General features: G+C 33.7%; 23 protein-coding genes and 1 long non-coding RNA gene across 35 annotated transcripts in view; 14 read left to right on the forward strand and 10 right to left on the reverse strand.

Annotated features, from left to right (window-relative positions):
- LOC137822534 (probable inactive purple acid phosphatase 29) overlaps positions 1-1,347 on the reverse strand; it is a 4,073-nt gene extending 2,726 nt beyond the window's left edge. For all 4 annotated transcript variants that reach the window (XM_068627432.1, XM_068627431.1, XM_068627430.1 and 1 more), the window contains exons 1-2: positions 772-1,347; positions 1-275 (exon numbers count right to left, since the gene is read on the reverse strand). The exon at positions 1-275 is cut by the window's left edge and continues 120 nt beyond it. In XM_068627432.1, the coding sequence (XP_068483533.1) occupies positions 1-275; positions 772-1,078 (582 nt within the window). In that variant the 5' untranslated portion in view covers positions 1,079-1,347. The remainder of the gene's footprint in view (positions 276-771) is intronic.
- A 124-nt stretch (positions 1,348-1,471) lies between these two features.
- On the reverse strand, positions 1,472-3,903 carry LOC137822536 (uncharacterized protein C594.04c-like). The gene is made up of 3 exons (XM_068627433.1): positions 2,645-3,903; positions 2,275-2,538; positions 1,472-2,183 (listed from the first exon to the last, which is right to left on the reverse strand). The coding sequence occupies exons 1-3, from the start codon at positions 2,897-2,899 to the stop codon at positions 1,704-1,706; spliced, it is 999 nt and encodes a 332-aa protein (XP_068483534.1). The 5' UTR covers positions 2,900-3,903; the 3' UTR covers positions 1,472-1,703.
- Positions 3,904-9,672: 5,769 nt separating this feature from the next.
- On the forward strand, positions 9,673-13,736 carry LOC137822538 (tyrosine-sulfated glycopeptide receptor 1). Its single transcript, XM_068627435.1, has one exon. The coding sequence runs from the start codon at positions 10,259-10,261 to the stop codon at positions 13,634-13,636; it is 3,378 nt and encodes a 1,125-aa protein (XP_068483536.1). The 5' UTR covers positions 9,673-10,258; the 3' UTR covers positions 13,637-13,736.
- A 1,913-nt stretch (positions 13,737-15,649) lies between these two features.
- Positions 15,650-16,363, reverse strand: LOC137822545 (small polypeptide DEVIL 22-like). The gene has a single exon (XM_068627444.1). The coding sequence runs from the start codon at positions 16,234-16,236 to the stop codon at positions 16,060-16,062; it is 177 nt and encodes a 58-aa protein (XP_068483545.1). The 5' UTR covers positions 16,237-16,363; the 3' UTR covers positions 15,650-16,059.
- Positions 16,364-19,053: 2,690 nt separating this feature from the next.
- Positions 19,054-20,901, reverse strand: LOC137822543 (1-(5-phosphoribosyl)-5-[(5-phosphoribosylamino)methylideneamino] imidazole-4-carboxamide isomerase, chloroplastic). 2 transcript variants are annotated; one of them, XM_068627443.1, is made up of 3 exons: positions 20,735-20,901; positions 20,456-20,531; positions 19,054-20,357 (listed from the first exon to the last, which is right to left on the reverse strand). In XM_068627443.1, exon 3 carries the CDS (start codon positions 20,191-20,193, stop codon positions 19,267-19,269), a length of 927 nt encoding a protein of 308 aa, XP_068483544.1. In that variant the 5' UTR covers positions 20,194-20,357; positions 20,456-20,531; positions 20,735-20,901; the 3' UTR covers positions 19,054-19,266. The 2 variants fall into 2 exon arrangements, with proteins under 2 accessions (XP_068483544.1, XP_068483543.1); XM_068627442.1 differs by lacking the exon at positions 20,735-20,901 and having other exon boundaries at positions 20,456-20,719.
- Positions 20,902-21,817: 916 nt separating this feature from the next.
- On the forward strand, positions 21,818-31,164 carry LOC137822539 (ATPase 10, plasma membrane-type-like). Of its 2 annotated transcripts, none has more exons than XM_068627436.1 (22): positions 21,818-21,939; positions 22,688-22,760; positions 22,890-23,009; positions 23,835-23,933; positions 24,059-24,196; positions 24,394-24,528; positions 24,684-24,863; positions 25,392-25,598; positions 25,791-25,910; positions 26,446-26,565; positions 26,654-26,776; positions 26,967-27,071; positions 27,246-27,390; positions 27,861-28,022; positions 28,503-28,741; positions 28,977-29,009; positions 29,143-29,224; positions 29,551-29,711; positions 29,815-29,988; positions 30,080-30,262; positions 30,400-30,566; positions 30,735-31,164. In XM_068627436.1, the coding sequence occupies exons 2-22, from the start codon at positions 22,695-22,697 to the stop codon at positions 30,829-30,831; spliced, it is 2,856 nt and encodes a 951-aa protein (XP_068483537.1). In that variant the 5' UTR covers positions 21,818-21,939; positions 22,688-22,694; the 3' UTR covers positions 30,832-31,164. The 2 variants fall into 2 exon arrangements, with proteins under 2 accessions (XP_068483537.1, XP_068483538.1); XM_068627437.1 differs by lacking the exon at positions 21,818-21,939 and adding an exon at positions 21,953-22,050.
- Positions 31,165-34,383: 3,219 nt separating this feature from the next.
- LOC137822540 (protein STRUBBELIG-RECEPTOR FAMILY 6-like) lies at positions 34,384-42,979 on the forward strand. The gene is made up of 16 exons (XM_068627438.1): positions 34,384-34,996; positions 37,047-37,176; positions 37,272-37,343; positions 37,414-37,479; positions 37,567-37,638; positions 37,731-37,802; positions 38,151-38,222; positions 38,308-38,373; positions 38,479-38,541; positions 38,638-38,957; positions 39,416-39,699; positions 40,067-40,338; positions 40,893-41,025; positions 41,962-42,098; positions 42,334-42,490; positions 42,623-42,979. Exons 1-16 carry the CDS (start codon positions 34,903-34,905, stop codon positions 42,773-42,775), a joined length of 2,163 nt encoding a protein of 720 aa, XP_068483539.1. The 5' UTR covers positions 34,384-34,902; the 3' UTR covers positions 42,776-42,979.
- Positions 42,980-43,386: 407 nt separating this feature from the next.
- On the reverse strand, positions 43,387-45,692 carry LOC137822542 (O-fucosyltransferase 36-like). Its single transcript, XM_068627441.1, has 3 exons — positions 44,530-45,692; positions 44,158-44,407; positions 43,387-43,714 (listed from the first exon to the last, which is right to left on the reverse strand). The coding sequence occupies exons 1-3, from the start codon at positions 45,690-45,692 to the stop codon at positions 43,538-43,540; spliced, it is 1,590 nt and encodes a 529-aa protein (XP_068483542.1). The 3' UTR covers positions 43,387-43,537.
- Positions 45,693-45,771: 79 nt separating this feature from the next.
- On the reverse strand, positions 45,772-50,952 carry LOC137822541 (uncharacterized). 3 transcript variants are annotated; one of them, XR_011082936.1, is made up of 9 exons: positions 50,738-50,952; positions 50,305-50,658; positions 50,165-50,217; positions 49,821-49,858; positions 49,346-49,664; positions 47,950-48,269; positions 47,082-47,671; positions 46,839-46,935; positions 46,509-46,730 (listed from the first exon to the last, which is right to left on the reverse strand). XR_011082936.1 is itself a non-coding variant. In XM_068627439.1 (8 exons), exons 1-8 carry the CDS (start codon positions 50,748-50,750, stop codon positions 45,858-45,860), a joined length of 1,737 nt encoding a protein of 578 aa, XP_068483540.1. In that variant the 5' UTR covers positions 50,751-50,952; the 3' UTR covers positions 45,772-45,857. The 3 variants fall into 3 exon arrangements, 2 of the variants coding, with proteins under 2 accessions (XP_068483540.1, XP_068483541.1); XM_068627439.1 differs by lacking the exons at positions 46,509-46,730; positions 46,839-46,935 and adding an exon at positions 45,772-45,907; XM_068627440.1 differs by lacking the exon at positions 46,509-46,730 and having other exon boundaries at positions 46,770-46,935.
- Positions 50,953-53,653: 2,701 nt separating this feature from the next.
- On the forward strand, positions 53,654-55,169 carry LOC137822037 (RING-H2 finger protein ATL60-like). Its single transcript, XM_068626924.1, has one exon. It carries the CDS (start codon positions 54,033-54,035, stop codon positions 54,876-54,878), a length of 846 nt encoding a protein of 281 aa, XP_068483025.1. The 5' UTR covers positions 53,654-54,032; the 3' UTR covers positions 54,879-55,169.
- A 3,805-nt stretch (positions 55,170-58,974) lies between these two features.
- Positions 58,975-59,613, forward strand: LOC137820873 (uncharacterized). Its single transcript, XR_011082711.1, has 2 exons — positions 58,975-59,297; positions 59,384-59,613. It is a non-coding gene; the product is annotated as an uncharacterized lncRNA (long non-coding RNA).
- Positions 59,614-59,726: 113 nt separating this feature from the next.
- On the reverse strand, positions 59,727-65,582 carry LOC137820870 (pumilio homolog 23). 2 transcript variants are annotated; one of them, XM_068625167.1, is made up of 11 exons: positions 65,418-65,582; positions 65,085-65,312; positions 64,651-65,014; positions 64,058-64,357; positions 63,415-63,582; positions 62,767-62,910; positions 62,428-62,547; positions 62,014-62,199; positions 61,224-61,372; positions 60,510-60,692; positions 59,727-60,373 (listed from the first exon to the last, which is right to left on the reverse strand). In XM_068625167.1, the coding sequence occupies exons 2-11, from the start codon at positions 65,291-65,293 to the stop codon at positions 59,941-59,943; spliced, it is 2,256 nt and encodes a 751-aa protein (XP_068481268.1). In that variant the 5' UTR covers positions 65,294-65,312; positions 65,418-65,582; the 3' UTR covers positions 59,727-59,940. The 2 variants fall into 2 exon arrangements, with proteins under 2 accessions (XP_068481268.1, XP_068481269.1); XM_068625168.1 differs by having other exon boundaries at positions 65,085-65,306; positions 65,418-65,559.
- Positions 65,583-68,235: 2,653 nt separating this feature from the next.
- Positions 68,236-71,095, forward strand: LOC137820871 (pectinesterase-like). Its single transcript, XM_068625169.1, has 2 exons — positions 68,236-69,548; positions 70,238-71,095. The coding sequence occupies exons 1-2, from the start codon at positions 68,498-68,500 to the stop codon at positions 70,927-70,929; spliced, it is 1,743 nt and encodes a 580-aa protein (XP_068481270.1). The 5' UTR covers positions 68,236-68,497; the 3' UTR covers positions 70,930-71,095.
- Positions 71,096-71,323: 228 nt separating this feature from the next.
- On the reverse strand, positions 71,324-73,642 carry LOC137820872 (uncharacterized). Its single transcript, XM_068625170.1, has 4 exons — positions 73,070-73,642; positions 72,354-72,831; positions 72,177-72,258; positions 71,324-71,649 (listed from the first exon to the last, which is right to left on the reverse strand). The coding sequence occupies exons 1-4, from the start codon at positions 73,332-73,334 to the stop codon at positions 71,419-71,421; spliced, it is 1,056 nt and encodes a 351-aa protein (XP_068481271.1). The 5' UTR covers positions 73,335-73,642; the 3' UTR covers positions 71,324-71,418.
- Positions 73,643-75,872: 2,230 nt separating this feature from the next.
- Positions 75,873-76,803, forward strand: LOC137822796 (uncharacterized). Its single transcript, XM_068627796.1, has 3 exons — positions 75,873-76,086; positions 76,159-76,265; positions 76,345-76,803. The coding sequence occupies exons 1-3, from the start codon at positions 75,925-75,927 to the stop codon at positions 76,484-76,486; spliced, it is 411 nt and encodes a 136-aa protein (XP_068483897.1). The 5' UTR covers positions 75,873-75,924; the 3' UTR covers positions 76,487-76,803.
- A 1,262-nt stretch (positions 76,804-78,065) lies between these two features.
- Positions 78,066-80,646, forward strand: LOC137822795 (uncharacterized). 2 transcript variants are annotated; one of them, XM_068627795.1, is made up of 5 exons: positions 78,066-78,666; positions 78,741-78,893; positions 78,993-79,134; positions 79,951-80,192; positions 80,307-80,646. In XM_068627795.1, exons 1-5 carry the CDS (start codon positions 78,253-78,255, stop codon positions 80,511-80,513), a joined length of 1,158 nt encoding a protein of 385 aa, XP_068483896.1. In that variant the 5' UTR covers positions 78,066-78,252; the 3' UTR covers positions 80,514-80,646. The 2 variants fall into 2 exon arrangements, with proteins under 2 accessions (XP_068483896.1, XP_068483895.1); XM_068627794.1 differs by having other exon boundaries at positions 78,082-78,666; positions 78,741-79,134.
- A 661-nt stretch (positions 80,647-81,307) lies between these two features.
- LOC137822794 (subtilisin-like protease SBT1.5) lies at positions 81,308-84,287 on the forward strand. The gene has a single exon (XM_068627793.1). The coding sequence runs from the start codon at positions 81,692-81,694 to the stop codon at positions 84,005-84,007; it is 2,316 nt and encodes a 771-aa protein (XP_068483894.1). The 5' UTR covers positions 81,308-81,691; the 3' UTR covers positions 84,008-84,287.
- A 1,492-nt stretch (positions 84,288-85,779) lies between these two features.
- LOC137820875 (ethylene-responsive transcription factor RAP2-12-like) lies at positions 85,780-87,991 on the forward strand. The gene is made up of 2 exons (XM_068625172.1): positions 85,780-86,170; positions 86,896-87,991. Exons 1-2 carry the CDS (start codon positions 85,951-85,953, stop codon positions 87,741-87,743), a joined length of 1,068 nt encoding a protein of 355 aa, XP_068481273.1. The 5' UTR covers positions 85,780-85,950; the 3' UTR covers positions 87,744-87,991.
- Positions 87,992-89,699: 1,708 nt separating this feature from the next.
- On the forward strand, positions 89,700-91,428 carry LOC137820874 (GDSL esterase/lipase 5-like). Its single transcript, XM_068625171.1, has 5 exons — positions 89,700-90,091; positions 90,168-90,289; positions 90,417-90,641; positions 90,753-91,008; positions 91,089-91,428. The coding sequence occupies exons 1-5, from the start codon at positions 89,827-89,829 to the stop codon at positions 91,322-91,324; spliced, it is 1,104 nt and encodes a 367-aa protein (XP_068481272.1). The 5' UTR covers positions 89,700-89,826; the 3' UTR covers positions 91,325-91,428.
- Positions 91,429-92,781: 1,353 nt separating this feature from the next.
- On the forward strand, positions 92,782-95,961 carry LOC137820877 (uncharacterized). 3 transcript variants are annotated; one of them, XM_068625175.1, is made up of 8 exons: positions 92,782-92,888; positions 93,037-93,178; positions 93,292-93,373; positions 93,465-93,532; positions 94,078-94,134; positions 94,900-95,100; positions 95,457-95,527; positions 95,701-95,961. In XM_068625175.1, the coding sequence occupies exons 2-8, from the start codon at positions 93,071-93,073 to the stop codon at positions 95,807-95,809; spliced, it is 696 nt and encodes a 231-aa protein (XP_068481276.1). In that variant the 5' UTR covers positions 92,782-92,888; positions 93,037-93,070; the 3' UTR covers positions 95,810-95,961. The 3 variants fall into 3 exon arrangements, with proteins under 3 accessions (XP_068481276.1, XP_068481275.1, XP_068481277.1); XM_068625174.1 differs by lacking the exon at positions 92,782-92,888 and having other exon boundaries at positions 92,890-93,178; XM_068625176.1 differs by lacking the exons at positions 92,782-92,888; positions 95,457-95,527 and having other exon boundaries at positions 92,890-93,178.
- A 2,074-nt stretch (positions 95,962-98,035) lies between these two features.
- On the forward strand, positions 98,036-100,975 carry LOC137821932 (uncharacterized). Its single transcript, XM_068626740.1, has 4 exons — positions 98,036-98,912; positions 99,346-99,588; positions 99,865-99,956; positions 100,126-100,975. The coding sequence occupies exons 1-4, from the start codon at positions 98,274-98,276 to the stop codon at positions 100,742-100,744; spliced, it is 1,593 nt and encodes a 530-aa protein (XP_068482841.1). The 5' UTR covers positions 98,036-98,273; the 3' UTR covers positions 100,745-100,975.
- A 254-nt stretch (positions 100,976-101,229) lies between these two features.
- Positions 101,230-102,661, reverse strand: LOC137821933 (probable DNA N(6)-methyladenine demethylase ALKBH1B). The gene is made up of 2 exons (XM_068626741.1): positions 102,437-102,661; positions 101,230-102,327 (listed from the first exon to the last, which is right to left on the reverse strand). The coding sequence occupies exons 1-2, from the start codon at positions 102,527-102,529 to the stop codon at positions 101,386-101,388; spliced, it is 1,035 nt and encodes a 344-aa protein (XP_068482842.1). The 5' UTR covers positions 102,530-102,661; the 3' UTR covers positions 101,230-101,385.
- Positions 102,662-110,055: 7,394 nt separating this feature from the next.
- Positions 110,056-114,370, forward strand: LOC137821967 (potassium transporter 5-like). The gene is made up of 9 exons (XM_068626792.1): positions 110,056-110,318; positions 110,403-110,625; positions 110,891-111,139; positions 111,226-111,267; positions 112,131-112,391; positions 112,475-112,527; positions 112,638-112,752; positions 112,863-113,117; positions 113,212-114,370. The coding sequence occupies exons 1-9, from the start codon at positions 110,121-110,123 to the stop codon at positions 114,246-114,248; spliced, it is 2,433 nt and encodes an 810-aa protein (XP_068482893.1). The 5' UTR covers positions 110,056-110,120; the 3' UTR covers positions 114,249-114,370.
- Positions 114,371-124,224: 9,854 nt separating this feature from the next.
- Positions 124,225-127,825, reverse strand: LOC137820878 (protein NEGATIVE GRAVITROPIC RESPONSE OF ROOTS-like). Its single transcript, XM_068625177.1, has 6 exons — positions 127,454-127,825; positions 127,307-127,373; positions 125,076-125,644; positions 124,831-125,008; positions 124,643-124,709; positions 124,225-124,564 (listed from the first exon to the last, which is right to left on the reverse strand). The coding sequence occupies exons 1-5, from the start codon at positions 127,457-127,459 to the stop codon at positions 124,690-124,692; spliced, it is 840 nt and encodes a 279-aa protein (XP_068481278.1). The 5' UTR covers positions 127,460-127,825; the 3' UTR covers positions 124,225-124,564; positions 124,643-124,689.
- Positions 127,826-136,994: the final 9,169 nt, after the last annotated feature.

Here is a 136,994-nt window from a genome sequence, read left to right on the forward strand (position 1 = left end):
TGATTTATTTTCAAAATCAGTGCCTTTAACTCCTCCAACCTCTAAGTTATAGTTCCCAAAACCATCAATTATGTGTGAGTCCGGAGGATTGACTATAGATAAAGTGTTTTTCATCCCAGCAATATATTTCATCACCCCTTTTCTAGAGAGGGATCCTTCCTGGTCATGGTTGCCCAAAACAGCTACCCAAGGAATGTTTGAAGCGATTGCAGGAGCAAATGCCTGGTCCATTGATTTAGCCGGATCCGAGGCATCATATCCAAATATATTATCCCCTGTCACACCAACATGAATACACAAAATCTTATCAACAGCCAACCCAATTCCAACTTGCTCCATAAAGTAAAAACTGCAAACTCCAAACTAATATACCCAAACTCATTCAATTCTAATCAGCTACTCTCTTGGAGCCTATCCTAAACGCAAGTAATTAGCATAAAGTCATGATCTTTGATATGTATGTAGAAGGTTATCATGGAAGGTTTCACTTTCGCTTCAAAGAGCTATTGAGAGGTATCATTTCAGTGATTAAAGTAAGAAATGAAGTTAATTTTCATCATCAAATTTGAACTGATTCCATTTTTGAAATTACTACCACGGAAAAGCCTTTACTCCCTTGCTTCAATTAACAATTGCCCTAGAACAAAAACATGTATGGAGATTTATCCAATTGGGGGGGAGGGATGGTGTTTCAAAAAGAAGCATCTTTGTGCACTGAAATAGAAAGAAAAAGATGAAAAAGTAAAACTAGGAATTGGGAGGAATAGAAACCAGTGAAGACAATTAGGTTGGGTTTCTCAGCAAGGATGATCCTTTGGATGAAGTCGGTGGTGTTGAGGTCAGAGCAAGAAGCATATTGAGAAGGCAACACATTCAAGCAGTGGGTAGTCTTCCCATTAGCATAGTGCAAGTCAGCAATCTGCAAGATCTTGAACTCTCCGTTTTCTCCGAACCGCAGCTTCCGCTGTTGCGGCGGCTTTCCTTCCTCCGCCGCCGAGAAGCAAATCGGAATGAGGAAAAAGCAATAGAGTGGAAACAAAACCCATTTTCCTCTTAGTGCCATACCCACTCCGACCATCACTAATCATCATTTCATGCCTATAATCAAATGCTTTTTTTTACTGTTGCTTATCGTCAAGACAATTTCACAGTGTTATTACCGACAAAGACACGCAACACGACAACATACATACACTGTCGACAAAGGCAGGAAAATCTTTTTCTTTTGCAAACAAGTTCAATCTCTAAAATTATGCATTAAAATGTATGGCAAATTTATTAATTTTTGCAATAATTATCTTAAAAAATACATTTTTGAAGAAAATTTATTTGATCAACATGATAAAATTACATTGAAGTGTGTAAAAAGTATTAGGAGAATAAAGTTAAAAAGAATATCTTTCTCCTTGTCGATTTTCATAATATTCAATAATTGAAAGGAATTTAAAGAACTTCGTTATCACGAAAATCATAAGAGAATATATGCAGAATCCATTTCAGAGATTGTTCTGAGCTAGTAATAGTGATAAATATGATACAAAAATGATGGGACTAGACATGACATGATCCAACTCATGTCTCTCTTACATAATCAACAAAGTAGGGAAAATTAAGATGATGATGTTGATGTTGGTGGTAGAATGAACTAACCAACAAGGCTACACTACTACAACTAGCACTGATGTGATGAAAATAAAACAGAATCAAGCATCTTTCCATTTTAATTCCAAAGGAGAGGACTTGAACCAAGGCACCCATATGGAAGTTGTCTTCTGATACATTCTATAGGCTTCTTCTCTGCTCTCTTGTTTCAACATTCGCTCCTCCACAAGCTTTGTCACATAACCCAAACACATGCTATTAGCCAATGCCCCTATGAAGGTCCATCCATGTCCCAGCTTCCAAGCAAACACAAACACTCCCCACCACCACACCTGCTCTCCAAAGTAATTTGGATGCCGACTGTAATACCACAACCCTTTCTCAAGAATGGGAACCTCTGCCTTACCTCCCTCTTTTAGCTCCTTGTTTCTACTCACAAAGTTGTAAAGCTGAGTATCTGCAATGTATGCTATGACAACACCAGAGATACACATAACTACTGCTACAAAGTCCCACATGCTCAGAGGCTCACTCACCGAGTGGATAACATAGAACGGAAATGATAATCCAATCAGAAAAACCTGCAAAGAAGGTGCAAATAACTATTATATAAAAAGGGTTCATCATGCATCTTTCATGTAAAAGCACAGAAAGCAAGAAATGGAGAGTGACCTGCTGTGGCACGTAGATGGCGAAGAAGGAAGTCCACCACCAATGTTTTCCATACTGATGGCTCAAATCAGTGAAACGCCAATCCTCCCTGGCACCCCACTGCCACTTTTCTCGCCTGAAGTAGTTGTGGATCAGCCTAATACTCCACAACCAAGTCAACAAGATCACCATCCTCGACCTCAGCCAGTTATACTGAGCCAAAGGGTGAGTTGAGTAGTAATGAACAAGCATCACAGGTATCACTGTCCAATACGGGTCAATCATCTGTACCAACAGCAAAAGTTGTGTCAAGCTCAAAACCAAACCCGAAGCGAAACTACATACATCTGAGTGAACAGAAGAAAAAAGGGAAGTTAAGTGGAAAGTGTACCCAGTGGCTGGATTGGATTAGGCCGATGAGCCAGAAGAGCAGATTGACATTGAAGAAGAAAAGGACATTGGCCAATAGCAAAGGATGGTGATAGCACCATGTCCACAGAGTTGACCAAGAAGATGGAGACTGTGGGTAGCCTCTAATGGCCGATTGGAATGAGAGGTAGAGCAGGATGGAGGGCAGAGGGACCAAGAATGCTATCATAGCATTCTTCAGATTGCTATTTGTTGCCATGTTGCGATTTGTTGCCATGATCTTTGTGGCTTCCACCTTTATAGCTCTCGAAAATGGAAGGGAACCAAGGCATGCAGAACCTACAAATCATGTGTGCCCATACAAAGTTCAGCACAATTCCCTTTATGTTTCTGCCTGTGGCTCCCCACACAGCCACGCCACCTGGTTATCAATTACCCTGATCCCTTATTCCACACAATGATTAGGGAATTCTATGATCCCAATGTCTGCATATCCACGCCCCATTTCATTTTGACTTTTATGCCTTACTGTCAAAAACCCAAATAAATACTCTACTCAAACAGCTACACTGCATATGAAAATTGAAAAGTGCAGTTGAAGTTTTGTTTTTCTAGAATTATTTGCAAAGTTCAGAAAGTGAATCTGAGAATTGATCAATCCGTGTTCATTGTCCAAAACTGCAACCCATGCAGTTTGATTTGAATCTAATGGCCCTCATTATTAGCCGTGCATGTATATAAATTTTAGTATCGATTGGTCTATCAAATGAAACCAGTGAAGCATCCCCGTCTCCTGAGCCTAATAATGATGTGGAAGAAGTTCACTTTATCCTGAAGTCCAAGATCATCCATGCTCTATAATTATTAGAGTTGGAGACAGCTGCAATTTACTTTCTGAAGTTAACTACTGAGATTGAGATTTTGAAGTTAGTGGGGACGTGGAATGATGCAATGCAAGAGTGTAGATAGAAGTAGTGTGATTAACCCCAAAGTTAGTGTAATTTTGTGTAGAGTTAAGCAGCATGAAGAAGGGACAACCGAGGGTGTCACATCAAAGAGGTTAGAATGGGAGGGACCAATCCAAAACCAAAACTGGGTAAATCAAAAAAAGTAAAACCATATGATAACCTTAGCAGTGCTGCAATGATGTTTGCCTCCAACAGGGGTGTCCCTAATCATACATTACAAACCAGTGGCATGACAACTTAACCTGCAGCCTAAATCCCCGCTATCAACGGAGAAAAAAAAGGAAAGAGTAAAAGATGAACACTTCGAGCATGAGAGCCATTTGTGATCAATAATGGCCACCAAATTAATGTGTATATGCTTATGCATCTCAAAATCAGAATATTCTTAAACAAACAACAACTTGCTCCAATCACACCACCCAACACGATTTCTTATTCCATAGAATGCCTATGTTTTCGTAATATATGAGACTCAGACACGTCTTTTAAATGATATGTCACACAAAGCACTAATACTCTTAAAATATTTATTGAGACATTCGGTAAAGTATTCCATTCAAAAACTATTTATTGAATTTCTGACAATTCTAACACAATTTTAACATAATTTTAAAACTTATGAATTTTGTTATGATTATAAAAATAAAAAATAAATATTTTTAAACCAAATATGAAAAACATATTTCTATTAAAAAACAACTTAAATATATTTATACACATAAATCTTTATTGTCAATTTATATAATATAATATATAAATTCGTGTTTCTATGTTTTAGATTTTAAAAATTTATATACGTATTTTCATATCGATGTGTGCCTGTCATACATATTGGTTTTTCATTCACACTCAGAAACATTGATTTAACTATCATCATATACAGATATCTTAATCTCTTAGCTAATGGGTTTCTACTATATCTTTGAAACTGCTGCACTCACAATTACACATGCATGTCTCCATTTGAATATAGGTGCAAGAAATTGAAGGGACTGCGTTTCTCTATGAAAAATGTTTTTGTTGTATATACTGTGACCAAACATAATAAAAATATATATTTTGCTTTATTAAATTTTACGGAAAATTAACACAACATAAATACTTTATGTTATGTATTTCAATAACATACACAACAAAAATAATTGGTTTACGCATAAAAATTAATTTTTTAAAATTAATAAATTTAATCACAATGCAAATTACATTTTAATTGAAATTCAATTAATTTTTGATACCATATGATGCACACTATCATTTTAATTAAAATTGAATTAATTAATTGTAAATTATTGATATTACTCTAATTAACTTTTGTAAAAAATAAGCTTATCGATAATAATCGAATAAATTATTATAAAATGAAATTGATTACTATTAAAATTGTAAGTTGTATCATTATTAGTTCAATTTCAATTAAAAAGAATAATTTATATCACAGTTATTTTGATTACTAATGTAAATGATAACTTATATAGTAATTAATCTAATTTTAATTCAAAAGCAACCTTTAAAAAAATAAATAACTTGTTTATACACACTACCGCAAATGTTAATATCGTCGCGCTGTAAGTGTATTTTTATTAAGTTTTATTTTTTTATAACTTATTAAGTTTAATTTGATATATTTCTTAATTTTTTTATTATGTATTAGTTTATATTAATTATTTAAAAAAATATGAAAGAGAAAATGGTGCATAGTAATAATTAAAAATGTTATATTTGTTTATATTAAATCTTCATAAATAAATAATATAATATGAACTTCTTTTTATGTATTGTGAAAAATCCACAAAAGGAACAAGGGTAATTTTGTCAAAAAATTTGAAAATATTGGGAGTGGGAATAACACTTTCCATTACAAGTAGAAAGTATGGGCTTACATTGTAACGAAATGGGTGATGATTATCTTATTTATCGTTTTTTCTTCTTGCACCCAGTTAATTCTAACCTACACCCTATCAGTTTTTGAAATTTTAAAATTAGTCTTAATTCCAAAATTAAAATATAAATTTTTAAAAATAAAATTAAAAATAGATTTTTTTTCATTATGAAAATAAAATTTAAAAACCAAAATCTCATCTGAACAGACATACCTAGAACATAAATAAGTAGAAAATAAATTTTGAAAAACAAAATTCAAAAACATTTTATAGGAAAAAGATTCCAAAAAAAATAAATATAAAAACATATTCTGAAAATAATATTCTCCAAAATTATTCCAGAAAACATAATCCAAAAAGATCTTTCGAAAATCTATATCCAAAATTGTATTCTAAAATAAGAAATTCGAAATACATTATTATTTGTACCTCCACTTCTATTTAAAGACTAAAGGGCATTTTTGTCATGCGTAAGTGACATGTTAAAATTTATTGGATGCTATATGATAGGCTTTGTTTTATTCGTTATATTCCCAAATTTGATAATCTTATTTTATTTTTAGGGTTTGTTAATCGTATTTTGGATTTAACCCTGAATTGAGCTTTTAACCGGGAATATTGGTTTAAAGAAGAAAGGATAAAAGAAAAGAAAAAAACAAAAATTGAGATGATCTTTTAGGTTGTTAATAAGAAAGAAATGGTATATATTAGACATTTTTATAAATTTTATTAATAATTTGTATTTGTAATAATTTGTAATTAATACTAAATTAAGTTAAATGTTAAACTTTTAAGCTTTTGTTTAATTTTATGGAACTTATATATAAATTCACAATTTTAAACTTTTTTTTACATTCAAATCAATAAATTATCACACAATTATATTATAAAAATATTTTATATGATAATAATTTCAAATTTTAAAATTTTTATATGAAAAAAATCTATGGAGGTGCAAGAAGACGGTGCTTTAACTCAAATTTGACCTACTTTCAAGGATTTTACTTCCTGCACCCCCACTTTTAACCCTACAACCCCACAATTTTCAAAAATGGTTATTTTATCCTTCTTTAAAATAAAATTTTCAAAATACAAGAAACACATTATAAAACAAGTTTTTTGGGATATAATTTTGAGAACAAACTTTTAAAAATGGATATAATACATTTTTTAATGCATTTTTTTTGGAAATAAGTTATCTAGAACACATAAAATGTTATATGTTCTATAAATAACTTTCCATAATGATATCTTTTCTGTCCTTTGTCTTATAACGATGATAATGCATAAACGACAATAATGAAGATGGGATGCAAGGAAGGAAAAGTAAATTGGACAATTTAATTATTTCATCTAATTGTAAAAGTAGAAGTTTAAAAATGGGATTAGAAGAAGTAAAATTTGAATTAAAATATCATTGTCCTAAATAAAATGGAAGACAATGAACATTGAGGAAGCAAATATATAAAGAAAAAGGATAAGAAAGTCACACTTGTTTAAAAGAATGAAGAGAAAGCATTTGAAGATGCATTAATGGCCTTAGGAATTTTTCAATGTTCTCTTGAATGTTGTATTTGAACTACCTTCCATCTCGAATCCAGATTGACTTTTTAAAATTGATGTTTGGACTAAATAATGTTAGGAATTTTAAAAGTTAACATCAATACTTTAGATCAATGGCACAACAATGAATTTAAAAAGTATGTTGTTCATTGAATTTTTAGTACAATTGTTTTTAAAATCTTATAAAAAAAATTAAAGTTTAAAGAACATTAATGTTCTATGTCGAGAACTAAATAATAAATGTAAAACTTATATGAATAATTTTCAAGATAGAAGTTTTCTTAACAATTTTTAATCAATTTTTTGACAATTAATTTAAAACATCTATCCAAATATTAAAATTATTTCACTCAGTACATCAATATTCTAAGAAGTAATGTAATCTCCAAAAAAAAATCTTACACTTTGTCATTTACATTACAATGAGTGATAAGTTTCTTATTAATATTATTAAAGAAGTAAAAAGAGTTTACACTATAAATTGATTTTATCTTTATTTTTATTAAAAAGGAATCTAACATACTTCTTCCACACTAATTAATATATATATATATATAACTAAATATTTATAAATATTAAAAATAATCTTTTATACCAAATCAAATTAAAAAAATAATTTAAATTTAATTCATCATCATAAAATTTGACTTATAAATTAAATTTAGATCAGTTTAGTCGATTTGAGTTTTCAAATAAATATTATTCATAACAAAACTAATATATTTTGCATTTATAAAATAATCAATAACAGAAAAGTAAAGCAAATTTTAAAATATTTTTTGAAAAGAATGTTCTATATTCATTACTTACAGGCTTAACCTAATTTATGTTGAAAGTCTTAAATACCCCTAAGTCAACCTGCATTAAATATGAAAACAATAACAAATTGTATTGTAAAATATAAGACACTTGCTTGCAATTTTGGTAAATCAATCATAGAATTTATTGATTAACATGCACGTCCATAGAATATTGTAACACAAATATTTTATAATTCACAAAATTATTGTTCACATGATTCATACAATATAAAACTGGTTTTGAATTGCTCGTAGAAATCCAAAGTATCTCTCAGTTTTTAATACCAACTTGCTTTATTCCTTTCTTAAACAATATAAAATGTGAACCTAAATACACTAAGTCAAAAATAACTTTTCAAACCTCATACTTTTAGAGTAATCTATGCATTTGCAGCAAAAATATCTTACAATATAATAATTCCAGAATATTGCTTATTATTATATTACATTAGCTCAATTTCCAGCAATAACCTCAAGTGGTTTTTAATAATGTATTTTAAAAACCATTATTACAAAAGTCAACAGCAGAATTGTAATTAAATTATCAAGTTGCAGACACTACATTTTTGTATCAGTTTATCAAAACAGGTTTTGTGATGATGGGAATATATATGTACCGACAAGTTTTATTAAACAGTACAGAAGATATGATAAATAAAACCTACCACTGTGAGATTAGTTTAAAATCAAGACCCTTAAACCTGTTTATAATTTATAGTTCAATAATTAGAGTTTAACAAGAAATGAAAGGAAGATTCTAAGCAAAAGTGCTTTAAAAAGTAAATTTCATTTTCTGAATATTGTTGTAGAATGATCTTATTTTATTCGTATAAACAATCTCAGCTGATAAGAAATTTGTCTTTATTATTGTTGTGATTGATGTTAATGAAACGTATTAAATTATACTCCTAATCTGACATTTAGGTGTTGTAATCCAAAAATAATTTTGCTAAAGTCAACCTATGTGCATAGTATTTTGTTTGCATACTTAATACTTACTAATGAGGTTTGAACATGTCTCTTAAATAATATGGATAAACATATCAAACACTAATATTCGTAAGATATGTATTGATAAAGTATTTAATTAAAAAAATATGTTAAAAAGTATTAAATTAAAAAAAATATGTGTTGAATTTTTGACAATACTCGGAGAGTTCTAACATAATTTAAAAAAGAAAAAATATATTAATTTTTAAAAACTCAAACACTACAAGAAAATCATGAAATAAAAACCATTTTAGAGACTACAAATATTTTTTGTTTATAAATTAGTTTCTATTGTTAAATGGTTTCTAAATTGGTATTTAATTAACAACCAAGATTTTTGCTACCAAATTTAGAATCTAAATAATTGGTAATTAAAATCTTGTTGCTAATTAGATATCAATTTATAAACTTTTTAACAATAATAGAAACTAATTTAAAACCATTTTTTTTGTTTTTGAAAAGGTCTCTAATTTAGTCACTTTAACAACTAATTATTTTTTTTTCTAAAATTAATTTTTATTTCATAATTTTCTTATAGTGAAAGTTATTGTATAAATTTTTATTATGATTATAAAAATAAAAAACAAATTATTTTACACTAGTCACGAAAAACATTTTTTCTATTAAATAAAAATAAATTTTTATTATCAATTTATATAATTTATAATATATAAATTCGTGTTTGTATAGTATCTTTGTGTCGGTATGTATTCTACATATTGCGTATAACTACATTGGAATAGAACGTTGAATATTTGATTTTTTTACTAACTTATTTTATTTGAGGGATTGTCTGGGTGAAATTTCGTGGTTGAAAGCATGTCCTTTGTAAGTGATATGGACATGGCATGAAGTAGTGGAATTTTCTTATATTTTCTTGGCACCATCATTCACACCCGCACAAATCTTAAACTCCAACAGTTCCTATATTTTATTTGTAGATTTTGAAGATGATAGAAAAGAAAAGAGTGTTATAAAATTTGTGATGAGTCTGAGTGGCACACCACAACAAACACAAACACAAACATGAACATAAACATGAACATGAACATGGACACAGGCATCCATCCATTGTTGTTGGAGTGAGAAGATGCGGTTTGAGGCAGAATATCCATCCCCTGGTAAGAGGAGGGACAACAATAGATGTTTGTTTTGTGCAGTAGTTTATTTATGATTATGAGTTCCACTTTCACACGTTATGTATGGCATGGTTGTGAATGATGATGATGATGATGATAGAGAAATTCCACTGAGGGCACTACGCGCCGCCCCTCCCAACCCAACCTTAGAACAAAAGTAAACGCTTTGATACAAATGATTTATTTTATTACCATTCTTTTGTTTGATTTATCTATCTTCCACTTGTCTCCATCACTCCACTTTCTCCCTTCTTACCTTTCCTTTCCTGGGACATGGTCAATGCCTGGTCTCTCCTATGCTATGCTACCTCCCATATTACCCCTTATGCCCCATTCCTTCTCTTCCTCAACTTTTAACAAGGAAGGACCTTAAAGACTCCATTTTTTCCTTCTGGGGATTCGTTCTGATGAGAGCTCCCAGTCCCAGAGGAGGACCAACCCCATCAACATCAAAACCAACACCACCCTCTTCCATCTACATGATTTCCAATTTAATGGTCTTTGTCACAGTACTGTTTCTTCTCTCTTCGTTCCTTCTTCCTGTTCAAGCCGCCTCCTGTAACCAACTGGATAGAGACTCACTCTTGGCCTTCTCCAGGAACATATCCACTCCTTCTCCTCTCAATTGGTCTTCTTCTGTTGATTGTTGTCTGTGGGAAGGCATTCTTTGTGATGAGGATTTCAGAGTCATACAGCTTTTGCTACCTTCCAGGGGTCTCGCTGGCTTCATCTTCCCATCTCTCACAAATCTCACTGCTCTCTCCCACCTTGATCTATCCCATAACCGCTTATCCGGTAATCTCCCAAACCAATTTTTCTCTCTTCTTAATCACCTGCAGAATCTTGATTTAAGCTACAATCGTCTCTCTGGTGAATTGCCACACTTTGTTGCTAATACCAGTGGCAATACTCTACTGAAGCTTGATCTGTCAAGTAATTTATTCCACGGAAAACTCCCACTTTCTCTCCTTCAGCACCTGGGAGATGCAGTCGCAGGAGGGAGTTTGACATCTTTTAATGTTAGTAACAACAGCTTCACGGGTCAAATTCCCACTTCTCTCCTCTGTAGTAACCACAGTAGCTCCTCCTCTCTCAGATTCTTGGATTATTCCTCCAATGATTTCTCTGGCATGATTCAGCCAGGATTAGGAGCATGTTCCAAGCTGGAGAAATTTCGAGCAGGCTCCAATTCACTATCCGGGCCCCTCCCTGATGATATTTTCAATGCTGTTGCTCTCAAAGAAATCTCCTTGCCCCTCAATAAACTCAGTGGAACCCTTGAGGGCATTGTTAACCTTGCCAACCTCACAGTTCTGGAGCTCTACTCCAATAATTTCACCGGGCCTCTTCCCTCGGATATTGGTAAGCTCTCCAAATTGGAACGTTTACTCCTTCATGCCAACAAAATAAATGGTACTCTGCCCCCATCTCTAATGGAGTGTGTCAACCTTGTGATGTTGGATGTAAGGCTCAACTTGTTGGAGGGAAGCCTCTCAGAATTGAATTTCTCTGGACTCCTCAGACTCTCAGCACTTGACCTTGGCAACAATAGTTTTACTGGTATTATACCACCAACCATGTATGCCTGTAAATCACTTAAAGCAGTAAGGCTAGCATCTAACCAGTTTGAGGGACAGATCTCAGCTGACATACTTGAACTGCAGTCTCTGGCTTTCCTATCAATTTCTACCAACAACCTCAGTAATGTCACTGGGGCACTGAGTTTGCTTATGGGACTCAAGAACCTTAGCACTCTTATGCTCTCCCAGAATTTTTTCAATGAAATGATGCCACATGATGTCAACGTAACAAACCCAGATGGATTCCAAGGGATCCAAGTTCTTGGTTTGGGCGGTTGTAATTTCACAGGCCAAGTACCACACTGGCTTTATAACCTGAAGAAGCTGGAGGTCTTGGATTTGTCCTATAATCAAATAAGTGGTTCAATTCCTCCTTGGCTGCACACACTTCCTGAGCTTTTCTACGTAGACTTGTCTTTTAACCTCCTCACAGGAATGTTTCCAGTTGAGCTCACAACGCTTCCAGCACTAACTTCACAAAAGGCCTATGACGAAGTAGAAAGGACTTATCTGGAGTTACCCGTGTTTGCTAATGCCAACAATGTTTCTCAGATGCAATATAATCAGATTTCCAACCTACCACCAGCAATATATCTTGGAAACAATAGCCTCAATGGCAGTATCCCTGTGGAGATTGGCAAACTGAAAGTTCTTCATCAGCTGGACCTTAGTAACAACAATTTCTCTGGCAATATCCCACCGGAGATTTCTAACTTGATTAACCTAGAGAAACTATACCTCTCAGGAAACCAACTTTCCGGTGAAATTCCTGTTTCACTCAAAAACTTGCATTTTTTGTCTGCTTTCAGTGTAGCATACAATAATCTTCAAGGGCCCATACCCACTGGTAGTCAATTTGATACTTTCTCCTCTTCCAGCTTCGAAGGCAACCCACAGTTGTGTGGTGCAGTTGTTCGGCGCTCTTGTGTTCCTCAACAGGGTACTACTGCACGTGGTCACAGCTCAAACAAAAAATTGATCATTGGATTTGCCATTGCAGCCAGTTTTGGCATTGTTTCCTTGGTTTCAGTGTTGATAGTGTGGGTAATATCCAAGAGGAGGATCACTCCTGGTGGAGACGCTGACAAGATTGAACTAGAATCGATTTCTATCAACTCTTACAGTGGGGTTCATCCTGAGGTTGACAAAGAGGCTAGCCAAGTGGTACTGTTCCCTAATAAAACAAGTGAAATCAAGGACCTTACCATCGTTGAAATATTAAAAGCTACTGAAAACTTCAGTCAGGCAAACATAATAGGATGTGGGGGTTTTGGTTTGGTTTATAAAGCAACATTACCCAATGGCACTGCTCTGGCCATCAAGAAACTTTCAGGAGATTTGGGTATTATGGAAAGGGAATTTAAAGCAGAAGTAGAGGCTTTGTCTACAGCACAGCATGAAAATCTGGTTGCACTGCAAGGCTACTGTGTGCATGAGGGTGTTCGGCTTCTCATATACTCCTACATGGAAAATGGAAGTCTGGATTACTGGTTGCATGAGAAGGCTGATGGTCCATCTCAGATTGATTGGCCTACTCGACTGAAGATTGCACAAGGTGCAAGTTTTGGATTGGCTTACATGCATCAAATATGTGACCCACATATAGTGCATCGTGATATAAAGTCGAGCAATATACTTCTTGATGAAAAGTTTGAGGCACATGTTGCTGATTTTGGGCTGGCTCGACTCATTCTTCCTTATCATACTCATGTTACAACTGAACTTGTAGGTACATTAGGTTACATACCCCCAGAGTATGGACAAGCATGGGTGGCAACTCTGAGAGGAGATGTGTACAGCTTTGGGGTTGTCATGCTTGAGCTGCTAACGGGGAGGAGGCCTGTGGATGTAAGCAAGCCAAAAATGTCAAGGGAGTTAGTTTCCTGGGTTCAACATATGAGGAGTGAAGGAAAACAAGATCAAGTCTTTGATCCATTTATGAGAGGCAAGGGCTTTGAAGAAGAGATGCTGCAGGTTCTTGATGTAGCCTGCATGTGTGTCAACCACAATCCTTTCAAGAGACCGAGCATCAGAGAGGTTGTTGAATGGCTGAGGAATGTAGCATTATCCAACCAGCAATTGAATAAAGACTAGAAATAAATGTCTGTCCTTGACAAATATTGACAATAGACATGTATACTTGTGCAAAAATGTTCCAACTCAATATATACAGAATCATTTTTACCTCTGTAAATCACTTATCAGATTATGTTCCTAGCAAGATTTTAATAACTGTACATTTGATCGTCCACATTGCTCAGCAAAAAATATTAGTCTTAGGAATACCTTAATTCCACAAACTGCTTCTGTTAACTCTTTCCAATAATACAACATCCTGAACTGCACAAGCCTTTGGTATCTGACTCTAGTCTATCTTGTTTTACTTTTCAATCTTACTATTGCATCACCACAACTTATTGACACAGATTTCACATTCCCTAAGGCTATTAATTTTGATACTAGATGAAATGGCACAACTAATTTGCTATCAAGATCACGGAATTCTCAGACAAACAAATGACAGTTCATGGTCGCACATCATATGCAAAATCAAGTAACAAAATAGTAAGACATTAAAAGAAGCAGGCAAAAAAGACTGAAGAGAGATGAACAGACCCATATGTTTTGTTTTGTTTGTTTTTTTTAAATAATAATCTGGGGCACAATTTGAGAATGTTGGGGTATGAGTGGATTCAACAGAAAAAGATAGTGGAGGTTAAATGAGTGATGGTGATGATTATTTGTTGACTATCTATCTATCTGACTTTTTTGAGCTGTGAGTAGAGTACAATAAAAGAAGTTAAGTTGCTCCTCAAATAGTTCCATTGTGAGTGGTGGCAGTGAATGGAATTTGAAATTTTAATTTTAGAAAGAAAAAGCATATCGAATAAATGCAAGAAATAGAATGGAATGATGCATTGCATATTTGGTATCTACATACATAATTACAGCCTAGAAGCTGCCAATCTCAGACTATTATCAGATTATATAACTAATATTCAGCTATTAAGTGTTTATCAATCTCATCCTTAAGTTTGTATTTTTATTTATTAATTTAGTCCCTAAATCCATATATTTTATTAAGGTCATGTATAAGTTTATAGAACTTTTTAACATTTAAGGAATAATTTAACATATTTTTTAACATTTTAATGTTTTATTCTGGTAACTTTAAATTTCAGGTGATATGTTCATTGCATTGTGTTTTTTTCTTTGGGTAATCTATTGTTTACTTTCTATTTATTTATTCCTTTTCTTTTCTGCTGTGGGTGAACTATTACTGGATCGAATACGTTGAGTTGAGTCTAATAAATTCACTGTTCAATCCATTAAAAAGTTTTAAGTTGAGAGGGACTTGTGTTTGTACTAAACCTAATTTATATTTAATCGAACTAAATTATATTCGATGAATTACACATATTTTGAAGTTTGATTATTAAAATTTGTAATTTTAAAATATTTTTAAAAAATCTGTTTTTTTTTTTAAAAAAATAGACTATACTATTTAATATTTAAATAATCTAATATTTTAAAAATATACATTTAAACAATAAAATAATGAAATAAAATAAAATATTATTTAATAATTTTAGTTGACCTCAGTTGGATTTTGAATTTAGGATATCATTAAAATATAGAGTTAAATATGTCTTTTTTGCTATAATGTAACACAAAATTGATTTTTATCTTTTGTTCGAACTTTATATCTATAATATAAAAATGATTGAAATATGTTTTTCTTTATGTGAAACGATTATTAATTTTTTTTAAAATTTATTGTTATTTTGATTGCAAACTAATGTTCACTATAATTACATCCATTAGTTTGATGAAGTGCAACCTAATGCAATATATGATGAAGTGCAACCTAATGCAATATACAAAAGAAACTATTCCAAATTATCTGGATGTTAATTAGAAGCATACATGAGTAGTTAAAGTTTGAATTATGAACTAAAAACAATTTCGTGATAGAGTAGTATATGGACGAAAATATATATTGGTTAAGTTTGATTTCATTATAAAAAAAAACTCAACTAAATGTCAATCTCTTGAATTAGATTAATGAACAGCTAAAGTAGGAACAACAGAAACAGAAGAAGCAACTTGATAAAAATTTAGAAATTGTTTGGTAGGAGATATGAGATTACAGATAGAAGATAGAAATTGGGTTGAGTTGCAGAGGTAACATACATAGATAGTATAGTACAAGAAAAAAAAGGAGGTTGTGGTGTAAAAGATTGATCTGTCTGTCCATAAAATGAGAGTTTCCTGTCCCCGTAAAACCCCATTGGTTTGGGTCCCTCGGTCCTTCCAAATGGGTAAAAAGAGACAAACGGGGAAAGGAGATTAAGCCAGCAAATCCAACTAACCAACCACCAACAACTTCAACTTCAACTTCCTTCATTCAAACATCTTCAAGGATTCAAAAGGGGTTCAACACTTCAAACTTAATCAAACAAACTCAAATAGAAAGAGACAAAGAAAGGTGTGATGAATAAAAAATGGTTTCCATTTCACTCATCTCCTTGGATATACCAACAGAGAAGCATGGTGGCACAGCGACGCAGGATGTAGAGACGAGCACGTTGCTCCTTCACCAAAGAAGCGCACTTGTTGCTAAACCCATCTCCCTTCCTCTTACCATTGCCACGGATCTTAGCTCCTTGCTTCAACTCTTCAACCTCACCCATCTATATGCTGATACTGATATTTTTTAGTGCTTTTCACACTCCAAAAAATGCTTGTGGGGTTTGGTGGAGGAGCAGAGGAACTTATATACTGATACGTATGAATGTATATTATATAAATACGTACATACGTACAAAGGCAAGGAGGAGTACAGAGGAAGTGAACGTGTAGGCTCGAAAACTGAGGCCTCAAGGATTTGTGTAGTTGAGAGGTTTAAGATTCAACTTAGGGAGGGGGAATGAATGTGGTTTTCGTGATGGAATAAAATATTGGCCTTACTTGTGTTACCAATGTGGATTAAACTGGTTGGCGTAAAAGATCAAGCAACGTTGATGTTGATGTTAAGGTTGAGAATATTGAGGTTCAGGTTTATTAGAAAAGTGGCAAAGGTGATGGAACATCAAAAGAGGGCACAGTTATAATCCAGAGAAAGCACGGAGTGTTTAGTCATGGGAACACCAACCATTGGCTTTTGGTTGGATTCTACCTTTTTCTCACGATACCATTTGTTTTACTTCCAACTATGGATCTGGTAACAGTCTATCCTATGTTACTCACACCTTGTTAATACAGAACATGTCACCACTCACCACCTTAACCAACTATCAGGATCTGTACCAGTATTCTTCTTATTGCAAACCAAAGATAATATATTCTTTTTCAGTCTAAAACAATATCTTCATGATGAATCCTGTTTAGTTGCTAGGGAGAATATGTTCCTTTGTTAGCAAAATTTCGTTTGATCCGAAACAAAAAGTACTTATTCTTCTTAGGGGATAATATGACCCGGTGAAATCTTAAATCTTTTCATTCCTTTAACTGATTGACAGATATAAAACAGGTTAGAATTTTTTAATAAGTAATTAAGGTTGTTCCATAAATTAAGTTCAAATTTTAAGTTATAAAAGAAATTTATTTATTTTATCATTTATATAAGTGTTTGTTAAGAAATTTGTCTAAATAAGAATAGTTAGTTCTTATACTTGGATTTGTTGTCCTGTAAAATGTGATATTTACATACGTAGAAAGTGAGGGTGGAGGATATGCGAATCGGTAGATGCAAGTATTACCACGGACTCTGAAAATAGTCAAATCATATTTTTCAGTTTCGGTGGAGGTTTGATGGCTGGCTGCCAGCTTTTTATGACATTCAAAAAGTTTGGATTCTAAGCATGATGTTGAGTAGGATCTTTTCTGGATGCCAATTTTTTTACCTTGAATAGATATACTATTCGATTTGGTGCTTAGATCAAGATTATCTTTCTTCTAGTTTAGCATTAATCTGTGATGGGTCAAATGAGTTCTTGATATGCAGAAGATATGGTTCCATTTTTACATGCATACTGGTACCTTGATCAGGGTAAGGAAATTTTTATATACTTGAGGTCCTCGTTTATATTTTCAACTGCATGCAAACTATTTTATTTCACATTATTATCATAATATCAAGGCCTGAGTTTAACTCTATATATTAATCTTGTCACTAGTTTCACATAACCGAGTACAGATACTTTTGTATGTGGTGAAAAGGGAAGTGAAAGCATATACGAGGAGAAAAAGGACTAACATGCCTTTCGTCTATCACAAACAATTCAGAAGGATTGGTAGAGTATTTCTTAATCCTTAATGACATGTATGCATCTCCATTCACTGTACATCCAGAAGTGTGGCACAAGCTGCTCACTAGAGACTGTTTGCAAATTGCAACAACTAATAGAGTAGAATTCAAGCAGTAAGGATGTTCCTTCATTGAGCTTTGAGTTTTTTTTTTCACTGTTTTTAATATGTATTGATAATAGGACTTAAGAGGACCCAGGTCCTCGATATCGTTTCCAAAACACATGCTTATGCATTTTTTATGACACCCCAGAGTACGGACAAACATGGGTGGCAACAAATGAGGAGTGAAGTAAAACAAGATCAAGTCTTTGATCCATTTAGGAGAGGCAAGGGCTTTGAAGAAGAGATGCATGTTCTTGATGTAGCCTGCTGTGTGTCAACCAGAAATACTTTCAAGAGACCAAGCATCAGAGATGTTGTGGAATGACGAAGGAATGCAGGATTATCCAACCAGCAAATGAATTAAGACTAGAGATAAATGTCTGTCATTGACAAATACTGACAATAGACATGTACACTTGTGCAAAAATGTTACAATTCAATATATACAGAATCATTTTTACTTCTGTAAATGATGACTCTCCTTGTCTGATTATGCTAGTACCAAGATTTTAATAATTATATATGTGATCGTCCATATTGCTCAAGAAAATTTCTATCTTAGGAATTAACATAATTTCTTTTGCAGAAAGCATACCTTAATGCGACAAATTGTTTCTGTTAACTCTTTCCAATAATACAACATCCTGAACTGCACAAGCCTTTGTTATCTGACTCCAGTCTATCTTGTTTTACTTTTCAATCTTAATATTGCATCACTAAAAAATACTAGAAGCTTCAGGAATGTCTTTGAATCTTAACCTCCAATTCTCTGACCAAACCTTCTGCAACAAGAGCATTGTCATTACCAACCAAGACTTGAAAATTAGGTATAGGTTCTACCTATAGTTTGAGACAATGAGTCAACACCGTGGCTATAGGAAATTATCTGATCTTCCACTGTCCAACGGAATCTGAACTGTTATACCAATAATCAACCCTGGAAACTTCATTATCCCTATCAATCATAATTTCACCCCATGTAAAATCAATCATAAAAGAAACTAAAATTAACTAATTTTAAAAAATAGAATTATTAACCAATAAAACGGTTGACAAATCCAAATAACACACCGTCAAAGCTAAAAAAAACCAAAAAGTGCAATGAAACTTTTATTGAACTCGCATTAGATAGCTATTGCAGTATTGTTGTACACCCAGTATTATTAAAATATTTATCAGTTCATACTAGATAGTCTGTTATTAATTGTTCAATTTGCCTTCAGTCATAAAAAAATAACCTGATACATGGTTACACATCTAGAGAAACACTAAAAACAGATCCTTTCTCCAATTAGAAGAAAACATATTAATCAAACTATATGGGCCTTTTGCTGGGCATGCCAAGCTACAACCTCTTCATAAGACATGTTTCCTCCAAAAATATCCAAGGCACTACCCACAGTTACATCCACACGCTCCATTCCGGCACTTTTTATCCTCTCTAGATCAGCCATTCCAGTTACCCCACCAGCATAAGTAACAGGAATTGGTGAATGTTTTCCAAGCAAAGCAACAAGCTCTTCATCAATTCCCAACTTTTTCCCTTCAACATCAACACCATGGACCAAAAACTCATCAGCAAAGTTGGCAAGAAATTCCATTACACCAGGATCAACAAAAACATCACTGAACTTCTGCCATCTATCAGTGACAATTGCATATCTACCATCCTTTTTTCTGCAACTGAGATCCAACACAAGCCTCTCCTTTCCAACAATTCGAACAAGATCTTTTAGCCTTCCAATATCCATTTGTCCATCATTGAATACGTAAGATGTCACAATGACATGGCTTGCTCCCTCTTCTATGTAACTCAAACAATTGTCAGAATTTATCCCCCCTCCAACTTGTAGACCGCCGGGATAAGCATGCAATGCTTCCAAGGCAGAAGCTTTGCTCAAAGGGTCTGCACCAAGCATGATAACGTGGCCACCCGTGAGTCCATCACTTCTGTAAAGAGTGGCATACTCAGCAGCTGACTTATCGGACTCAAAATTGGTGACAGGATCCGACCCATCACCTCCTTTCAAGTCTTGCAAGGTTGACCCCACAATTTGCTTCACTTTCCCCCTGTGGATGTCGATGCAGGGACGGAATTGAACCGCGCATTGAATGGAAAGAGGAGATCTTCTTCTGGGGGGTGAGGAGAGAGTGAGAGAAGGAAGGTTTTTGGGAGAAAAGACGGGTGAGGTGATGAAAAGCCCGAAGGAATGAGATGCAGAGAGATTTCTCATCATTCCTCAAGGAAACTGTGACCACCCTTCTTCACACAATAAAAGGAGGAACTCGCATTCTAGCGGAATGAACAATGAAGGAACTAAATGGATGAAATTTTCATCTTCGGGGACCTAATAAGCAGTTCACCAATCTCTCTTTGAGGAATCTGTGTTGGGTATTTACTCTAATTAAAGAAAAGAAAATGAGAATGAGAAGATTCAAATGAGTAAGCCAAAACATTGAAAAAGAATCGTCAAAAGCGAATCATGCGACAGGGATTACCTTCAGCGGTGGCACATCGGAGACAAGCAAAAAACGAAGAGTGCTTTCCTGCTGCAGCCGCCACTGAAATGCGATCCTAGGGTTTCAGGCAAAGCTATCAAATTATTATTTTTAAATGATACCAATCAGCCACAGCTTGTTTCATGCATCTGGGCTGGAACTGATTTCTCTTTTTCAACTCAATAAGAATCAAAATGCATTTTTTAGATTCTGAAGAGTGCATCCGATAATGAATAGAGAGCTGAAAGAAGAAACCAGTGAGGTGTAGAAAGAAATTACCCTCATTATTTGGGGAAAAAATCACATTCAGAAGTACCAAGAAAGGCCCAAAGTGTTTGTGGGAGGACTAATGGCAGCAGGAATCAAGGACACCAATTTCATGTACCCTCTCAAGTTCCTTTCTTCAACAAGTTTAACTTTTTATTACAATGTTCTTCTACCCCCAAACACTAATTATTCATCAATATCATTAAGAGTTATTAATTTTTATAATATTACTTTTAAACTATTGTTTAACTTTAGCTAATACACTAACAATTAGCCCATTAATTTATCTAAACAAATTATTAAGTAATAAAGGTAGTATTTAATTAAAATTGTATTCCTTTAATTTATTATATATTATGTGAAAACTTAAATTTTGAAATTGATGGAAATAATGTTAAAACTTAAAAAGTTTGGAGTTAACGAATACTGAAAAGTGTGTTCATATGATATTTTTTATTCTTTTAGTTCATTATACATTTTATACTAGATGAAATCTTTAATTTTTAGTTATGAAATTTCAGTATTTGTGTGTGTATTATGTTTTGTCAGATATATAAAAAAAGTCAAATTTTAAGATTGAAGGTTAGGTGGTTGAGGTTGAACTAATCCATTCATAAGATGATTAAGGTGAACGAAATCGTGTTGATAGCCATACCATCATATAATATGCTATAATGTTATAATTGGTTTTGTCAAATTTTCAGTGTATCTGTACTCTTTCTTTCTGTATTTCCTTATAATTATAGTAATAGAAATGTAGTAGACGATGATAAATTAGACGATGTCCGAGAATGGTGATATACATATGTTTGCAGTTGTTGCAGATGAGAGAGTATAGAAGAGGTGATGATGTATGCAATGGAAAAGTTGAAATTAGGGAGAAGTAAATGAAAACAAGAGTTGAATGGGGAAGGATAGAAAGTTAGGTTTTGAAAGGTGGCTGAAGACAAGACAAGACAAGACAACCCAACCCAACTGTCACTGTTTGTTTGATCTCTTTGTGGAATCTGTTGGAAAGTGGCATTGCATCGTTGCTTGCTTACTCTTCAGCAACTGCCAACCAACAGTCAGCAGCATGCAACTAACATACTAACATTCTTAGCAATACTTTCATTATTAATGTAATGTAATCAAATGGAATGTGTCTCTCTCTATTTTACTTCCACTCTGCTTCTTCTCACTACCTAGCTCAGTTCCCTCTTTCACTTTTCTTCCAAGTAAGTATTTCATCACAAAACATTCATTAATACCTCATCATGTCTCATCCTACTACTACTGTTCCGACCAGAGTGTACAGTGTATAATTCATAATTACTCTGTCAACTTAGGTAGTGATGCAATGAGTGACTCATACTTTTGTGTTTTATTTTCTCTTTGGGCTGCCTCATCTGTTACGGCCCATATCTTGTTCTGTATCTCTATAAATAAAACTGCTTGCATGCAGGTACGAGTATATGAATAATAATAGTTTTTAAACTTTCGCCACCAATTTAGTTCATGTTCTTCTTCCTCTTTTCTCTTGTATCTTTGATCATGGATTTATTATGCTATCAGAGCAATTTAGAGTCTATTATATCGAGAGTTTGTTGAGTTTATCAGGCCATCACCCGCTCCGCTGTTGGGCAGTTATCAGATCACTTAGTCTCACGCACGAGTTGGCAGTTTCGGCATGGGGCAAGTGTGTTAGAGATCTCACATCGACTAGAGATAATAATATTTCATAGTATATAACTGAGTAGAAAGCTGACCTTATAAGCTGAGACTATTCTAATAAGAGCTCTTACAAACCGGATTTTGTAAGGTTGAGTTAGGCTTAAACAACCATTGTCATTACTACACTAAAATTTATTCAAGTTTACTTTTTTGCATGGTTTGATGCTGCATATTTTTCTCAAGAGATACAATTCTGATTTGGACCAATTGTTACAATTACAACTGGTTAACTGCTGCATGTATAATCTGCAGCAACAACATGGCTGAGGAACTGGATAAACCGTTGCTTGATCCTGAGAATTTCAACCGAGATGGCATTGATTTGGTAAGATTAATAAAAAGAAATTACATTTTTGTGATTTAAATTAAAAATATCTTATCAAATGAAATAAACTTTTATTATTTTAATTTCAACTTCAGTGTTTACTGTAAATTGCATTGTTGTTTTGATCAGGAGCGTATACCATTAGAAGAAGTATTTGAACAGTTGAGAACATCACATAGAGGACTTTCATCTGACGATGCAGAAGCTCGAATAGAGATATTTGGCCCAAACAAACTTGAAGAGAAGAAAGTAAGAACATACTTATAAATATCTTATTTTCATAAATTCATCATATAGAGTATGTGAATCAGGACAGATTTGGCCATTCAATTACTTTGTTAAAGCATTGTGTTTATCATACCAAGATATATATGTTAAAGTAGTTTGTTCACCGAGATTTTGAACCTTATAAATTGTGAGTTCCTTATAGCTTACTTTGCCAAGTTTCTTGGTGAAATTTATCAAAATGAGCTCTGTTTAGTTTATTTTATCGATTTTCTTACAAATTTGTAACAAAAGCTCTTATATGGCAAACTTATTGAATTAGCACTAAAGTAAGTGTTCACCTAACACTTCCTATATCAATCAGTTGAAAGTAGAAGAGTTAGGCAAGTTGGAGTAGGGATGCTTATGGCTATACATGGACAATAGTGATTTAGTTTAGTACTTCTTCTCGACAAAGAACAAAAATATTTTGTTGTTGATAATGATAGTAATGTCTTTAGCTCATTATGGGAACTTTTTCTTACCTCAAATGTTTTAAATGTTGAGTATTATAAAGAAGATGACTTTTATGTCTTGACACTAATAATCCACTCACATTTACATAGATATTGTCTCCCTTTGAATCTCAAATAACATATTATTTACATAATTAGATATTTGGATTTTGTTTAAGTTCTCCATTTAAATTTGTTTAAAAGTGTTTTCATCTGTTCTACACTGCATTGTGGTAATTTATTTTGAAAGGCAAAGAGGCATTTCATTTTGTTGCCAGGCCCTATATGCAGTTAGCATGTTTGCATCCACTTAAAGAATTTCTATCCCTAACTTTGTCCTCAAATTCTGCTGCAGGATAATAAAATATTGAAATTTCTTGGTTTTATGTGGAATCCTTTATCATGGGTTATGGAAGCAGCAGCATTGATGGCGATTGTCCTTGCTAATGGTGGAGTGAGTAGAGAATGCAATAATATTGTTCTTCAATATATTATATGTTCTTTTGTCTTTTCCTTCAGCATTCTGTTTTTGGTTTGTATTTCCACTTCTTGGTTCCTTACTTTGAGATACATTTTCAGGGGGAAGGTCCTGATTGGCAAGACTTTATAGGGATTATATGCCTACTGGTAATAAACTCAACTATTAGTTTTATAGAAGAAAATAATGCAGGTAATGCTGCAGCAGCATTAATGGCTCGTTTAGCTCCAAAAACAAGGGTATGTTTCTTTGTGGATGATATTCACCTTGGAACTCATCACCTATGGCATGCAGACTGAACATATCTCCTTAAAAAATTGAAATTACTCTAGTAGTATGTTACTATATTGCTTAATGCTTGTAAATTGTAATGCTACAATACCTTGTTTTCAAGATTCCTTACATACACAAATTAGTCCCTAATATCTTTGTTCAGGTTCTCAGAGATGGGCAGTGGCAAGAGCAAGATGCAGCTATTTTAGTACCTGGAGATATAATAAGCATAAAATTGGGAGATATAGTTCCAGCTGATGCTCGGTTGCTAGAAGGGGATCCTCTAAAAATTGATCAGGTAACCCTTTGTTATGAAATAAATAAACATTCTACATCTAATGTATAATTTTTTTTTCTATTTAGTAATTTCGTAATATACCTTCTCATAACATAAACTGGTATAATTGATGAAGAAACAGAGTTCATGTGATGTCTTGGTTTTGTTTTATGCAGTCAGCCCTTACTGGAGAATCTCTACCTGTCACAAAAAGAACTGGTGACGAGGTCTTTTCTGGTTCAACATGTAAACATGGAGAGATTGAGGCTGTAGTGATAGCAACAGGAGTTCACTCCTTTTTTGGAAAGGCAGCATACCTAGTTGACAGTACTGAAGTTGTTGGACATTTTCAGAAGGTAACTTTGGAAAACTTTCAACTCTATTGGCATGGTTATATTAATAACAAATATAGCCAAGCCAAGCTGTTTACAAAGAGCTAGAAGTTTGAATGCGTATCATAGCCGCTTTCACCGTAGCCGCTTTTATCATACATAAGGAAGGTGTAAGAGGACAACTTTTACTATAGTCGCCCTTTTTGTTTGAATATGTATAGCTTATAATGACGACTTTTATTATAACCACCCTCTTTGTGTCGCCTTCTTCTTTATTGGACATAAGACTACATGTACATTAAAGACGGCTAGAAAATTGCTGTTTTACAGTGAAAATAGTCCGTTTTTAAGTCTTTCTACACCAGTGCATGCTTTTAAGGATTGTGGTGATGCTTAACTTGTGATAACACTAGCAAAAAGGAGTGAAGAAGTATACATTGAGATTAAAGCATTTGTTTTATATGGAAATTCATTTCAATGCAAAATATAGTTTGCAAGTGTTTGATCAATCAGTCAAATTTCAGACCATATCTGTTTTCTTACCTTTTTCAGGTCCTCACCTCAATTGGTAACTTCTGCATTTGCTCTATAGCTATAGGGATTATTTTTGAAATAATTATAATGTTCCCAGTGGAGCATAGATCATACAGGGATGGGATCAACAATCTTCTCGTTCTCCTAATTGGAGGAATACCCATCGCTATGCCAACAGTCTTATCTGTAACACTTGCAATTGGCTCTCACCGTCTTTCTCAGCAGGTCCAACTCTTTAGCTCTTAACTAGAATCAAATTAAGATTGGAAGAAACTAAGATTTTGTCTGCATTAACAATAATCCTAGTTTAAAGTTTGACAAACCCTAAATCCTAAACTCTAAATTCAGTTCAAAACGATACAACAAATCTTTATGCTGCTGACTATGCTCTTTCTGTATTTTTACTTTATTTGTAAGGGAGCTATCACAAAAAGAATGACAGCAATTGAAGAAATGGCAGGCATGGATGTGCTCTGCAGTGACAAAACTGGAACTCTAACACTGAATCGTCTGACTGTTGATAAAAACCTTATTGAGGTAGGTACTTAAAAATGACATAAAAGTATATTATCTATATTGTTAATTCAAAATAATATTTTCACATGCTTTATCAGAATTCAATTTCTAAATAATTGCCTAAGAATATAGAATCCAATGTGTTCGTAACGAGTACAACTACAATGCAGTTTGATCAAGTCACTAAAAAAACTATATGATTAGCAACTTTTTCACATAAGAGTTTGAAACTTCATGCATGTTTGGATAGCTTATACTGAGTTTTGAAGCATTTCATTCTTCACTAATCATGATGTAACGTGTCCTAATTCTTAGTTACCATTTGGCACTACTTCAATTGAACATATTATTTGGTCCTTCCACACCCTCAATTCGCTATTCAAAAAACATGATCTTTTTTCACAAAGATTAAAAATATTGAGATGCAAAGAATTCCTAAGAGTTGAAAACTTTTACTACCAACTATTTTCTTGAACAAACTTTCTTATTCTGAATTGTTCAGAGGACTGCTAGGAGGTATTGTCCTTCTTAGAGTTTCTTTTTGAATGTTGAACAGGTTTTTAATAGAAATATGGACAAAGATACGGTTGTTCTACTAGCAGCCAGAGCAGCTAGACTGGAAAACCAGGATGCCATTGATACTGCCGTAGTTAATATGCTAGCTGATCCAAAGGAGGTAAAGAGACCCAATGTTACTTTAATACAGAAACTCTCCAAATGTTCATTATGATAAAAGAAAACGAATTCCTTCTTTTTCTCTACAGGCACGTGCAAACATCACTGAAGTTCATTTTCTACCATTCAATCCTGTAGATAAACGTACAGCTATAACGTATATTGATTCTGATGGCAATTTTTATAGGGCCAGTAAAGGAGCTCCGGAACAGGTATCAAAATTTTTTAAAGGTGGTGAATAGCCTTTTCTTATTGCCTAATGTCTCCTAGTTTTACTTCAAATCTAATGCAAAGTTTTTCTCAATGGACCCTCATCCAAAGGGTGGAGAGAATTTTTTTTTGCAATCATGGGAATGCCTTTAACAAAACTTCAGTGTTTTCTGGCTGTTTACTGCATACCAGATTCTAGAGTTGTGTCAAGAGAAAGACCAAATTGCCAAAAGAGTGCACAATATAATAGACAAATTTGCTGAGAGGGGATTGCGATCTCTTGCAGTTGCTTATCAGGTTATCAACATGATACCCTTCTTTGTTCCTTTCCTGATAAAAGGATAATTAAAAGAAGAAAAAAGATGTCAATGCTGCTTACTAATAGAAATTTTCAAAACATGTTAATTATTACTTGAACAATTTTAGAATGTCAATTATTATTTTGTCTTAGATAAGTCATAACTCTTTCAGGAAGTTCCTGAAAAATCCAAGGATAGCCCTGGAGGTCCTTGGACTTTTTGTGGATTGTTGCCTTTATTTGATCCACCAAGACATGATAGTGCTGAGACCATCCGAAGAGCACTTAACCTTGGAGTCTGTGTTAAGATGATTACAGGTAAGCATGAAATTTCAAAGGAAGCATATAATCAAATATAACAAAAGACCATAATGTGGTGGTAGTTGTTGCAATGATAAGGGGTACTGCTTGATATAAGATATTTTGTCTAATTCTAATCAAATTGCTCAATATTCACATTAATACAAAAGTTCACAATGATATTCAAGGTTTATAGAATCAAAGGATCAATGTGTAGCTACAATTATATAAAGGAAGTATAGTAAAGGAAATATCAATGGGAGAATATTGTTGGGATCAAACTTCACCAAACCTGCTCCAGTAAATCATCAATCCTTTTAACTCACTATATTTTCTCTATATTGGAACTTGCCTGCAACTCGCCCAAAAAAAGAAAATTTATATATCTTCCAATAAAAGTGGTTGAATAAGTCATTAATTTTTTGTGTATATGCACATTTGAAATGTTTAAGGTCAAATGATCCAGTTTACACGTCAATGCATTGTAGGTGATCAATTAGCAATTGCAAAGGAGACAGGCCGAAGACTTGGCATGGGAACAAACATGTACCCTTCTTCGTCTTTGTTAGGGCGTGAAAAAGAAGAGCATGAAGCTCTCCCTGTAGATGAGCTCGTTGAAATGGCAGATGGCTTTGCTGGTGTTTATCCTGGTATATGGATTTCATATTTAAGAAAATTAGTTGCTTATAATATATACATATCACTACTGCTTCCTTTCATTCTGTATAATAAATAACTATAAATAGAAATGATATGCTTTTCAGACATCTCACAACACAAGAGAATGATGAAATATTGTTTTAATAGATCAACATCATGAGTCTTCTGGGTACAAAATCTTGCATAATTGATCACTTTTCTTAAACCTTTCAGCCTCCTATAATTTACTAGTCAGACATGAGTTGTTCCAATTAGCCTATGGCTTGCACTATTTCAAATTTACCATAAAAATAGAGTGATTTAAGCCTGAAAATTTCTAGTCTGAAGTGCTTAACACCAGTTTTTGTTCTTATTCAAATCTTTTGGATGGATATCTCCTATATGTCGTTACCTATCATTTTCGTAAATGTTGCTATTTCACCAAGTATGTTTAACAATTGTTTTATCAATGTTGCAATGCATACTTTCAGAACACAAGTATGAAATAGTGAAAATTTTACAAGAAAAGCAACATGTTGTTGGGATGACTGGGGATGGAGTAAATGATGCCCCAGCATTGAAGAAAGCAGATATCGGAATAGCTGTGTCAGACGCTACAGATGCTGCAAGAAGTGCTGCTGATTTGGTCTTAACCGAGCCTGGCTTAAGTGTCATTATTAGTGCTGTGTTAACTAGCAGAGCTATATTCCAAAGAATGAAAAATTATACAGTTGAGTGTGTAGTATTCCTCTTCTCTGCATTATCATAGAAAACTTCTCCTTTCATTTTTTATACATTATGTAGCCTCAACAAGAAAGCAAGACTCCTAAAAGCTAGAAGAAAATAGTCAAAGTGTTTCACTGAAATCTAGATTGGTCAAACCACCAGTCATTATAAATGTCTCAATCAGCAATAACTCAGTGTTTTTCATGATAATATTTATTTGATTGCTTTCTTTAATGCAGATATATGCAGTCTCCATCACCATAAGGATAGTGGTAAGAAAAGTTCCTACTCCCAATTTCAAAGTCATTTTTATAGATTATGTTTTTCTCTATTCATGAACTTCTACCTAAACATGAAAGTCCCTTTGGACGTGCATCCAACTTATCAAACCAAACCCTTTTGCAGCTTGGTTTTACTCTCCTGGCATTAATTTGGGAGTATGATTTTCCACCCTTCATGGTCTTGATCATTGCAATACTAAATGATGGTAACACTTCTAATCATTTTTCCATCCCCGGTTTTAGAGCATCCCACAAAAAAAAATTCACATTCAAGAGTGTAAATGTTCCAAAGATATACAATTCTAGCTTCACTATAGAATCTTAGGGTATAAAATCTCAGAAAACAAATAATCTTCAATTAAGTAAATAACAGAAGTTTTTTTAACAGAAAAAGTTTTACTTTGAGACTGACATAACTTAACAAAGGGATAACACAAGTTTTTACAAGGTAGGATTGAACAAATAATCACAGACATTAGACATGGTAGTGATATGTAAGATTTGTAATCTTAATATTTTAGTTTTGAATTAGGTACCATCATGACTATATCTAAAGACAGAGTGAAGCCATCCCCCACACCTGACAGTTGGAAGCTACCAGAGATATTTGCAACAGGAGTAGTGATTGGAACTTATCTTGCTTTGGTTACAGTCCTATTCTATTGGGCAATAGTTGAGACCACTTTCTTTGAGGTACAAAAGTCTCTGCCTCTCTTTCAGCTCGTGTATTTAGACCTCAAATGAAAATGGCATTTGACTCAAAAAACATATTTAAGCTAAAAAAGTGTTGTTGCAGACCTACTTCCATGTAACCTCCTTGGCTAGTGACAGCGAGAAAGTTTCATCAGCTGTATATCTGCAAGTTAGCATCATTAGCCAGGCTCTAATCTTTGTTACTCGTAGCTTTGGATGGTCATTTCTAGAGAGACCCGGTGTGCTGCTGATGTGCGCCTTTGTAATAGCTCAACTGGTAATATTGCATGCCTGCAAGTGTAAGGAAGTTTAATTTTTTGAACACATAAATAGTGGTTGTTGAAGAATGTGATGTATGCATTGATTAGGTGGCGACCTTAATTGGTGTGTATGCAAATATGAGTTTTGCTAAGATTAGCGGAATTGGATGGGAATGGGCTGGTATTATATGGTTATACAGTGTAATCTTCTATATACCCTTGGACATCATTAAGTTCACAGTTCGTTATGCCTTGAGTGGAGATGCCTGGAAACTCATATTTGAAAGAAAGGTAACTCACAAACTCACAAAAACTGAGTTAATGATATATTCACAACTGTGATTTTGTGAAAACATCATTTTTCCAAAAAAACTGTGATTGCATATTAATGTGCAGCTTAGCTTACATTTGTTGTTTGTGTTGAACAGACTGCTTTTACATCTAAGAAAGACTATGGAAAAGAAGATAGAGCTGCAAAGTGGGTTCTTTCTCAGAGGACTCTACAAGGACTGCATCTCATGGCAGGTCTGGAGGTCAATGGAAGGCGCTCTTCTATCTTAGCTGAACAGGCCAGCCGACGTGCTGAAATAGCCAGGTACTTTTCTCACACCATTCTACGTAGCAACACTCACACAGACATTGATACAACACGGATACGAATACGACACGAACACACCATTTAAGACACATCCCCGATCCTCCACCACCACCACTTGTGTTATACAAAGCTATTTTAACTCTGAAAATGCATCAAACTTTGCAGGCTGGGGGAGTTGCACACTCTGAGAGGACATGTTGAGTCAGTTGTGAGACTCAAAAACTTACATCCGAATGCCATCCAAGCAGCTCATACAGTCTGATGCATGCATGCATGAACACCTTCTACCTTTATTGCTTATTTCTGTTTCTCCAAAAGTTTTTCATCTTCCACTTCCTCCAATTTTGTAGCCGTCTCATGTCATAAGGAGCATTTAGTGTATCTTTCCCACAATGGATCTTATGCATAAACTAAACCTAATTTTTTACTTCCTTAGTTCTTCTTCATGTTCTTCAGGTTCAGGTTGTTCTTCTACTCTGTGTTTTATCTTGAAATTGTGGGAACTATTTCTTAGAATGATGTTAGGGAATATTCCGTTTCACCATTTATGTATGCCATTGTGACCAAATTATTCAAAATAAATCAATTTATAGTATCATGGCCGAATCTGATATACCATATGATATCTAGAAATTTTAAATAATTAGTATTTATTATTAATTTAAGTTAATATTAAGACTTAATAAAAAGAAGGAGAACGTAATTTTCAATATATATTAGATAATACAAACAGAATTTTTTTTTTTAAAATATAACCAACCTCGTGAGTCAATTAATAATTGCGCAATAATTATATTTATTTATTCTCTTTTGTTTTATTATCACCCGTGGCTGTTTTCTTAAATACCAATTTTTTTTTTACCGAATATGTGACTGCCGTTAAGTTTAACGAAGTTGGGACAAACTTTGTTTTGTATTATTGCATTCTCGTATGTCGTCTTCTACTAACCCGTGACACCCACTCACTGTAGCTCTCACGCTACCAAAAAAATTCATATAACTTTTCTTTAAATAATTAAAAATAGTGATTTAAAATAAATTATAATCCATTTTGTAAAAAAGAAAATTAAAGATAGTGGTTACAGGACTTCTTAGCGTTATTCGGGAGACATGGAGCATATTATATTTTAATACTTGTCTATTTAACACTAGATGTTCTTTAACCAAAAGATTAATTAAAAAAATATATCATGTCTTAATTTTATATCGCATTTCCTTTGTTTATGGTCTAAGATTACAATATGGATTAAACAATATGACAAAATTATGATTTGGAGTGATTATTCGGTTAGGCCACTCTAAATGAATATGCTCACATCACAGGAGCATATAGTCACTAATATTAAAAATATCATTTTAATATAGATTTATGAGTGGTTTAAAATGTAAAAGGAGTTATATTAATCATTTTTCTCCATAAATATTGATTGTTATATTAGAACTGTTGTTAATCTCAATAACATTAATAGGTTGTGGTATTTAATGGATAATGTAATTTTTTTTTTCTGTGAATGTTATTTGAAGTTATTAGATGAGATGAGGAGTTTTAAGTGTTGTTACATGTTGTTATGTTAAACTATTTTTTTATTTTTGTCTTAAATGAAGATGTAGTGTCATGGACTCTGTCTAGTTAAGGGATGTCTGGATTGTTTACGTACTAATAGATTGTCTATTAATATCATATTTTAAGGGATTTGATTCCGTATCAGCATAAATGAGGGGATTTCAAATAATTAGTCATTAAACAGATAACAACATTTATTATTGAATAAAATCAATATTGTAAATCACCGTATCTGAGGTATTGTTCACTTTGGAGATTGGTCTTCCGTCACAGTTTTGTTCTTAAAAGACGCTTTGGTAGGTTAGAAGAGGAAGAAGTATATAAATTGTGATTGAACTCGACTCCTAAACGATATATGACTATATTAACATACTAGAATAGAAAATGTTGCAAAATTATTGAGTTCTGTAAATTGTTTAAAAACAATTTGTTGGTAGACAATGAATTGAAACATAAAAATACTATGTAAAAATTGCAAAATGAATTCTAGTTTTTTTTTTATCAACAAAGAATAAATAAAATAAAATGGGAACTTCAGGGGTGCCCTAACCCTTATACAAATAATTCCAACACAAGTTTTTTATCCCCCAACCAGTTGGGGATGCCACTGACATTATAACACATTAGTCACATTAACATACCATAACAAGATACAAAAGTACATTAATATACAATTACATCAACCTTCCAAAGGAACACATTCTCAAGACAAGACACAAAATTCTAACAACTAAACTCAGTCTTTGCCAACAAACGTCAACAAACAAAAATAAACCAAACACCCAAGCGCCTAACCCATCAAACTAACCCTGCGATGAGGATATAGAAGCCAAAAAACCTGAACAAAACACAACGTTTTTCAAATTTGGACAAATCGTTAAACAAGAATCACCAAACATCAATCACTCAAATATCTCATATAACATAAATGTTCCAAACACCAATAAGACAGCAAAAGAAAAAAAAAACCCTAATATTTTCTAACTTTACTTCTACACATATCATATAATTCAGGACATAATTAGCATAATTGGAACATCTTATCAGTAGGAAATTTAAGGAAAATCAGTGAAACAAGTTTTTTCATAAATAAAAACTAGTCATATGTACACTAATTTATTCAAGTTTTCTTATTGTAATTTCTCTATTTTTTTTTTATCTTTCTATTAGTTAATTTTAACTTGTGTAGCAATTACTTTTTTCTTTTCTTGTTTTTCTCTCCATAAGATTTTATGAAAAAGTTTGTACCTAATAGTTTGATGGAGAATGTTATAATTTTTAGGAAACTCAAATACATTAAAATACTTTTATTTCAGTTGCTTAATTTTTTAAATATTTTACTTAAATAAATAATTTAAATATTAATTGTAATTTTATTATTTTAATATAGTATTTCAATTATCACTAAATATAAAAATTAAAATTTCAACCTTGCAAATATTAATGAAAAAAAATACTACATGCAACAATTAAAAATCTAATTGAGATAAAAAAAATCGTGATATTTTAAAAGACCTTGACAAAAATTAACTGATAAATAATCATACAATAACTCTTAAATAACTTTAACAATTAAATAATTTTAATAATATTAATTAAAAAATACTTTATATCAACGTCCATCAAAATACTCTTATATTAACAGAAGATAGCATAAATATACTTCGTATAATAATTTAGTAATAAAACTTTTGTGTATAATAAATTTATTGATATTCATAATTACAATACTTTAAACCGTAACATTATTGATATATTTTATTAAATTATTGGTCCGTGTGTAGTAAAAGTCAGAGAAGGAGAAAACCAAGACACTTTAATCTTTATTAATTACTTTATTTTGCTAAATTTTATTTTTTATAAATTTTACTTTTTGGAACGGCATCATGATATATGATGTTCTATAGTAATAATTAAAATATGTTACATCATGAAAAAGAATTATGTTACATCATAATTAAACAATAATATTAAAAAATAATAAAGTATATAAAAATTAAAAATTAAAGATGTTACTCACTCTGAATCACAACATCTGAGAAATTATTGAACCCTCATTATTACTCCAAAAAACATAGGTGGCATTAGTTCAAACGTCTTTTTCCACTATTATTCTATAATGAGAAAAAAATAATTAATTGTACCATTAAAATTGGACAAAGATGAATGTTTTGTGGTTTCTTTTTAGTAATTTATTAATTTTTGCATGACGTGATTTCAAGTAATTGGTTTCTTTGAGTTTCCTTGTTCAGGTTTGTGATAGCCGTTGGCATGAAAGTCCATATACCATTAACCAATACGTATATACAGTCGTAATAAATACATAAAAGAAAATAAATATTATTGCAGAAACGTGTCTTTCATTCATGTCCCTGTATTGTGAAAGCTACCTAAATTGTCTTGAAAGAAAAATCCAGCACAGAAAAATCCAGAAGAACCAAGCTTCACAATTTTTTTCTTATTTACTTACTCTTCACAACTTCGAAGGGAAAATCATTATTATTTGTAGTAAGAGTGAGGTACTATTATTGAGCATCAATTTATTTTTATGTATACAGATACTGTGAGAGGCACTGTAACTGTGATAAAGTAAATAAAATTTCCATGGCTTTGGATTCTTTTGGCAATTCGTGCTGGCCAGCTTTACTTGGCTATGGGGAACAGCATTAGCATAGACCCATAAAATAATTAGAGAAAAAGATTAGAACTTGCTGAAAAGGGGTGACTGAAAACCCCTTCAGCTTTTCTGGGTAGGAAGAATTTTGTGAGATGGTGGAGTTTCGAAGGTTGTTGCTGTGCATCACTACCTGCATTCTTTGTTGGATGCCCAATGGTGATGCTGTCTCCACAGATCCAAATGATGGTTAGTCTCTTCTTTCACTTCATTTCACTCTCTCTGTTTGTTGCTTTTTGCATTGTGCTTTCTTGCAAAAACTTGCTCTCTTCCCCATTTCACTTATTTGCTCTGCACCGTCCAAACAATTTGTTTGGAGTTTTTAGTTTTCCTTTCTGCTGAAACAATGAGAAGCTTTGTACCTGATCTATTGAGTGGCTCATACACATCAGTTCTATTATCCTGATTGTTACTGTTTTAGACAGTTTGTTGTCTTTCTCTGAGGTATCTCTTGCGTTGCATGCCAATGGCCTCAGCAAATGATTTTTTTTTTCCTTTCCATTATGAACTATATGTTCTGTGTACTTGATTGTCGGTTCTTACTATTTTGTAATTGGTTACCTTGCTTTGCGTCATTTTTAAGGTATATGTTCTGCTAAGTGCTAAATAATTCATAATCAATATCAGAGTTCTCTCATAGAGTCTTCTGCATTATTCGGTTATTGATGGAGGTCTCACTTCTTTCCATGGCCTTTGGCCTTTTCTTTTCCGTGTATATAGCTCCAACCCTTCAACTTTTTTATAAGGGAAATTTTCAATTTTTTTTCCTCTACCTCCCTGTTCAACTTTCACCAACTATGGCTCAAATGCCAAGGATTTTACGTAGTAGTGCACACACATTCGGAGTCTGAGAAAAATGAGCTGCTTGTTTTAGTAACCCCTTTCTGATATTTTAATGCTGTATGAGTTGTTTTTGTGTGTGTTTTATAGTTTGCCGACACTCTTGGTCTTTCCTCTTTCATCCCCTTCCGTTGACTTCTTATCTTTAACATTTGTGTTGTGTTTGATTTGCAAGTAAATCCTCTGTGTTATTTTACGCAATTAAACAAAGCTAAAAATTCTAAGAGATAAGAAGGACATAATGGTAATCTTTACAAAGCACTGGAGCATGTGAGTTATCTTTAGTTTGTCGCAAGCCCTCTAAGCTGCAGCTGCACTCCTGGACTTCGGAACCATCCTTTATAGTAGCTCTCAGCAAGCCCTTGTCCCGTGAGGATAAATGCTTTAATAGCATGAGCAGTAGCGTGGAAATGTGTTAACTTCACCTGTGCTTAATTCCAAAATTCTTGTCAATGTTGTATGAGGACTTCTTTATTCTCATCTCTTAAATAGCTCATTTTGGATCTTCCGTGTTTCAAAATGGGATTTGAGGTAGTTCATACAAAGTGATGAAAATAAACCAACTACTGCATTGGACTACTAGGCCATTCTAACTTCTTATTTGCAAATCACTAACATAAAATCTGGTAGGGTTTAGCTTTCTATTTAAGGTTTCTTTAAATAGCTTGTTTTTACTCTTTTCTGTATCATATAGTTCGTGTCTAGTTTAATCCTGTACACTTCTTTATTTGTCTTGTGTTATCCACAACACCATTAAATCCTCAACAAGCAATCTGCTCTGCTTTGTGACCCTTCAGAATGTCTAGAATGTTTGCTTGTTGAACATGTGATGATGTTGAATCTCATTAACATCCCCAAATACGAACTTGTAAGGGTGCATTATGATCCTTGAAATATCTTTGTTTTTGTACTAGCCCTCTGATATAATTTTTTTGAATGGTTTTTCTTCAGGTGCCCTAATATTTGGTGATGCTATTTTAACTAACATCTATGCACGCAAAAACAATTATTAATCTCCTATCCATATACTTCCACCCAAGAAATTGTGATGTACCATTTTGAGAATCCTTAGCGAAAGTTGGTTTCTTTTTAATTTTCATTCTTTGATGTTTATAAACTTGCAACTTTTATAGCCAATAACATGAATATCCAATTAATTGTCAGAAAACATTTTCTAAATCTGTATTCAAGGCTAAGTTCCAAATTATTCACTTTTGTTTAGGAGTAGTATATTCAAGGATTCTATCATAATGGACTAATTTTTCCTAGAGAGAAATCTATACCTTGAAATATGTAAATGGATGATGGTGAGGTGAGGCCATAGCCTATTAGATAATGAAAATCCATAATACATGTCTGCGTTTGCTGAATATTTTTATTTTTTGAATGTTTGCTGCAGCTTCTGCTGTGAGATTTTTGTTTCAAAATATGAACTCACCATCCCAGCTTGGTTGGCCTGCTAATGGTGATGATCCATGTGGACAATCTTGGAAAGGCATTACTTGCGCAGGCAACCGTGTTACAGAGATGTATAGTCCCACTCTCCTCTTTACTTTATATGACTTGATCATTACCTTTAGGCTTTATTGCTTATTTTTAATGACTATTGTTTGTGACTTCTCAGTAAGTTATCTAATCTTGGACTAACTGGGTCGTTGCCTTACGGATTACAAGTCTTGACATCTTTGACCAGCCTGTAAGATTAATGGTCTCTTCCCTTTCATATATGCATTGCTATTATTGTGTGACCTTATAAACTTTTGTAGAGACATGAGTAGCAATAGTCTTGGCGGCAGCATACCATACCAACTCCCTCCATATGTGCAGCGATTGTATGTTTCAATTTATATGGGGTTCTTACTCTTCAGTGTACATTATTTATGATACGATTTTTGACGTTCTTAGTGCTTTGTGTGCAGAAATCTTGCTTATAATAACATCACAGGGACAGTGCCTTACTCTATTTCAAACTTGACCGCTCTTACAGACCTGTATGTTATTTTCTTGTTGTAAATTTATCATAGCTGTACTGTATCAACCACCACAACAAACACCTGGAATAATTTTTAATTTTTTTATGCAGGAATCTTGGTCACAATCAGCTCCAGCAAGGACTGGCTGTTAACTTTCTTAATCTTTCTACCCTCTCCACATTGTGAGAATTTGTCTTATCCTTCAGCTGCATAAAACAGTAGTCTAAATGGCTATCAAGTTATTATTACCTTTCTATAAAGTGTTGATCATTTTCATCTCATGCGTGTTTTAATGATGATTTTTTAGATGAATTACTATTATGCATCTAAATAGTTTTACAATATTATTTCTTTCTGATTGCATTTCAAGACGTTTTGCATGTGAAAAGAAGACATACATATGTGCTGTTGAAATATGTTTCATGTCATATGGTTTTGTTAATTTCATTATTTACATGCGGCTACTTTTGGTCCTTGGTAGTAAAAACCAATTGTGAGCCAAGTGGGCTAATATTTTTTCCTTGTTACAGGGATCTGTCTTTCAATTCTCTAACAGGTGACCTCCCTCAGACTATGAGCTCACTTTCACACATAACAACCATGTAAAAATACTGACTGTTGATGTTTTCTGTATTACATTACATTTTATTGATTGCATTCTTAGTTAATTTGTTTATATCTGAGCAGGAATCTGCAAAACAATCAGTTTACAGGCCCTATTGATGTCCTTGCTAATCTTCCTCTGGATAATCTGTGCGTCTCTGTTGTATCATTTGACATAGCTGGAATATCCTTTCCTATATTTCCAAAAAGAAAAACTTGAAGCCTATTGTATTTATTGTCTTAAATTGTTCTCAGGAATGTGGAAAACAATAATTTTACTGGATGGATACCGGAACAGTTGAAGAACATAAACCTACAGTAAGCATTTCCCATTATCAGCAATTTGGTAACTTGGAATCAGATTTTCATCATAAATTTCTGTAGAACTCTAATATTAGAAAAATCTAATGTCAGGAGTGGTGGTAATGGATGGAGCTCTGGATCTGCACCCCCGCCTCCTCCTGGGACGCCTCCCGTTCCTAAAAGCCACAAACACAAGTCTGGAGGGGGAAGCACCACCTCGTCAGATGTTGGCAGTAGCAGCAGCTCAGTTGATGGGGGCAAAAAGTCTGGTATAGGAGGTGGTGCTATAGCTGGAATTGTAATCTCTGTCATAGTCGTTGGGGCAATAGTAGCATTCTTTCTGGCAAGGAGAAAATCCAAGAAGACATCTTCAGATTTAGAAAAGCTGGACGATCAGTCCTTTGCTCCACTTCCTTCAAATGGAGTGCATGGTATGCATCTTGCATACTATTTCAGGATATTTTTTCTTTAATGACGAGGCCATCCTTATTTGTTACGCTTTTCTGGTTCTTTTCCTTTGTGAACATATTCTCAGTTTTCTGTATTTCAGAGGTCGTCCTGTGTTCCAGAGCTAGTCACCTAATACATATTATATTTTCACTTCCTAGTAGTGGATAATTTGTTCTGCAAAACAAGATAGTAGCAGTTACTTTAGCACTTTTTTCCCTGGAACAGGTGCATGGCTTGACACCATGCCATGCATCTTTTAGCTGCTACTAGATAAATTTATTATGATATTACCAAACTTTACAATTCAAGAACAAGACCAACTTGTCCTTTATTTGCTGTTATATACTGCTGGTATGTCCTTTTCTCTTTAGTAATCTGGTTATTACCAAATTAAAGTTTGCAATTTAAAATTTGGCATATTATATGTGCCATAATGCAGAAGAGAAGTCTGAGCAAACATCCTCTGTATCTGACTTGAAGACATTTGATTCTTCCGCCTCAATAAATCTTAAACCCCCGCCTATTGATCGACATAAATCATTTGATGATGAAGAATTCTCCAAGAAGCCCACAATTGTGAAGAAGACTGTAACAGCTCCTGCAAATGTGAAATCATACTCTATAGCTGACCTGCAGATTGCTACTGGTAGCTTCAATGTGGATCACCTTGTTGGCGAGGGGTCATTTGGGCGTGTGTACCGTGCTCAATTTGATGATGGAGAGGTATTTCTTAACCTTTATTACACTAATTTGACTGTCTGATTCCAATGACAAGGGTTAGTATATCCAGATTATTGTCTAACATTTAATATTCCTGGAAGAGGATCAAATCTGTGTTATTATCTATGCACAAGCGCACAGATGCATGCCTTTCTTATATTACACAAGATTCTGTTAATGTCTCCCGTCACTGCCTCTCCAACATTTCCCTCCCCTAACCAAAAATAGAAAAAATGCAAAGATGCCTAGAAGTCATGGCCATGTAAACGCCACAGATATAGCTAATATCCCATTAAATGCCATGAAATTTTCTACACTGGACCAAAAGGTGTTAATGATTGACCTTTTTTTATTTATAATTATGTTGTAGGTTCTTGCAGTGAAGAAGATAGATTCATCTGTCCTTTCCAATGATTTGTCAGATGATTTTATAGAAATAATTTCAAACATCTCCATTTTGCATCATCCAAATGTGACAGAGCTTGTAGGTTATTGCTCAGAGTATGGACAACACCTCTTGGTCTACGAATTTCATAAAAATGGATCACTGCATGACTTCCTTCACCTATCAGACGAATATAGTAAACCATTGATATGGAATTCCCGTGTCAAGATTGCTCTCGGTACTGCACGTGCTTTAGAGTAAGTTAATTGTGGACGAATGGTATTGTAAGGTCCTTATATTATACTGCATTTTTTTTGAGTCAATTCTTAAACAATATTTCAATAATTTTTTTGCCATATTTATCAGCTCCTCCTTTCTTTACTATCTTTCTGTTTTATTTATTTTGTTTGGCATTCTACCTAAATTGCATGCTGACCTGACCTTTATGGCCTTGACTGATTTAAAACTGAAATTGAGGTTCTAGCGTGCTCTTTTATCCAAATAAAAATTCGTTAGAACTCTGGATTAATACTTTATGTAATGTTCATACTTGGAAATATAAACACTGGAAGATTAGTTTGGCCTACAAAATAGGAATTGAGTTTATTTTTTATCCACTATCACCTTGAAAATCAGTGCAATATCAGTAGATGGGAAAGTGCCACTTTGAGGAAGTAAGCATTTTGCTTACAATTCAAGTTTTCTTTTCCCCTGATTTTTGTGTGGCAACATGTGGTTGGACATCAAGCATAAATCTCAATATTTTATCCTTAAGACTCAATGACCAGACTTTCTCCAAAAAAAATTGTAGGTACCTACATGAAGTTAGTTCTCCATCAGTTGTTCATAAGAATATTAAGTCAGCCAACATATTACTTGATGCAGAGCTTAATCCTCATCTTTCAGATAGTGGATTGGCAAGCTATATTCCAAACGCGGACCAGGTGATGTTATAAATCTTTGGAACTTAGATTTTTATAAGCGAACGTGATTGTGTTTGGCCAGCATGGTTTCAATATTTTTGTGGCTAGTTTTGAACATATTTTTAGGCTATGCTGATCATTATCAATTTGTCAATTCGAATTTCACCGTTTGTTGTGGATGCTTCCAAATATGTATAGTGTACATTTTAGAAAACAAATGATTGGTAATTTATTTTCTGAATTACCAGTGGGACTAGCTTGGACAAGCTTGTGGTTATAATATATTTTAGCGGTCATATATGAACATAAGTACACCAATAATTTTCATATTGTGAATGCAGTTACTTGTAAAGTTGAATCAGTTCAGCTTATTAGCACAGAATAATAAAAGTGCAATGTTATTTTTTTTGTCAAATTTCTAAATCTAAAGGTAAAGGGCTTAATTGCATATTTGATCCTCTAAGTATCACAATTGTGCAATTTTAGTCTCTTGAGTTTTAATTCTACAAATTGGGTCTCCCAACTTTGGAATTGTGCCATTTTAATCCCGCGGGTTCCAATTGTGAATCTTAGATACTGCAATTGTGCAATCTTTGTTTCTCCGTCAGTTGAATTTGTGAATTTGTTGACGTTACATTTACATATGACATGTTTGAAGAACTAAAATCACAGACTTGTAATATTTGGAAGATCTGGTTGACACAATTAGAACTTAATAAGAGACTAAAAATACCTCAAGGATCTAATTTACACATTTGGGATCTGGAGAACTGAAATTTCTCAATTGTAAATTTAAGGGCCAAAAGGGCAATTAAGCCCTAGGTAAACTTTGTACATCAAGGGTTCAAGCCCACAATATACTCTGCTTCTGCTTCTAGCCAAAAACTGGTTTTTCCTTTTACCCAGTGACACCAAACCCAATAAAATTATTATTCTAACTTTTGGTCTCAAATTCAGATATTGAGTCATAATGTTGGATCTGGATATGATGCACCTGAAGTTGCGTTGTCTGGTCAGTATACTTTGCAAAGTGATGTCTACAGCTTTGGGGTTGTCATGTTGGAACTTCTCAGTGGACGGAAGCCATTTGATAGGTGAATGATTGTCACACATTTATCTTGACAGTTTTCTACATTTGATAGATATATATTGCATAAAGTAAAACAATTGAAATATTAATGTAAATAAATATATGTCTTAACATAATTTCAGATTATGAATTCTTGGTTTGTTCTCGTTATTTAGCAATACTCTGCACCATTTCAAATTATACACAGATCACATATATGTTACTCTATGAGTCCTGATTGTGAAAACATTCTGTAACAGCTCAAGGCCAAGATCTGAGCAGTCTTTGGTTCGATGGGCAACACCTCAACTCCATGATATTGATGCATTGAGTAAAATGGTTGATCCTGCATTGAAGGGGCTATATCCTGTTAAGTCCCTTTCTCGATTTGCCGATGTTATCGCCCTTTGCGTGCAGGTATACTGATTTTGTATATATGAATTGGATGCTTTTGGGAGAGTTTTTCTCCATCCTTAACTGCTTCTGCTGTTGAGAAATTGAGGTGGAAAGAGTATAATGTTAATGTGTTTATTTTTCTTTTTGGGGCAGCCGGAGCCTGAATTCCGACCACCAATGTCAGAAGTGGTTCAAGCACTGGTGCGATTAGTGCAGCGAGCTAACATGAGCAAGCGAACATTTAGCAGTAGTGATCTTGGAGGATCCCAACGAGGAAGTGATGAAGCAGCTCTACGGGAGATCTAAATTCCCTTGTTTTACTACAATGGCTCCCAAGCAGATGTAGTTATATTATTCTCCCTTTTCTTTAAGTTAGACACCGGGTGATCTATGTCCTTTATTTCTCATATAATTTCTACAGTTACAAATTTTAAGCTCAGGTTAGATTGGTGCCTTCAATATTCTGTTAATAACAACTGCAAATAATGAAAGGTTTCCTAGTTTATGCAATTTAACTTTTTCTTCTTGAGAGGAAAGAACGAAAAGAAAATCAAGATTAAATAAAAGAAATTTTCAATACAAGAATGAGAAGAAAAATGCAAAAAAGTTGAGAAAAGATGCAACATAATTAGTTATATCGTCAAGAATAGAAAAATTGCATTTGAAAGTAAAGGCATATACAGAATTAATTATGTTACCAAGGATTGCGTTTGAAAATTAAAACACAATTAATTATGATGCCAATATAATCAATTGTGGTTATTTTTTATTTTTTTTTCAATAAAAAATCTTCATTTTTATTTTCTTTCTTTTTAATTTCTTTTCAACCGAACTACATCTATTTTCACTCATTTGTCACCAAAAAGAATTGGGATGAGTTTGGGATAGGGAAGAAGAGTTATACACATGGGAACAAATTCAGGACAAAGCTGTACTTATTGTGTGGTAGAATATATATATAAACCAGTAAAAGTTACAAGTGAAATGGCAAACTCTACAACATATATTGACAAAATCCTACTCAAAGTCAAATGTTTGCAGGATAAATATCAGAGTTATTTGTCATTCTCATTCAATCTCCGCTACTACATTTGGCTCCTCACCTTGGCAAAGGTACTCATCGCACAATGATGCGGATCCCCAGTCCTTTCTCAGCCGTCGAATGTCTTGGGTGAAAGTTGAACCGGATGCTCCAATGAATACACTAGACATGGCACATATAGTCTTGTCCAACATAGCTTCCACCTTAAGAATAGCAATGTCCACAAGGCAATTTAGCAGAGGAATTTACAAGGTGCACACCGCACCACTAAAGACTTCTCACTTGTCTTACGAAATTCACAGCACAATCGCACAAAAAACATGAAGAAAAGAAAAACTATACATGGGAAGTATCTCATTTCGCTGTGAAAGCAGGATGTTAGGCTTGAATGAATGACAGGAGAACTATAGGATTTCATAAAAACAAACAAACTCATAAAATGGCGGTCATAATGATCTGAAAGAGCGTATGAATAATAAAAAATCATAAATTTTTGCACATAAGGGTACAAACTAAACAATGAAGGGATGCCGCAAAATGAATGGATAAGTCATAAAATTAGAAATAATATTGACCCAATTTGAAAAGCGGTAGGAAGAAAAGAAAGTAATGAATGGCATTGACATATAATGCATTGTATTCTGACCTGAGGGTCTCCTTCAATATGATGCCTGTACAACAAAGCGTCCCATTTTTCTGCTGAATTCCGAGGTGGGCGTTTGACAAGTGGAACGTGCCGGCCCTCTAGCACAAGCAGTGACTGAAGAAGCCGAATTTCACTCTCTGCGGCGTCTGTAGAGAGATAAATGAGGGGTGCATTGGCTCTTTCAACTACACGCAAGATACAAGCTGCTGCTTGAGGAATAGGATAAAAGCAACTTGGTTTTTTACCATTACTGTAAACAAGAAACAAAACGGATCATCACACGTAACAATCACAATCACATCGCACACAATTATTCACTCAATTGCGTTGTCATGATAGATGGTGATTAAGGAGGCGAGGCGACGTAGCTACCAGAAGTTCAAGAAGTCGTGTCTTCGAAAATGCAATGCAAGGAAGTTCCTGCCGAGGAAGGTTTGGATAAAACGCTGAGCGGTGAGGAAAATGAGACGGTTGGGTTGAATCAGAGTCTTGCATCGGTGAGCCAGTGGGCCACCTGCTTGTGTCACCCATTCTTCCTCCACATCTGCATACAACACATCCCCAATGACTAAAACATCCTCCTTTTCCTCCCGTGAAAACCTTGACACAACCTCTTCCACGCTCCTCTTTCTGGGCTTCCTTGCATCTTCATCCCATGCAGCCGCAGGCTTATTCGTGGACAACAGCCCCAACGATTTCAACTTCCTCAAATGCTCGTCATCCAGATAACACGGTCGAGGCAGCGAAAAATAACACAAGAATTTACCCTCGTGCATGCCATTCTTCTTCATGCTAGAAAACTCTTGGAAGGAGATCACCGCTTTGACTTTACCTCCAGCGCATCTATTCATGTGCTCCACATCCAACACTCTCTCGTACTCATAATCCACCTTGGAGCTGGGAATAACCAGAACCCGGTTAAGGAGAGCCGCGAAGAACATGTGCTTCTGCAAGCACATCAGATGGTTAGACATCTGGCCGGAGACGCAGACTGCAACCAAAAATTTATTAGCCTTGGGCTTCCACTCCATGGTCCTCCTTTCTAGCAGCTTCTGATCCACTGTTCCACAGGCGGCGTTCCGAAAATGGAGAGAGGTAGCAGTGGTGTAGGGACTGAGAAGAAGGTGTTGAATCTGTGAGTTGAGGGAAATCTGGTTGGAGAGAAGGGATTTGAGAATGTGCGTCTGGGAAGTGGAATTGAGAGCGTGGAGAAGCCCTGATTGCTGTTGGCGCAAAAGGTAAAGGGCGCGCAATTGAGATTCCTCGGGTTGATCATGGCGGAGATTGAGGTTGACGGAGGAGAGGGAGAAGAGGGAGTGGGAATCGGGGAGGAGATAGTAGAGGAGGATTGCGAAGAGAGGGAGAATGGCGAAGAGGTATCTCTTCTGAAAAGGGAATTTGAAGTTGAAGTTGAAGTTGGAAGTGATTCGCGAAGTGAGGGATTGGAAGTGGAAGGAAGAGGGAGACCTTGGGGCATTCCCCTGCTTCTGATGGATGAGCTCCTCTTCTTCGTCGGAAGACGAATCCCTTTCCATCGCTGCCGGGCGGTGACTGGTCACCGGAGGAGGACGATGACTGCTCTGTTACTGTGCAAGTTGAAGGAAGGAAGGAAGGAAGGAAGAAAATAACGTCTCGTCTTGTGAACGAAAACGACCTCCTACCGCTCAGGCCCATCTCAGCCCATTGCTTATTCCACTAATTTAATCTTCAACTGGCCCAACTACCACAATAATCACGCTTCGTTTTTTCCCTAATAATCACGCAACAATAAGTATAATAAAAACTTCTTTTACAACTCACAAGTTTTTATGGATGCATTTAACATATTTGATATGTTTCATCCAACAAAAGAAGCTCCCAACACACCATTACACGATTGAATCATAACATATTATACCTTTGAGTAGTGAGTAAGAAAGTTGCATGGAGAAAAGAAGAATTGTATTTTGTTTTGCAGCAAGAGATTCTGAAGGCCAAAGAAGAGAAGGAAGCCCAGATTAAACAGTACGTTAATTATTGATTGAAGCTCACAAAATAGGTACATATTTAACAACTTTGTTTATACTGTTTGACAGTATATCCCCTTTAAATCTTTTATACGTACAATTTTTTAATCATCTTAAATTAGAATTATATTACTAGTATTTTTAAGACGGGTTATATCAAGTTTGTTTGATTTTTCATTCTGTCTGAGTTTTAATGGGAAGTTAATAAAAATGAACATTTTTTCTTCCAAAAACTTTATTATAAGAGAATAACCTTTGTATGAAGTGTGTTACAAAGATTTATCTTCTCCTTAAAACTAATCATATAGCTTAAGTTCAACTATACTACCACAGCCTTAAAAACAGTTCTGCCGAAAAGGAGCAGAGTTAGAGAAGTTTTGGTCAATTGACATACAGTATTTGAAGGGACAATTTGAAAAAATAAATGTAAAAGAAAATTTCGTTGACCCTTAACCAACACTGCCCAACTCTTAATGATTCGGGTGGGATCCCTAGTCTTGTAATTGATTATCCTGCCTAAGCGAAAAATGGTCACTGCTTGGGCTCAACTGTGCAGTGGCTACAAAACTACAACATAAATTACTCACAGAATCAACTCATACGCTGTAATGTAACAAAATAATCATATGATTAACTTAGTTTAATGTAACATGATTAAGAGAAGTATCCTGTGACCTAATAAAAATGTGCCCTTTCCGTGGTGATTGCTATTTTAGTCTTCCTCAATCTGTCTACACGTGGTTGGCTGTTGCGAGGCTGATTCAACTCACCTCTTGATTTCAAAGAGTGAAAGGATGAGTAAGCAATGATCACAAAATTAAAGCAGAAAATATTTGTGGCATTTATGATCTATATAATATGCAACAAACAATGTGACACTGCATTGTATTAATGTTTGAAAACTGAGCTAAGCTTTACCCATTTTATTGCTTCTCTCTTCAGCCACTTCAACGAGCCTTCCGCGAACCCACCTTTTAGTTACTACGATAGATGATCTAGACACTGTCTCATTTTCAAGGGACTGAATTCCCATCACTATTGGAGAAGGCTCTGTTGCGTATTCACTTCTCAGATGCTGTTCAGCTTCCCTTTGTTGATTTGATGGACTAGACTCGCGTATCTGACCATTCAAACTAAAAGGTAAAGATGCGCAGCCATTGGTTAAATGAAGTTCAGGTTCACCATTAACTGGCTTCTCCAAAGAAAATTTGCTAAAATCTCCAGAGAACTTGTAGTCCATTGATGATAATGTTGTGTGTCCATTTACTTGGGCCATTTTTGATTGGTTTATAACTTCAACTTCTGATTGTTTTTCCTCATTGACCTCACTCAAACCAACCAAAGAAACATTACTGTCAGTTATAGCTTGTGCATCAATGGATTCAAGTGATTGAATAGCTTCAGCTATAAGCTTTCTAGTCTCTATCAAAGAAGACTGTGCAAAAGGACTCTTTATCGCAACAACCTCCAGTGCCTTGGCAGCTTTCTCAGCTTCAGAAATCAATAGTCTGTGACATTTCACGAATGTAAACAGGATGACTACTACACAATAGCGATCAAATAAACCAAAACAAGCATTTCTACTACCCAATCTAAAAAAAAAACAGAATTAAACAATGTTTGATGTTTTGTGCATCCACCATGACCACAGAAAAAAGGAGGTCAATAAGTTCAAAACAAGGAAAAAAGCAGGTTCTGTGTGTGTTAGGAGAGGGGGTGGGGTTATGTACTTATAATTGAAATAATATAATCTTCTGCACTGATCCTTGTTAGTAGAAAATGATACCTTGCTCGTTGAATGGCTTGAGTTTGTGTGGTTTCCGCAGCAGCTCTCTGCGCTCTAATATTCTTTATCATTTCAAGCTTAGAATTCACCAAAGGATCCTTGTAGGCTGGAGATTTACTTTTTTTCAACAGGATAGGCTTACGGGTTTTTGAGTCATTCTTAACATGAACACTAGTGGTAGTAACAATGTCTCTTGTTTTTGTAGGTTTCTTCTTGGTAGGTTGGGTATCATCTCTTGGCCTTCTTCTAGGTTTCCTTTCAACTCCAACTTCAGTGCCATGATACTTGGACAATGCAGAATAAACTCTTTGACGGTATTCCTGATTAACAGAAAAATAAATTGCTCTTTCAGAGGGAAAAATAGTCAAAAATAATTTGCTCCCAAATCTGCTTTGATTCTTAACAGGAGTACTTTGACAAAGCTTTATTTGTTAGGGTACAAAATTTTGATTAGACTTATCTACCAAAATTGCGGTAACAAGTTATTCAAACATATATAAGAATGCAAGTCAAAGTCCACATCAAGGATATAGCAAACACATACATATCAATGTTCACCTTTTAGATAAGGCAACAAAGATAGACATACAAAAATTAGTGTCATTTGGTAACAACATATCCATCTAAAACATGAAAATCATGATTTGGTCCTTTGACTATTGTGACTGCAGTTCCTCCTTCCAGCATTTGTATAATGGAGAATTTGCATCATGGGCCTTCAACCTAACTTTTACCAATACTCAGCATTTATTTAAATTTGGAAGACAATTAGGGTAACAGGTCAACATAGAAACATTAACAACTAAAACAAAAAAAGCAAATTAAAATTTTGAATAGGAGAAAACACCTATACTATGTTTTAGAAAGTGGACCTCAAATTTAATTTAACCCTACAAAACTGACTTACAAATGAAGTTTCCACCTATTTATATACTACTATAATTTAACTATATCTCTAATTCATGTAAGGTATCCAACACACTGCCTCATATTCTAACAATCTATGAGCATACACAAATCAGTACAAGAGCTTCGTCTTCAATAGACAACTTTTAGACATAAGGAATTTATAAGAAAAGATTGGTCATGGTAACAAACTATCAAATACAAAACAAGCTAATGAACATACAGGTCTAAAAAAAGCGATACATAATACCATGTCTTTCTAATTAAACCAGAAGGGGGACAAAGTTGAGTATTAACTGTCAAATTAGGCATGTGGGGCAATTTAGAAAGAAAAAAATCCCCAGCAGTTAACTTCTTTAGTTGTGTCCATGACATACAACTTTTATGTGAATCAACTAGTGTGCAGGATAGGTGAAAGATCTAGGGAACATTTAGTGGCAGCAAAGCCATTAATTACCCAACCTCAATGTATTTAGAAGCACAGACTTACAGGATCAGCCCATTTTGCAGTAATGGCTTCTGCAATTTTCCTTCTCTGCTCAGGGGACTTGGGTGCTCTTTTGCCACTTGGATTCTTTATCATTTGTTTCCTTTGGTCAACACTCATCAACCACTCCTGCTTCAGCTTTTCATCCAAGGTTTCATAAGAATCCCACTGCAGCTCTTCCTGACCAACATAGCCTTTTCTAGAAGCTTCTGCAATTAAATTTTTCCACTCAAAGCAGCAAGACTCCACTGCCTTCTTCGTTTCACGCCTCTTTTCCCATCGCTTTCTCACTCCGGCACCAATCTTCAATCTTGTTTCTGTACTGTGCAATCAATGAAGAAGGCATATACTTATTAGCAACAAAGAAGCAGCATTCATTTTGACAAACACGGGAAGCAGTGTTTTAATTAACAACAAAGAAGCAGTCTCTACTAGTAACAGCAACCAACATGGAAAGGCATTGGGCATATATACTTACGTTTGTGCGTGGCCAAGACTACTCAGCTTCATTTTAATCTGCATTACCAAATGTTATTAAGGAAATCAATACAAATGTTATATAAGCAAATATTCAAAACATCACTTCACATGCTCATTTACAACTGAGTAATCATGATAGTTCATGTTACGGGACTCTAAGAAACAGTTAGGCGAAGCAGAGAGAGGATAAAAAATTAGGAACATGAGATATTGTGTGCTTTGCTTTGAAATAGTGAGAGAATGAAGGTGAAGAGAATTAAGATGGATTGGATGTTGTGTTATTAATTAATATGAAAAACGTTGTTGAACAAAAGACGTAAGAATATTCTTACATGACATCACCTTAGGGTTCTGCATCGCGAGCCTTGTTCTTTCTTTGATTTTGCGCAAAGTCTCTGGTGGTGGTGACACATACAATTGAAAATTAGATGGAATGTTGGAAGAGGATAAAAGAGAAGAAAAGAAAGTAGGGCATAGCATACCAGGAGTGTGTTTTCTTCCTTTGTTCCAGGGCGTGTTTCCTTTATTAGCTTTGGAAATCCTCATTCTTCTCAACTGCTCCCTGACATCGGGTTGAGGTTGTGGTGTTTCTTGGTCGGAAAATTGAAGGTCAAATGCAGGAGGAGTGAGAGGAACAACATCCAAGTGGTTGGAGTGCGGTTTTGCAGCGATAGTGTTGGGTTCGAAGGTGGCAACAGCCTTAATCAGATTGAGCTTAGCATCCTTTCTGTTTCTGAGGTTGTCCAGGGAAATCGAGGAGCCTCTGGGAGCATGAAACGGCATTGGAGCCTTCAACGTCAGAGAATAACGGAAGGATAGTTGCGCATTTGTAATCTCTGTTCACAACGCAAATTGAGAATAATTTATCATGCTATGAATAAAAATGGTGTAGAGTAGGAAGAAAGGTGAAGTTACCGAACAAAGGCATGGGAGCTCAGAGAGTGCGTGCAATTCAGGGAAAGGAAAAGTGCATTTCCTCTCCTTTTGTGGGAGGAGGAAGAGGAAGAGGAAGAGGAAGAAGAAGGAGCAGCTTTGTAAGAGATTGTTCGCTCGCACACCACAAATTGAAATAGGATAATGGAACCAATCGGTTAAGACTGAAGCTACAATACACGTAAATTCTGAAATGTAATCACTCTCACACTCCGGGTTGGGCTTCACCTTCGCCTCGCTCCAGACCCATCCCTTTTGGGCCTCGCTCCAGACCCATCCCTTTTGGGCCTCGCACCTCCTTTTCAAAATAACATTAAATAAATAAATAAAAAACGCTGATTCGATCAATTAAATCTTCATCCAAGAAATTGACATCAAATATCCGTTTTACCGCCGTAGACAGTGAAGTAAAATCCAAAATCCACGAAATCATTTGATTTATGGACAGCATCGTTGTGGTAAAAGTAGTAATGTCAGAGGAATAATTACCAGCAGGACATAGAGGGGGAGGTCATAAGCGTCTATACCGTCAAATTGATTTTCGGCAGAATGAAAAAAACATATATAGTAGAATCGTAACCATAGAATATGACCCTAATCGAAATGCATCCATTTGTCTCATACACTATGGGGATGGTGAAAAAAAAATATATTTTACACCCTCTATTAATGATTTAAAAGATTTTATTTTTGGGATATCATATCGGTAAGTTAAATCATAAAGTGATATTTTTGGACATGTAAATTCAAAATTCATAATTTACTTTTCGATATGACCATCTAGAAGCTTAAATAAAACATAAAAATAATCTTTTGAATATCAAAATCCATAATATATAACAACCACTTCTAAATTTTTATATCCTAAGAAAAATAAAACCATGAACAATGTTGAATTTTAAATCTTATGTTGAGTTCATGTTAAATTATATAATTATATGGTGTAGGGAGAAATTGTCTAAAAAAAATTGGATTTGGTTGGTTATCTGCTAAATGATGGATTTGGTTGGTTATCTGCTTTTCTAACTTTTTATAATTTATTTCACTACAATCTTCTGAACAACTAATGCAATGAATTCACAATATATGGTGTTAACTAGTAGTTATTATTTATAAAAAAATGTCACACTTAAGTAAGTTTATTTTTAATTCAGTTTCTGTTTAAAGAAATATGTTCTATCGAATAAAATGTTTTCTTAAAAATATTTTTATGTTTAATTTTTGTCAACTAAATTGTGTGCTAGTTACTTTTATCTTTGAGGAGTTAAAAGAAATTGAAGAAAGAAAAAGTGAGTGATGTTCAGATTAAAGACAAAAAGACGAGGAATGAAACGGCATAATATTCAAATATTGAATGTGAGATGAGTTATTTAAAATTTAATTAAACCAAATTTATATAACATTTTGTTTTTTGTTTGATGATTTTTTTAAGATTGTAAAAATAAATTGGATTACATTTGGCCAATAACACTGAGACAAGGAAGTGATTATTGAAAGCCGGCATGCAGGCGGTGGTGTCTCAGTGGCCATTAATAAAAATCCATGAAGGTTGCTGCTGAAGAGTGAAGAGAAGAGAAGAGAAGAGAAGAGAAGAAGCAACAACATGATCACCACCCTCATCTCCATGCTCACTGTCACAACCATTGTGCTTGTTTTGAAAATTCCAAGGTTGCTGCAGAACAATAAACTCTATAGAAGAAATTATAGTAAAGGAGATTGTTGTTCAGTGTGTCTCTGCCAAATCTCTGATGGAGGGAAGATAAGGACCTTACCGGGATGCCACCACAGTTTTCACCTTCATTGTATTGCTCCCTGGTTCAACAACCATTCTACCTGCCCTCTTTGCAGAAACAATATCACTCTCCTCGACAACAATCGCACACACTCTCTCCTTCATTTCTTCAGCACTTTCTCTGATATATTCATTGCTCTTCATTACTTGGTGCTTCTTCCTACAGCTACCAATCGTGACACTTTCCCCTTATTTCATTAAGAGGGTCTCTCTGTCCATCACTTTTACAATCTTTCATACCTTCCATCAATTCCTCTATATGTAATATATGCAGATTAGCTCCTTATCCCTTCCACTCATTCAAAACAATATATACAGTTGCTTGCATTTTAACTTTTATTTAATTTCGTATATGATCATTAGAAGTGTTTTTATTTTATATATATATATATATGGGTGTGTGTGTGTGTGGTTTTAGATTTATTCCTGTGTCACATTTCCATTATATACTGTTTAGTTTTTTAAAGATTTGTACCAAAAAGACACATGCGAGCAGACTTTATATAATGTAAAACAGACATGTTAACATCTGCAGTTGTCTGATTGAGATTCAATGAATTTAAGAAATACTGAAAAGTGATGTGATGGTGGGAGGTTCAGTGAATAAATGGCTAGAGTATTATCCACTAGGGGTGTGTAGAGGGACATTGATAAACAGCTGGATTTGGATCCACCAACTGCAAGAACATGTACGGTTTTTCTTTCGTGGACAACCTTTTTATGCCAACTTCTGATCATCTAATAACCAACCACCTTTTCTTGCTACGAACCAGTATTCCACTCATTTACCATCAAATTTGGCATAAAAACTAAATGCACAGCAATGGCCTATTCCCCTGTCAATGAAAAACTAAATCAAGCTATTAATGGCTTTATGACATAATCATGCAACATTCAGATAAGTTACAAATGGAAAGGTTTTGTTACATAAATGCTTGTGTTAATTTTGAACACAAATGGATGTTTTATTTTACAATTTAGTTATTTGATAAAAAGAGGGTATTTGTTAGTAGTTTACATTTCGTTTTCTAAGATAATTGTTGGTTGAATTGAATTATGTGAATGGAGCGTGTTTGAGTTAAATGATTGGAATGGTCAAAAGTAAAAGGTTGGTTACTGCAGATTGAGTGGTACAGATACAGTGGCTGCGGCCAATGTTGTGGTTTGAAGGAGAAAGTATGAATAAGAAGAGAGAGATGGCAGAGACGTGGAAGGAAGGTTCTTCAACATTTAATCTTGAATCTTCTTGTTTCTTCAATAGTTATTAAGATATTTTCGTATTTATGTTCATGTGTGAGTCAACCCCAAGTTCAACTTAGACCATTCAACGCCGTGGTCACCAAGTCCATTGTGGAGGTTCTTCTTCTCTCCATTCCCATAAATCTATTTTAACTCCAACCCTTCTCACTCTCATTCATCCTTCCAAACCCTTTCAAAGTTCTTTTCTTCTGTGCTTTCAGAACAGAGAACAGAGAAGAAAGCATCATGAATGAGCCAACTGACACTCTGGGTGAATCCCCCGCCGTCGAGTTAATCGGAAAGATAATGATAATCGTTATAGTGTTCTTCTTCTTCCTTGTTGTAATTGCTCTCGGCATTCATCTCTTCACCAGAAACTTCTGGTGGCGCAACCCTGCTCCCCAATCTCAGCGCCGCCGCCGCCGCTTTGTGTTTTCCTCCGGCCAAGAGGGTGGTCTCCGAAGCGGACTGGATCCCTCCGTGCTGAGCTCCATACCCGTGTTGGTGTTCCAAGGGCAAGACTTCAAGGACGGTTTGGAATGTGCGGTTTGCCTCTCGGAGGTCGTGGAAGGAGAAAAGGCGAGGCTTTTGCCCAAATGCAATCATGGGTTTCACGTTGGTTGCATTGACATGTGGTTCCAGTCCCATTCTACCTGCCCTCTTTGCAGAAACTCTGTTGCTGTTCAATCCGATGAAAGTAGCTCAGAATCAGAGTCTCCAACTTTTCCCACTAACGTTTTGGTTTGGGGGGATCACACTCAGATAACTTCTACAGGTGGTGCTTCTTTGGAGGAAGGTGCTTCTCTGCCACCTTGCCCCTCCTCATCCTCTTCTTCTGCTACTTGTGATGATGATAGTAACAACAACAGCAGCAATAGACGTCACGGAACCTTGGTGATTGACATACCAAGTGATGTCACTTCGACTTCTGCAAGCAGGTTTGGTGAAGATGACTTGAAATCGCCAATGACAGGAAGACTGAGGTCATTGAAGAGGCTTTTGAGCAGGGACAGAAGGTTAAACCCTTGGAGTCCTACTTCTGTAGATGTAGAACAAGCAGCTAATTCAGGAGGAGGAGGAGGACAGAGTTGAGTTAGGAATTATTTGGCAGTCCTATTCATTATTTTTTGTTTTTCTTTAATGTGCATATTGAGCATTGAGGTAGCAAGTTGTGGGTGGAATCTTTATCTGATGTCTGCAAGTACACCGATGGGGTGTCTATTTTTTCTGTTCTTAGGTCAGAACTCTGGTAGATATGGTAGCTGTTATCAATACTTGTGCATATAATGGCTGAGGAGAGTAATTGTTTCAAGTGGCTTTGTTGTACATAATATAGGTTTCAACTTCTAGCAATACAATAGAATGACCTCTTTCTTTTATTCATGATATTTGCTCCACTGCTTTTAGTCCATTGTGATGTGAAGTGAAAGGTGTTCTTACAAGGGCTTAGAAACAATTTGAAATATGGTAATTGAATTGGAAATCTTGAGTGATTCAGACCTCTTTGTTCTGCTGAATCTTGTTGATAATAAACAAAGGTCACACTGTAACTAGATTAGCAACAAGATATGAATAAAGGTGATGTTCTTGTGTCAATACCTTTTAAGACTGAGTGTGCATGGCTTTTGATTGTATGAACTGGTAAATTTTTTTTATTAAAGAAAAAAGGTGGTTAATCTTAAAGAAGAGAAAGGTAGATAAGACTTTGGTACATCAGTGATGATGTCATTGACTGTGTGAGCATCCTGTGCTAACTGAAGAATCTTGCAGAATATTGGTTCTAGTTTACTTTGAAAACATGGACTCAATGGGGGCAGGCAAATACTCTAATGCTTCTCTTATTCACTTCTCCCTTTGCTTTGTTTCATATGAAGACTCATATTATAAATGGTGTGTTTGTCTTAGAGAGATCTCACACTCGGACAATATTAATAGGATATGTGTCAATTTAATTCCAAAAATATTTGTTTGATTTTGGATAATTCTAACACAGTTTCAACACAATTTTAAAAGGATAAATACATTAATTAATTTTTTTAAAAAATAAATTTATTATATAAATTTTTATTATAATTATAAAAATAAGCAATAGATCCTTTTAAATCAACCATAAAAAATATCTTTTTGTCACAAAAAAATTAAGACATACTTATACATATAAATTTTTATTGTCAATTTATATAATTCATAATTATATGATATATAGATCCATGTCCTTATATCCTACTTTTTGAAAATGATACGTATCAAAGTGTAAAGTGTTCGTATCCGTATCGTATCAATGTCCATATTGTACGGAGTAACCATTATTCTAAGATCATAGCTTCTATTTAGACTGGCAAAAGTTCCTTTTATGAGAATTTTTTTTTTAACTTATTTTACGTATAAGTTAATTTATAAAAAAAAGAACTTTTCTAGAAGAAGTTTATAAGTTAGCTGATCCCTATAATATGTTACATCTTTTGAAATTTTGATCTGAAATTGAATTGGGCATGGAGAGAATGTAAAGGAGAAAATATGTAATAATGTATTATTATAATTACTATTCCAGTAGACCGAAAATGAGAATTGGGTTTGAATTTATGAGCTGCTATAAATTTGAAAGTAGTTGATAAGTAGTCAAATCTAGTGGCTTGAAGGTTGAATGAACCTTTTCACCATCATACTATCACATTACTTTTGCATTATTTCTTCTCCTTTTCAACTTTCTCCAATCCTCTTCTGCATTGACTGACTTTTCACTTTTGCTTCTGTTAGGTTTCTCTTTGCTTCCTCCACCAACTAATCAAACCACATTTGTTACATTAAATGATCAAATCAAATGCAACTAAAACACATTCCAAAGCACATGCGTCAGCATGAACTCTATGAAGAATATGCAAAGTTACGTAGCAACCCTTTTTCTTACAATAATAAACGTAAACTGTATTGAAAAGTGAAATACGTGGTAGAAAACCAACAATCAATTTGTTAGTATCTGGGAAAAGTCCTTCTTCTGCAGATCAAACCCACGGACTTTGTAATAACATGCCTCAGATTGTTCATGTGGTACACATTTCTTCATCATAAACAAAATTTTCTTCATCTAGAAAAATTAAGAAATTGGTTCAAATTTTCTCCATATTTACTTGTTCACGTGTTCTTCTACTCTTAATAATCTTCAAAGACCTGATACTCGGATTCTCGGTATTATGAAAAGTCCTCTATAAAAATTTGGAGTATATCTCTCAAATACTTAACTTAATGTTAACTAAAAACGTAAATTTGATGATGTCGTCTCTCTAGGTTAATTATTACATATTGATTAAATTTTTTAATTAATTGTTCTTGCCGATTGACTTGCTCGCGGTTGACTCTGATAACAAGTTTTAATTCCGTCTGTTTTTTCACGAATCTATCTTTTACTCTTGCTGCTATGGAACGTATCTCCATTGAAATAGAGGGGGGTCCATGATGATTGCACTCCAACGATCAAGTCAGTACAGGACTTATAAGAATTTAAGAAGTAGTCAGTTTCAGTCTCAGCACCGAATCCTTTCTCTAGGGAGTGCATAAAATAATAACAGAATAACCACCAAGGTACCAACTCATGTGCCGAAATCAGGGGTCCAATATGTTTACATAGACACCCTCTCTGTAGTGCTACACTACCTTTCATCATACACGCAACTTAACATCTACGCGCCCTAACACACATGGACTTAAGTTTAAAAGAAAGCATTTACTTGAACTGGACCATATGCGCACTAAGCACACCCTTAGGTCCATAATTACCTCTCGCTAGCTGTCTAGGCCTTGGGTATGAAGGATTACCTTAATTATACAAAAACGAACTTATACATACAATTGGGACCCAATTACATGATCCCGCTATTCTGGCCCAAGAACCGAATTAACCTATCTGCGCCATGTACCAAAGTTCAACCACCGAGTATTTAATTCTGAACGCTCTGACCCAATACACATATTAAGATTTATATTATTACGGTATGTTTCCATATAAGGTCAAAGATATTTTATATAAACTTTTCTCTGTATCTTTTAAAAATAAAATTGTGAAAAAATCTGAATTTGAAAATAAAACACTAACTCAAATATAATAATTAAACCATAAGAAATATCAGTTACACATCTCTATTCACACATCTCGATTTACCATGTCGGCCTCGTCTCTATTAGCAAAAATTCAGACTAATTTCAAATATTTTTCTAGTGGTAATTAATTGTATCGGAATATCTATCATCTTTGTAAAAAAATGTTCAATCTGGTGGATTGGATCTCAGTTAATTTGTTCAGGCTGCGATTTAAAAAAAAAACAACCAAGGCATATTATTTAGATATTTGTATTTGCTACTATAACAAAAAAAAAGTATAAAATACATTAAAAAATTGAAATATCTGAATAAGTAGCCTTAAAATGATTTTAAAAGAGAAATTATTAAAGAAAATAAATGAATCTCAGATCAGGTTCCATACCAAGAACTAGCGATGAAAGATTTATTGTTTTATTAATCATCAGGCTTCATGAACTTGTGTCTTCACTATATAAATATTTGTCAAGTGATTGGGATAATACAAACCAATTTGATTCGATCAATTATGATTGAGATCCCAATAAACTAATAATATCTGAGTATTAACTTTCTAAAATGTGCAACAAGTTACCCACGTGAGCATCATTGAAATTAAAAACAATCTGAGAGCATAAGTAAAATATTATCTGAAGAATGGAAGAAGTAATGTTACAGTGACTGCTGTCCTCATGGCCAAGCTGGAAAGCTCTTTGAAACAGTCATTAAAGTTGAAACAGTGACTGAGCAAGACTGATCAAATAAACAAACACAACAACAAATATATTATTTCTTCTTTTTCATTGTTATTGTTGCCTTCCATTCACATAAGCTAAAAGCAGGAACCGTTTGGCTCTTGCTGATTTCTCAAGTCACTCTCTAAATATCAGTATCTATCAAAAATATCATAACCAAGAAAGTTCAAACTCAAAGTTATAGTACCATCACGTGGCTTATCACATGACCTCTCTGAAATTTCTGTCTCCATTTTCACCAAATTCAAAGTCCGGACAAGAAGGGATGCAGCAGCAGTCAAAAGTCGAGCACATGATCCCACATGAACCCAAAATGGCATCGGATCCCAATATCCTTAGCATTTCTGACAGTAATAAAAAATGATTCAAGACAGATATAATTCACATTTCACTTACTTGACTCACTATGCTTCCAGCATCGTCACCATAAGAACCAAGATTCTCCCTCCACTACCATGAAGAGTTGGTTCCCAGCACTCGCTGCTTTTGCTCTCACACTGTCACTGCTATTGTTAACCTGGTCTACCAGAGCCACAGCTGAGGTTTTCCCAACAATACAAGTGCACTCTTGGCCATCAAGCCAAACATTATCTTCTCTTCACGCTCATCGGAAGAATCTTTCTAAGCAGCTCGATTCCAGTTTCCGAAGGATACCTCCAAGCAAATCGAATCCGACACAAAACAAGTAACTCTTAGTATTAACAGTTTCTAGCCTTTCCATTATTCGGAGCTACCCCGTGACTGACAAGAGAAAGCATATTTCTTTCGCAGGTTCAATCCTCCAACATACGGTTGACAGAACAAACAATACAACATTATCACCCGTTTCCTTTCTGATCTTATTTCTTTAATTTTGTCACAACTGCGCCTTCCAAAACAATAATAACTGTTTGTGTATACTTGTATCTTACCTTCCAATTGCCAAGTCCCAATGTTTATATGTATTGCAATTTACATTGAATTTTACAGTTTTGCTAACCAAGCTTTTTGAGTTCTAATACACCTAAAATCTACAATAATCGTATTCTAGAAACGAGGAACGATGGGTTTGTACGGAAAACATAAATCCAGCAAATCTCAGTACATTAGGGGTGAGGGGGTGTCAAGCAAATCATAGGAGGAAAAAGAATCATATTTTGCAGTAAATACCTTTGTTAATGCAATTTTCCAGTAACATAGTCTGTGACATAGTAAAATGATACAAAATTACTAGCAAAGAGGAAATCATACAAAATCTTCAAGCGTTAAATCATGGGGGCCCTGCAGACCTGCTTAACACCATCCCTTTAAAATAACTTCGTCTTTGAGGGGAAAAATTGTCTTTAACTCTATGCCTTCACTTTCTTCTGGGAAGCCTCGGAAAGGTCATCTCTTCGTCGTTTCTTCAATGTCTTCCCGGTTGCTGCAGTAGCAGCAGTATCAAACCCACTTTCAACCTTTTCCTTTTTAGACCTCTTCTTCCTATTAGACGACTCATCATCGTCTCCACTAATATAAGCATTTTTCTTACTTTTGTGCTTTTCTTTTTTTGGGTTCTTTTGGAAGCTCAAGAAAGATGCACCAGAACCTAGAGATTGGTCAATTTCTTTCCTCATTTCCTTTACAGCTTTTGGATTAGATTTATTATTCAAGGTGTCACTCAGAAAGGAATCATTTTTCGTCAACTTTGTATCATTGGAACCAAACATAGTGTAAAAATCATTATAAGTAGATTCTTTGGATACTTGTTTTGACCTCCAATGATCAGGATTCGCAGCAAATCTGTTGTAATAAGGCAGGTATAAATCGTGAAGATTAACTTCAATAAACTTGTGAACTCAAGAAGTTAAAAAATATGCTCTCAATTGAACGTAATAATCTGAAAACTCTATAATTAAGTAAATAGCCACCAGCATACCCGTCAATATCTAGTTTCCTTATTAGGTAAGAGCCCTGCTTTGTCTTGGAAAGATCACTTCGCACAGCCAACACCTCAGACACTATAGCCTCTCTTAGTGACAGATTACTGGCAGTGAAGCACTTATCAATGGTAAAAGCACCAGATGAGTTGAGTGCGACCTCCCCAAAATGCCCTTTCAGTCTACAAAATAAGTTATGAAAGAAAACAAAGGGAAATTATAATGACAATAACGTAGCAATTTTCAAATCCATTAAACACAGATTTATTAATAATTTCAACCTGAATTACGGAAAAAATATTAAAAGGTAAATTAGACTGGGGAAAAATACATACCCCCTCCAAAACTTAGGCTTTGGCAACTAGAGTCGTTAGGTTTCAATTTTGTAATTTAAAACCCATTCAATTTAAATGTATGTCAATAGATATTTCATTCCATTTAGTGTTAGTCAAAAGAAAGCATTATCTAAATGATCCTAAACCACAAAAGGTAAAACTCTAACTATGAATAAAATAAATAAGACTCCCACAAAATAATTGCTCTTATTTCGTTAACTTAAGCACAGATCCCATAATTATGTGGAAAAAAAAATGGAGTTTAATATAGAAACAGAAAACATAATCTAAAAATCTTGTTTATGACATTAAGCCCTGCCGCAGAAATAAGCATTTCCTAGAGAAACTAAATGGTAGATGTATAGCTGAAAGACATACTTGATAACCAATCTGCGCTTCTGTTTCCCAGAAGCTCCTGAACAAAGAAAAGCCTCAATAACATGTGATCCTCTTGAATCTCCCACTGCTTCAAGTACATGAGTTGCCTCCATGGAAGTTATACTTGTGATATAAGGTTGTATATATTCCTACGAAAATAAAATGCCGGATAATAGAATTGAGCATATCAGTAAACTATTTAATGTAAACACGGTATAAAACTATCAGACTTAAATAAAATAACAATGATTAGCATTGAGCAATTTATGGCATAGTGCTTCCATCAACTCCCACAGTAATCCTCTGTTTGGTACAAAGGAAAGAAAGTGAGAAGAAAATTAAAATTTGAATCATTATTCATGTTTTCTCTCATCTAGTCCTCTCTGTTTTTTTTCTCATCCAATCATCAACAATACTATAAAAATTTCACCACACTATCAAATGTCATGTCAGACTGTGTATTACTATCTCAGACAAGATACACATGAAAAAAAACAAATTGACTCTAAACAAGGAGACCTTTAATATCTTAGAATCAAACAAGGCACAAAAACACTTGAAACTCATCATCATTTTCAATATTTATGAGAAGGGACGAAAATATTTCTTTAGGAACAACAAATGCCAGATCTGTTCCTAAGGAATTAATTTAACAGCAGTGTTATAACCCATAAAATATTATGCTGCGACATTAAAGGATTTCAACAAAATGCTGCCTCTAATATACCTATGGGCTAACAAAACCCAAAAGAAAGCAGCCAAGAGATCAATTTTCAAGAAAGTCACTTACACTTCTAAACCGGAATACTGTCTGTAAGATCAGAGAACCCATGACATTCATTCTAGCACCACTTTGCCAGCTCCAGTTGGACTTGTCTTCGTATGAGAAACAGCTGTCAAGAAACATGAGTCGTGGAACAATCCCTTTCGGAGAATCATCTGGTGGACATACTGCATCAGCAAGGACTTGACAGCACTGCCCCAAAGTTACAAAAAGGCCATTAAAGTTTTCACAAGGATGAAAAACAAAACAAGGAAGGTAAATTAACTTATGAAATGCAAGTAACCCCATTTACTTTTCAATTTTGAAGAAATCATTATAGACATGAAGTGAGGTTTCAGAAGCAATCAATTAATTGAGAATCTCGAATACACAAGAACATACAAATCTGCATATTATAGACAATGCAACCAAAATGCAAACCTTGCGTTCATTAACATGAAGCCTTTCACTGGCAGCAACAAGTGAAGCAATAACCCCTGACCTTCCCATTTTGAAAAGATCCTCCAAATTTGGCCCAAGTTCTTCCCATATCAACTCCATCTACCAAACAATAAAAAGTCATAAAACAAACACGGTAAAAAGTTTGCAAAGAGAAAATTATATCACAAATAGGCATTGTTAAAGAAAATGCATGAGACAGATGCCGTACATGCAACATTCTGCAACCAATCTTAAAGTAGATAAACTTAATTGGTCACCCTTAACAAAATGTAGAAAATATTCAGTATTGTAAAGCAGAAAGGCAAGTAGGCACAATACCAGATCTTGATTGCTTGAATAAGAAATTAATGCTTGGACAACAAAGTTCCCATGTTGATGAGATGATAACTCAAACAAGGAACTCCTGAATACTTTAGTGAATAATTCATTGAACAACGCCTCAGGGGACACTTCCAAAATGACCTGAAAAAGATTTACAAAATTTTATTACGCCAGAATCTCTGTAGAAAAAAAGAATTTCATAATGTCTCCATAAAAAATCATTGCTGCCTCCATAAAAAAAATGCACAGGCATAAAATGGTTATGTATATAATGAATGCCACATGAAAATATGTCCTATGAAGCTAACTATCACAAAAGAATTCACATGCATAACATGTCTAATGTTCATATCACTGTCAGCCAAGAGATAAATTATTTAGGGATTAACAAAAGTTGTTGAGATTATATTATACCTGTGGAAAGGTTACTATGATGGTAGGTATATAATGCTTGTTTGCTTCTATACTAAAATTCACATTTACTATAGAAAGTACGAAGGGAAATGAGACTTATTTTTAAATATCTTTAAAATAAGAACTAGCTAATTACATGTAGTTTCTATTGAACTTCTCTCAGTATTTTTCAAAAGCTCCTGCACTACTGTAGCTAATTATACAGTTTCCCTTCATCTATATGATACTCACCTCCATTAGATGGCTAAATTTAGATTCTTTTAACAAATTCTTGAGATCTGCTACTACTTTCGTGTTTATAAAACTTTCCTCTGCATTATACTTATCCTTGCAGCCAAGAAGGAAAGGAATCACATGTAGCAACTCTTCATCATCACCTGCCAAGACCCTCAGCACTGTCTGCCATTAATTAAAGAGATCCCATTAAGATGAGAGGAATAAAAGACATAAGCTAAAAGTAAAATTAACAGTAAGCACATAATGGCACCACAGAAAATGTTTTTACCCAAGAGGTAAACTAATAAAGTTAAGAATGAATTTATAATCTCTTTACAGTATGATAAAGTTCTAAAGCAAGCAGATCAGAAATTACTGAATTGAAAGGCTATATCTCACAAAAGCTCCATCATAATATCAGCCCACTATGGAATGGAATTACAAGACTCTAGAGGCTAAAACAATATAAAAAAAACTACACATGTCCCCCACCAACCAAAGCAAGAAAATAAAAATAATAGAAAATAATCGTATTCATTTAATAACAATAGACTGCCCACAATCTAATAGTAAATACTAAATGCCAAGCACTGAGGAATACAATTATTCATTTAATGCAGTATATATAGGAGGAGAAAGAGGGAGATGGAAATGATACCTGAAAAACCAAACTACTGAATTGGTCAACTTGTAGTGTCTTGATACGTTTTTTAGCATGCTTTAACATATCAGACACAAGTACTTTAAGTAAATTTGGAAATCCGGGCTCAAAATTTGTTTCATCATCTTTCTTTGAAAACTCCTTTGAATTCAACCGCTCTGCTAACAGGGTAGTCGATTTTGATAAATAGTATGCAGACTTGTCTAATGGTACTCCTCTACAAAGGCAGAGAAGAGTCCGAAGCACATGAGAACCATAGCAGTTACACATTACATCAACAGAATTTGCTGCAATCACCTGCCAAATGACATGTATACGTATAAGAAATCACATTTTAAGCAGAAGAACATCCTTCCCGGCCATGTCTTCCTCTTCTCTCCCCACAATTAACATTTGTTTTCTTTGACTATATCTAGACACAGCCTGACTATATTAGTTTTGCCAACATCAACTACCTTTGCTGGTTAAAACTCAAGCTTACATGCATAGTTTGAAAACATTAAAGCAAGAGATAAAGTTGGGGAACAGTAAGTGGCAAGCAATATAAACATTGATTTCGACATTTTAAACTAGTATGAAATACAGTCCACCTTGCATATGACGGTTAAAGCCTCCTCAACCAGAGGGCGAGCCTCATCATGTTGGAGATGAACGGCTAGAGACTTGATGGCGGTCTCAGCGACATGAGAACCAGATCTATCCATTGCAATATAGGGGAAGTCGTTAGCAGAAGAGTGAAGGAAATCACAAAGGTGGTCTACATCACAACCCTGGAGAATGGTCTCCAAAGTGTGGCTAACAATATAATCCGACGCTATTTCGAATTCTTTCCCCTTAGTTTCTTGGAGAGCATTAGCACATATAAGTGATCGTTCCTCCAATTCCACCCCCTCAGTTTCAAAAAGATTAGCAATTTCTGAGAAGTATTGGGTTGTTTCAGGGTCAAGCTGTTTCCTACAAAACGAAAAGGCATTGAATGAGTTAAGGGAGGGGAAATAAACAAGAAGAATAGATATTGGGTTACCTAACACGGGAGAGTTGAGGAGGGGAAGTGAAGGTGTTGGAGTTGGAGTTTGAGTTTGAGTTTGTGTGTTTGGGATTGGAATCGAATTCATGAGCGGCTCCTCCTTTCTTATGCTTTCTCCTCTTACTTTTGGCTTGCTTGGGGGATTCAGAATCGTGGTCCCCCATTGAGCTTCTTGAGACCAATGCTTTTGAACCAATAGAGACCATCAGCACGCTGTCACTGTAACTGTGTGTTCAAAATTAATCAAACAACCATTATTGTTAACCAGAGACAGAGAGAGAGAGAGAGAGAGAGAGAGAGAGAGAGAGAGAGAGAGAGAGAAAGCATTACGTTGAGGTTGTGGTTGTGGTTGGGCGAACGGTGCTGCTGCTATTTCCGCTGGTGCTTCTCTCGGTGGCGCGCGACGGAAGGTATGAAATCAAGAATGAAGAAGCATAGTTCGCACAATTTGAAACGCACCGTTATAAGCCATTACCTAAAACCTAGTACTACTATCTTCTCTTCAACGCAAAACCCTTTTTACATTTTTTAAGAGGTATATTTTTTTTAGTTTTTTTAATATTTTTGCAATGCTAATATATTAATAAATTTTATTAAAATTTTAATTATTAAAACTAAGGTTTTGTGTTATATTTTTGTGTAAAATTTTATCATTCCAACAATCAAAGTTTAGGAAAATATTTAAATATAAAATTATTAATTAAAAGATTTTAAAGAATATTAAAACTTTAAAGAATATAAATATTTAAAATATATTCGAGATATTATTTGTTTTTAGGTAAAATTTTATTACGATTTTATCTAATCAATATTTGATGAAAGAAAAAAAAATGTATTTAAATTGATTTTAGTCTTGGAACAATAATTACTATAATTATTTATTTTAATGTGAACAGTATTTAAAAAAATCGTGTTTGAGGTGACACTGTAATAGCATGAAATTTATTCACGTTATATTTTAAAAATAGGATATATTACAAATTTTAAACCATAATATATTATTGAAATTATTATACTATTAGTGAAAATTTTAAACTGTATTCAATTTTATTTCTGACAATAATAGTAATTTAATTTTAGAAATATTTTAATTTGTGTAGTAGAAATTTAATCTTGAAATTGTTTTAATAGAATTAATTTTTATAAATTAATTATATTTTGCGTGCTTCAATAATTAATAATATAAAATAAAATAATTGTATATTATTATTAAAATAATTAAAAATATAATTTATTAAATAAATAAGTATCTTTTTATTTAATTAATGAGTTGGTTTGACATGGACAATCTTTCGCTTTCGAATATCTTGATGTAAAGACCTTAATAAATGTCTTAAATTTAATATCTAAATTTTTATAAGAAACTTTTATTAGAGCATGTAGCATGAGAAGGGTATATAATTAAAAGTTGTGTTTGTATAATTTTGAGTTTTAAGAATAAAAAAATATTTGTTAGTATTAACATGTAGAACACTAAAATTAAATCAATATTTAACAATAATAATTAAATTAATTTAAATATTTAAAATTTAAATGAAAATACAAATTTATAAATATGTAGGTTTGCTTAAAATTTATGTTAGGTTATGAATCCAATTTAAAATAAAATAAAATAAAATCATACATAAATATTTTTGAGATGATTGTATTGTAAATGGAGTTCGCCAAACACTACTACAAATTAACCAGATTTTTTTCAAATTTGGGGGAATTTATTTATTGTGTTTATTTTCTTGTGGATAAGAATCCACAGATAACATTTTATTATATTCATGTTTGTTGTGGACTTAATAATTTAAAGTCTATATGCAAATTTCCTTACAATTCTGTCTCATGAAAATTAAAAGGGTATTATTTAAAATATTGTTTTATTAAGTTAATTATAATTATCTCATTAAATTAATTACATTTATTTAAAAGGTTTACTATGTGCTGTTATACACGGAAGAAAAAATCTCTAGAATGTTTTTAAGTTAAAATATTTATTAGTAAAAATAATAAACTATTATTTTAGCTTTATATAAACTGAATTATTTAATAACATTTATCGTTATTCAAGAATAAAATAATATATATTCAGATATAATATGTCAACTAATGAAATTACTTGAGGGTTTAAATTTTGCAGGAAAACTTACCTTGGAAATTTAAATTTGCAGTAAAATATTCTTGTTTGTTTTCATGTGATTTCTTTAACAAATTTTTCTTGAAAATTTCAAATTCCTAACTAATTTATTATCTGAGAACAAATAGTCTACTGATTAAAATCCAGAAACTTGTATTAAAAAAAATGCTGGTATTCTTATAGTACCATCGTATTCTCAGACCTCACAGACAGTGATAATAGCGTATTCAGGTATTAAAAATATGCTGGTATTCTTACAGTACCGTCATATTCTCACACTCCACAGACAGTGACAGCGTATTCAGGTTCATGATATGTTGAAGTCTGCAGCATAGAAAAAACCAGTGTATGATGGTTTTAGAAGAATAACACAAAAGCCTTGCATATATATATAGTTCTTGCTAATCATAGTTAAATAACAGATAAAGCAAAACATATAATAAGTTCAACACTTTGCATTTGTTTCCTCGTTGAGTGTCACGCTAATCAATTGGATTGGGTTGACTATACCTAATTAAGTTGCAGACCCACCTTAAATCCTGAATTATTTATTTTTTTAGTTGATTTGTGTGTTGCTTCCGCATGTATTTATGAAAATGCTAGCGACCAACCCCTCTTTAAAAATCGAAAGATCGCGTGTTTGGTTGTGCGCATGGCTTATCGTTCTTTCGGCTAAAAGAGAATTCACGTCACATCACGGGTTAAATACACTAATCTCAATTAAGATTAATAAAATATGATTATACATTCATTACGTCTATTTTAATCATTTTAACAAGACAAGACTCATTAGAATAGTCTAATCAAAATTATCGTGATTCTAAAATCAAAACTTGACCATTCGGATTGAAGGTAACTAACTTGAACGTAGAGTGCCTTTACTCAGACATTCAGAAAAGAAAAACATTGGAGAAATTCGATGAGAGATGTAAGTTTAACCTGTAATAATCACTTTAACTTGTAAGAACCACAATAGTAAAGGAAAATAATGGTGTATAACTGGGATCATAAAACATGTTTGAAATTTTATGAATTATTGAAGGGTGAAGACAAAAAGAGGGTGAAGAACTTGAATTTATGCAGTACAAATTTATTTTGAGAACCCCACAGGCAGACCAAACCAAATTAGGACCAGTTATCATTAACTCTTCTACTGTGTTGTGATGTGCACACACACTCCATTCATTTCTCAGCATATCTAAAGCAAAACAAAACCACTTCTCACTTATTATCTCTTACGTGACTTTCCTTTCCTTGCCTCAAAGTCAGTTGGAATCTGGGATCCATGACAAACAAAATCAGACAAGCTCTTCCAACTATTTCGGATGCCCTCACCAAGAACAAGACCAAAACCACACTCTTGTTCGCTCTTGCTGCCACTCTCTTTATCGCCCTCGCTGTCGTCGCCGGAGTCAGCTCTCGCAAGAACTCCGCCCACAATGCCTCCTCCACTTCGTCACATGCCATCATCAAAAGTGCCTGCAGCAGCACCTTGTACCCGGAGTTGTGCCTCTCAAGCATAGCCTCTGAACCCGGCAAAGCCGACAAAGTTTCCACCCACAAGAACGTGATAGAGCAGTCGCTGAACATAACCGTTGGAATCGTTGAGCGGAATTACTTCACCGTGGAGAAGCTCTTACGCAAAAAGGGCCTTACCAAGAGGCAGAAAACGGCCCTCCACGATTGCTTGGAAACCATTGACGAGACCCTCGACGAGCTCCACAAGGCCATAGATGAACTCAAAGAGTACCCCTCCAAGAAGTCTCTGTCGCACCACGCCGAGGATCTCAAAACTCTCATGAGTTCGGCCATAACCAACCAAGAGACTTGCCTCGACGGCTTCTCTCACGACCAGGCCGACAAGAGACTGAGGCAGCATCTCCAGGCAGGGCAAGTGCACGCAGAGCACTTGTGCAGCAACGCATTGGCCATGACAAAGAACCTCACTGACAACGACATGGCCATGGCCATGTCCAACAACGTCGAAAACGAGCGCAGGAAAACCATGGAGGACCCCCATGAAATCGTGTGGCCCCACTGGATTTCCGCCGCCGACCGCCGCCTTCTGCAGACGGGTACGGTCAAACCTGACGTGGTGGTGGCTGCGGACGGCAGCGGGAACTTCAGGACGGTGTCGGCTGCGGTGGCTGCGGCTCCTGAGAAGAGTAGCAAGAGATACGTGATCAGGATCAAAGCGGGTGTGTACAGGGAAAACGTGGATGTGTCGAAGAAGAAGACCAACATAATGTTCCTCGGCGATGGAAGAACCAACACCATCATCACAGCTAGTAGAAACGTGGTTGATGGCAGCACCACCTTCAATTCTGCCACAGTAGGTCAGTTCCTTAATTACTCTTCTTCTTTTTAGTTCCCTCTTTTCTAACATGCTTCATTGCTTATACCTTCAGACATTATCATTATTATTATCCAAATCGCTTGTTTTTGGCCTTTGAATCATATTGTGCTTGGTCCCCAAACCGACCTTAACATTTCTAAACTAATGATTATTTTAAGGATGCTTTTTATTCTAAAGTTAAAGGTGCATTTTTCCATTATATCAAGTTCAAACACTTGATAGAGACAATGTCTGTCATTTGAAGGAAATGGGTGTACTAATGGAGAAATAAAGCATTAAAAATTAGTAACTTTCAAACCATTTAAACAGAATCACGACACAAATAAGCAGGCTGTCCCACCAATTAAGCATAGATCTAGGAAGTGAAAAATGAATTCTTTCTTCTCTGACTTGTTCTGCATCATTATTTGGGTCAGCAAATTTAGGTGTGACTTTAAAGTGTTACAACCATTGACGATACCTTTAACAATGACAACCATAAATTCTGAAAACAGTTTGAGAGAAGCACACATGGTGACTAGTGTCTTCATTTGATTCAATCTTAACCATTATTTTTGAAGAAAACGTAGCTTTATCTGATTAGACCCTAAAATTGAACTTAAAATAGTTGCAATATATATAAATAAAGAGAGATATTTAATTTAACAAGTGGTTGGTTTGCAAGTGCAGTGGTGGTGGGTGAAAGATTCCTGGGAAGAGACATAACCTTCCAAAACACAGCCGGTCCCTCAAAGCACCAAGCGGTTGCCCTGAGAGTTGGAGCTGACCTCTCAGCATTCTACAGGTGCGACTTTCTTGCATACCAAGACACCCTTTACGTCCACAGCAACCGCCAATTCTTCAGCAACTGCTACATAGCAGGCTCCGTCGACTTCATATTCGGCAACTCTGCAGCCGTCATTCAGAACTCCGACATCCACGCAAGGCGTCCCAATCCTGGGCAGAAGAACATGGTGACCGCTCAGGGCCGCGTTGACCCCAACCAGAACACGGGCATTGTGATTCAGAAAAGCAGGATTGGTGCGACGAAGGACTTGGAATCTGTGAAGAAGAGCTTCCCCACGTTTCTGGGGAGGCCATGGAAGCAGTACTCTCGTACTGTGATCATGCAGTCAAGCATAAGTGATGTGATTGACCCTGCTGGGTGGCACGTGTGGGATGGGAACTTCGCTTTGAATACGTTGTTCTACGGGGAGTATCAGAACACTGGGCCTGGTGCTGCAACCTCAAGAAGGGTCACTTGGAAAGGGTTTAAGGTCATCACCAGTGCAGCTGAGGCCCAGAGTTTCACTCCTGCAAATTTCATTGCGGGTTCAAGCTGGTTGCCCTCCACTGGTTTTCCATTCTCTCTTGGCCTCTAGTTTTTCTTCTTCTATTCTCATCTCTTAGATATAGTTTCTTTGAGTTGTTGAGCTCAGGTCAAACACTTGCTAGTAAATAAGTGTCTTCTCAACTCAAGCTTCCCTCTTCCCTTTGCTTGTATTAATTAGTAGTAATTATATGTTGGACTTTGGATTAGTCACTAAAGCTCCTCTCTTTTCATCATTAAATTAACAGGGTAGGATGTAATTAAGGGAAAAGATTGCATCTGTCAATGCTAGTATCCGTAATAGGTGAAGTTCAACTAAAAACAACTGAACCTATAATCTAGATTATAGTACCACTTACACGAAAATACGTAAATTACGTCTTTTATAATTGTTTTACGAGTGTCCGTGTTGGACGTGTCATTACAATTTACGTATTAGTTATGAGAGCCATTGAAGACGAGGAAAATCTTTTGTAAAAGGATAGGGAAACAAATGTTTTCAAGAGTAAACTCCGTGCAATGACAAGGGATCAGTGTTATATTATGTTTGGTGATGAATGTTATTGGAGGGGAAGCAACCACATGATTTGTGGCCTAAAACTAGAGGGTTATACTGGTTCTTAATCTTTTGTTCTTGTTCAGTGGTCTTCTGGATTTGCTCCAAGTGCTGCTGTCTGGCTGCTGCTTTCGACTCCTCAGCTTTTCTGTGAACCACTGCCATCTTCTTCATCAACTTCTCTTCCAGGGATGATCTCATCTTTTGAATTTTCACCTAAACAATTGTTTCAACAACATTTCTTAGTTTCGTTGCTTCTTAACCTTCTTTTAAGTTAACAAATTACTAGGTAATGTGTATATTTTATTTCATACAGGTTTAGGTAGACCACACCACCCTGCACGTTTAATACTGAATTAATTTCACAAGAATCCTGAGAACTAGTGTGTACAGTGTTTTGTTAAATGAATCATTTTGGGTTACTATTATTCATGAACATAGAAGTTGGTCAAGATCATGTTGCATGCCAAAAACCAAAAAACTAGGAAGGATAATTTGTACCTAAGCTTACTATTATTTACGATGCAAAAAAACATGAACAAGAAAGTGGAGGAGCCAATGGACCAACAATAGGAAAATTTCCTTTTCATGTTGAATTAATCTAAGCTCAAATAATCTCCTGATTTGATAAATTACAGTCACTGTGCTGAAAGCCTAAATTATTTTATTTTAGGAGAATAAGAGACTTAAGCTTAAATGATTTGGTCATCATAACTCCTCAGAAAAGATCATTAATGAAGTACCTCAAGCTTCCTTGATTGTGCTTCTACTTTAGCACTATGGAGGTCTAACCAAGCTTGAATTTTGGCTTCTTCTCTATGATACCTGCAACACATTACAATTTAGTCTTTCCATACAGGCATACACTGATACAACATCAGATGAAACTACAATGTTTGACTACTGTAAGGTTTATTTACCTGAGACAAGAGTTGGTCTTTTCTTCTTGTTCCCACGTGCTGTCTGAATCAGCTTTCTGGCTAGCATCATGTCTCAAGCTCTTTGATATTTCCTCTTCCTCCTCTTCTCTTGAGCTCCAGTGTGATGTGACCGAATTATACTGTGTTCCTACTTGCAATTTAGCAAAATGGCACTCCTCCAGCCGAATAATGTCAATGGTGCAGGTTGTGTCATTGTGGTTTGTCAAGGACAATGGTCCTGACTTACTTGCAGGAGTGTTATGGCGGGCAGGAGATGAACTCTTGAATGGGGTGTGGCATCTTGAAGTTGTGCAACTTCCAAGAGGCGTCATCTCCGTCCCAACATCCTTACAAACCACTTCCTTGCAAGCATCTTTCACTACCTCTGCAACTGGGTCTCCAAACAAAAACCCTTCACCAGTTGGCTCTGAATATTGCAAATTTGGGAAAATGGGCACAGTGTTGTCCGTGAACTTATCTGCATTGCAAATCCTATCAGAATCGGCAGCATTAAAAAAATCATGAAATGTAATAATTCTAAAACAAGTTTTACACAAGATTATTATCGTGGAATGCGAATAAGCAGAAGTTTGAAAGAGTAGTAAAGAGAAAGGAGAAGAGAGAGAGGATGATAATGATGAACATAAAGGTTGGTTGAAAATAACAAAGGCATGTGGAACAAGAGCAAAGTTGAGAAGGAACGATGCTGATAGCACCTTTTAGCACAGTGTGCGTGGAGGATGAGATCCCATTAGAAGCATTGAGTGTGTGATGGTGGGAGGTGATGAGCCATTTCTGTGCATCGTCCCATTTGGAAGGGAAGGTCTTTCTTGAAAGATTGGCAACAGTGTTGAAGCTGAAAATGGGCCTGGTGGCAGCAGGGATAGAGGGAGGGTCTAGCCTCCTGTGTGTGGTAGAGCAGCGTCCTTCTCCTACGTTGGCTGAAACCTCTCTGCTATCTGAGTTACCGTTGTTTGGCATTGGAAAGGAGCTGAGTTAACAAAGTGAGATTGAGGTTGTTGGTTGTAGCATTAGCATAAAGAAATGTTTTCTTACATAATGGATTAAGAAGAGCTTAATGGGGTAACTGAGTGGAGTGGGAGAAAAAGGGAGTCTAGTGTGACTAGTGCCTAAGCCTATTCTGTGTTGTCTGAGCTTGGGTTATGCCAAGAGTGTGAGTGGTGGAGAGTCAGAGAGAGGAACAGCATGCTGAACTGAACAAGGAAAAGGCACTGTTGAGTTGACTAGATAGATTGGAACTTGGAAGAAGCATCACTGATTTTCATCTCATTTCATCAAACACTGTTAGTGCTTCATCAAAAGAAGAGGGAGCTTCAGAATTGGCCACTGTCATACACTATTACCTCACTCACCCTGCACGCTTTACTTTCCCTAATGCTACATCAAATTCAACCCAACAACATTATTTATGGACACTTATTATCACCCATTTTGGTACCAAGACAAAAAAGCTGAAACTTACTATGTAAGTGCTATCAAAAGTCATAAACATACTACATTCTATTGAGTTCAGGTATTCTATATGCAGATTCTTCATATATAAATTATTCTCACTATCTATTTGCTCTTATTTAAGTATTATTATTATTTTCTGTTTTTCTTTCTATGTTTAAACACCCATTTACATGATTTTTAATAGGATAATCATATATTAACTGTAAAAATATACACTTTATACTTTAATAAATTAATATTTTATTCATTTTTATTTTATTTTTAATTTAAAATATTATTATATTATTATAAAAACCGTGTGAAATGTATCTATTTTACTGTTCACGGTGTAAAAATAAACTTTTCTCTTTTTAATATCGATATTAACCTTTTACGCCAAGGATAATTGAATGACGTTGGTTAGCTTTGTTTTTAACCTTTCTTTGGTTCAAATAAAATATTTTATATTATGAAGGATTAACATAATAATAACGTGATTTAGACTTTTATATATGAGAAATTATTGATAGAGTATTTTAGCAGGTTAAGGTGACACGTGAGCCTTGAATAAACAAAAATAATTTATATTGTATTCAGAGTACTTTTAAGTGAAGCTAAGAACCCACCACAGTTTATATTCCATATAACACTTATTTTGCTCCTTCGAAAAATATTCTCTTTCAATTTGGTGGTGTTTTAATTCTTTTAAATAATAACTTAAATTGATTTTTTTTCCTTCAAATTTACAGAAATTTCTATTTTGTTTTGAGCATTTATTTTATACAAGAGCCTATTACAAACAAAGTCATCAAGGAAATAACATAAGAAGTTACGAATGAAGTATAAAGTATACTGGAAAATAAGAGAAGATGAATGAAGAAAAAACACTAAAATAACAGTGAATAATTAAGTTGAATAACCAAAATAATCATTGTGGCATATAAACAAGAACATCAACTTTAATAATATCCTCGTGCAGGATTAGAATAAAGGAATATAAAACTTTTAAAATATTTTTAAATTTTAAAACTTTTAGAATGTTCCTGTAAGTTACACTTTCGATAACCAAACTAATTATTTAGTCAAATATGTTTAAAAATAGTTAAGTTTGATTTATACACGAAAGATGGTATCTAGTAATATGCACAAAATGTAGATACTTATGCTCCATTGGGTGAATTTAATAAAAGCAAGATGATACCTTAAACACAACGAAATTCAAAGGTACTGCAATTTATAGTTAATTTTAATTTGATAAAATTTTGATGAAGTTAGAAATTGAATGACTGAATTGGTTTGGTGTGACGTGACGTTTTTATATTTAGTGAAATCATGGTTGAAGATGGTAACCAAAATTTTTGAAAAATGTTTGAATTAGAAAGACTCTTTATTAAAAACATTGGTTGAAAAACAATGTAAATAATATTTATATCTTTACTGACATGAATTTCATGACCGAATGGTCGGAACATCAACTAATTCTTTTAATTCTAATTCAAACACAGTTAGTAAAAATATAATTAATTAAGTCAATTTAGTTGTAAATAATGATTAAGGTATTATTGAATTTTTTCTTGAATTTAACGAACAAACCATAAGAATTGATGTTTAGAGAAGATCCAACATTAAAGATAATTTTTCTATCTCAACCTACCTGTATATTGTACTCAGACTAACTTGATTGTTGAAGTGTCTTTGTAGATTTTTCACTCATCTTAATAAAAAGAAGAACCAATCAGAGATCACCGAATCCGAATCCGAACATAAAATGAGTCATTAAACCAACCTTGTAAAATCAATATTAAATAAAATTGAAGAGTTAATTTGAGTATGGAAATTGTGAAGTGTTATTATGGAGGAAGAGCAGGAGATAGTGAAATGGTGAATGGACGAAGCAACAAAATGAATGATAAGCCATGAAGGTGATGAACTGTGAAGCTAGTTTGGCCCTACATTACTATTTTATATTATAACATTTTATCATGATAAGACACACCCCACCAATAATTCAATTTATAACATTTTATAATAATAATATATATAACCAATGCTTAATCATATCATTGCGTTACTATATAGGCACCACTTTTATTCTTCTTCTGGGACAATCACATTCATGGCTGCTACCTCTTTTTCTATTTCCTCAATTCAAATCCCTATTTACAAATATGGATCATTTCTCAACAAAAAATTCATCTCCAAATCAACCTATGTCCCACCCAAAAGGGCATCATCATCATCATCGGTTCTCAGAATCACAGCATCCATGAAGAACAAGGTTTGATGTTTTCAATGATTTTTTTTGTTTTCTCTGAGCACTGTGTTAATTAATGTGTATTCTGTTAAACAGGTTTATGAAGATCGTTCTGAGGGCATAGTGTGCTACCAAGATGAGCGAGGAGAAATCATTTGCGAAGGGTATGATGAAGGACCTTGTTTTCAAAGAAATCATCCAAGGTAAACCCAATTACTAAATCACACCTTTTCTTACTCCAATTTTTACTGCTTTTAATTCTCATATGCATGCCTTCACCAGAGAGGCTCAAATCACCAATCTTCTTCTTCGACAAAGTTGGCTTCAGATTGTTAAAGGAGACAAGAACTCCAACGATGCTGCTTCTGAAGAAGGACTTCTGAAAAAGGACTTCAACTGTAATGGCTTTAACTCACTATGCTGATTCATTACCTTATGAGATCTCATAAGGCATGAACAAAGGTATCTAGACTTTGTATGAAAAAGGCATGAACATGAGAAACAAGAAAAGATGGTACTTGTAACTTTGAAGGCTTCATAATGCAATGCCACCTTTACTTAATTGGCTCTCCTTTTCGTGTAGATTATGAGTTCATAATTTGTCTCCATGTCGTTGTATTCTAAAAGAACAACTTGGTTGTCTGATGATGATAAAGACAATTTGTAAGAAGCAGAAGAAGACAGCCATGTTTGAGCAAAGCTCTGTTAGCTACTGATTAAATAAAACACACTTTCAAGTCAGATCTCACCCCCATAATAGGGATAAGATAAGCACATCAGTGGCTAACATTAAAAGTTATTTTCTTATTAATGGCAGAGATTACTAATTTTGTCCTTATTAATTTAAAAAAGAGTGTATGATTAACAGATAGATAAGTATGTTTTGGTAAGAACTTAGATATCTATCATCATGGGGCTTCTTGTATGATGATGGTTGATGATGAGGAACAAATCCACCACTATTTTGTTGCCATCAGAATCAGGAGAATTTGAATCATCTGCTACCATGAAACAAGTACCAAAATGCTGGATTCTTAATAAGAGTGGGGTTTTTATGTTTGCATTTATCACTACATTTATTAAGTTTTAATCAAATTTATTTTAACTCTCTCTCAATTTCTTCAACTATTCAAAACTTTACCTCATGTCTTATTTAAAATCTGCCCAAAAACCCTATTTAAAATTTAGTTTCTTAGTCTATTTATGAAGAAAAAAATCCCTAAATCGATTAATAGGTTAGATAATAACTAAAAAAATGTCTTATTAAAAAGAAAACACTCTAATAAGATAATAACTAAAAGACAAATATTATTTTTTGAGGTGAAAGCTATCTTATTTACAAAGTTTAACTTCACACCCCTGTTTGTTTGTGTATATCCATCCTTGCTGATAAAAAAAATAATAAAAATCCTTGTTGCTCTTCTTCTTCTTTTCCTTTGCCTTTTTATATTTAAGCATTACAAATAAATAACTAAAAAAAGTGAGAATAATAAGTTATATATATATAAACATTTCTTTATACAATTTTTATTCTATCTTTTAATATCTCATACATCAAATAAATAAAGAAGAGAAATTAAAATATATTTCTAAGAAAAAAATTATCTTTATAAATCTTTAATTAGGACTTTTTATTTTATTTTAAGAAATAGAAAACATGTAGCCTTTTTGTGCATAGGGTGTGTTAAATTAATTTTCTTTTATAATCTTAGGTTTAATTTTGCACAAAATATACCAACCAAGTTCATTTTTGTATATGATATGCATTACGTTAATTTAGTTTTTGTGTACAATATAGAAAACCAAATTTGGCGTATTAAATTTATTTTTGCTCATATATTGAAACTTTAAACATAAAAAATTATTTAACTTGTTATTGATTAACAGAGGTTAGTTAAGTTAATTTAATTTTTTCATTTAAATTAAAAAAGTAAATTTCAATACTTTAGTGATTATTTTTCAAATATTTTTTTAAAATGCAAAAGCTGAGTCATTGTTATTTATTTGATAAGAGGAGGGAGAGAGTGAGAAGGAAAATGGTGGTGATAAATGCAAATTGAATTTGGGAATTACGAAACCCTAGTCTTAAGTGTTGTTTAACCCCAACACAACACAGGGTATCTATTCTTGTCTGAATCGAATCGAATCGAATCGAATTTGTTGCGTTGCAGTGGAAAGGGAAGATCAAAGATGTGGTGGAGATCAGCATCATTCATCATGGACAGGCAGCAGAACGAGGCTGCGCTCAAGGGAGACACCGTAGCTCCTACAGACTCCTCAATATCAAACCCTAACCCTAACCCTAACCCTATGACCTCTGCATACTATGAGACCAGAGCAGCACACCACGGCGTTGTCACCAGCGACTGGCTGGCCCAGGCTCAGGCCGCCATTGGGCCGGACCCTGATCCTCTACCTCAACTCAGGCCTGATCCTGACAAGCCGTTCAGCGTCATCAACGAGTTTAATAGCTGGCGGAAACAGCCCCATTTGGCGGAGGCTGTCGCCGCCATTCGCGCCTTGGCCGCCGTCATACGGTCCAGCCAGGCTACCACCATGATGCAGCTGGAAATCGAGCTGAAGAAGGCCTCCGATTCTCTCAAGGTACTCTCGAGTCACTGACTTTAACTTTATTATCTGTTCCTTCATTGATTTCAGCACTCTTTGTTGCGTTATAGTCGTGGGATGCGACCTCTATCTCTTTGACAGCGGGCTGTGATCTCTTTATGCGATATGTCACTCGGACTTCTGCTTTAGAATACGAAGACCTCAATTCCGCTAAATCTCGCTTGATTGAGCGTGCGGAGAAGTTCGGCGAAATCTCCTACAAGGCAACTTCCTCATTCCTTTCCACTCTCTCTGCCCTGCACTCTAATTTCCCCTTTTTCATTTTCTCACATTTCTGCCCAAATTCATTTTTTCATCTGCAGGCCCGCAAAGTTATTGCAATGTTGAGTCAGGATTTTATATTTGATGGTTGTACAATTTTGGTTCATGGCTTTTCCAGAGTTGTCTTTGAAGTCCTCAAACTGGCAGCACAAAACAAAAAATTATTTCGGGTCTTCTGCACAGGTTTTTTTTTTGCCCTCTTACCTTACTTGTATATATATGTGTGTGTATATTATAGGGGCGCATTATTTCAGAGTTGTAAAAGATGGCTCATATTCATATTTAGTTCCAAAATTCAAATAACACAATTGAGCAACTTTGTAAATTTTTTAAACTTTGTTATTTTGTTAGCATATTTTTCAGTCATCTTTTGTCTGAAAGCCCTGGGAGGAATCAAGGGATCCTATTTGACTTCACTTGGTCAGTATCTTAGCCAGCCTATGGGTCAGATGTTTTCGGAGAGAGGCTCAACAACCCACTACGTCCCTATCCCTCTCCCCAGTACTTAGGAAACTGTCGTCTGATATCTCAAGGAGTGTAACTTTAACCTATGGGTCAGATGTTTTCAGAAAGAGGAGTCTCTGATGATGAATGGGGCAACAATCCACTACGTCCTTGTTCCCACTACTAAGGAAACTGTCATCTAACGTTGCCCTAATACCTGAAATGTATGGGACTAACATTTGAGATCCTAGGCATGACGCAAAATAACGGACTCCAGCTCAAGTAAATTGGACTGGGTTTGTTAGCTTTGGTAGGATAAATAGAGGAGGGTTGGCAGGTCTTAGGCAATCAGATAACAAAAAGGCAAAACACACATAATTCGAATGTTGTGATTTAGGTCACCTTCAGCTAAAAGTAATTTTTTTCTGGAACAGTTTCAATTTTTTGTCGACATAATTTCCATTTATGAATCCCATTTTATACTCGTGGTGTGTATATCTTTGGCATCTTCTTCATTGTGATCTGGACTTCAGCTTCGTGTCTATTAATTTGTAGAGGGAAGACCAGATCGAACAGGATTGCGGTTGTCCAATGAGCTGGCCAAGCTTGATGTTCCTGTGAAACTACTAATAGATTCTGCTGTGGCATATACTATGGATGAGGTGGACATGGTTTTTGTAGGTGCAGATGGAGTTGTGGAAAGTGGGGGCATAATCAACATGATGGGGACCTACCAAATTGCACTGGTTGCACACGGTATGAATAAACCAGTTTATGTCGCTGCTGAAAGCTACAAGGTATATTTGCAATTTGCTGCGTTGGACTTTGTTAGCTTGCACTCATCTTTTTTGGAAGGTTGCTTTAATTCGGAATTTGTTTGTAGTGAATGTCTTGTTTATGTTTTTCTGCAGTTTGCTCGTCTCTACCCTCTTGACCAAAAGGATTTAGCCCCTGCTTTACGCCCTATTGATTTCGGTGTACCTATTCCTTCCAAGGTTGAAGTTGAAAGGTCCGCGCGGGACTACACCCCTCCTCAATACCTGACTCTGCTTTTCACAGATTTAGGTGTTCTTACTCCATCTGTTGTCAGTGATGAGCTGATCCAGCTATACTTATAGTAATCCATGTATATCTATATCTTCTTTTTTAGTATTCTTTACAAATCTTGGCTTCAATTCAAGATCATGTATTTTACATGAAACAATTTTGTGACATAAACTTTCAATTAATTTGGGGTGGCTTTTAGTATCAGGGCATTGTGCGTATCTATGTAGCAACACGTAATCTCTTCATTCTTTGACTGATTTCGAAGCATAAAGCGAGTTATGCCTGTGGGAGGAACAGAACTGCATTCCGTATCTGTGTAGCAACACCGAATTAGCTCAGTCTTTGATTGAATTTCAAAGCATAACGCGAGTTCTGTCAGTGAGAGGAATAGAACTGCATTCCGTTTTTGGTTAAATGTCCTTTTGGAACTTCGTAAATAATGACATTTTAAAACAGTCTGTGAAGTGTTATACCCGTGTTATTCTGTTCTGATTTTCAGAGGATGGTGAAACTTCTGTCGTGATTCTTAATGCCTTTTATTTTATAAACATTTTATAGTTAATATTACCACGTCATTATTCGCAACACCTATTATTTATCGCGCACATGATGGCCCAACCCTTTGCGAATTGATATTGTTGCAAGTACCATGGTTTTCAAGATTAATGATTATGGTTCATGGATTAGTTTTAAGAGATTGCTGACTTTTAGGAAGTAAACTATATTTTTTATTTTCAGGGTAATATGTTTAATTTTTTAAAATATTTTTAATTAAAATCTTAAATAAATTACGCAACTTTAAAGAAAAACGGAACATTGTTAAATTGAATTGATATCTAATGTAGATGTAGATTCTAGTGGAATCTCGTGAAAATTCTAGGGTGTTGATTATATTAAAAGATTGTGTAAAGTGGACTTGGATGACCTTCACTAAGCACAATCATGAATGATATAAAAGCAATAATACGACTTTTGAGTTTAAGAAAAACCAAAAAGAAAAAAAAAGAAAAATTAAAATACTGTGGAGAAAAGTGAAACATTGTTGATAGTTAATAAATGAGGGAATTGTGGCAACACATGTTTTGTGTATCTGTGAATGTTTTGTCAGTGTCTTGGTGAATTTGATAGACATTATTATAAGGTAGCCACATACAGTAGGTCCTACTGCTTCAGTGGTGTTCACCTGAGAGAGAAAGAGAGAGAGAGAAGCATCATTCACTTCACTTGAGCTGAATCTCATTCATTCTCCATGGTTTCTCCCTCTCATCTCAGCACCATCATTCTGGTTTTGGTGTTGGTGTTGGTGACAACCTCAGCTTGGGAAGAAGAAGAGAAGAAAACATTCATAGTGCAAGTGCAGCACGATGCGAAGCCTTCCATCTTCCCCACGCACAGGCACTGGTACGAATCATCCCTGGGAGAGGCCACCTCTATAATCCACACCTACCAAACAGTTTTCCACGGATTCTCTGCAACTCTCTCAGCCGCGGAGGTGGCCAACCTCGACTCACTCTCACACGTCATAGCCCTCATACCCGAGCAGGTGCGCCAACTCCACACCACGCGCTCCCCTCACTTCCTCGGCCTCAACACCGCCGACAGAGCCGGCTTACTAAAGGAAACCGATTTCGGCTCCGATCTCGTCATCGGACTTATTGACACCGGCATTTCACCCGAAAGCCAGAGCTTCAACGACCGCGATCTGGGCCTCCCTCCCCCCAACTGGAAGGGTCAATGCGTCGCCGGGAAAGGCTTTCCCCCCACCTCCTGTAACCGCAAGCTTATCGGAGCCCGCTACTTCTGCGGCGGTTACGAAGCCTCCAATGGCAAAATGAACGAAACACTCGAGTACCGTTCTCCAGTAGACTCCGACGGTCACGGCACCCACACCGCCTCCATCGCCGCCGGCAGGTACGTGTTTCCGGCCTCCACCATGGGCTACGCCAAGGGAATGGCCGCTGGGATGGCTCCGAAGGCTCGCCTCGCCGTCTACAAGGTCTGCTGGAAAGGCGGCTGCTACGACTCCGACATCCTGGCCGCATTCGACGCCGCTGTGGCCGACGGCGTGGACGTCGTGTCTCTGAGCGTGGGGGGCGTGGTGGTGCCCTACCACCTGGACATCATCGCTGTGGGGGCCTTCGGAGCCTCGGAGGCGGGTGTGTTCGTGTCTGCCTCGGCGGGGAACGGCGGTCCCGGCGGGCTGACGGTGACGAATGTGGCACCGTGGATGACGAGTGTGGGGGCGGGAAGCATAGACAGAGATTTCCCGGCGGATGTTATTCTGGGGAACGGAAAGGTGATTGATGGAGTGAGTGTGTACGATGGGCCGGGTCTGAGTCCGGGTCGGTTGTACCAACTGGTGTATGCTGGGTCTGACGGTTACTCTTCCTCTCTTTGTTTAGAAGATTCCTTGGATCCTAAGTCTGTGAGAGGTAAGATTGTTGTCTGTGATAGAGGCGTCATTTCAAGGCCTGCAAAAGGCCAAGTCGTTAAGAATGCCGGTGGAGTTGCCATGATTTTGACCAATGGACCCTTCGACGGAGAAGGTCTCGTGGCTGACTGCCACGTCCTCCCGGCAACCTCTGTCGGTGCCGCCGGGGGCGACCAAATTCGGAAATACATCTCTTTGGCCTCCCAGTTACGCTCGCCCCCCACCGCCACCATCTTATTCAAGGGCACCAGGCTTGGGGTTAAGCCGGCGCCAAAGGTGGCATCTTTCTCCGCCAGAGGGCCTAATCCAGTCTCCCCTGAGATTTTGAAGCCCGATGTGATTGCTCCTGGATTGAACATTCTTGCGGCTTGGCCCACCACCATCCCCCCTTCTTCCCTTCCTTCCGACCACCGTACCACTGACTTCAACATTCTCTCCGGCACCTCTATGGCCTGCCCTCACGTCTCTGGTTTGGCTGCTCTTTTGAAAGCGGCGCACCCTGACTGGAGTCCCGCCGCCATAAGATCTGCTCTCATCACCACCGCTTACACTCTCGACAATGGCGGAGGGACCCTGTTGGACGAGTCCACTGGGAATGTCTCTTCCGTCTTCGATTATGGGGCTGGCCACGTTCACCCGGAGAACGCCCTCAACCCCGGCCTTGTCTTTGACATCTCTACCTACGACTATGTCGATTTCCTCTGCAATTCCAACTACACCGCCCACAATATACGAGTTATCACCAGAAAGGCTGCAGATTGCAGCGGGGCAAAGAGGGCCGGTCACGCTGCCAATCTCAACTACCCCTCTTTATCTGCGGTCTTTCAACAGTATGGAAAGGAAGGCACGCGCATGTCCACACACTTCATCAGAACTGTCACCAACGTTGGAGACCCCAACTCCGTTTACAGGGTCACTGTTGCAGCCCCTGCCGACACCGAGGTCACTGTCGAACCTGACACACTAGCTTTCAGGAGGTTGGGTCAGAAACTGAACTTCCTTGTGAGGGTGCAAACCCGCCAAGTGAAGCTTTCACCTGGGAGTTCCACTGTGAAGACTGGCTCCATAGTTTGGTCTGATTCGAAGCACAGTGTCAGCGCTCCCTTGGTTGTGACCATGCACCAACCTCTTTGATCTATGACTAAAAGTGTTGCTTAGATCCGGGTTTGGTTTGGGGTGGGTGTATAAATTTTGCACTTTTTCCATATTCTTACCTTAGGAATCTGTTTATTCTTAAGTTAGTTGTTATTCCTCAGAAAAACATGTATGTATGTATAATGGTGAAAGCGAAGCTGCTGAGAAGAAGGATGCATGGTAGGAAACAGTGTGTAGGTTTGTAAAATTAAGAATGAATGAATGAATGATGTGTTGTGAGAAGATGAGGAGAATGAGGAAAAGATTGATTTTTGTTGTATGGTTTGGGTTTGATTCTTTAGTTTGATTAGTCAAAGATTTAGCAAGCACATGTGCGCAGACACGGTAATGTTGGATGCATGTGAATCTTTGTAGGCCATGATGCTATTCAGACACTCAAGTAACAATTTCTCTCCCTCATTATCACAAACTGGACATACTCCCATTATTACTTCTTTTTTTGTTTTTTCTCTATTATAATAACACACTTTACTTACTTTTAAAAAGGAAAATTATATTTAAATCCTTTTCAAAATTACCATCATTCATTACCTTCTTATGCATTCAACTTTTACAGACCACTAAGATTCATTTTCATCACCACTGCATCTAATTATGGATTTAGTAAAAGTTAATTATCTACAAAAATTTCATTTTCACTATTTAACAATATATTCACACAATCATTTCTTATGAATTTACTGGATTTGTTAATAATAAATAATTGATTGGAGAGATAAAAAACACATGTTTTTAAATTATTAAGACCAAATATATATTTTGTCTACAATAATTTAATTTTGAACATAGTTATCTCTCTAATTCCGAAGGTGTAAGATGATTTTTAAATTAGTATAGGTACACAAAGAATTTAAAATAAATTTTCCGAAAATATTTCCATATTTCACGTATATAAAAAGTCATTAAAATAAAATCTAGATGTTGCATGTTATGGGTGTATCAAATTAAAATTTTAAAAGACGGTTTCGAAGAATGTTATAATTTATAAGAATTTTTTAAACAACTTTAGATTTCAACTAATTTTTTTTATCAGCGGAATTTAACTAATTTACATTGTAAGAATTAAAAAAATTGAAATGACTTGATGAATTTACAAGATTTGAAAGAATTTATAGGAAATATTCAAAAGATTATAAGACTATAAAAATAATAAGATTTGGATAAAAAGTAACTCAAATACAATTTGTTTTTATATTAATTGATTATGACTACTTGTCCTTGTATTTTAGTCTTTTTATGCATCAATAGTTTTCATTCATGTTTCTTTCAAAAATATAATCAAAATTATGATTTTTGTTATTTGGTAAAATTGAAGATGAAGGTTCATCTATTAGAATTCGACTAAAAATGAATCATAAGAACATTATTCAGAAGAGAGTTATTAAATAGTGTATGTGGACGTCTCTACTGTATTCAATAAAAACCGAAGAAATAATTTATGACTAGCAATGAATATTTTGCCTTTTACTAGAAAAAAAAAACATGAATATTATATTTAAATTATGAAAACATTTAATTGTTATGGGTTGGTTTATTTTTTTATCTCATTTCTGAATTTTGGATCATAGATACTCCGACACTCAATTAAAATTTCGGTATTCAACACTTTATATGATGAAAACGTAGATAATTCTTAAAATTTATATTTATTTATATAATTATCATAAATGGAACCGGATTAAAAAATTACTTTTGAAGTTTTATTTAAATGTAATAAATTATTGTAGGTTAAGTTGATGAGTGAAAGGTGGTGTGAAAAGAGTGTAAAAAGGTGAGTATAAAATGAGAAACGAGGAGTGTGTAACTTAGAAAACGCAAACTTGAAAAGGAAAAGCCTTCATTTGCAGCATTCAACCAAAACCGACTCTTTCTTATTAAATTATTTCATTCATTCATAGCTGTGTTTTGTGTTTCACGGAGCCATGTGTGGAGGAGCTATTATCTCTGACTTCATTCCGGCGGCGGTCACGGCCAGGTCTCGCCGGGTCACCGCCGATTACCTGTGGCTGGATTTGAAGAAGCGGGCATCTCAGGTCATCCACTCCGACGATGACTTCGAGGCTGATTTTAGGAATTTCAAGGACGATTCCGACAGCGACGCCGACCACCAAGTCAAACCCTTTGCTTTCTCCGCCTCTTCTCGTAACTTCTCTCTCCCTTCTTCTCATTTCTCTTTTTCTTTCCCGTTTATTTCGTATGCAAAATTATCACTGTTTACACTTTTTTCTTTATTGATTTTTGGAACATTTGTTAGTTGCTCACCGTGTGATATGAATTTCTGGACCCTCAACTTTAAAGTGAATCTAATTTCTGATTTTCGTTCATGGAGTTCATAGCAGGGAATTTTATTTTCTAGATCTGCTAGAAACTCTTTAATTCGTTACGGATCCCGGGTTGATTTCTGGAATTATTTGTTTTTGGGAGAAATACTTCTTCTTCTTTGAGTGTATGTTTATCCATTTTTCGTACAAGAGTTCACTTACTGATTTTAACTCAAGGATGGCTCTGTGGATTTTGTTGAAATTGATAGATGTTTCATTTTCATCATTTTGTTTTGTTGTTATTACAAGCTGTTCTGTTTCTTGGTAACACCCCACTGCAACTGCTCTTTCTCAGTATATAGAGGGTGGTAACCTCACCTTCATAAAAAATAAATAAACTACTAGAATGGTTTTTGGGAGAATTGGAAAATTTCTTATATGATCCGTGTATGACATTATTATTGTTCTTTTTTTTTGGGAGAATTGGAAAATTTCTTATATGATCCGTGTATGACATTATTATTGTTCTTTTCTTTGTTTAATGGTTCTGAGTGTCTGTTTTCCTCGCCGTGAAATGTGTTGTATTCTTTTCCAATTGTATTAAAGGGCCGGCAGTGAAATCTGTGGCATTCAATGGTGGAGCTGAGAAGTCTGCAAAGAGAAAGAGGAAGAATCAATATAGGGGAATTCGTCAACGTCCTTGGGGGAAATGGGCAGCTGAAATCAGGGATCCAAGAAAGGGCGTTCGTGTCTGGCTTGGAACCTTCAACACTGCTGAAGAAGCTGCTAGAGCTTATGATGCTGAAGCACGGAGGATTCGTGGCAAGAAAGCCAAGGTGAATTTCCCTGAGGAAGCTTCCGTGAAACATTCTAAGGTAAATCAACTGGGAAATCAGAAGACTGTTCAACCCAATGTCCACATGTTCAATGCTGGGAACAATCAGAAGGACCTTTGTTGTCCTATGGATCTGGTGGAACAGAAACCCCTAGTTAACCAGTTTGCTGACATGGGTTCCTTCTCTAGCAGTGGAAATGGGCTCAGATCTCTTTCTTCGACTGATGATGTCACCCTTTACTTCAGTTCAGATCAGGGGAGTAATTCATTTGATTATGCAGATCTTGGGTGGAGTGAACAGGCCCCCAAAACTCCTGAGATCTCATCCATGCTTTCTGCTCCTTTGGATTGCGATTCTCATTTTGTACAGGAAGCGAACCATCAGACTAATTCTCAGGATGTGGTATCTATGCAAGATGATTCTTCCAAGACACTATCTGAGGAGCTCGTGGATATTGAATCTGAGTTGAAGTTCTTTCAGATGCCTTATCTTGAAGGGAGCTGGGATGATACTTCATTGGAATCCTTGCTATCTTGTGATACAACCCAGGATGGTGGAAACCTGATGAACCTTTGGAGCTTTGATGACATTCCTTCCATGGCTGGCGGAGTTTTCTGAGCAGCTTTTTGTTGGCCTCCTCCCTGTGTATTTAAATAAAGCTGCACATTATTTTTCATTTTCCTTCGCAGTTCATTAATTTTGTTTGTGTTTTTGTTGCATTTATTTCTCCCAAGGACACATACCGGCTTGTGCCTGACAAGAATAGAATGTTATTTCCATTTTTTTTGCTCTCTGGAATGATTGTCATCTCTGTTGAAGATAGAGTTGAAAACAATTAACTCGCTCAGCAGGAGTGAAGTTTATTACATCTTGTTTTTGAATTATGGGACAATATAGTAATTTAGGTGCTATTTGCCCATTCAAAGTCCTTAGTTTTAGCCTTTGGGAATCTCGACTGATGTTGGAGGGTGATTATAATATGATCTGTGACACAGTCTTTGGCTGCTGATGTGTTTTTTCTTACTCATTTGTTTCTCTGCGGTTATATCCTCTTATGAGAAAATTTGAAGAATGAAAAAGTGAACTATGATGAGCAAGTTGCAGAAAATTATAAATACTTGATTGCAATGATTTTGTGTTAGGATGGTATGGAAGAGATGGAAGTTTACCGACCCAAAGTTCTTCCGTACTCCAACTCAATGAAGAGTTCATTGCGTACAAAATGACGTGAATATTCTTGTTACAATCATTATATGATATGATGTACAAATGTGGTGTTATTTAAACAATCATCTCCAATGCCATGACCAGTAACACACTCTCGTATACTGAATAAATTGTAGATGAAATTTAGAGGATATAATGTCAAAAAATATCTTTAACAAAATCTCCCAAAATAGTCTTTCACAAAGGTACTCTTAATCTATCTTTTTAACACATTCTATAAAATAATATTTGAGTAATATTAATTTTAAAAAACTACTTTCAGCAATTATAGTAATAAAAATATGTATTTTCAATAGTCTTTTAGAAACAAAGGATGTATATGAAAAACAACATACGTTTTTATATAATTTAATAAGTTTAGTAGAGTATTCTTTTTTATTTTTAAAATAAATCAATAATTGAATATATAATACTCATAGGTGCTTAATATTTTTTAGAATTTATATAACATTTTTTTAATTCATCCTTTATCCAAATAGTTTTTTAAAGCAACCATTGCCTATCACTCTGAGACAGATGGTGAGTGAGATAAACAAATATCTGGAGATGTATCTTAGATGCTTCATTCGTGATTTTCCTTAGGATTGAATTGAAATTTGGTAGAACATGACATATCAGAAATAGTAATGACATGACACCTTTTAGAGCAATTATGGAGGTGATCTCCCAAAGATAACTAAGTGCACAATTGACCAAACAGATTATGTGTCAATCCAAGAACAATTGTTAACCAGGGACATCACAATTAACAACCTGAAACATAATTTACTCAAAACACAAAATCACATGAAGAAATATGTACATAATCTTCTTAAAATTAATTAAAATAAAATTCAATCTTCCCCCATTATTATGTTTTTCATGATTTTCACAATCTATAAAATCTAAAAACAACTTACATGACTAATTATTAGATAAAACTAATTCCAAGTGAAACATACCAATCCAGGTCAGCAATACACATTTTAACATTATATTTATTATTAGTTTAAACTTATTAAAAATTACAAATATGCATAGATTTATTTCTAATTTAACTAGTCTCATCTACATTCATCGTTTCAAATAAATTTAACTAATAATAAAAACATGTTAAAATGAATATTTTAAAAAATTATGCAAGCTACTCTTTAAATTTAAATTAATTAATATAAAAAACATTATATTCTATATGTATCAAGATAAAAAAAAATGTAAACAATATGGATCATGTGGGGCTCTATAACTTAACATAGAAGTTATATTTTTGACTAAAAGAACTTTTATTAATAATTAAACAAGGAATAAAAATCAGGGAAGACCAATTCTCGATTGATTTAAATGTGTGCACATGTTTCCACCATACATGTTCAACATATAAATTATTTATTCATATAATGCTGGAAATTTAGTTTCCATTGTGCATGAAGTCAAAGTAGCCTATATGAACACAAGTTGCATACTGTGATCATTAGAAAATTGAAGTGAAACTGATATGAGAAGTCCAAAATTGAGTTTGTGTTTTCTAGTGTTTTTGGCAAGCTATGGCATAAGTTGCTGCCTAAGCCTTGGTGATGTATGCCGGCCAAAAGAACACGCAGCATTATTTGTGTTTGGAGATTCATTATTTGATGTTGGAAACAACAATTACATAAACACTACTGCTGATTATCAGGCAAATTACTCTCCATATGGGGAAACCTTCTTCAAGTATCCAACAGGCAGATTTTCTGATGGTCGTGTTCTTCCAGATTTCATAGGTATACACTACAACTTTGGTTTTATGTGTTTAATTAAGATCAACCAATACCTCATATACCTACATTATTATTGCAGCTGAGTATGCTAAGTTGCCTCTAATCCCACCCTATCTATTCCCTGGTAATCAACGATACGTTGATGGAGTGAATTTTGCATCAGCTGGAGCTGGGGCTTTGGTTGAAACCCAACAAGGACTGGTCTGTTTCATGTTATTGCTAACTATTAGTTGTGAATGAAATTGAATGCTTGGTCATTCATTAGCACTGATGCCTACCTACTTAAGTCCATGCCATCTACTTTGATCTGAAAGTGTTGAATTTGCAGGTGATAGATCTAAAAACTCAGCTAAGTTATTTCAGGAAAGTCAGCAAGGAATTGAGGCAGCAACTTGGAAATGCGGAAACCACAGCTCTGCTTGCCAAAGCTGTTTACTTGATCAACATTGGAGTCAATGATTATGAAATCTCTCTGTCAGAAAATTCAAGTAATTCACACACGGCTAAGAAACATGTAGAGATGGTAGTTGGTAATCTTACATCAGTGATCAAAGTATGTAGAGGCTTCTTACTTTGCTCTGCATTGAAGCATCAAAGTTAAACTTTGTATAATGAGCAAATAGAATAAGTCTAACTTTGTGATATGATGGAGTGCATTAATCAGGGGATACACGAGGCAGGAGGGAGGAAATTTGCAGTGTTTAACCTACCAGCTGTGGGTTGTGTTCCATTGGTGAAGGGTCTAGTAAATGGATCAAAAGGGTCCTGCGTGGAAGAAGCTTCAGCACTGCCCAAACTACATAACAGTGTGCTTGAGATGGAACTTGGGAAGTTAAAGAAAGAACTAGAAGGATTTAAATATTCGTACGTGGATTATTTCAGCATATCTTTTGATGTTATAAACAATCCTTCAAAATATGGTAAGTAGTGCATATATCGAGTGAGTGAGTATATGTGATTTTTGGTGGGTTGGCTTATGTGATTTAGTGTTGTGAAAAAGGGTTGAAAGAAGGCGATGTTGCATCCTGTGGCAGTAGAAAGCACAGGGGAAATAACAGCTGTGGAGGTAGAAGAGCAGTGAAAGATTACGAGTTATGTGAGAATCCAAACCAATATGTGTTCTTTGACTCGCTTCATCCCACCCAAGCTACTCATCACATTGTTTCTCAGCTTGTCTGGAGTGGAAATCAGAGTATTGCAACCCCATGCAATCTCAAATCACTGTTTCAATCATAATTACCATCTTATATAAATGTTCACATCAATCTCATTCTAATAAATAACCATCTTCCTTCTTTGTTGCAATAAATATATATACATTCCATATATACTTTGATTAAGATGTGTTTGTTGAACCTCACCTTGTATATTATACTTTACACATTCCCATCTGCATTTGTTAATGAAAGTACACTTAGTTTTAAAAGGAGTTTATTAGTAAATTATACTTTAAATGTACTATAAAATAATCATAATTATAACTTATCGTTTCATTCATTCAGTTCCTAATTTTTATCCCATAATTCAAATTAAACATTAGATCCTCTAGTATAGAAAATCCATATTTTTAATTCAATTCTCTAATTTACAAATATTTGATTTTTTATTATTTTGATTGAATGGAACACCAGACCGAACATATATTTATTTAAGGTACATAAAAAATATTTTATTTACTAAGATCAATGAAATAAATTAACGCAAAATTGAAGATTAAAGCAAAATTATTAAAGGGTGTGTCTCTACTTGGTGATTTGTATGGATTCATTCAATTGATTTTGTGCAGAGGAGAGCAGAGCAGAGGAGAGCAGAACAGAGCAGAGTGAGGTTGTTCCCTTGACTTGACTTTGAGTATTGGATTTAGATCTTATCTGGTCTGATGGAAGCTATATAATTGTAGTGTTTTGAGTTAAATACAACAAATCTGTGTTTCTGAAGTAAAAAAGAGGGATCAATATTACTTAAAAGCAAAATAAAGAGTAGCAAGATCCCCAAAACACAACAGTTGCAATAATGCACTATTGAGGGGACTTTTAGGAAGGAGCCTTTTTTTTGGAATTGGAGTTATATTTTCACTACCCTTCTTTGGTGTTAATTGTTAATCTATAGAAGTGACTTGTTCTTTCTCCTCTATTTTGGTTTCGGTTAAGCTTAAGCTTTTGGGATAGTTGGTTGGTTATTGAAGTGGTAGCAAACACTCTATGCCAAGTAATCTAGAGTTCAAGCTTTGCTACCCGTACTCTTCTAATCTTCTAATAATGGAGATTCAACTTTAAGACAAGGTATTGTGTCTTTGCATTATCCATGCTTCACAAAAGTTTGAGGAAATGTGTCATAGAAGTAATGCATAATCATTCGTGTGTCTTCACGCTACAACTTCAATCTTTGGGATTGTTGGTTCCTGATTCCAATACGTGTTACTATATTATTCTGTAAATTTCACATGGGTCTTGCTAAACCTGAACTTTTAGCATGGAGTGAGTTAAAATGTGAACGAAAATCTGAAAAATGTTACAGCGAGAGAGCACAGAAACTGTTAGCCAACATGTGGTATTTATTTACTTTCGTACAATTGATTTTGTCCGTGTGGCTACACAGAACCGAACCTTCTGGAAACACACTCCAACCATATAATATAAAATGCAAACTCATCTCCAATCTCCACCGTACATCATCTTCGTCTACAGTGAACACTAATCCATAATCAAACATTAAAAAAATGGAAACATAGTATATTTTGTAACCTTAGTAAAAAAATGGAAACTACGTAAAGAGGGTGTGCTTCTGGAGAGTTCTTAAGGTGGGTGAACTGCTTCCTCCGAATAAAATTGTTAAAAGTTCCTTCTTCCATCCATGCCTTATAATATTAACAATAATGAATGCATAAATAAATAATTAAAAAGATTGGGTTTTGGTTTGATTTAATAAGTTGGGTTTGAGTTGAGCAGAGTGAAGAAAAGTGGGTTTGGTTTGAATGAAGAGATGGCGAAGGGAGGAGAGAAATGCAGTGAGGAGTTGTATGAGGTTCTGGGAATAGAGAAGGAGTGTACACCGTCTGAGCTCAAGAATGCGTATAAGAAACTTGCACTGGTTAGAATGAACGAATGAGTGAATTGGAACATTTGATTTTAAGGTTTTTGTTCTTGTGTCTCATATTAGAATGAATGAATGAATGAAGGAATTTGTTTTGTTTGATGGGATAGAAATGGCACCCAGATCGTTGTTCAGGGAGCCGCGTGGAAGAAGGCAAGAAGAAGTTCCAGGCAATCCAGCACGCGTATTCTGGTTGGTAAAATCTCCTTCAATTCAATTCACCTTCACTTTCATTCTTCTCTTCCATTCCATTGTTAATTACTTTCACTCTGTTTATGTCCAGTGTTATCTGACGTCAACACAAGGTTGTTGTACGACGTAGGTGTCTATGACAGCGATGACGACCAAACCGTATCTACTCTCATTCTCCCTCCCCTTCTCTTCTCTTCTACAAACTAAATATGCTTTTAATATCACCACTCCTTCTCCTTCTTTCACCTGATTCCTGTCTTATGGCAACACTCTCAGTTTCGTATCTCTCTTTTTTTTTTCTTTCTTTATTTAAAAAATGGATTTTTTGTTGGTCTGGTGTTCTGTCGTCTGTAGCAGTCTTGTACCGTTTCTGGGCTTGGCACCGTCCATTTTTCTTCTTCCTGTAAAAGGTACCATCTGAGACCAATTGGAATCCTTTGTTTTCATCTTTACATAGAAAGTCTTAATTCTGTTGTAGGGAAAATAAACTAGATAGCCAGGCACAAACTTTGCTGAGTTAAACTTGCATAACACTACTTGTCTTTTGTTGTGATCTATATACCCAACCCAACCAACCGGTGAATCAAGTCCATGCCAGAATTTCCTACAAGGGATATGTATATAAATATAATTAACAGAATCAAAATTTGGTGGTGGTTTCATTTTGTTTTTGTGATGGGGCAATGGTATGTTTGTTTGAACAGGGCATGGGTGATTTCTTGAATGAAATGGCCACAATGATGAGTCAATCAAAACCCAGTGTAAGTAATCTTCATTTAATTCCTTCCAATCTTTCTCAACATTGCTGGACCAAAATTTCCACGCTTTTCACCACTTTTTTTCTTATTATATGGAGAAAACTAGAGTGTTGGCCTTTGTATGTCAAATACTATGGCTTTTTCTGTTGTTTGACGAATGATAATAGTATTCCTCTGGGTTTTCTTTATAGTTGCTGTGGGAAATGATTTTTGTTGAATTCACTCAGATGCACAACATGCTGTCACTGTCGGCTCTTAATCAGCTAAAAAAGCAAAAGAATTTTGAGAAGGCTATGGATGAAGTTTCATGCTCAATTATTCTAAAACAGAAATTAAGCAAAAGAAATGGAAGGAGATAAAGCCAGATATTGATTGCATTGCGTGTATATAATGTGATAAAGAAACCTATGCACTCGTTCATAATTTCAAACCAGCAATTAATAAATGAATTCATTATATTTGTTGTCATAGTGGTGGGCCTCAATGCCTAAGATGAATCATGTGATAGATATGATAAGGTATTGATTTTATGATTATACCATGAGCCCACCATCTGAGATTCTGAGAGAAATCAGTCTCATATCATATGCTATCGTATGTATTAGTATTAGTATTAATATTGTTATTGTTGCTGAATTAATGCAATGCATGCTGACTGATTATGGTATCTGGGCTTGAACAGCAACAGCTTGCATGCATCTATAATTTGTTACTAGCTAATTGGTGAACTCACATTTAATGATACTGGCTTGTGGTGTGACATAACAGGAAAATGGGGAGGAGAGTTTTGAGGACTTCCAACAGCTCTTTGAAGAAATGTTTCAAGCAAATATTGGGTCAATCGGAAGCACCTCTCATACTAATGGTGAAGGTTCAAGATCAAATAAACGTAATTCCACTGAAATTCATTTTGGAAAGACGGACAATACATCCGAACTCAATACCAGCAACCAGAACTTCTGTTCAGGGGTTAGTAATATACATACACACACAACATTTTTCATTTCGTACAACGAAATTCAAGGCATACATGTTAATAAAACTGGAGAACGCAAATATGGCATTCAATACTAACTGTGCCTAGATTTGCATGCAAGTTTCATGTGTTGGCTTGGGGGCCTACAGTAAATTCAATTGGTAAAACTAAAGCTATTAGCCTTGCCAGTGTGTTCGATATCTTAAAGCAGATGTGACTTTTGATGGTATAGGCACTGCTTGAACATTGAAATTTGCTTGTAAAGTTTCTGAGTTTCGTAGCTGTGCAATTGCAAATTATGCTTGGATAGAGTTAATGCATTAATCAGTTGTTGTCCATGTCACGCAAGGTTGTCTTGTCATGTAATTTTCCCTTAAAAATGAGGATACAAAGCAAGGAAGCATGTGTTTTGACTTTGAGGTATGTGAAAATGATGTGTTTCCCATTGGTCATGATTTCATCTAAATTGGTTATTGGGTTGGTTATGAAATGTTAGGAGTTTGTAAAATGTATCTGCATTAGATATTACATATAAAAGTGGGTGTGTGATTACTACTTATAGATAGTGATTTTATTGTTGATGATGTGTGAAGGGAGGTGGAGCAGGTCCAAGATATGAAGAAGGGAATTCCAGAAGGAGGAGGTAGCATGGTTTCTGTGATCAGCATCATGTTTTGCTATGAAGTCAAGTCTCAGATGTAGCAGCACAAAACCTGCTATTTTCTTACCTTCTCTTCCTCTCTTTTCCTTTATATATGCTGTAATCGCTGTTTTTCCATCCAAATCAAACAATCTTACAATCTTATCTCTACTCAATTTCTCTTAATGGAAATCAAATTTGTTTTTATGTATTATCACACTTCAACTTAGTATTTATTTTTTGTGTCATTTAAGAAGTTCTTTGTTATTTTTTCTCTTTCAAAATATGGAAGGAATGTACTTTTTTTTTCAATGTTTCATGGATCCAAATGAATAGTGTAAACGGTTTTTTTTTTTAATAAAAATATTATTTGAATGTGGCCTTTATAAACATTAGTTTCTTAAAATTAAATAAAGTTGTTTTTATTTATATAATAAGCCTATATTTATGTGGTTTATATTAAAATAGTGTTTTTTCTTTATAAGAAAATTTAGTAATAAGTTTTATTTGAAGATACTCTTACTCCCTTGTAATAATGAGGGTTGTGGTGAAGTCTTTAATTGAAGGAAGGTTGATTAGTATAACGAAATTTAAAATTAATTAAAATAAATAATAAAAAATAGCAATTGGTTGTTTTTTCGTGTGGACGAAGACTTTATGATTTTGGTTTGTTAACCTTAAAGTGATGGTGCCATTTTATGGTCTAAAAATGATTACGCTTTCATGATTATTTTTGCGAGTAGGTATTACTATATATTAGTTACAATTATTTAGTATGGCAAAAAGCTTTATCAACATCTAAATTTAAGATGAAAGTTTTATAAAATAAATTATTTAAGTAAACTTGTGAGGTATAGTGAAAATTTTAAAACTAATAATTTGGTTTTATTAACTAGTCAGTGTCAACTACATGTTTTTAGAATATTAATATTAAATTAACTTTTTAAGTTGTAAAAAACCGAATGACAAATAAAAATGTATAAAAGTATTTGTCTTACAAAAATTTTCCATTAAGGAAAAACTTGTAAAAATGACTTAAAAATGATGATATTGTAAAATTCACTTAATAAAATAAGATTTCATGAAAGTTTTCGTAAGACAGAGATTTTCAATAGTTATTTTAATTTTACCATATTTGACAAGCAGAAAGATAGTAAGAATTTAAATTAAATGTAAGATAATATTAATTAAAATTTTGAAGTTTTTTTTTTATATAAAATTGTTTATCAGTTTTTAAAAAGTTGCTATATGTTTGAATTTTTTAAATATATTCTACCATATATTTTTTTTATCTTTTTTGTCAGTTAGTTTGTAGAAAAAAAGTTATTTATTGGCACTACAATGGTTTGTTTATTGTCCTATTAAAAAATATCATAAGTTTAACATATCTCTCTTTTTGTATGGAAAGAAATAAAGGGTATGTACATAAGTTGAATGAATGTATTAAAGATATTATATTAAATGTTGAAAGTGTAATATTAAAAATGAATAATAACTAAAATAAGAAGTAATCCATTGATGGTAGGTCATATTGGTAGAAAATGACATGGGAATATCCTTACCTTTCTTAATGTTTACATTGCCTCTAACTTCAAAAATGAAACGCGACCAGATTGAGTCCCACCACAATAAAGACCATAATGTCCAAGAGAGTGGCATAATAATATAAGAGGTTACGATACTCTTCTTAAATGGTGCATACGTATCAGACACATATTAGATACTGATTATTTGTAGGATACATATCGGTAAAGTATCTAATAAAAAATATTTATTAGATTTATGATAATTTTAACAGAATTCTTACATAATTTTGAAAAATAGAAATATATTACTTTTCTAAATATTTAAACTTATTATATAAATATTTATTATTATTATAAATATAAGTAACAAATTTTTTTCATAAAAAATATATTTTTGTTAAAAAAATCTGAAACATTCTTATACACAATTTATATAATTAATAATTATATAATATATAGATCCGTGTATTGTATTCTATATTTAATACATATGATATAATAATTATATAATATATCGTGTCATAATTATATAATATATAGATACGTTTTTTCGTGTTTATTTATACATAATTTACATATGATATATTTCTTTGTTTGTGTGTTATGAAAGGGGTTGATTTGTCATTTTGCGTCTGACAGAATGTGTTGTAAGTATATGATGGTCCCCGGGCTTGGCTTCGAAGCCAAGAGAATTGGATGGTTACGTGCTCTGCATGCAAACCTTTACATCTTCTCTCTTAAGCCATTGCAGAAGCCCTATTCAGCTCACAACTACTTTCTCATCTCTCTAAACAATAACATCTTCACATCTTCACTTCTCTTGCCTTTTTCTTGTGCACTGAAGAAGATCTCATGATAAGATTCATGTTTCTGTTAGCCACATAGCATTATCCACAAAATAAACATCAGCATAGGATCAATGTTTAAGGCATGCATTTTTACTAACACTTGAAAAGTATAACGCATGACAGATACAATTTGAGTGTGAAGGGGAAGAAGAATGGCATCCCTGGTGCCTGGAGTTCTGCTGAAGCTTCTCCAGAGTATGAACTCTAATGTAAAAGTTCGCGGGGAATATCGCTCTGTCCTTCTGCAGGTCATCAGCATCGTGCCCGCACTATCTGGCTCTGAATTATGGCCTAACCAGGGTTTCTTCATAAAAGTCTCCGACTCTTCTCACTCAACCTATGTCTCACTCTCAAAGGAAGACAATGACCTCATATTGAATAATAAGCTTCAGCTTGGGCAATTCTTTTATGTGGATAGAATGGAGGCAGGCACACCGGTCCCTATTCTTGTTGGGGTTAGACCAATCCCCGGACGCCACCCTTTTGAAGGGAATCCTAAGGACTTAATGCAGATGTTAGAGCAATCAGAGAATTCTCATAATGATGGAGTCAATGGTTCCAAATCCACGGATTTAACAGAAGCCAAAGAGAATCCAAGTTCAAGGCAGAAGATTGTGATTAAAGAGGAAAAACTAGGCGTTGCATCCAGGTACATGCAGGGTGTTCTAAATCCCAACTCAAAGGCCAACGTGCCAGAGGCTAATGTAGGAAGCAAAAATGATCTAGAAATTGGCGTCGATGGTAAAAAGGTGGGATCTGCCAAAGGAAGGCAACTAGAGATCAAAGGTCAGGTATGATTCTTGCTCTGGATTCCGATTCCTAAAGACTCGAGAGTGTATAGTTGTGGAATTTAAGTCGTTTTATGTATGATTGGCTTGAATGAAAATTGCAAAGAATTTCAATGAACTTATTACATACTATGAGTTCGATATTTTTTGCACTATTGTTGAAAAGTAAGCCTAAAACACCCAAATATCGTCAAGAGGAATGCACACTTAACTACATGCCCCAACCTCAAGTGTAGCCTATTGAGACTATTACCAAGTTATAATAGGGTTCAGGTCGATCACCCTCTAATATATCATAAAGGAACAATATATGATAATGGAATTGTCTTTTAAAAAATTGAAATTAAAGAAAAGAAGGGAGTCTAATGATGAAGAATTAATCTTTTTGGTAATAAAGAAAACAGTGCAGTGATAATGATAGATTTTAGCATCACAGGTGCTTCCCATGACTCAAACTGCCACTCGACTTGAAGCACTTTCACCAAAGCAAGATGTCACCCAATCTAACATCCGGGAAGTTGTCACAGCACCTTCTATGCGCACTTCTGCAAAACACAGTAGTTCTACTAAACAGGAAAATTTGAACATGAATTTGTTGTCTCGCGCTAAAGATAAAAGCAAGAGCACTGAGACAATTCCATGGTCTTCTTTGCCAGCCAAGCTTCTCAGGCCCGGAAAGGTGCATTAAAATTTACTCTCTCTCTCTTGTATATTCTTATCACACGTCCTTGTATTAAACGTAGTTGAAAAGTTTATCATTGTCATTGATCGCCAATCCAATGCGCGAACGGATTAGCATTAAACGTGCATTGAAACATGTGTTAGGCTTAAAACAAACTACATTTAATTCGATCTGAGCACTTGTTTTTGCGTATTAACATGATTCTTTACTTGGCAATCATTTAAACGTAAACCTAATTTCTTCCTTGCCTACTTTTCTTTCATTTTACCCAAGGTTATTCTTAGAAGAAAACATCTAGCCTCTCAGGTTGTAGTACAAGCCCAAAAAGAAGCATCTGCAGCAACAACCACAGTTAAATGCCTGAGGTATATACTGTCTTTTAATCTAAAAGTTGCTTCACGGTATTACATCCGTTCAGGGAATAAACAAACGCCTCATTAGTTCTTCAGTTAATTTGGGCGACAAGTGAATGCATAATTCCTTTTGCTATTTTGTTTGTGCCCAAGTTATGAACTCTTCATCTTTGGTTTACAGTATGTTCGCCAACATCTGCTCTTCTGCATCTTCAGAGAACCCTCATGCCACACTAAACAAATTTTTTGCTCTCCAACAGCTCATGGACCAGCCAAATGGTGCAGCTCAGTTGAATGATAAATCACTTCAACTATACAGAATTTCAACTCCCTTAGAAAAGCATAAATCTGTCTCGACAGCAGGATTGATGCCTGCTAAAAACACGGCAAAGTCTCCAAAACCTTTAACCGAACTATCAGGGACTGACAAACAAGAATGGGCCAAAGGGGGTGGTATGAAAGAGATCAACGAGCTGGGAGAGTTACTTTTAAATGAAACAAGATCATGGTTTCTGATATATCTGGAAAAGACATTAGATGCTGGGTTTTCCGTTGGCTCCAGTGAGAAGGGCAAGGATAGTAAGGATATTGCAGGGAGACAAATAGAGCAAGCCAACAATATAGCTCTAACATTGTCACACCTTAAGCATGCAAACGAGTGGCTGGACAAACAGAGGAGCAGTTCCAACACTGAAAGTGAAGGGCTCGTGGAGACTGTTGACAGATTAAAGCAAAAAGTTTATTCTTGTCTGCTTGTACATATTGATTCCGCTGCATTAGCATTGGGGAACCGAGCCTGATTCAAGGTCAAGAAACTGCTTCGCAACAATATAACTCTAATGCTATTTATTAGTTAAATTATTAAAGGTGATTGAGCCAAACATTGATAATGGAAGCTTGGACTTCTATTGAGTGCAATGTTGGTCTGTACTTGTACCCAAAAACAAAAATAACAAAGGTACTGACTTGATATTAGATTTCAATTTGTCTGGTAGATGAAAATAAAGTAAGCCGTTATGGGCTCTTGGACACATTGAAAGTTGAGTTACTACACCATTTTCTTTTTTATATGATATCAGCGGAGGGATAGTATGCTGTTTTGACTAAATGCAATAAAAGTAAAAGTGTAAAACAATACTTGGTTCTAGAGGAAATCCAGAAAGAATTTACCTTGCGGTAACAAAGTGAGAAATCCAAGCATTATGGCGGAATTGCAGTAATAAGAGAGCGGAACCATGATAGATAAACAAGCAACGTAACAAATAACGAACTATAGTGAAGAACAGACCATTTGGAAAACAAAAAGAAACCTTAAGTATAAAAATGGCTACAAAATTGGCATTGCATTAAAAGCATCGATTCAGTTAATAGGAGGGTACTTTAGAAAATACATAGATAGCATAGATTAGTGAGAAGGGAAAGGCACATATATGGATTTAACTTAGTACTGTCTGAAAGTGAGATTCAAGCGACCAGGGCGTAGATTAATGTGTTGGAGCAAGTTGGGGGCAGTGGTTGTATCAATAGCGGTAACCCCATGGAATACATTTCTAGAGGGGCCACCAAAGATCAAAACATCCCCAGATTCGAGTTGCAGTTTCTGTGCCTTGTCGGGATCCCTGTGATCTCCATAGAGGAACTGTGCAGAGTATCCAATGGAGAAGGATACAACGGGCAAGCCTCGGCGAAGAGAGTCTTTACTTTCATCCTTGTCTTGATGAAGACCCAGACGGCCAGTTTGGGAGTAAAAATTGACAATGCAGATGTCGGGTGAGATGGAGGGAAGGGGATCATGAGGAAAGAGGGCGTTGGAATCACGAAGTGCATTGCTGACCAATGTATGAAACTCGGGAGGGATGAGGGGGGGTTTGGCTCCGTCGAATGGCCGTTGTTCTCCGTATTGAGAGGTGTGAGGATCCCAGTTCTTTCCGAGGCACATCATCTTCAAATGCATTTCGACCCCTTCCCCGTAACCAGGCTGGTAGAAACCTCCCACTCCCACCCCCAACTCCCTGCACCTTTCCACTATCTTCTTCTGATCGCTCAGTGAAAGGTAACCCCTCAGAAGGACCATCCCAGGCCTCAACAACAAACTACTACTATTACTAGATCTTCTCCTTTCTCTGTTCTTTACAAGCAAAGAAGGTTTCAGAACCACGGTTCCAGGTTGTTTACGGGGACATATATCAAACACTCCTTCTCCTACTGCTGCTGCTGCTGGTGGTGGTGGTGATGGCTTATCAACGTCATCGCAAATTTTTAACTTTGCCACTCCAATTCCAACTGAGTCGGAATCAGAATGAGAATCGGGAGATGAATTCTGCGGTCGATTCTTCTCCTCGCTGCCTCTAACGCACCCACATTGCTCTTTCCCAACAACAACCTACACACAACCATTCATATTCGCACAATGCATCGTAACACCCCCAAAGTAATTGTTTTTTTAAAATAATAACCTAATTACCTTCAAAATACATGCAAACACGAATTACCGGTGGAGTGGATGGAGAGCGACGGCCACGACCGCCACCACGACCACGACCGCGGCCACGACCGCCACCGCGACCAGAACCAGAACGTTCCATTGTCTCTTGCGTTGAGTGGCGCTGCGTTCACAACACTTGCTGCTGCTGCTGCTTCTATTTATCGATTTTCCAATGTCTTTTAGTCTTCCTCCTTTTATTCACATCAACCACACCAACCAAATTATTCATTTATATCATATTTAAGTCTTTTCATTTCATCACTCCAACAAACAAGTAAATTGTGTACGTTCTACAACTAGATTCTTTAACTTCTGTACTTCCAAGGATACATATTTTTTTATATAATTCAAATTTGTAATAAACAAGAATATTTCAATATATAAACTATGAAGTATACTGTGATTAAAATTTATAATACATATGTATTTAATTGTATGAATTAAATTTTATATTTACTATGAGTATTTTAAATTATGATATAAGATTCTTTTTAAATATTTTTAAAATATCAAATTTAATTTAGAGAGTGAGATAAAATTAAAATATAGACAATTAAAGAAATCAAATATATGGATAAAAAATAGCAAGGCCCATTTAGAAAATTTTCTAATTACATACGTGTGAAAAACACAAAAAAAAAATAGAATACACAGAGTGTGGTGGTGAAATAGTAGAGCTGTTAGTGTAAAAATAAATAAAAAAGTTTAATTATGTTTTTGAAACTTTCTGCACTAGAAAACTTGTTATTAGCTAAGAAAAAAACAATTTTGGTAAAAACCTTTTGCAAAAAAAAAAAAGAAGACAAAGATAAACACATATTTACACTAAATTTGTTTGCTTGAGCTATTGTATGCTTAGTAGTTGTATGAGATTTTTCCACCCAAACGATTAATAACATTTTTTTAGTATAATTTTTTAACTGAATTGGTTATTATTCGAGATTTCTTATTTCAATGTATATTTATGTCTCATTATATTTTATCTCTTGGTATCATAAATAATTGTTCTCTTTCCATATTAATTAAATTAAGGATATTTTGAAAAAGGACATTAAAAATAATAACTGAAAAGGAACAGATACGGAATATTTTAATAAGATGAAAAGTCCTTTTGAAGATATCTTGAAACATAAATTAATTCTTCCTTTTGTTTCCAACGTTCTACATTTTTCCATATTTTTAATATTTATGCCACATTTGTTTTCATGATTTATTTAAAAATGATAAGAAACGAAAAGTTAAGAACGGAAGAGAGAAGAGAATAGAAGATTTTTACAAATTGATAAACATATTAATTTTTTAAAAGTTATTGTTTTAAATTATTATATTTTATTTTTAGTGTTTATGATATCATAAGTACCTAACACTTTATACGAGCATTTTTACTATCATTTCATTACCAGTTTTAAAATGATTAATCTCCATAAAAAAGTGTTATTTTTTAAAGAAATAATTATATGAATTTATTAAGAAATTGGCATTTGAGTTAGAGAAAGAAAAAAGGAAATATTTAGAAAAATAAAAGATCCTAGGAAAGTGTGTGTGGATAGTAGAAAAGGCCGTGAATTTAGAAGTATGGGAAGGTTGTGGTGTGTTGTGTTGTGACATAACTGAGAAGAAAAAGTGTTGTTATTCTGCTACACGTGCTCACAGAATTCACTATTCACTGTGATGACTAATGAGATCTGCTACACGTGGCCCATGCATCTTCCAACAGTTACACGTGGCCCATGCATCTTCCAACAGTTACAGTGGGAAGATTCAAACCTCACTCTGTTTTAAGATTAGGTTGGTGAATGCATAGGGAACAGGGATTCACCTAACCATTTCCCACTTCCTTTCCAACAAAAATATTAACCAATTTTATTAAAATATCTAATTCATTATCTTTAATAACATTATTTCAATTTGCTTATCTCCATTTATGCATTTCTCCTCAAACAAAAAAAAAACTATATCTAAAAACATATTTAATTTAAATAAAATACATATTATGATGATGTAACGAAACTCAAACCTTAATTAAAATTGAGATATTTTATAAAAGTACGGTTAAATGAAGTAAAATTAGTTCAATATTAATTATGTTAAGAACAAAGTGTGATATTTTCCTAACGAAAATGATAATATTTTATATTACAATAAAACTTATTTTGAGAATAGGGAAAGACGGTAAGTAAAAAAAGAAATAGGCGGAAAAATATATTGTGGTCCCATTTTCTTTTAAATATTTCCGCATATATAAAATAAATGCCAGGGGAATGCTTCATAGGCAAGTAACAATACTTTTGAAATTTTAATGCCACTTCACTTCCTTTAAGATATTTTATATTCAAAACATTAATATGAATAATTAGGTCTATCTTAAAATAATTTATTTGAACATATTTTCTAAAATTAATAAATTATGTATAATTTTAGCAAAGTAATTTATACAAGTTATTTCTAGTGGTCTAGTAAAAAATTGAATACTTTCTGACTTTACGAAGCCAAACTATCCACCACATCTAGCAGCATGCGCATCCAACTATTTTAATTATAATTATAATTATAATTATAATAAAAAGGTCATTGTCTCATTTATTTTCTCCTACATACTTAATACTTTATAGTTAATAATTATAATTATAATAAAAAGGTCAAATGATAACCTGTTAGTAAAAAACAATTTTGAAAATGTCAGAATTGGAACCCGTTTCTACTGCTGCATTTTAATCAAACACGCAATTGTTGCAATAATCCAATATTTTTATTATACCTTTATTTCTTCATCATTTATTATTTTTATATTATATTTTTATTTATTTCACTCTTTGTTTGCAATAATAAAAAATTGAAAGAATTAATAAAAGAAGGAGTTTCTTGGTTTCATATAAGAATGGGTAATGGAAGAAGAAGCTAAAGAAACTACGACTTCCACTTTTTTACATTAAACTTAAAAGAACAGTTTGCATATGAAAGAAAATTATTAGTTAATCCATGTATCTGTATAAAAAATATATGCTTTATTTTTTATTAAATACTAAAATTATATTTTTGTTGATTTTATTTTATTTTCTTTAATGTTTTTTTAAAATAAAACGTATATTTAAATTTTGTTTGTAACGAAGGAAAAGTATGGAATAGGACAGAAGTAAATGTGTCTCCGTCTGTGATAAGAAAAAGCAAAAAGCAGGGCAAAAACGGCAATGAGATTTAGTCAAATATTCATCCTCGATTTTGGAGAGAAAAATAATATAAAAAATTAAGTGTAATTATAAAAATATCGCTATTTATATATAATATACTTTTTATACAACTGTTATTGTTTTTTTCTTTATCTACGTACTTTCTTAAAACAGAGAAAGCTTTATTATACAACTTAATTAAATAATTTTGGAGGAAAAGGTTTAGAATTTTAAACCACTATTATTTGTTAGTACGAAAAACTTTTGATGTCGCTATACAAAACAAGTAGTTGGCGTGATTTTCGTCAAATTCCTTTTTTTTTTATCTCTTGACTTTTCACTAGTTTAATGAAAAATATAATAAATGTTTTTTTCTTAGACTTGTGTATAGTTTTCTCTCATTCATATTATATAAAAATTATTTCATAAAGTATTTTCAAAGTATAGAAATAAATTTAGAATATTAATAGACTTTATAATAATTTAGAATACTATAATATTTCCATTCTTCTGAATTTTTTACAAAATGGTTAGGTTTTAGATGAGAAACCCAAACTTATATATAATAGTTTTATTTGCTAATGCACTCTTAGGTGGCAGAGTTGTCTCAGTAGTCTTTTTATACAGCTTTCTACTTCTCTTAAATATTATTCAAGTGAATTTTATTTATTCTTTCTTGATATAAAAAAACATTAATGTCTCATTTAGTGGAAAGTGCACGTTTGCTATTATTTGATTTTAAAAACATTATCTACTTATCTCTAAAGTCATCTGATTCATAATTAATTGAAGTGATTTGGATTATTAGAAGTTTGTTTATTCATAATATTATGTTTCCTTAAGTTCTGAATTATTCATAAATTAGATTTTTGGTTGATAATTGATAATTGTATTTATGAGTTTAATATATACAAAACTACATGACCCTTCACTCCTAAATTCTTTAATAATATAAAATTTTTACTTCTAATAGACTAACATATTATTTCACAGAAATCAAACTAATAAAATATTTCGAACTTCAAAACAAAAAGTATAACACGTTTGTCCGTTATTAAATAGAAAGTTTTGTTTTATAAATTTTATTTTATTTTGGCATTCGATGGGCCACTTTTGTGACAACATGATAACCATAAATGAATTATTGAATTATTTATCATTGAATACGTTAATTCCATAGTTTTAAGGTTGTACTGATAATTTATCAAATTTAAGTCATTCTATGATGTAGACATATTGAAAATGAATTAAAAAAGACACATTGTTCTCCAATGGTGACGCAGCAAAATACAAGTAAAGCAAGCAATAATTGAATGAATAAATGTTAAACCTGGGGAATAAATAATTGATAATTGCAAATAAAAGTAAACTAGGAAGTGTTTTTTAAACCTAATGAGAACAACATTAAAAAGATTTAGATTTTCCTCTTAAATATTGAGAGGAAAGTAATAGAAAAATAAGTACTAAGAATGATAACGTTGTACTTTTTTCTTCAATTTTATAATATTTTATAATTATAATATTTCATAACTTTATCTTTATTGGAGATTTTTATTTATATATAAATATTTCATCTTTAGTCACTACTATTTTATTTAATTTTTTAAAGTGATTTATATAACATTTATAGTTACATCACATAAAGACATTATATCAATACAATAGAATATATATTTAAATATATATACATAAAGATCATTATAAAGTATTACAAAAATATATTTCTCACTATTAGAAATTTAATATATATATATATATATATATATATATATATATATATATATATATATCAAAACAAATATTCAAAAGAAAGAAAAAAAAATCTTTTAGATTAATTTGGAGTTCCACATCTTGGACATAATTTGTTTTCGTGTAAGACACAATCATCAAAGATTTTAAAACATCACAAAATATAAAGTATGGTAAGCTAGCATTTTTAAAGCTTTCAATAAAACTTTAAATTTGAAAGAATTGCCAAAAACTCGATGACTCTTACCATGTCAAAAGTAATAATTTGTTCCTAAGGACGCATATCGAATGCACAAAGAACATTTGAATTATCAAGTATAAGAATCACTGAATAGAAAAGAATAATTAAAAGTTGGTTGGATGTTTGTTGTGTATGAGATTGCAAGAATGTAAATAAAGCAAATTAAAGAGTTGTTTGATTCAATTGGGAAAATTGGGATTGGGGTTCATCCTTCTCACTCTTTTGTATTTTAAAAAACATAATAATATTCTATCGTTGATTGATATTGATGGTTACATAAAATTCATTTATATTGATTTCTCGCATATAAAATTATTAAGATAGTCTCCTAAATATCAATTTCTTGCATATTTATAAAAACTCATTGTCGCTACGAGTAGATGTTGATAACAATTAATATTTCAAATATGTTAAGCATTATCATGTAGGCCAGATGCTTATAATATAAGTACTTTTCAGTCAAATCTAATTATCAAAATCATGATAAAACAAGCGCTAAGAATAAAATGACAATACCAATAATCAATCAAGAACATAATATTATGTTTAAATATCACCTCAATACATAAGAGTTTAAATAGATTACTTTCAATCCTAAAGGGTAAAATTAGTCCCTCATGTTGGGCATTTCAAGCATGAAAAATAAGAAAAGAAGATTTTGGATGGTTGCCTCCTCTAGGGTTTTCCATCACCTTTTATTCTCTAAAAAATATGTTCAGGGTTATGTCTCACACCTCACAATTAACCTAGTTGGGTTTAGGTTAAGTGACTTCTCGTTTGGACGAGTTTGGGGTCACTTGGGCGAGTTAGATGAGAAAAGCCCAACTTCTCTGGAGTGATCTCGCTTGGGCGAGATTGGGCTCACTTGGGTTTGTTCCTCTAGATTGATCTACTTTAGGCGAGTTTTTTTTTTAGCGTTCCAGCCTTTCCTTTAGCCCTTTCATCTCCATTTTCGCCTAGAGTCATGAAATTAACACAAATTCGGGTATAAATAGTTCTTATTCGTATTATAATCACAAAATATGTAAAATGGTTTAAATTTATAAATTAAAAGTTAAATTATAATTATTTTATCAATAAATATCCATAAGTGTGTCTTTTAATATAAAATATTACTGAAATAGGACATTTATAACAAACATATCAATCATTATAAATCCTCCATTCTCAGGTTCCACATCACTAATGTAGAAATCAACTGACACCAACACATAGGCATTCAAATATACTTCCAAAAGGCTAGTATATTAAAATTAGACTCAGAGACCTACACTTGTCATATATCATGTTCTTACCACTACATAGTCTCTCATTCAAAAAAATTTATTGTCATATGACACGGATAAATCCATATGATATGCTTTTATTAGTACTTTCAAAGCTTAGATTGAGTTATGTGAATCTCCTTCTACTCTCAACATTTGACACTCTTTATCTATATGATTTCAATATATTAGTAGAGTTAGGATAATCTCTTTCACATAGTCTCACAAATCAATACACTATCTTAAGAATCTCAATACAATATTTAGTCTAACGAAGAATGAAACTACAAATTTAGAGAGAAGACAAGAAAAAAAAAATTCTAGAGAAATAATGATTATATTAAAATAAAACCTAATTTTTACATTTATACACACTTTTCATTTTAATAATAAAATATTAAGATTTGAATTTAATTATACCACTTCTATCTCAAAATTATTTTCTGCGTCCTTACCATTTATATTTACGTTGACTTTAAACAAAATAATACAAAAACAAAAAATTAAGATAAAATTAAATATGATAAAAAATATATTACACATAAAAATATATTAGTGTAAATAATTTTATGATATTTAATATATCTATCTATATATATATTAAAATAATCAATATTGTTTTTTATTCTTATTCGAAAAAAATCTCGATTTCTTTTATTTGAAATTTAAATAAATTAATTGAATACTAATTTAATATACCGAGTTTGATTTTGTTTTGTTTTAAAATAATATTAATAAAATGAATTGAATTTATATGAAGTGTAAAATTATATTAAAAATTTAAATATTTTTTTAAATTCTACAATTTCATTAAATTTTATGGAAAAAATAAATTTAAATATTATTTTCAATTTATAATTATTTATTTCATAATTAATTATCTTTGATTTTAATTTATACTTAATTTTACTAAAATTAATTTAAAATATTTTTTTTAAAATATATTATTATTGAATTAATTTAACTTTTTAGTTATATTAATTAAATTCATTATAAATTTTTGAGTCAATTTCTTTAAATTCAAAGCAGCATATTTTTTGAATTATTTTTGTCCAGCTTCATTGCCTTTAGATGCTTTCCATAATTTAATAGAAAGTCAACTGAAGTGCTGGTAAGGGAGGCGCAGTTTAAAGATTAAAAAAAAGTACAATTATTGATCATAAAATAAGAGAATAAGAAGTTATGAAGATCTGACTTGTGTGCCTATAAAAACTAAAGCAAAGGAACACAACTTGAATATCCAAGAGAAGGTGGAGTGTGAGTGTGAAGATGTCTGGAGCAGAAGCAGAAGGAAAGAAGATGACGGAGGAGGAGGCGGTGGCGGTGGCGGAGAGCGGCGGAACAGCAGATGCAGAGAGGAACCCGAAGCTGAAAGAGCGAAAGGTGTCATGGGCAAAACTGAGGCGAGTAGATTCTCTGAATTTAGAGGCTGGAAGAGTTTCTATGGTCGCACACAATCCTTACAAGGTATATACATTATTATACGAGTTCATAGTTAGTTTATGAATGAATTATATATTATATTATATTATATTGGTTGGGTTTGAACAGATGGGTTGGAGGACAACGCTTAGCTTAGCATTTCAAAGCATAGGGGTTGTGTATGGTGATATTGGTACATCACCCCTTTACGTCTATTCCAGCACCTTCAACAATGGAATCAAACATGAAGATGATATTCTCGGTGTCTTGTCCCTCATCATCTACACCATCTTCCTCATACCTTTGCTCAAATACGTCTTCATCGTACTCTGGGCCAACGATAATGGCAACGGTAAATATCTCTCAACCGCCTCACTTTCTTCCTCTTCAAAACAAAAACCAGATCTATTTGCTTTGGTTTTCGTGTCAAATTTGTCCGTTTGTAAATACGAAAGAGTTAACTCTTTGTTTTTTCTTCACAGACTTATTCTCCTTTCTTTCTCATGTTACTAGTTTTTTAAATAACAAATTTGAGTCATCTTCATCAAATTCAATAATGTTATTTGAAAAATAGTCTTGAAGATGATGATGATGAAGATCCTGATTAACAATGACAGGTGGAGCTTTTGCACTGTATTCGTTGATATGCAGACATATAAAGATGAGTATGATTCCAAATGAACAACCAGAGGACAGGGAGCTTTCTAACTACAAACTGGAAACTCCGTCCAGTGAGGTAAAACGGGCACACAAATTGAAGCAGAAGCTTGAAGGCAGTCTTGTTTCACGAGTTGTGATTCTGTTTCTTGCCATAATGGGAACTTCCATGGTCATAGGAGATGGGATTCTTACTCCATCAATCTCAGGTTCCTCCATTTCTTATATCAAATATTTCACAAATTAATGTCACAACACACCTCTCATATTATTATATTGCTTCATATATGTGCAGTACTTTCAGCAGTAAGTGGGATCAGTAAATCGTTAGGTCAAAGTAAGTCATCAATGCCTTAACATTTTTCCCTTTCATCTCAATATTATTAATATTCTTAATGTGATTAATATAATATTATTAATATTATAATAATATAAATAAAAAATATGAATATGAATAATATTTTATTTTTGGATACAAAATTGTGAATAATAATCCATATGTGATGTTGAATTTATTTACGAATATAAATTAATGGATAAAATTTATGTGTAATGTTGAATTTAATTACAGATAGAAATTCGTGAGTAATAATTCATAGGTAATGTTGAATTTATTATGAATTCATATCTGTGGATAACAATCTATAGGTAGGTAATGTTGAATTTATTTATAGAGTATGATCTGTGAATAATTTTTTTTTCTATTCTATTATTAGTGTTATTAATATTATTAATATGATTAATGTTATGAATATTGTTAATATTATTAATAATTTTAATATTATGATAACAATATAAATAAAAAAATGTATATTAATAATAATTTATTTTCGGATACAGAATTGTGGATAATAATCCATATGTAATATTGAATTTATTCAAGGATCTAGATAGGTAAAATTAATGGGGGAGGTGTTGTTTGTTTTTGTGTGATTTTGTATGAGTTGGATCACACATAAAGTGATTCTTATTTATTTATTTATTATTACTGATAAAAAAGATAAAAAAGCGTAAAAACGAATTCATATTTGTGGGTAACAATCTATAGATAATGTTGAATTTAGTTACAGAGTATGATCGATAGATAATTTTCTTTTTCTAGTGTTCCTTCCCTTGTTTGCTAAATTTGTGGATGTAAAATTTCTAGACTAGGTAGCATTATTTCTACATATATCTAATATTCTATTTCTGTTTTTTTAGATGCTGTTGTGGGAATCACAGTAGCAATTTTGGTAATCTTATTTTCTGCTCAACGATTCGGTACTGATAAAGTGGGATTCGCATTCGCTCCAATCATTTTGGTGTGGTTTTTTTTCATCAGTGGAATTGGGCTTTACAATTTATTCAAATATGATATCAAAGTATTACGTGCCTTTTATCCCAAATATATATTTGATTATTTCAAACGGAATGGCAAAGATGGATGGTTATCGCTTGGTGGAGTCTTTCTCTGCATAACAGGTGATTAACATCTCTTCTTAATCTTTCTTCATTAAATTATATCAACCTTTTATTCCAACTAACTAAGATACATGTAATTTTAGGATCTGAAGCCATGTTTGCTGACTTGGGTCACTTTAATGTAAGATCCATTCAAGTAAGTAAATATATTAATTCTTGTGCTCAATTTCTTCACAGAAATTATTTCCAGCTACAATTGATTGAATAGTTGCACTTAAATTGATGATGCAATATAATGTGTTGCAGATTAGCTTTTCTTGCATTACATGTCCATCAATAGTGGTTGCATACATTGGGCAAGCAGCATATCTGCGAAAGTTCCCTCAGAATGTGGCTAATACTTTTTATGACTGTATTCCAGGTAAATTGCTTACTTTTAAAAGTCCATTTTTTTAGTATGATATTGTTAATAAACGCAGTTAATCAATTAAATTTTCTTCTGAGTGAATTACAATTGTGAATAACATGCAGATCCTTTGTATTGGCCAACATTTGTTGTGGCTGTTGCTGCTGCCATTATAGCTAGCCAAGCAATGATTTCAGGAGCATTCTCCATTATATCCCAAGCCCTAAGTCTAGGTTGTTTCCCAAGAGTTAGGGTGGTGCACACTTCCGTCAAACATCAGGGTCAGGTGTATATTCCTGAGGTCAACTACATGTTCATGATCGCATGTATTTTGGTCTGTGCTGCCTTCAAGACCACAGAGAAGATTAGTCATGCATATGGTAAGTATTCCTGCTTGTTCTTCTTATGTATGTTATGTTAGAAGGGATGACAAAGAAGTAATACTTACATGCATGTTTGTTTGAATATGTGCAGGGATTGCAGTGATTGGTGATATGATGATCACAACAACTCTAGTTTCACTGATAATGCTTGTTTTATGGAAAAAGAGTCTATGGCGAGTGGCTTTATTCTTCTTCGGATTTGGTTTCATTGAGATAGTTTATTTCTCATCTCAACTAACCAAATTCACAGGAGGAGGGTATCTTCCAATTGTACTAGCTCTGTTCTTGACGTCGGTGATGGGAATCTGGCATTATGTGCACAAAGAAAGATACATGTTTGAATTGAAAAACAAGATATCAAGTGCATATTTGAATGAAGTGGCGAACAATCCAGATGTAAGGCGAGTGCCAGGAATCGGACTAATGTATTCTGAGTTGGTGCAAGGCATTCCTCCCATATTCTCACACCTCATAGGTAGCATTCCATCTATCCACTCAATTGTTGTGTTTGTGTCCATTAAGGCTATTCCGGTGAGCAATGTTGCATTGGAGGAAAGGTTCTTGTTTCGACAAGTGGAGCCAAGAGAATACAGAGTGTTTCGGTGTGTTGTGAGGCATGGTTACAATGATGTGCTTGAAGATCCTGTAGAGTTTGAGTCGCAATTGATACAAAATCTGAAGGCATACGTTCAGGAAGAGAACTACTCTACGGTGGAGGCAGAGGTAAGTGAAAGTGCAAATGAACAAGCAACAATGGTTGAGAGTAGTGATAAGAGGGAAACACATCATTCCTCCAACAGAATAATCCCAAATCAATCAGCATCGGCCTCATCCAACTCCATTCGGTCATTGGGAGGGAGTGCCGCCAAGTCATCTGCTAACTTGCTTGCCCCACCCATCCATGGAGCTGAAGAGGAACTCAAATTCATAGACAGAGCATTGGAGAAAGGCATAGTGTATATGCTAGCAGAAGCAGAGGTTGTAGCTCACCCAAACTCCTCCATCTTCAATAAGATCATTGTGAATTATGCATACAGTTTCTTCCGAAAGAACTTCAGACAAGGTCAGAATTCCATGGCAATCCCACGCAAGAGACTTCTCAAGGTTGGAATGACGTACGAAATATGACACACCATTCCTGTCACTCCCTAAACACAATATATATCCACTTCGGTTTAGTTTTGTATTTTACCAAATCAAGTTCCCTCTTAACTACTCATTATAAAAAAATAAAAAAAAACTTTACTCAACCACTTTTTTAACTCTTCCAAATTTCTAACATCTTACAAATCTCAACACTCCAAGATCACTAAATATAAGACAACACGCACATGCACGCGCACACACACCCAATAATTTTTTTAATGTATATAAAATCTTAAATATTTGGACAACTCTTTTACATAATTGGTGATGTTCCATATTCTTATGTGCATAAAGAAAGATGCATGTTTGAACTGAAAAATAAGATATTGAGTGCATATTTGAAGGAAGTGGCGAATAACCAGAACGTAAGGCGAGTGCTATGAATCAAACTTATGTATTATGAGCTGGTGCAAGGAATTCCTCCCATATTCTCACACCTCATAGGTAGCATTCCGTCTATCTACTCAATTGTTGTCTTTGTGTCCATTAAGGCTATTCTAGTGAGCAGTGTTGAATCAGAGGATAGGTTTTTGTTTCGACAAGTGGAGCCAAGAGTGTACAAAGTGTTTCAGTGTGTTGTAAGGCATGGTTACAATGACGTGCTTGAAGATCCTGCAGAGTTTGAGTCGCAATTGATAAAAAATCTGAAGGCATACGTTCAGGAAGAGAACTACTTTACGGTGGAGGTGAGTGAAAGTGCAACTGAACAAACAGTAGTGGTTGAGAGTAGTGATAGGAGGGAAACACATAATTTCTCAAACACAATAATCACAAATCAATCAGCATCAACCTCATCCAACTCCATTTAAAAAATCTCAACACTCCAAGATCACTAAATATAAGACAACACACGCACGCACGCACACGCACATACAATGATTTTTTTTAAATATATAAAATCTTCAATATTTGGACAACTCATTTACATATTTGGCGATGTTCCATATCCTTATGTGCACAAAGAAAGATTCATGTTTGAACTGAAAAACAAGATATCAGGTGCATATTTGAATGAAGTGGCGAACAACCCAGACGTAAGGCGAGTGCTAGGAATCAAACTTATGTATTATGAGCTGGTGCAAGGAATTCCTCCCATATTCTCACACCTCATAGGTAGCATTCCGTCTATCTACTCAACTGTTATCTTTGTGTCCATTAAGGCTATTCTAGTGAGCAGTGTTCAATCAGAGGATAGGTTTTTGTTTCGACAAGTGGAGCCAAGAGTGTACAAAGTGTTTCAGTGTGTTGTAAGGCATGGTTACAATGACGTGCTTGAAGATCCTGTAGAGTTTGAGTCGCAATTGATAAAAAATCTGAAGGCATACGTTCAGAAAGAGAACTACTTTACGGTGGAGGTGAGTGAAAGTGCAACTGAACAAACAGTAGTGGTTGAGAGTAGTGATAAGAGGGAAACACATAATTCCTCAAACACAATAATCACAAATCAATCAGCATCAACCTCATCCAACTCCATTTAAAAAATCTCAACACTCCAAGATCACTAAATATAAGACACCACACGCACGCACGCACACGCACAAACAATGATTTTTTTTAAATATATAAAATCTTGAATATTTGGACAACTCATTTACATATTTGGCGATGTTCCATATCCTTATGTGCACAAAGAAAGATTCATGTTTGAACTGAAAAACAAGATATCAGGTGCATATTTGAATGAAGTGGCGAACAACCCAGACGTAAGGCGAGTGCTAGGAATCAAACTTATGTATTATGAGCTGGTGCAAGGAATTCCTCCCATATTCTCACACCTCATAGGTAGCATTCCGTCTATCTACTCAATTGTTGTCTTTGTGTCTATTAAGGCTATTGTAGTGAGCAGTGTTGAATCAGAGAATAGGTTTTTGTTTCGACAAGTGGAGCCAAGAGTGTACAAAGTGTTTCAGTGTGTTGTAAGGCATGGTTACAATGACGTGCTTGAAGATCCTGCAGAGTTTGAGTCGCAATTGATAAAAAATCTGAAGGCATACGTTCAGGAAGAGAACTACTTTACGGTGGAGGTGAGTGAAAGTGCAACTGAACAAACAGTAGTGGTTGAGAGTAGTGATAGGAGGGAAACACATAATTTCTCAAACACAATAATCACAAATCAATCAGCATCAACCTCATCCAACTCCATTTAAAAAATATCAACACTCCAAGATCACTAAATATAAGACACCACACGCACGCACGCACACGCACAAACAATGATTTTTTTTAAATATATAAAATCTTGAATATTTGGACAACTCATTTACATATTTGGCGATGTTCCATATCCTTATGTGCACAAAGAAAGATTCATGTTTGAACTGAAAAACAAGATATCAGGTGCATATTTGAATGAAGTGGCGAACAACCAGACGTAAGGCGAGTGCTAGGAATCAAACTTATGTATTATGAGCTGGTGCAAGGAATTCCTCCCATATTCTCACACCTCATAGGTAGCATTCCGTCTATCTACTCAATTGTTGTCTTTGTGTCTATTAAGGCTATTGTAGTGAGCAGTGTTGAATCAGAGGATAGGTTTTTGTTTCGACAAGTGGAGCCAAGAGTGTACAAAGTGTTTCAGTGTGTTGTAAGGCATGGTTACAATGACGTGCTTGAAGATCCTGCAGAGTTTGAGTCGCAATTGATAAAAAATCTGAAGGCATACGTTCAGGAAGAGAACTACTTTACGGTGGAGGTGAGTGAAAGTGCAACTGAACAAACAGTAGTGGTTGAGAGTAGTGATAAGAGGGAAACACATAATTTCTCAAACACAATAATCACAAATCAATCAGCATCAACCTCATCCAACTCCATTTAAAAAATATCAACACTCCAAGATCACTAAATATAAGACTACACACGCACGCACGCACACGCACGCACACGCACATACAATGATTTTTTTTAAATATATAAAATCTTCAATATTTGGACAACTCATTTACATATTTGGCGATGTTCCATATCCTTATGTGCACAAAGAAAGATTCATGTTTGAACTGAAAAACAAGATATCAGGTGCATATTTGAATGAAGTGGCGAACAACCCAGACGTAAGGCGAGTGCTAGGAATCAAACTTATGTATTATGAGCTGGTGCAAGGAATTCCTCCCATATTCTCACACCTCATAGGTAGCATTCCGTCTATCTACTCAATTGTTGTCTTTGTGTCCATTAAGGCTATTCTAGTGAGCAGTGTTGAATCAGAGGATAGGTTTTTGTTTCGACAAGTGGAGCCAAGAGTGTACAAAGTGTTTCAGTGTGTTGTAAGGCATGGTTACAATGACGTGCATGAAGATCCTGTAGAGTTTGAGTCGCAATTGATAAAAAATCTGAAGGCATACGTTCAGGAAGAGAACTACTTTACGGTGGAGGTGAGTGAAAGTGCAACTGAACAAACAGTAATGGTTGAGAGTAGTGATAAGAGGGAAACACATAATTCCTCAAACACAATAATCACAAATCAATCAGCATCAACCTCATCCAACTCCATTTAAAAAATCTCAACACTCCAAGATCACTAAATATAAGACAACACACGCACGCACGCACACGCACATATAATGATTTTTTTTAAATATATAAAATCTTGAATATTTGGACAACTCATTTACATATTTGGCGATGTTCCATATCCTTATGTGCACAAAGAAATATTCATGTTTGAACTGAAAAACAAGATATCAGGTGCATATTTGAATGAAGTGGCGAACAACCCAGACGTAAGGCGAGTGCTAGGAATCATCCTTATGTATTATGAGCTGGTGCAAGGCATTCCTCTCATATTCTCACACCTCATAGGTAACATTCTGTCTATTCACTTAATTGTTGTGTTTGTGTCCATTAAGGCTATTTCGGTGAGCAGTGTTGCATCGGAGGAGAGGTTCTTACTTCAACAAGTGGAGCCAAGAGAGTATAGAGTGTTTCGGTGTTTTGTGAGGCATGGTTATGATGACGTGTTTGAAGATCCTGCAGAGTTTGAGTTGTAATAAATACCAAATCTGAAAAGGCATACGTTCAGGAAGAGAACTACTCTACAATGGAGGTGGAGGCGGAGGTGAGTGAAAATGCAACTAAAGCAGTAGTGGTTGAGAGTAGTGATAAAAGGGAAGAACATCATTCCTCCAACAGAATAATCCCTAATCAATCAGCATTGGCCTCATCCAACTCCATTTAACAAATCTCAACACTCCAAGAACACTAAATACAAGACAACACACACGCACGCGCACTCACAATGATTTTTTTAAAATATATAAAATCTTAAATACTTGGACATCCATATTCTTATGTGCACAAAAAAGATTCATGTTTGAACTGAAAAATAAGATATCGAGTGCGCATTTAAATGAAGTGGCAAACAATGGAGACGTAAGGTGAGTGCTAGGAATCAGACTTATGTATTCTAAGCTCGGGCAAGGCTTTTTTCCTGACTGAATACTCATTAGTTTAACTTGAAATTTGTCGTGTTTTGTCCCAAATTCTGTTGAGAATCTTACATAGAATTTTAACAAAAAATCCTTCCAGAAAAACTTTTCAGAAATTTGTGCACTCCAAGGCTATCCTCTTTCCATATATTTGAAATTTGGCCCTAGTTTCTTTAATTTTTTCGAGAGCTCATATTAGATTGAAAAATTTCGAAAAAATTCACACAACTACTTTCATATGTTGTTTGAATCCAGCTAAGGAGGCACATCCAAAAAGAAAACAAAAAAGAAGATATGACGAGGAAAAGAAGGGACATTTCATTTTCGGAAAAACAAGTTTTCCAATTTTGTTCCCTCTCAGTCCGGGACTTATTGCGCCTTATCAGTTGGATGTTTTGATCTTAAACATTAACCATACATACCTTATTGTGTCTACTGGGTTCTGGTCAAGGTTTTAGCCTCAAATCTGTTCCAATGGATTTGCAAAATTTTTTTTATTCATCATTGCTAGGGCTGAAAGAAAGGTTCATCTCTGTGTGTGAAACTGTTTGATTTTTTTCCTGTCTGAATACTCATTCGTTTGACCTGAAATTTGTTGCGTTTTGTTCCAAATTCTTTTGAAAGTCCTACATAGAATTTCAACAAAAAATAATTTCGGGAAAGTTTTTCAGAAATTTTGGGCACTCCAAAGCTATCCTTTTTCCAGATTTTTGAAACTTTGTCCTAGTTTTTGCAATTTGTTTCCAGAGCTCATATTATGTTAAATAATTCGGAAAAAATTTACCCAAGTACTTTCATATGTTGTCTACATCCAGCTAAGGTGGCATGTCCAAAACCAAAGCACAAAAAGAGATATGACGAGGAATAGTCAAGACGTTTCGTTTTCGGAAAAATAAGTTTTCCAATTTTGTTTCCTCTCGATCTGGGACTTATTACGCCTTATCCCTTGGATGTTTTGATCTGAAATTTTTACCAGACATTCCTTATTGTGTCTACTAAGTTGTGGTCAAGGTTTCAGCCTCAAATTTGTTCCACACGATTTGATATAAGTTTGTTATTGATCATTGCTAGGGACCAAAATTTCTTTCGGGAGAATTTTTCAGATATTTTTGGCACTCCAATGCTATCCTCTTTCCAAATTTTTGAAATTTGGCCTTGGTTTCTGCAATTTTTTCCTGAGCTCATATTACGTTGGAAAATTCTGAAAAAAAAATCACACAAGTACTTTCATATGTTTTTTTGCATCCTGCTAAGGAGAGACGTTCAAAAACAAAACACAAAAAGAGATATGACGAGGAAAAGACAGAACATTTCAATTTCAGAAAAAACAAAATTTCCAATTTTGTTTCCTCTCGATGTAGGACTTATTACGCTTTATCCCATGGATGTTTTGATCTGAAATTTTCACCAAACCTTCCTTGTTGTGGCCAAGGTTTCAGCCTCAAATTCGTTCCACGAGATTTGCAATAAATTTTGTATTCATCATTGTCAAGGCCGGAAGGAAGGTTCGCATGTGTGTGTGAAACTGTTTGATTTTTTTCCTAGTTGAATACTCACCCGTTTGAGTTGAAATTTGTTTCATTTTTTCCCAAATTCTTTTGAGACTCTTACATAAAATTTCACCAAAAAATCATTTTGGGAAAAAATTTCAGATATTTTGGGCACTCCAAGACTATTCTCTTTCTACATTTTTTAAATTTGGCCCTAGTTTTTCCAATTTTTTTCCAGAACTCATATTACGTTGGAAAATTTTGAAACAATTCACAAAAGTACTTTCATATGTTTTTTTGCATCGAACTCAGGAGGCACATCCAAAAATAAAACACAAAAACAAATATGTTGAGGAAAAGACAGGATGTTTCGATTTTGGAAAAACAAATTTTGCAATTTTGTTTCCTCTAGGTCTGGAAAGTATTACGCCTTATCCCTTGGATGTATTGATCTGATCTTTTTACTAGACCTTCCTTATTGTGTCTACTGGGTTTTGGCCACGGATTCAGGCTCAAATTCTTTCCGCAACATTTGTAATAAATATTTTATTCATCATTGCCAGGTCCGAAAGGAAGGTTCATATTTATGTGTGAAACTGTTTGATTTTTTTCTTAACTGAATACTCATCCGTTTGACCTGAAATTTGACGCATTGTGTCCCAAATTCTACTGAGACTCCTACATAGAATTTCAACAAAAAATCCTTTTGGGACAAATTTTTAGAAATTTTGGGCACTCCAAGGCTATCCTCTTTCCAGATTTTTGAAATTTGACCCCAATTTTTGCAATTTTTTCTAGAGCTCATATTACGTTGGAAAATTCTTAAAAAGTTCACACAAGTACTTTCATATATTTTTTGCATCCAGCTAAGGAGGCACGTCCAAAAACAAAACTCAAAAAGAGATATGACGAGGAAAAGACTGAACGTTTAGATTTCAGAAAAACAAATTTTCCAACTTTGTTTCCTCTCGATGTGTGACTTATTATGCTTAATCCCTTGGATTTTTTTATATGATATTTTTACCAGACCTTCCTTATTGTGTCTATCGGGTTGTGGCCAAGGCTTCAACCTCAAATGCGTTTGACATAATTTGCAATAAATATTTTATTCATCATTACCATGACCGAAAGGAAGGTTCGCATCTGTGTGTGAAACTGTTTGATATTTTTCCTTATTGAATACTTGATAGCTGTCGTTTTGCTGTCAAATTAATATGATTCTAGCGTAGACTTGTCTAACACTAGAGAGATGATAGTATAATTGTGGTCAGATGACCCCAAGTCGTCTCCCAACGAATCCAATAGTAAAATCAGTTGATCAGGGTTTAAAATCTATCTGCAAGCAATAAAAGTTAGCAATAACAATAAAGATGAAAAGGGGGTTTGAGATAGTTGTGCAAAAAATATAAAAGAAATTAAAATAGCAAATAAAAAGCGGTTGATCCCAAGTTCTTCCACCATTGAATTCTTCACAGGTTCTCTAAAGATTAATCTTTTCTCAATCCTCCAACAGAGCTAAACCAGATTGAACATGCGCCGATCTGATTCAACTGAAACTCACTAGTAAAGCATGCGTCTACTAGTTTAATCAATACCCACTTTGTTCCATGCGTATACTCCATGGGAATGCTTACCTCCTCTCCCTTGAATCATGCGCCCACGAAATTAATTAGAACAATGCGAACTAACTAAGAAACCAAAGTTTAAGATAAGGAAGACTCTCAATCATGCGTTCAAGTACAACCTCTCACAAAAACCAGTTTTCCAGGAGATTAGACAATAAAAACAACTGCTATAGAGAATTAAAAATCGAAACTTTTATTGGAACAAAACCTCAGAACTCAATGGGGAATTACAAAAGAACCAACCAAAAAGGTTTAGCCTTCCATGCGGAGGCAAAACAAAAGAATTACTAAGAAGAAAATAAACTAAGAAAACCCTATGAAAACTCTCCCTTTTCTCCTTTATGCTTGTGTCCTTTTATAGGCTTTTCTGCTCGAAGGATCTTGAGAGAATATTGTAGTTTATATTTTGTTAACCGTTTCCAAGTTTCTATCTTTCCAGAATTCTTGTATTTTGCAGAAGATTTGCTTCCAATTCTATTTCTGAGATATTGTAGATTTTATTTTCTCTTTCTTCTCCTCAAAATTTGTTTTCTGTTTTGGTTCAAGAAGCAACTTGGACTTTTGCATATTTAGCCCATTCACAAAGGTAGATGCTTCCTCTGGATAATTTACTCTAAAAACACAAAATTAACAATAATAATAGTTAAGGCCCAAATAAACCAAATTATAAGAATATTAATTAAAACAATGAATTTATTTATTATTATAGTCCAATAATCTATGAATAAGGCTAGTGAGTGTGAATAAATATATGCTCATCAATACTCATCCATTTCACCTGAAATTTGTCACGTTGTGTCCAAAATTCTACTGATACTCCTACATGGAATTCCAACAAAATTCCTTTCGGGAAAAAATTTCAGAAATTTTGGGCACTCCGAGGCTATCCTCTTTCTAGATTTTTGAAATTTGACCCTAGTTTCTCAAATTTTTTCCAGAGCTCATATTACGTTGAAAAATTCTGAAAAAAATTCACACATGTACTTTCATATGTTTTTTTTCTTTCAAGTAAGGAGGCTCATCAAAAAACAAAACACAAAAAGTGTTATGACGAGGAGAAGTTAGGACGTTTTGATTTTGGAAAAACAAATTTTCCAATTGTGTTTCTTCTCGATCTTGGACTTATTATGCCTTATCCCTTGGATGTTTTGATCTGAAATTTTTACTAGACCTTTCTTATTGTTTCTACTGGGTTGTGGTCAAAGTTTATTCCTCAAATTCATTCCACAGTATTTGCAATAAATTTTCTATTCATCATTGCCAAAGCCGAAAGAAAGGTTTGCATTTGTGTGTGAAACTTTTTTTTTTCCTGACTGAATACTCATTTGTCACGTTGTGTCCCAAATTCTACTGATACTCCTACATGGAATTTCAACAAAAATCCTTTTGGGAAATTTTTTTAGAAATTTTGGGCACTACAAGGCTATCATCTTTCCAGATTTTTTAAATTTGGCCATAGTTTCTGCAATTTTTTTTCCAGAGCTCATATTACGTTGAATTTTTTTGAAATAATTCACACAAGTATTATCATATGTTTTTTGCATCCAGCTAAGGAGGCTCGTCTAAAAACAAAACATAAAATAAATATGACGAGGAAAAGCCATGATTTTTTTTTGCCGGAAAAACAAGTTTTCCAATTTTGTTTCCTCTCGATCTAGGACTTATTAGCCTTATTCCTTGGATGTTTTGATCTGAATCTTTTACCAAACATTTCTTATTGTGTGTATTGAGTGGTGGTCAAGGTTTGAACCTCAAATTCGTTCCACAAGATTTGCAATAAATTTTTTATTAATCATTGTCAGGCTAAAAGGAAGGTTTTTCTGTGTGTGAAACTGTTTGATTTTTTTTCCTGAGTGAATACTCTCACAAAACAAATCAATTGCAAAAAAAAAAAAAAACTCCATTCAAACTAATATATCTCATTAACTCAAGGTTATACATAAAGATCAATATAATCATCACGCATATAAACCTATGTAGAGTTCAATTTCATTAACATACAATTCGTGCCTATAATATACTTCTCATTTCATCACCAAAATCTAATTAATTCAAAATCCTAATTCAATAACAACACAATGAAATCCAAAATTTTCTATTGCAGAGCTTACGCTTTTCAAGATTCCATTCTCACTGTTTTCAATTATTTCTAATGTTCGTCAAGGAATTGTTCCAAAAGATTCAGAAAAACTGAAAAAAAATCCTAACTTACTCTTGGACATTATTTGCAAAATAAACATATCATTACAAATCTAAACTAGTAGTAGAGATTCATGTATTAAACTCAAATCTCATATACAGGACCAAATACTTAGCCTATTATTTGATGGGTTTACTTTAACCCAAACCGAATATTGATTGAAATGATATTGTAGATAAGAGGCATGAGAAATATTAAAAAAAATTGTAGCATTTTGAATTAAAAGTAAAGTAAAATAGAAATTGTATTATAGTAGGAAATTATTGGCAGTGATATTAGAAGGAGAGTAGATAAGAAATGAGCATATAAAAGAGTGGGTTTGGGGTTGATAGGAGTTATGGTTTTTAGGATTAAGTATAACATGAGTTGCTCTGAATCCTCAGAAGCAACCATGAAAAAAAGAAGGAAACAAAGGGAAACGGTAATTAACTGTTAAGAAAACAGAGAGATCGACACTGGTGATCCGAGGCACTGAAAAGTGGGTGCAAGATCACAGATAAACTCTTGTAAAAAAAATGAGCTCCATTTCACGCTCCCTCCGAATGCTTCTTCATTGAATCTGAGACAAAATAAATGGTAACTTATGAGTAGTTTTCAAAGACACAACAGAAGGAGTGTCTGCTGAAGGTTATCTTACCTCACACAGACGCAAAGAAAGGGCTGTTAAAAATTGAGGTGGATTTATTAAATCTCTAAAACAATATCTGCAAGAGGAAAAAAGATTTGGTTTGTGTCTCCCAAGTTACTATTTATGTCTTCTCTTCTCTTGTTCCTCCACACATATATATATAAGATAGAAGAGTGAATATGTAGGAAGTTACTGACATTCAGAATCAGTCTTCACCCATTTACAGCCATCATCAGTTTCAGCATCAGCTTTGTCCTCTGCTTCCTCCTCCTCCTCCATCGGCATCTTCTGCCTGTCCTCCAGCCGCTTCTTCAGAGACACTGCCCGAGAACAATGCTGGGACTTTATTTTCTTCTGAAGAATCGTCCTCAAAAGCTGCATAAAAAAACGTTACATTCTATTCACACACATTTCATGCAATGCATGCAAAAGGACTACCCACCTTCTCCATTCTTGACTCCTGTAGCTGAAGGGTATCTCTGAGGCTGGGTGGTGGGGCAAATCCACTTCTACAAACGAACATCTTCTTCAGCAAAAACGAAATTGATTTCTTCCCAATTGCTTTCTTACTGTTCTTTGCACAAATCTCTTTGAATTTACCAAGTATGACACTGAGTGTCTTCTCAATGTCTTCTTCTGTTTCTTGTTTTTCTTCTTCTTCTTCTTCTTCTTCTTCTTCTTCTTCTCGTTCTTGTTTTTGTTCTTCTTCATCATTGCAAAGTACGTTGCTGATTCTCCGATCAACCTCCAAGCTTGATGGGCAATTGAGGAATCTGTCGAGAGGAAGGTGGGCGATTTCTTTCTCCACTTTGGGTTTTTGTCTCAACAGTTTAGTGAGCTCTTTTTGTAGCTTCCCGATTTCTTCAGGAGTGAAGTCAGGTATTTGCTCAGAGGAGGATGGATCCTCTGTAGCCTTCTCTTTTGCTTCATTGTTATTTCCAAATGTACCAATTGCTAGCAACCCATCAGGCCAATCGCTAAATTCTTCTCTTCCCTCTTGTTTTCCATCATCTGACCAGTTCCAAATCAAAACTTTTTTCAATTCATTCTTTTTATTTATTCCTTCACCATAACTTAAACTGAACATGCATTCAAAACTTTCTAATTCAAATTATAATGATTTTTGTTTTTGTTTTTAAAATACTCTTAATGTTTTCTTCTTACTTTGATTCTTTAGTTATTACACAATACTCAATATAATATTTAAAAGTCTATGCAAAATGGAATGGATTGAGGTGGCAAGAGGAATAATATAAGAAAAATAGTTGGATAAAGAAGATAGAATATTATAAGTGACGGAAAGAGGAATGGAAAAACTAGAGTTTATTATAAAAATAGAGTTCTTTATATAAGTTAATCACAAAATATATATTATTATAAATAATAATAGTAATAAGAAAATAGAGGTGGAACACAAATTATAGAAGTTAAGGTTACTGGCATGTGTGTAGGAGGAACAGCCAATACTGAAAAGTTAAACTAGTACTAGAATTAATGTCTTGTAGACAATGACAAGTATTCCGTATGTCCAGGTTCATTTTGTCTACTTAAATACTTTAAAATAAAACTTAATATTAGCCAATCGTAGATAAAATGTCTTTCTACAAAATTTACATAACCAAATTTCTTTTAATCTAATACTGTAGTTCAATGTAAGCATTGCATTGAAGAAATGAAAACTATATGCTTTTAGAATTATTTTAGTAATAATTTAATCCCTCTTTATTCATGTATGTATCAGGTACTAGTATAAGAAAAAAAGTGAGATTAGTTATTGAGTTATCGGGAAAAAAAATACTATACAATTTTATAATATGTAAAAAATAATTCTGATCATATATATCATTATTCTACCAATGGGAAAGTTAGTACGTACTAATCTAAGAAAAAGTATAGGGATATGGAAAATTGATCATATATGACAGCTTAGATCCTTAACTTTCCACTGAAATATCACGTTGTTTATAATTAGAATTATATCACTTTTATCGTCTCCTTTAATTGTAAAAGAATTTTTTTTACGATGTATATAAACAAAATAAGAAATAAATAAGAAATGAAATTAATTATAGGTTACATTATGTATGATTTTAATTATTTTCATTGAAACATAGCATTGGACAAAAACATATATACATGTTTACCTTTGGATCGTAATGATTTTGGGTCGATCTATGATGAAAAGGTTAAAAAATTTAAGAGGAAAGAATTGAAACAAAAATAATGAAGATCTCCTAAGCTTGCTGGGTGCATGGGTGGTTTTTTATTTTATAGATCTGATCGCACATTTCCAAAGATGATAAGTTTCTTCATAAAAGGTCAAAAGCTAAAAGTTTAATTCTGAAATACATAATTAACTCTCTTTTTTCTTCAGGCACTTTAAAAGTTAATTATAACTCAATAACCATTCTGAATATGCATCTAAAAGTATGAACAAGTTATAAAATAAGAATCTAGCTTTGGTAAAGTAAAATATGCAACACATGAAGACATATATATATACATTCCTTGGTCTCTGTCTTTCTATAGGTTTGGTTCTATTTCTGCCATGGTTAGTTTTGTTGAAAGAGAGAAGGTGGTGTGGTGTGTATTTGAGCAGGCATTATAGAAAAAAAAAAACATGCATTAACCTTGGGAGAAAGAAAAGAAAAATGAATGAAGTAGAAAACTTACAAGTATAAGTGTCTGGTTTTCTGTTATCTTGTTTTCCACCAATTTTATTTTGCATCCAGCTGAGGAACTGAGGCAAATGAGAAGAAAGATATTCATTCATCCATCCATAGAGTGTGTGTGTGGGTGAGAGAGAGAGAAAAGACCTACCTTCATTATGAGATGAATGAATGGGCTTAGAGAGAATGGTAGTGTGGAAGTAGCAGGAAGTTAGAGAAAAAAAAAAGTATATAAGGTGGTGATGGTGGTTGGAAGGTAGTGATTGGAGATGAGTGAAGTGTAAAAAGAAGTAAATATCTTAGTGGTGAGATCTTGGTATTAATTAATTGTGGGAGAGAAATGGATAATGATTATGGTGAGGAATGAATGAATGAAAAAGAGGTATGGGCAGAGGGAATAAGAAAGAAAAGGTTGAATATGGTGATTAGCATATATAAGAATAAGAACGAGTATGTGCGACATTTCAAAGGAAGAAAGAGCACCCACAGTCGCATGGGAATGTCGCTCACTCACCGGACCGATTCCTTGATTTCACCTGCTCCAATTATATTCATAAGTACATCCACTCCACTCTTTCATATTTCACATTTTTATTATAATACTCTTACTTATTACGACAAACAACAATTCTAATATCTAATTTACGAACTCACAACATCAAACCTACAATACGACAATAACAAACCAACCCAATCTTTTCCTAACAATAATTTACTATTTCCTTTTTTTTCTATCATCAAGAATACATAAAATAAAATAAAATATTTAAGAGATGTTCTGACCCTTATACAGACACTTCAGATACACTTTAGGAGTGTCTCAACCCTTATACAGAAAATAGTCAAGGCTAACATGTCCAACATCTGACCTACAAATATACTTCAAACTCTGCAAACTACCAAACCAATTCTCAATTGAAAATAATAGTAAGTCACATCAACAAAAATCATCATCTACCCTATTAGGATCCTTATAATCAGTCTTTACATAATACATAAAAATTATCCCATATTAGAATCAAAAGTTCACTTCCTTCTAGTTACACTAGTTAATACTTACGTCTTTGTAATATGTATTGATTTATAAAAGAAACAATAGTTGTATGTATTTTTTTTATAATAATACTAATAATTATCGTCTTATGCATTTATAACAACAATTACATTTTCAATTATAGTTGTATGTCACATTTATACTATTCTTTTGGGTTGTTGCTATTTTCTCTTTTCCTCATTCTTTTCCACCTTAATTTTTTTATATCATGCTTTATTCTCTTCCTTGTCTTCATCTACCTCGTTTGTTGTTATTTGTATTCTTTGGCTGTTGTTTATGTTCGTTGTTCTCTTTGGGTTGCCATCATAGTCCTTCTCTTCCATGAAGGTTCTTGCGCATTTGCTTAGTTATATATAATGTATAGCCTTGCACTACAAAGAAGTACATTATATGCAAGTTTCAACTGAAAACAATTCAAATATTTGAGACTTGAATATGAGATGAATTACTAATAGTAAAGTATATAGAAAAATATATTTTAGTTTTTACTGAGACTAAAATAATGTATCAATATTAAAATGACACATATAGGAAGATGATTATATTAATAATCATTATTATATCTTGAGCATATGATAATAATTATTAGTTAAATTGTCATTGTTTTTTAAATATATAATGATGGTTGTCGTCATCAAACATATAACTTTTAACAATAACTACATAAATAATAATGTTAAAATTATTATTAAAAAGAGGTTTTAATCATCATTAAAACTTTTTCTATTAGGATTATTCTTCTACTTTTTTTCGTAATCATAACTTCTCCTTTTAGTTTACGGGTTTAGATAAGTATTTTTTTTTATGAGAAACAAATGGTTGTGAACAAAAGTAGTAAATAATGATTTCAATTTCAAATTAGGAAAATGGATACTAATATGTCCATATTTTTTATCACGAAAGAATGTCACACTTATTTTTTTCTAAATAAATAAAGCACTTAATCTATAATTTGATGATGTAATTTTGGTCCTTCAAAAACTTAGATTGTAAATTTATTCCTATTCTTTAAATTTAGTCATATACTGTAAATTTTTTAATGAAAACAACTAATGTGACATCTAAAAAGATAAGTATATTTCTGATTTTTATATTTTTCACAAGTTACATTACTTAAGGGTAGAATCTTCAATTTATTGTTATATTAAATCTTAACAAAAGTTTTTTTTTTATCAATAAATTGAAGCAATGAATTAATAAATAAAATTGATACATTTCAAGACTGCAGAATTTTAACAAAAGTGACACTACCTTTTTGTTGAGAAAGTTACATATCATCTTGCTAGAGAATGCTTTTGTGAGAAATTTAACTTATTTCAAAAAAATATTGTTTCCTAATTAAAATTGTTATTTAACTTATAGCATGAATGATATAGTAGAATTGATTAAAAAAGTTGTTTAGGATATAAAAGTGTTCCTCGAGATGGAGGAAATGAGGATATTGGGTTGTAAGGCATGTGGAATAGCGAATGAACGTGCATGGGGTTTGGGTTCATTCTTAACCTCAAACCAAACTTACCAATTCTGGAAAAGCTAGCACATGAAAAAAGGTAACCAAACTTACCAATTCTGGAAAGCCATGCACATGAAAAAGGTAACTTATGATTGTTTCCACTTCCTTATCCTTATCTTCTGCGCCTTTTATCTCTCATTTCTTAATTAGGCTAATCAAATTCTTCTATAACTTTTTTTTTTCCAATTCATAATATACTCAAACCTCACAAAATGGCAACCTGTAAAAGTGTTCTTTAAGAAAATTAGTTAAAAATAATAATTTTATGATTAATTTGTTTTGTTGTTTGAAAAAATCTTCTTCTCATATTTAAATATACACTAATAGTGAGATTTTGATATTTATGAATGTTTACACTAAGTAAGACAAATTACTAGTTATAAATTTCAAGTATTTATTATTATTATTATTATTATTATGACTTTAAGTTTATTGAGATAGTATTACTAGATCAATCAATGCATTTGAGGTAGTATTTGTTTTAGAGTTTGAATTTTGGAATTTGAAGGTTTCATAATGATTTTATTTTTAAAAGACACTTAGAAGGATTAAGAAAGAAATATAAATGTAAATTGTTCTTAATCTCGACTTCTAAACAATGAAAAATCTATTACATGTATCGAAACAATAATAATAATAATAATAATAATTATTATTATTATTATCGGAAACACAGGCGCTAAAACGTCTTTGCGTCTGCATTTTTTTTTTATTACTATATTTTATATTATTATGTATTCATATCTTTTAAATATCAAATATCACTAAGTAAAAATAAGATAGAAACATTTTATCTCATCATTTATGAGTTTCAACTTACTATTTTAATAGTTAAGTTGCAGTAAAAAATATATTAAACAAATTTAAATTTATAACACAATAAACATAACCAAATTTGATTTGTTATTACTAACATAAAACTAAAAAAGAGAAATATAATAATGAAAAGAAAGAAAAAGAATAAGATGAGAAACTCCGTAACAAATCTTAAGAAAATATTTATTTTCTAACCCCTTTCATCTCTCCGCAAGAATGTCGTATTCAGAATGCATTCATCATCTCCGTCTATGCCCACATCAACAATGGTGTCAAGATAACTCTGTACATGTGCAGTATTCCGCCTAAGATGAAAAGTAGAGTAAAAAAATAAAAATGATAAAAATGAGTAACATTAACAATTAAACAACCAAAAAAAGAAAACTCACTTACATAGACTAACGTGGGATGCATGCTCTTCTTCTCACTCTTATCTTGAAGAATGAATCTTTTTATCTAATGGAAGCTATGTAACACAGACACTGATACGACACGGACACGAAGATACGTAAAATCTCTAAAATGTAGGACACGAAGACACAAATCTATATATTATATAATTATGAATTATATAAATTGACAATAAAGATTTTATGTGCACAAGTATGTTCCAGATTATTTTTTGGAACAGAAAGATGTTTTTCATGACTGGTTTACAAGGATTTATTTCTTATTTTTATAATCATAATAACAATTTATACAATAAAGTTTGAATTTTTTAAAATTAATATATTTTTCCTTTTTAAAATTGTGTTAGAACCATACTAAAATTGTCAAAAATCTAATAAATACTTTTTAAATTGGACACTTCACGGATACGTGTCCTACAAGTGTCATACGAGTGTCAGTGTCCGATACGAGTATTGGACACCGACACGCCATTTAAGAGGAGTGTCCGAGCTTCATAGAATGAAAGTGATATGAACAGAATAGATAAAGTAAGAAAGAGGGAGGAGAGAAAAAAATAATAAAAATTCCAAATATAAACTCAAATTGAAAAGAAATTGTAAGTGAAAACCGAAGAAATAAAGATATATTTCAAAAAACTAAATTCAAAACTGTTTTACGTTCAAAACAGAGTTATATATATCAAAAACAGTTATGGAGATATAAATATATATAAAAAAAACAATTATGGGAGGAATTCCCATTATATATACGTATCCGCATTTTTTATTTCTATTTCTTTAGTATTTTTTTTATTTTTCAAAAACAATTTCTCTTACTAACATTAAAATGAGAAGTTAAAGATTATACAATTAAAGAGTAGTGTGTATCCGCATTTTTTATTTCTCTTTCTTTAGTATTTTTTTATTCTTCAAAAACAATTTCTCTTAATAACATTAAAATGAGAAGTTAAAGAGTATACAGTTAAAGAGTAGGTTAATAAACGTAATTAAAAGTTACATATGGTAGAGAGAATGAATGAATTTTCAAAATTTAAAATTCAAAATTATTATTTGAATTCAAAACCATCTCTCAAGATAGAAAATAATTAAATAGAATTTGAGTTTCATATTTTTTTATAATTTTTAATATTTTATTAATTATGGGTAAAAATATATGTATTTGGTAATAGTTAAAATTTATTTAAAACTACAAAATCAACTGAAAAAATAATTAAATATAATTTGAGTTTCATATTTTTTTAATAATTTTTAATATTTTATCAATTATAGGAATTAAACCAATATTTTTCATTAGGTTTATAAACAACCAATAATATATGACAATCATTTCAATACATATGACACCATTAAACAATAAACCAAAAATTCATCCTCAATTGTTTGAAAAATATTATATACAAAAGAAGAAAATGCAATGAAGAGACTCGTTTAAATTGTTCTCATCTTTCGCACCCAAATCTAATGTTCCTTTGTGTTAGAACCTTACGATTGGGGGAGTGAACGCAACAATCCTTCTCTGATTCCTCTATTTTGCTATGAATATTAACTCTCTACAATTAACAAATAAAAAACAAACAAAATATTAGTATAACATGTAAAACATAGATTTAAGAACATGATGACATACCTTCTCTACATAATGCTTTCTCTACATAATGCTCTCTGGTGAGAGAACCTATTTTGAAGGTAGTCTCTAAAATCATAACTTTATGAAAAGTTAAGATGATTTCAAAAATCGAAACCTAAAAGAAGAAAATATAGAGGAAGAGCAAAGATAAAGAAATGGTGATGAAAAAAAACTTAAAAATCAAATTGGAAGTAACTTTTCCATAAAATATGAGGAAATGAGAATATAGTTTAGTTAATGTTTTGTATGATTTCATTTAAATCCATAAAATTGTTACCAAAAAGGGTCTTATGATGACTTTCATCATATACTTTTGTCTCCTCTTGTTGAGTCCTTCTTATCCCTCTAGTCACATGTTTCAATCACAATTTCAGAAGACAAATTAGTGTTTTACAAATTGAAGTGCATATAAAGAGAATTACTTATTGTTGTGATGAAGCGCGCAACTTTTGAGTCTTTTCGTTCCCTCTAGTCACAAACTTCAATTACAATTTCATGAAACAAATGTCAAATTAGGGTTTCAGAAAGATTAATCAAAGAAATGAAAGTATGATTTTACATGAAAGTGAAAAGGAAAGAGAAAAGAAAGTGAGAAGTATGGTAAAAAAAAAATGTGTTATGTGTAGTGGAGAGAGAAAGTGGGAAGTAGGTACCTATACAGGAGAGAGAAAGTGGGAAGTAGGATACGTGCGTATGTGTAGTGGAGAATCATAAAATCTGTTTCTTAAATCAATTTTAAAATTCTACAATTTTAATAAAAAAAGAATATCAGTTTAAATCAGAAAAGTAACGTATCAAATCTCCACTCTCCTGCTAAAGTGGTCCACAAAATATTACAAATATCTTTAATTTTTTATTTAATATAAAAGAAGATCTTTAAAATTAAAAAAATTATTATTAAATAAAGATAAAATGAAAAAAAAAATTAAGAGCAGTTAAGAGGAGAATAAGAAATGACACGATGACCATAATATAATAATAAAATTAAATATTAATATAAGGATAAAATAGAAGAAAAAAAATAAGAGCAGTTAAGAGGAGAATCCCTTAATATATAGGTATAGAAGTATAAATTATTATTGTGTAAAAACATATGATTTAGTTAGAAGTGTTAAAAAATATATCATTAAATTATAAATGAGTGTTATAGAAATGGATAAAAAGAATAGAATATTATTGGTGTTTATCACCACTAACATTATTATAATAAAATATTAACACCACCCATTTTAGAATGGAGTAAAAATGGAAAAGGAATGAAAAGAAGGGAAAGTAAATGAATATGAGATTATTTAGATCGAAGAGAAGTGAGCGGGTAGGATAATTTGTAGTAGATTTTATTAATGTGATAGAATAAATTTGGTTGTATATTAATATATTTATAAAATAAATTAAAATAATTTGATGTAAAAGATAAAATTTCAAAAATATTAATTAAACTTAAAATAAATTTTAAATTCAAAATTATTTTAAAATTTTAATAAATAAACAAATAAAATTATATTTCACAATAAAAATATATTTAAATAAATCATCAAAATTTTAATAAATTATTTTTTTCATTTCTTATTTTAATATTTTTATTTTAATTATTAATTTTATAATAATAAAATATAGTTATAAATATTAAAATTATTATGTAATAAATATCAATTTAAAAATGTATAGTAAAATTATTTTTTTTTTCTTAGGAGATTAATTATTAAATATTAAAACAATTCATTTTAAAAATATTAAAATTCAAATTATTTTGTTTATTTTTATAATATTATGTATTTTAATTATTTACCATATTATAGCTTTAAAATAAATATTTTATAATATTTATTTAAACATAATCAATTATATTCAAAGATATAATTAATTATATTTAAAAAATATAATAAAATATTAACTTATTCTTCTTATGGGTTCTTATAGTTCTTCATTTGACATTTTAGGTCACCCATCTGCAAAGTCATGATTTTACCGTTATTTTTGAAAGTTATAAGGAATTAGTCATTGGTTCGTTGTCGTTGAAGCGTCGGCCAAATAGATTTTGACTTGCAGGCGTCAGGTTTGGAATCTTGAACGGTAGAATTTTATGACTTTTCATTTTAACGTCTACCTCCAACACATATTAAACTATTAATTCTATTCTTTTTCTACTTTATTAAATCAATATATGCTTTTAATTCTTTCTTCAATAAGTCTTTTATATATTCAATTTTTTTATTTTTAAATATTTTTTTTTTACTTTTGTCTTTGATTAGAGAAAATTTCAGTTTTTAAATTTTTAAATATATTTAGCGTTAAGAAATAGTTCATAAAATATGTGATATTTGTTAGTGGATAGTAGTTGAGGTTATTTCTTAACCTAAGTTTACTAGGATTTTTTTTCAGTTGATATATTTTTCTTTATTAACACATGTTGAGGTTATTTAAAATTTTCAATTAGTTAGGGATTTTTTTTAAGTCTTTTATTTATTTATTTTTAACTAATTATTTTAATCACTATTGACTTAAAATTAGTCGATTAATAAATTCAATACTATCAATCAAAAAGTAATTTTTATCAATAATTACCACAAAAATATTTAACTAGCATATAGGTCAGAAAAATAATCTTACTAATATCCATGAGAAATTTTAATTAACATTTTTCAAAAATAACCTCGTTAGTATTGGTAAAGAATTTTTTTGACTAATATTTAAGAAATAATCCCAACCTATTTTGGAAGCAATGTTAGTTGAAAATAACTCCAAGTAACATTGACTAAACATGACCTCAACTAACATTAACAAAAACAAAATCATATTTAATACTAACTTAGAAATTGTTAATATTGACCAAAATTAAGAAATAACTTTTGATAATTGTTACTGAAAAATAATTATGTTTACCTTCAATTAGTCAAAAAATAATGTGAAGCTTGTTATAATATTATAATGTTGATTGGATTGACTATGTATTTGAGTTGAAATAAAATTGATAAGAAAAATTAAACTTGTATATCTCTGACTTTGATTCATTGGACTAAACCACCTACCACTTCTTATTCAACCATGTCAAATATTTCAAAGGAAAGTGTTTATGAAAATTAGAAGTCAAAACTTCTGAAATGTTTACAAATTGTAGAACAGGTTTCCAGCTAATTTCTGTTTAAATTCCCCAACAATTCCATTGTATAAATAAATATTTTTTTTTTTGTATGGCTTTGGACCCATATGGTGGTCATTTGGATTGAGAGTAATTATTTTTCTTTTTTTCAAAACAATTATTTTATTAAATAATTAAGGGGATTATTTGATAGTAAAAAATGGAATTTAACTATTGAGGAATTAGTTGTTAATGATAGTTAGATATGAGAAATGATATGTTGGTGAGTGATATCCTACTTGAATGAATCCTAAGTCTATTGATCTTCTTTTTAATTCTATATGTGTATTATATTAACTTACATTATATTTTATTTATTTCAATTAAAAAACCAATTATAATTAAAAAAATGGAACTTTGTGAATATAGATTAGCTCATTATATGCTGCTAAAGAGCTTTGGCAGGAATTTTGTGGATGGAACAAGAAATACATGTGTAACAGTCATTAATGTTAATTATGTAACCAGCAGAGACTTTTAAGTTATTGTTGTACAATTGTTTTTTGTTTCATATATTCTTTTAATGATTTTTTTGTAATGACTTCTAAAACACCACAATGATGAATTGCCATGGTCTAGATTTCTATTATGGTAGATGATCATAATATTGAAAGCATTAGACGATGAGTGTAAAACTAAAGGATGATTAGTTAGCCCATAAGAAATGATGATGTAGTGTAATGAAAGAACTGTTTCAACAAACATCACTTTTGTCATTCTTTATTTTGAATATATATGAGGTGAAAATGAATTACAGACTGCAACAATTGGTTTAAAGATTGTTTTGTTATGCATTTTTGACACTAAGGAAAGGAAAATATTTTGTGCTCTCTCCTTTTTGCTTCAAAAGGTACCATTGAGTTCATAACTTGACTTAAAGCATTCTTCTATTTGTACCAATCATTGCTTTTATAACAAAAGTTTGATTACAGAAGTCAATAAAAATGTTAATGCTGTAGCTTGTTTTCGAAAACCTTTTTGTACTTCGCAATGTATTATGTGAATTTTATAGTAATATTTTAAAAGTCGTTTTATACATAATTAATCGATAATGTGAAAAGTTTTAAGTTGACGGTGTGTACAAATGAAGTGTTATTGTATAAAAATAGATGATGGGTTGATTTATTTAAAAT

This window comes from Phaseolus vulgaris, chromosome 9, assembly GCF_000499845.2.
Source record: "Phaseolus vulgaris cultivar G19833 chromosome 9, P. vulgaris v2.0, whole genome shotgun sequence".
Lineage (NCBI taxonomy): Eukaryota > Viridiplantae > Streptophyta > Magnoliopsida > Fabales > Fabaceae > Phaseolus > Phaseolus vulgaris.

Bases quoted from the DNA above. Each gene is read 5' to 3' on its own strand.
- LOC137820874 (XM_068625171.1), top strand. From the start codon at position 89,827: ATGAGAAGTCCAAAATTGAGTTTGTGTTTTCTAGTGTTTTTGGCAAGC. The intron at 90,092-90,167 runs GTATACACTACA...TTATTATTGCAG, and splicing joins TGTTCTTCCAGATTTCATAG to CTGAGTATGCTAAGTTGCCT. The intron at 90,642-90,752 runs GTATGTAGAGGC...TGCATTAATCAG, and splicing joins ATCTTACATCAGTGATCAAA to GGGATACACGAGGCAGGAGG.
- LOC137822796 (XM_068627796.1), top strand. From the start codon at position 75,925: ATGGCTGCTACCTCTTTTTCTATTTCCTCAATTCAAATCCCTATTTAC. The intron at 76,087-76,158 runs GTTTGATGTTTT...TCTGTTAAACAG, and splicing joins CAGCATCCATGAAGAACAAG to GTTTATGAAGATCGTTCTGA. The intron at 76,266-76,344 runs GTAAACCCAATT...TGCCTTCACCAG, and splicing joins TTTCAAAGAAATCATCCAAG to AGAGGCTCAAATCACCAATC.
- LOC137822536 (XM_068627433.1), bottom strand. From the start codon at position 2,899: ATGGCAACAAATCGCAACATGGCAACAAATAGCAATCTGAAGAATGCT. The intron at 2,539-2,644 runs GTACACTTTCCA...CTGTTGGTACAG, and splicing joins TAATCCAATCCAGCCACTGG to ATGATTGACCCGTATTGGAC. The intron at 2,184-2,274 runs GTCACTCTCCAT...CCTTCTTTGCAG, and splicing joins CCATCTACGTGCCACAGCAG to GTTTTTCTGATTGGATTATC.
- LOC137822541 (XM_068627439.1), bottom strand. The intron at 49,859-50,164 runs GTGATGTCATGT...TTGGTAATGCAG, and splicing joins TCGCGATGCAGAACCCTAAG to ATTAAAATGAAGCTGAGTAG. The intron at 48,270-49,345 runs GTAAGTCTGTGC...TCTGTTAATCAG, and splicing joins CTGCAAAATGGGCTGATCCT to GAATACCGTCAAAGAGTTTA.
- LOC137822037 (XM_068626924.1), top strand. From the start codon at position 54,033: ATGAATGAGCCAACTGACACTCTGGGTGAATCCCCCGCCGTCGAGTTA.
- LOC137822540 (XM_068627438.1), top strand. From the start codon at position 34,903: ATGGTGGAGTTTCGAAGGTTGTTGCTGTGCATCACTACCTGCATTCTT. The intron at 37,344-37,413 runs GTAAGATTAATG...AAACTTTTGTAG, and splicing joins TTGACATCTTTGACCAGCCT to AGACATGAGTAGCAATAGTC. The intron at 37,803-38,150 runs GTGAGAATTTGT...TCCTTGTTACAG, and splicing joins CTTTCTACCCTCTCCACATT to GGATCTGTCTTTCAATTCTC.
- LOC137821933 (XM_068626741.1), bottom strand. From the start codon at position 102,529: ATGGAACGTTCTGGTTCTGGTCGCGGTGGCGGTCGTGGCCGCGGTCGT. The intron at 102,328-102,436 runs GTAATTCGTGTT...GGTTGTGTGTAG, and splicing joins GCTCTCCATCCACTCCACCG to GTTGTTGTTGGGAAAGAGCA.
- LOC137822542 (XM_068627441.1), bottom strand. From the start codon at position 45,692: ATGGAAAGGGATTCGTCTTCCGACGAAGAAGAGGAGCTCATCCATCAG. The intron at 44,408-44,529 runs GTAGCTACGTCG...TCTTGTTTACAG, and splicing joins CACGACTTCTTGAACTTCTG to TAATGGTAAAAAACCAAGTT. The intron at 43,715-44,157 runs GTCAGAATACAA...GCTATTCTTAAG, and splicing joins ATATTGAAGGAGACCCTCAG to GTGGAAGCTATGTTGGACAA.
- LOC137822539 (XM_068627436.1), top strand. From the start codon at position 22,695: ATGGCTGAGGAACTGGATAAACCGTTGCTTGATCCTGAGAATTTCAAC. The intron at 22,761-22,889 runs GTAAGATTAATA...TGTTTTGATCAG, and splicing joins ACCGAGATGGCATTGATTTG to GAGCGTATACCATTAGAAGA. The intron at 28,023-28,502 runs GTATATGGATTT...GCATACTTTCAG, and splicing joins CTTTGCTGGTGTTTATCCTG to AACACAAGTATGAAATAGTG.
- LOC137822545 (XM_068627444.1), bottom strand. From the start codon at position 16,236: ATGGGTGAGGTTGAAGAGTTGAAGCAAGGAGCTAAGATCCGTGGCAAT.
- LOC137820870 (XM_068625167.1), bottom strand. From the start codon at position 65,293: ATGGTCTCTATTGGTTCAAAAGCATTGGTCTCAAGAAGCTCAATGGGG. The intron at 62,548-62,766 runs GTATTGTGCCTA...ATTGTTTGGTAG, and splicing joins ATTCAAGCAATCAAGATCTG to ATGGAGTTGATATGGGAAGA. The intron at 60,374-60,509 runs GTATGCTGGTGG...TTATTACAACAG, and splicing joins AGGAAACTAGATATTGACGG to ATTTGCTGCGAATCCTGATC.
- LOC137820872 (XM_068625170.1), bottom strand. From the start codon at position 73,334: ATGCCAAACAACGGTAACTCAGATAGCAGAGAGGTTTCAGCCAACGTA. The intron at 72,832-73,069 runs GTGCTATCAGCA...TTTGCAATGCAG, and splicing joins CACGCACACTGTGCTAAAAG to ATAAGTTCACGGACAACACT. The intron at 71,650-72,176 runs GTACTTCATTAA...ACAATTGTTTAG, and splicing joins CACAATCAAGGAAGCTTGAG to GTGAAAATTCAAAAGATGAG.
- LOC137821967 (XM_068626792.1), top strand. From the start codon at position 110,121: ATGTCTGGAGCAGAAGCAGAAGGAAAGAAGATGACGGAGGAGGAGGCG. The intron at 110,319-110,402 runs GTATATACATTA...GGGTTTGAACAG, and splicing joins TCGCACACAATCCTTACAAG to ATGGGTTGGAGGACAACGCT. The intron at 112,392-112,474 runs GTGATTAACATC...ATGTAATTTTAG, and splicing joins AGTCTTTCTCTGCATAACAG to GATCTGAAGCCATGTTTGCT.
- LOC137822543 (XM_068627443.1), bottom strand. From the start codon at position 20,193: ATGATGAGAAATCTCTCTGCATCTCATTCCTTCGGGCTTTTCATCACC.
- LOC137821932 (XM_068626740.1), top strand. From the start codon at position 98,274: ATGGCATCCCTGGTGCCTGGAGTTCTGCTGAAGCTTCTCCAGAGTATG. The intron at 98,913-99,345 runs GTATGATTCTTG...TTAGCATCACAG, and splicing joins AACTAGAGATCAAAGGTCAG to GTGCTTCCCATGACTCAAAC. The intron at 99,589-99,864 runs GTGCATTAAAAT...ATTTTACCCAAG, and splicing joins AGCTTCTCAGGCCCGGAAAG to GTTATTCTTAGAAGAAAACA.
- LOC137822794 (XM_068627793.1), top strand. From the start codon at position 81,692: ATGGTTTCTCCCTCTCATCTCAGCACCATCATTCTGGTTTTGGTGTTG.
- LOC137820877 (XM_068625175.1), top strand. From the start codon at position 93,071: ATGGCGAAGGGAGGAGAGAAATGCAGTGAGGAGTTGTATGAGGTTCTG. The intron at 93,533-94,077 runs GTATCTACTCTC...TTGTTTGAACAG, and splicing joins ACAGCGATGACGACCAAACC to GGCATGGGTGATTTCTTGAA. The intron at 94,135-94,899 runs GTAAGTAATCTT...GTGACATAACAG, and splicing joins TGAGTCAATCAAAACCCAGT to GAAAATGGGGAGGAGAGTTT.
- LOC137820871 (XM_068625169.1), top strand. From the start codon at position 68,498: ATGACAAACAAAATCAGACAAGCTCTTCCAACTATTTCGGATGCCCTC. The intron at 69,549-70,237 runs GTCAGTTCCTTA...TTGCAAGTGCAG, and splicing joins CTTCAATTCTGCCACAGTAG to TGGTGGTGGGTGAAAGATTC.
- LOC137822538 (XM_068627435.1), top strand. From the start codon at position 10,259: ATGCTATGCTACCTCCCATATTACCCCTTATGCCCCATTCCTTCTCTT.
- LOC137822795 (XM_068627794.1), top strand. From the start codon at position 78,253: ATGTGGTGGAGATCAGCATCATTCATCATGGACAGGCAGCAGAACGAG. The intron at 78,667-78,740 runs GTACTCTCGAGT...GTTGCGTTATAG, and splicing joins AGGCCTCCGATTCTCTCAAG to TCGTGGGATGCGACCTCTAT. The intron at 80,193-80,306 runs GTATATTTGCAA...GTTTTTCTGCAG, and splicing joins TCGCTGCTGAAAGCTACAAG to TTTGCTCGTCTCTACCCTCT.
- LOC137820875 (XM_068625172.1), top strand. From the start codon at position 85,951: ATGTGTGGAGGAGCTATTATCTCTGACTTCATTCCGGCGGCGGTCACG. The intron at 86,171-86,895 runs GTAACTTCTCTC...ATTGTATTAAAG, and splicing joins TGCTTTCTCCGCCTCTTCTC to GGCCGGCAGTGAAATCTGTG.
- LOC137820878 (XM_068625177.1), bottom strand. The intron at 125,645-127,306 runs GTAAGTTTTCTA...GGAACTGGTCAG, and splicing joins AAAACCAGACACTTATACTT to ATGATGGAAAACAAGAGGGA. The intron at 125,009-125,075 runs GTGGGTAGTCCT...TTTTTTATGCAG, and splicing joins AGGAGTCAAGAATGGAGAAG to CTTTTGAGGACGATTCTTCA.